General features: G+C 35.0%; 1 long non-coding RNA gene across 1 annotated transcript; it reads left to right on the top strand.

Annotated features, from left to right (window-relative positions):
- Positions 1 to 43,962: 43,962 nt before the first annotated feature.
- On the top strand, positions 43,963 to 131,492 carry LOC143666099 (uncharacterized). Its single transcript, XR_013167391.1, has 3 exons — positions 43,963 to 44,028; positions 54,264 to 54,365; positions 130,843 to 131,492. It is a non-coding gene; the product is annotated as an uncharacterized LOC143666099 (long non-coding RNA).
- The last annotated feature ends 12,687 nt before the right edge of the window (positions 131,493 to 144,179 follow it).

The raw sequence follows: 144,179 nt of genomic DNA, 5'->3' as shown, positions 1-144,179 counted from the left end.
CAAATCATCAGTGGTTCACAGAATCATCATATAGTTGCACATTCATTATCACAATAGATTTTTCTTTTCTTTTTTTTTTTTTTTGCATGGGCAGGCACTGGGAATCACACCCAGTCTCTGGCATGGCAGGAGAGAATTCTACCACTGAGCCACCATCACACTGCCCTATCACAATAAATTTTTGAACATTTTCAATATTCCATAAATAATAAAAATGAGAATATAAATGAAAATAAAAGTGAACAAGAACACCCAAAACATCACATACCCTTGTTCCCCCATTTATTTTCTTTCTCATCTGTCCCTACACTGGGTAAAGGGAGTGTCAGTCACAAGGATTTCATAATCACATGGTCACACCGTAAAAGTTGCACAATCACCTTCAAGAACCAAGGCCACTGAATTAAAGTTCAACAATTTCAGGCAGTTCCCTCTAACTACTCCAATACACTAAAAACTGAAAAGAGATATCTATTTAATGTATAAGAATAACCTCCAGAATGATCTCTAGACTCAATCTGAAATCTCTCAGCCACTGGAAGATTATTTTGCTTCATTTCTCTTCCCCTTTGGGTCAGGAAGTCCTTCTCAATCCCATGATGCCAGAGCCAAGCTCATCCCTGACAGTCAGATTCCACGTTGCCAGGGAGATTTACACTTTGGGGAGTCAAGTTCCATGTGGAAGGGTGGGCAGTGAGATTACATGCAAGTTTGGCCTAGAGAGAGAGATAGACCACATTTGAGTAACAAAAGAGGTTCTCTGGGGGTGACTTTTAGGCATAATTATAAGTAGTCTTAGCTTATCCTTTGCAGGAATAAGTTTCATAAGAGCAAGCTCCAAGCTCAAGGGTTTGACTTATTAAATTGCTACTATTCAATGCTTGTGAGAACATCAGGAATTCCTTAGGTAGGGAAGCTTAATATTTCCACAATTTCCCCCAGTCCCTCAAGGGCATTTTGCAAATGATTTTTTATCTTCTTCCCAGATTACTCTGGGATGTATTTGAGCATCACACTAACCTGTATAAAAAAATAAGATCTTACTCCCGGTTCAAAGTTCCATATAATTATGTTTTTTTTTTTCCAAATGCACTGACAATACAAATTAAATTAGTATGCTACAGAAAATATAATTTTTATACCAAATAAACATTTCTTCTATAGGTCTCACCCAGAAGTTCAAATTTTTAAACACAATATATCATTTATACTTCAGCCTGATTTACCTTAGTCCTAACCAGATCAGCTTCATTCATAACTTTAATTGAAGTTCAATCTCTTTTTCAGCTTTTTAAGCAGCTTTTTAAGCAGTTGTGACTTTCACAAATGGAGAGCTCTGTCTCTGAGTCTCAGATATCACTCAGATATCTAAAGTTCCAGGGAATGACCAGGTTATACACAAGGAGCTCAGCATCCCAGGATTGAGAAATAACAGTTACAACCCAGGAATAGATGTGCTGCTGTATTTATAATCTAGGAACTGTCACAATAAGCTTTCCCTTGATAACATATGTTCTTCTATTCAATTCTCAGAGTTTACATATTATAGTCAGTCCAAATTAATGAAGCATTATAATATCTGTCTTTTGGTTCCTGACTTATTCCACTCAATATACTGTCCTCAAGGTTCACCTATGTGCTTACAACCTAGGAACCTTTACCGTACATTCCCTAGATAACTTATACCGTTGTAATCAATTTTCAGAGTTCACGCATTATAGCTGGTCCATATGAGTGAAGTATTATGATATCTCTTGGTTTCTGGCTTATTTCACTCAATATACTGTCCTCAAGTTCCGTTCACCTTGTTTCATGCCTCCTCACAACTTCATTTCTTCCTGAAGCTACTCAATATTCCATTGTATGCACACAGCACAGCTTGCCTTTTTGTTCCTCAGCTGATGTACTCTTAGGCCTACTCCATCCATTGCAAATCTTGAAAACCGCCACCATAAACATCAATGTGAAAATGTCCATTCATGCCCCTGCTTTCAGTTCTTCCACATACATACTTAATAAAGGGCTGCAGAACCATATGGCAATCCTATACTTAGCTTTCTATGAACCCACCGCATTGCCCTCCAGGAAAGGTGCATTATTGTACTTCCCTACCAAAAATGAATACATACATTTCCCTCTTCACATTTTCTCCAGCAGTGTATCTTTCTGCTTATTTTTAAACAGTTATGCATGAATAATTCCATCCATCCTGAGTAAATAATCAATGGTTCCTGGTAGAATCACATAATTATTATCTACTACCGTAATCTGTGCCTGAGGACATTTTCATTTCTGCTGCAAAGAAAGAAGAGGAAAAAAAGTGAAGAAGAAAAAAATAAACATAAAATAATAATATAAAATAAAATAATATAAAATGAGAAACAACAACTATACTAAGAATCCCACACCTCCCTATTTTTTATCCCCCTCTTAGTTACATTTAGCTCCCAGATCTCCCCACTTTATATCCCCTTCTTGGTTACATTTAGCTTTGGTATATTGCATTTTTTACACATATTGTAAGCATATTACAAAGATACCATTAACTATATACCCTAGTTTGAACTGATTGTGTTTTTTTTCCATATACCATCACGTTTTCAACACCTTTCACTGTTGGCATTTATTTGTTCTCCTTCACACAGAAACAATCTTGTATTTGTACATTTAATCACAATCACTGTCCACTCTAGGTTTCGCTAAGTTATAGTCCCAGTTCTTATCCTCTCTCTTTCCTTCTAGTGACATACATGCTCCTAGCCTTCCTCTCTCAACCATATTCATACTTAGTTTTGTTCAGTGCACTTACAGTATTGTGCTCCTTTCGCATAGTATTGTGCTATCTATCTCTGGATCTTTACAATCAGCCTTGTTGAACGTTCTGTACTCCCTCAGCATCAAATACCCAATCTCTATCCCCTTTCTATCTCCTAATAACTTGTAACTCAACTCTAAATCTCAAAATTCATTCATTAATGCTAGTTTGCATTAGTGAGACCTTACAGTATTAGTCCTTTTGTTTATGGCTAACTTCACTCAACATAATATCCTCAAGGTTCTTCCATGTTTTTGCCTGTGTCATGACTTATTCTGATATAATATATCTTATTTTTATCTCTTTTTACCTGTACTAAGAGTCTTCATTTCTACACTCTATCCAAGACCTGTCTTTCTTGTCATTTCTTATCTGCCTATAGTGCTTCTTTAGTATTTCTGGTAGAGCAGGTCTCTTGTTCACAAACTCTCTGTGTTTGTCTGAAAATATTTTAAACTCTCCTTCATTCTTTAAAGCTTTTCATGTATTTAGAATTCTTGGTTGGCAGTTTTTATTTTTCAGTTTCTTAAATATATTATACCACTACCTTCTCACCTCCAAGTTTCTTCTGAGAAATCCACACTAGTCTTATCAAACTTTCCTTGCATGTGATTGATTGCTTTTCTCTTAATACTGTCAAAATTCTCCCTGTCTTTGACACTTTGCAACCTTATTAGTAAGTGTCTTGGAGGAGGTCTATTCTGATCTAATCTGTTTGGGGTATACTGTGTGCCTTGGCTCCGTAATTGCATGTCTTTCAAAAGTATGGGAAATATTTAGTAATTATTTCCCCCAATGTTCTTTCTGCTCCTTTCACTTCTCTTCTCCTGCTGGGACACATACAGCATGTATACTCACACAGTTCATGGTGTCATTCAGTTCCCTGAGAACTTGCTCATATTTTACCGTTCTTTTCCCTATCTGTTCTTTTGCATGTAGGATTTCAGATGTCATGTCCTCCCGTTCACTAATACTTTTTTCTGCCTCTTCAAATCTGCTGTTTTAACTCTCCATTGTGTTTTTCATCTTTTCTATTGTGATTTTCATCCCCATATGTTCTGCTGCTTGTTTGTTCTCAGGCTTTTGAGTTCTTCTTTATGTTCACCCAACATATTCTTTCTATTCTTCATCTCTTTTTGCCATATCTTCCCTCAATTTATTGATTTGATTTTTGCATTGACGTAGCATACTTGTTTGAACATTGGTCATTAGTTCTTTCAACTCCTGTTTCTTGTTCAAAGGTTTAGTTTGTTCCTTTGACTGGGTCATATCTTCACTTTTCCTAAATGTGACCCATAAATATTTTACTCCTGTCTAGGCATATGGTTTTGTTGATTAGTTTATTCTGGAGGTCATTTTCACTCTTTTACCTAAGGTTTTCTTGTTCAATGATTTTCTTTACTATCATTTTTCTTTTTATTTGTCTTTTTTTTTTTTTTTGCCATGCAGGTTCAACTTATTCTCAACCTCTAGCATAGCTTCTGTTTAACTAATCAGAATTTTTCAGCTTTTGTTTGTTTGTTTTTGCCCTAACTATAGTAATAAGGAGGTCCTCCCCAGATATGATCAACCCCAATGAGAAAATCTGATTTTCCCAGGCAGACACAGGTCTCATATGAAAAGTGTCATTAGTATCAAGTTTCCCTGAGAATGAGACCCGACAGTTTGTCTGACTCCCCTGTGGAGCCCATAGACTCTGTGGTTTTCCTTTCCTGGCCAACAGCCAGTGCTTGTCAGCCCACAGCTCCCCACCAACATAAAGTAGTGTGGAGTGTTTACTTCTCAGCCTGCCAAGGACATGGGCAAGATAGAGACTCAGGTGGAAAGCAAGTTTAAACTGTTTCTGATTCCCAGTCCTTGGGGTCTGAATTCTCTGAAAGAAGACTTCCACTTGACTTGGGCCCTTCCCCCTTTTACGTGGGGAAGTAATACCATTTATGGAATGATCTCCTTCACTGGACTTGTTACTTCTTCTCTCAGACCTATCTGAACTCACTCCTTGCTTGGGTCAGCACTGACAATTATAACTGCTTGAGGCTTTCTCTAATGAGCTACTTAAAATATTAAAAAAAACAAAAAGAGAAAAGAGAGAGAAAAATAAAATATAACATAATCCCTTTTCAGAGCCAATCTCTGCTGCCCACAATTTTGCCAGTCAAGAACCAGAGTAGGTACACAGCTCTATGTGCCCCTTTTCTTGGGGTACATCCCTTTTCCAGTATTCTGAGCTCAGCCATCTCCAAAAACCTTTTTTGTTCTTCATTATCCTCATCTCCTTTTGTTGGGAGAGCCCTCAGGGTTACTTTCCTTCTTTCTCTGGGTTTATCTGTGCTCAGAGCTTAATTTAGTAGTCTAAATTTGTTAATAAAAAAATTGCACTGGGAGGTTGGTTGAGTTTCCTTTCCTTGCTCATGGTGCAAAGTGCTTTGTTTTTCCCCATGGGGAAGAGTTGTCAGCAGCCTACTGTGTCGGTGGGGGAGGGATGCAAGCCTTCATAGTTTAGGGGCTTTACTTACAGTTCTGTGCTATGATCTCAGCCTTTCCACTCATTCCAGACTAGTGCACGGTATGGGTCCTGTCCCAGATTGCCCCCCACAGAAGCTATTCCAGACAGTTACTGGATATTTACCAGCTTCTCCAAAGGACAAAATTACTTTCAATTGTCCCTATGTTTCCATCTTGCCCTGACTTTTCCCGAATAGATTATTGATTTTATCCTTGAACAGTGACGATCCATTGAAATGCTTGATCCCAACAAGTGATACCTTTATGCCTAAAGTGATCGCAGGCAACACGGAGTTCTTGGTATTTTTCCACCAGCCTCTTGTATCTATTCATTTATGCACATTTTTTCCTCAACAAAACTTCTGTTTATAAGGTTTATATCTTAGTCCTGGATTATTTCTTCTCCTCTATCTGCATTATGTCCTGAGATGATCTTATCTAGTATCACGTGTTTGAATAGATATCCAGGCTCTTGAGTTCAAAACTGTACTTGATATCTCCATTACACTGCTCAGCAGGTATCTCAGTATTAATGTGTCCAAATTAAAATTGTGACAGCAGATCTCTTATCCTTTCTCTTGGTCATTCAGATAAAGACAACAGTTTAGGTATGAGATATGGCATTTGCTTGCAATGAGAAAGTAATCACAACAAATTACAAATTTTAGGAATTTTTCTTTGTTATTTCAAAATGCCTGATGTCACTAGGGAAAGATGCATCAGATACAGAGGATGTATTCTGATAGCTTTTGAGACTCGAAATATGACAATTTGAACTTATATTAAACACTCTATAGTATAGTGTTGCTGTAGGTTTGTTCCCTAAAACATAAGAATGCTAAAAAATTAAATTTCACTTGATTCAAATCAAAAGAAAAAACAAAACAATATATGTTCCTCCCATTTTCTTCATTCTGGAATGAGAATGCCCAGCTTATGTCTAGTCCACCATTGCATTTGGAAGCAGATAACGTTTTTGCTAAGTTTCACATGTTCAGAGTAAGAGGAATTTTGCCCTAGGATGGACTACACCCATTACTGATTTTGGTAAAACTTTGTATATAGAGATATTACATAAATAGTTTAATTTTTTGGAGGTATTGGGGTGAAGTATATTTCAGGTGGGAAGAAAACGCCTTGTTGTGGTCCTAAGGGCAGACATTTCAGGATTTAATCATGTATGCCTCACCAAGTCATGTTCAAGTCTTAATCTATGTTCCTGCGGGTGTGAATCCACTTGTAAATAGGATCTCTAAAGATCCCATTTAGAAGAGGCCAAATTTAATTAGGATGGACCTTAATCCATATGACTGGAGTCCTTTAAGAAAAGGAAATTTTCTTGCTTTGGAGGACTTACGAACCATTTAGAGATATGAGTAAAAAAAAAAGGAAATTTGGATGCAGTCTGTCAAGAGAAGCCAGAAGAATGCAAATTTCAGTGGAAATCAGAAAAGCAGACACAAGGAGAAAGAGATTGCCAGTGACGTCGGATCACAGAAACACCACAATCTCCAGCAGAAAGCAAGCCCTGCCTATATGCTGATGTTGAACTTTTAAGCTCCAAAGCCATGAGACAATAAATTCCTGTTTTTTATCCAACCCATTGTGTGGTATTTGTCCTAGTAACCCTGACAAACTAAGACAGCCGTTATTCAATATTTGCATTAAGCTTACTTTGGTATCCTATTTTTTTTATAATTCTATATCAATACCTCAAATGGTTGGCCTTAACAATTCATCTATTTGAAAGTATGTACAATTAATCATATTCTTCAGTATTCATCCATAATGGTAAATTAAGGTCAGTTTCTCATACATTCTTATATTCTGCCACAGCCACCAGCAGCATCGGCTTCACTTGGGAACTTATTAAAGTGCAAATTCTTAGGACCCACCTCTGACCTGTTGAATCAGAACTCTTTGGGCAGGGTCCAGTAATCAGGGTTTAAAGGAGGCTCCAGGGACTGTGTCACACTCTTAAGTTTTAGAACTGTGTAGTCAGAGTTTTTCAATTACTGTCTCTATAATTGCATCATTTCAATCCATGTTGTTATAACCAATGAACATGATCTTAACATGATAATATCATTTTACCACTAATTTGAAGTTTCTGTGCTGTTTTAGTTGCTAAAGCTGCCAGAATGCAATATACTAGAATTGGATTGGCTTTTAACAATGGGGATTCATTAATCTATGATTGACAATTTTTAGGCCTTTAAAATGTCCAAATTAAGGCATCAACAGGATGATACCTGGACTCTGAAGAAGGCCGCTGGCGTCTGGGACACCTCTGTTCATGGGAAGGCATGTGGCCAGTGCTAACTGGTCCTTCTCTCTTGGGTTTTGTTGATCTCAACTTCTGGCTTCAGTGGCTCCCTCTGTAAGCTCCTGTGGGAGTTTTCACTCCAAGCTTTCTCTGGGTGTTTCTCCCACTAAACTCTATCTGGGTGTTTCTCCCTGAGGTCTCTCCAAACTTCTCTTTCTTTAATCCTCTCATAAAGGACTCTAGTAAAAGATTAAGACCCACTTTGACTGGGTGGGTCACATCTGAATTTAAGCAACCTAATCAAAAGTGCTGCCCACAAGGCTGTATCAACAAGGATGAACTAAAAGAACATACCATTTTCTGGAGTACATAAGCGCTTCAAACTAGCATATGTATATAAACCATAAGTATCTTAATGGACGCACTTCATTGTAATTAATTCAAGAGTGCATAGAAACATAAATAGGTTTTGGAAATAAAAAGACAAAATATTCTTTTGTTCTAGTCTTTTGGAGGATTTTCTTTTTCTGGTCAACTAAAAAGCACTTTACATTTGATAAAAGACTTTCTGTACTATGACCAGATTTAAATTTAATAATAGAATACAAATACATTTTATAATAGCTGCATACACCCATTTAAAAGGATATTACAGAAAGTTTATCCTAATGTTGATCCCTAAATTAACTTGAACATCAATTTATGTGGCCTTGTGAGCATAGAGCACAAAGAGACCAAGTTTAGAGTGTACCCAAGAGTAATTGGGAGCCTCCAATCATTAAGCAAAATGTGCAAAGGTCTCCTTTATTAATGGAAATAAAAGGAAAGTCCCACAAGTTTGCAGCCTCAATGTATACTATCTTTATCTATATGAAGGGTTTAGTTTAAAGTGGTTACAGAATAGTAGTTGTTCTAGATGGACACAAAGGCAATTTCTTCTTGAAAAATACATCAGTATCCCTTATCTCAAATAATTTACAAAGATACATTATCTGAGGAAAATTAACAGGTAATGATCTAAACAAACATCACTAAATCATCACTGGAATGGGGTAAGATGAACAAGAAAACAAACAAAGAAAATCATACCACAAAAAATTTCAAAGACATTCAATAACTGAGTTATCAAACAGAAAAAAAGTATATTATTATATTTCAGGTAATAAAAGACAATGTTACTATATTTTTTAGAAGCAAATAGATTTATGCAAAGCACCACAGAGAATTCCTGGAAATTGAACATATAAATACTAAACAAAAGAATCAATATTTAATTGTAGATAAACACAACTGAAGAAAAATGAGATTAGAGGATCAAATGAAAATAAACACTATAATGCAATGAAGAGAGATAAAAAATATATATATAGCATGGAGGACAACAGTTCATAGAGAATAGAAATGAAAAGTCCACAATATTTTTAATTTGTTTCCTCAAAAGAGAAATGAGAGAGGATGTGGCAGTGAAAATATTTGAAGAGATGTTGATTGAACACATCCTACAATGGAATATACTGGTCAGGGTTTCCCAGGGAAATGGAACCAACAGGATGTATATATATATATAGTAATTTGATTTGATTGTTACCCCAATCATGTATGTATATATATATATATATATATATATATATATATATATATATATATATATATATATATACATATATATATATATGTATATGTGTGTGTATGTATAATCTCTCTCTTATCTCTCTTTCCCTATCTCTATCTGTATAAACAGATTTATTCTAAGGGATTGGCTCATGCATTTGTGACAGCTGATTAAGTCCTAGATCCATTAGGCAGGCCAGCAGCTTGAAAATTCCAATGAGAGTTGATGAGACTGAAATCCCTAAGGGAAACCAGCAGGCTGGAAACTCAGAGAGGAAAAGATGGTGTCATTTTGAGGAAGAATTTCTTCTTTTTCTGGAAACCTCAGTTATTTGCCTTTAAGGCTTTCAACTGATTGGATAAGATCCACCCACATTACTGAGTATAATCAGTTTTACTTAAAATCATCTGTAGATGTTAATAATATCTACAAAATACCTATGGAGCAACAGATAGGCCATTGTTTGACAAGCATATGCACAATATAACCTAGCCAACTCCACCCAGATAATTAACCATTGCACTCAGGAAAAGATCCTCATTCACAAGTTCAAGAATTCCCACAAAATTCAAAGCAAAATCAGAAAAAAAAGAAATTGGGGCCTAGATATTTCATAGTGAAAAACTGCAGATCATGAGAGAAAACAAAAACCTGAAAGAAAACAGATAAATGGTAAAGAAAAAAAAATGATTTACCACTAATGGGGTAACAATCAAACAAATTGCTATCTTTTGAAGAACAATTGAAGCCTGAAGACAGAAGAGTATTGAAAAGGTTGAGATAAACAGCTGTTAACATAGATAAGTAGCTGTTAACGTAGATAAATAGCTGTTGAAGTAGATAAATAGCTGTTGAGGTAGATAAATAGCTGGCAAAATACAGTTTCAGAAAAGGAACAAGCATTTGCCATTGAAAGAATGTCACAAAAGAAATATGATACGAACCAAAAGTTTAAGATGCATGAAGAAATAAAGACCAAAGAAAGTGATAAGCATATAGCTAAACCTCTGAAGTCCTAATTTTATAAAACAATGAAAATTATGTTTCTCAGAATATATACGAAGAAGTCAGAATTTATATACATGACAGTAAAGCACATAAGTTTAAAAAGCAGTTCTTGTTGGTGTTAAAATATGGGGGATCGGGTCATGGTGGTTCAGGGGCAGAATTTCGCCTGCCATGCAGGAGACGGGTTCAGTTCCCAGTGCCTGCCCATGTAAAAAAACAAAACAAAACAAACAAACAAAAAACCACACACACGCACACAAACAGACAAACAAAATCATGAGCTCTTCATGTTTAGAAATAAAGTAATGATATCAACCATAAATTAAAAGTTAAGTATGCATGTTAAAATGTCCAGGGCTACAGATAGATAAGGAAATAAAGTTAATAAAACATAGCAAGTAGAGCAAATAAGAAAGAACAAAATCCTATGATTAAGTACAAATTTATTAGTTACTTTAACAAATATAGACTGAAAGTTATAGTTTAAAAACAAAGATTGCCAAATGAATAAGATCAAAACAAATACAAATGGTTGTATAGTATTAACACATAAAAAAGTAGAGGCTACTCAAAGTGTGAAAACAAAATTACAAAAATAACTATACCAACCAAACACAAACCATAGAAAGCTGAGACAGCATGAAACAAAAAAAAAAAAATTAAGGCAAAATAAATACTGCAGAAAAGAGAATTATTATATAATGAAAACATCAACACACCGGAAAGGTAAGATGATTCTAAAGTTTTAAGCACTAATGATATAGCTTAAAATATGCAAAGAAAAAAATAACAAAATAAGAGAACTAGATGAAGCTATGATTCTTATTAGAGAATCAAAGATACTTTGAAGTTTTTGATCAATAGTTCAGTAAATACAAAATCAGTGAGAAAAAAGTCGATTTGAATAACAAAATAACAAGTTTGACAACACAAAATATAAAACACACACTGAAGAGATACAGTCTAAGTGGAACAAAAACACAATGTGTGAATTTATGTTGTTTATAATTTTCTGTGCTCTCAGCTCTCATTGTATTAATTTTGATAATTCTAATTTCTAGATGGTTATCATTTTTAGTGCAAATATGGACTTTACTGATTATGTTTGCTGTCTCTTTGTATCTTTAACTTAATTCATATTTATTAAATTATTGCTTTCATTGTTATATTAAATAACCAAAGCTTTGCAGATTAAACAAAGAAATGAGGTACTGCATTAAACTATTTTTAGCATCTATTAGCTACATGAATAATACATGATATAAGAAATATATAATATATGATGTATGGAAGGAACTAGGTAAGATGATTTAATAAAAGTATTTTCAGAACATATCATATATAGTTTACATATTATAAGCAGAAATTTTTCTATGAGCTGGAAATCCCCATCTCTATATACTTTATGTTTCCCTTCTAAAAAGAACCTACATTATTTTCCTTGAATGTGCATTTTTCAAAATAAAATTTGTCCCACCCCCTCATAATCTTAAGGCATATGCTGTTTTTTAGCCAGGATCATGTTAACATATTGATTTTAAATATTATCTTATTAGCGTATCAGATTACATGAGAGAGTAAAATCTCAGTGTAGGATCTTAAGAATCAAAATAGCCTATTTTCCTGAAATAGAAACTGTTACATGCAGGTGCACTTTATAGATGTTTAATTCCTAATGCTGTGAAAATATGAAAAACAGAGTGCAGTTCAGCTGTAATGAAAATAAAGTATTTAAAAATATTTGATGACATCCTTGCCAAAAGCTACATGATGAGGTTGAAGTGACATTGCTACTACTTATTATAGCATCAGGAGCTCAAAAACATGAGTTATTAAAGTACCATACAGGAGTAATGTCAATTAGAATAGCAGTTTAAAATGGCATTTAGCTCGCAGCCCCTTCTGTGACTTTATTTTTCTCCCTTAGCACACAGAAATAAAGATACAAATATTATCCACACTAGGATTGATAGGATGCCACAATTTGTGAAAGACTGTTCATTTCCTATAAGAAAGAAGAGGTTGGCCACACTCAAAAACAGGAGCTAACTCCTTGACAGAAGAACATTTCTCCTTTTTGTGTTTGCAATCCCAGATTAATATATCAAGCTCTAATACTAAATCAAAATCGGAGTTTCTTCTATTAAAACAATGCTTAGTCAAATATAAGAATGTTTTTGCATGAGGGAGAACAAATCAATGTCAACATTGCAAGGTAATGTAAATGGGATGGTGTAGGAGAAGATAATCAATGCAAGCTATAAGATCTATAGATAGTAGCATTGCCATATGCATCCATTGAATGCAACAAAGGAACTCTGCCAAAGCTAGATGGCAATTAGAGGGGATATGCGGTAGGGGTATGGGATTTCACCTGCTATTATTTTTCCTTTTCTTTTTCTTTTATATTTTATTTTGCTTTTTATTTTTCATTTTACTTTCCTCTGCTTTGTTTGCAGAAGAAATGAAAATGCCCTCAGATAGATTGTTGTGAATGCATGGCTATAAGATTATAATGGGAACCATTGATTATTTAGGTTGGATTGTATAGTGGGTGAAAAAATACGTTTAAAAATGAGCAGAAAGGTCGACTTCCTGGAAGATGGCGGCTTAGTAAGACGCGCGGATCTTAGTTTCTTCTCCAGGACACCTACTAGGGGAGTAGAAACGATACAGAAAGCGCCCAAAGCCACAACAGAGATAAAAAAGACAGCGTACCCCATCCTGGAACGGCTGGCTGGCTGAGAGAAGCAGCTCGGGTGAGATCGCCGAGGCGCGCGGGCCTTACCGGGCGGGGTGGCAAGCGGCCGGAGTTACTCCCTTCCCCCTTCCCGGGCCGGCTGGGAGAATTGGAGAGGCGGTCCCCTGAAACAAAGACGGCTGGCGCCCACACCACGCGCAGCCCCCGGACCAACTGAGAGAATTGGATCGGAAACCCCCAGGCCGCGGAGAACGGTGACGGGTGGGGGAGGCCCCTTCCAAACCCGTGACTCCCGGGGAACGTGCACTCTCTCGGGCGGGCCGCTGCCGCTGGCGCCCTCCCACCACGCTTGTTGCCCAGGGCCGACTAGGAAATTCGGACGGGCTCTTTCCCTGGCTGCGGCGACCAGCAACCCTCCCTGCGTTCGGACCCCGGGCCGGCTCAAGCCGTTTCGGCTAGCGAACCCCCCGGACGGCGAGAGTTTTCCAAAGTTTAAGGTCCCACAGCACCTTTTACTGGTGGGACCCGCAGACAAACGTGTGCCACGAGCGCCACCTACTGGGCAGGATAAGAAAAACAGAACCCAGAGATTTCACAGAAAAATATTACAACCTTGCTGGGTCCAACACCAAGAGAAATCTGAATAAATGCCCAGATGCCAGCAGCAGAAGATAACTGTCCACGCTCAAAAGATTGAGAATATGGCCCAGTCAAAGGAACAAACCAATAGCTCAAATGAGACACAAGAGCTGAGACAACTAATCCTGAATATACGAACAGAAATGGAAAACCTCTTCAAAAATGAAATCGATAAATTGAGGGAGGACATGAAGAGGACATGGGCTGAACATAAAGAAGAAATAGAAAAACTGAAAAAACAAATCGCAGAACTTATGGAAGTGAAGGATAAAGTAGCAAACATAGAAAAAATAATGGATAGCTACAATGATAGATTTAAAGAGACAGAAGATAGAATTAGTGATTTGGAGGATGGAACATCTGAATCCCAAAAAGAAACAGAAACTATCGGGAAAAGAATGGAAAAATTTGAACAGGGTATCAGGGAACTCAAGGACAATATGAACCGCACAAATATACGTGTTGTGGGTGTCCCAGAAGGAGAAGAGAAGGGAAAAGGAGGAGAAAAACTAATGGAAGAAATTTTCACTGAAAATTTCCCAACTCTTATGAAAGAACTAAAATTACAGATCCAAGAAGTGCAGCGCACCCCAAAGAGATTAGACCCAAATAGGCGTTCTCCAAGACACTTACTAGTTAGAATGTCAGAGGTCAAAGAGAAAGAGAAGATCTTGAAAGCAGCAAGAGAAAAACAATCCATTACATACAAGGGAAACCCAATAAGACTTTGTGTAGATTTCTCAGCAGAAACCATGGAAGCTAGAAGACAGTGGGATGATATATTTAAAATACTAAAAGAGAAAAACTGCCAACCAAGACTCCTATATCCAGCAAAATTATCCTTCAAAAATGAGGGAGAAATTAAAACATTCTCAGACAAAAAGTCACTGAGAGAATTTGTGACCAAGAGACCAGCTCTGCAAGAAATACTAAAGGGAGCACTAGAGTCAGATACAAAAAGACAGAAGAGAGAGATATGGAAAAGAGTGTAGAAAGAAGGAAAATCAGATATGATATATATAATACAAAAGGCAAAATGTTAGAGGAAAATATTATCCAAACAGTAATAACACTAAATGTCAATGGACTGAATTCCCCAATCAAAAGACATAGATTGGCAGAATGGATTAAAAAACAGGATCCTTCTATATGCTGTCTACAGGAAACACATCTTAGACCCAAAGATAAACATAGGTTGAAAGTGAAAGGTTGGGAAAAGATATTTCATGCAAATAACAACCAGAAAAGAGCAGGAGTGGCTATACTAATATCCAACAAATTAGACTTAAAATGTAAAACAGTTAAAAGAGACAAAGAAGGACACTATATACTAATAAAAGGAACAATTAAACAAGAAGACATAACAATCATAAATATTTACGCACCGAATCAGAATGCCCCAAAATACGTGAGGAATATACTGCAAACACTGAAAAGGGAAATAGACTCATATACCATAATAGTTGGAGACTTCAACTCACCACTCTCATCAAGGGACAGAACATCTAGACAGAGGATCAACAAAGAAATAGAGAATCTGAATATTACTATAAATGAACTAGACTTAATAGACATTTATAGGACATTACATCCCACAACAGCAGGATACACCTTTTTCTCAAGTGCTCATGGATCATTCTCAAAGATAGACCATATGCTGGGTCACAAAGCAAGTCTTAACAAATTTAAAAAGATTGAAATCTTACACAACACTTTCTCGGACCATAAAGGAATGATGTTGGAAATCAATAATAGGCAGAGTGCCAGAAAATTCACAAATACGTGGAGGCTCAACAACACACTCCTAAACAACGACTGGGTCAAAGAAGAAATTGCAAGAGAAATTAGCAAATACCTCGAGGCGAATGAAAATGAAAACACAACATATCAAAACTTATGGGACGCAGCAAAGGCAGTGCTAAGAGGGAAATTTATTGCTCTAAATGCCTATATCAGAAAAGAAGAAAAGGCAAAAATTCAGGAATTAACTATCCATTTGGAAGAACTGGAGAAAGAACAGCAAGCTAACCCCAAAGCAAGCAAAAGGAAAGAAATAACAAAGATTAGAGCACAAATAAATGAAATTGAAAACATGAAAACAATAGAGAAAATCAATAAGGCCAGAAGTTGGTTCTATGAGAAAATCAATAAGATTGATGGGCCCTTAGCAAGATCGACAAAAAGAAGAAGAGAGAGGATGCAAATAAATAAGATCAGAAATGGAAGAGGAGACATAACTACTGACCTCACAGAAATAAAGGAGGTAATAACAGGATACTATGAACAACTTTACGCTAATAAATACAACAATTTAGAGGAAATGGACGGGTTCCTGGAAAGACATGAACAACCAACTTTGACTCAAGAAGACATAGATGACCTCAACAAACCAATCACAAGTAAAGAAATTGAATTAGTCATTCAAAAGCTTCCTAAAAAGAAAAGTCCAGGACCAGATGGCTTCACATGTGAATTCTACCAAACGTTCCAGAAAGAATTAGTACCAATTCTCTTCAAACTCTTCAAAAAAATCGAAGTGGAGGGAAAACTACCTAATTCATTCTATGAAGCCAACATCACCCTCATACCAAAACCAGGCAAAGATATTACAAAAAAAGAAAACTACAGACCAATCTCTCTAATGAATACAGATGCAAAAATCCTCAATAAAATTCTAGCAAATCGTATCCAACAACACATTAAAAGAATTATACATCATGACCAAGTAGGATTCATCCCAGGTATGCAAGGATGGTTCAACATAAGAAAATCAATTAATGTAATACACCATATCAACAAATCAAAGCAGAAAAATCACATGATCATCTCAATTGATGCAGAGAAGGCATTCGACAAGATTCAACATCCTTTCCTGTTGAAAACACTTCAAAAGATAGGAATACAAGGGAACTTCCTTAAAATGATAGAGGGAATATATGAAAAACCCACAGCTAATATCATCCTCAATGGGGAAAAATTGAAAACTTTCCCCCTAAGATCAGGAACAAGACAAGGATGTCCACTATCACCACTATTATTCAACATTGTGTTGGAGGTTCTAGCCAGAGCAATTAGACAAGAAAAAGAAATACAAGGCATCAAAATTGGAAAGGAAGAAGTAAAACTATCACTGTTTGCAGACGATATGATACTATACGTCGAAAACCCAGAAAAATCCACAACAAAACTACTAGAGCTAATAAATGAGTACAGCAAAGTAGCAGGTTACAAGATCAACATTCAAAAATCTGTAGCATTTCTATACACTAGTAAGGAACAAGCTGAGGGGGAAATCAAGAAACGAATCCCATTCACAATTGCAACTAAAAGAATAAAATACCTAGGAATAAATTTAACTAAAGAGACAAAAAACCTATATAAAGAAAACTACAAAAAACTGCTAAAAGAAATCACAGAAGACCTAAATAGATGGAAGGGCATACCGTGTTCATGGATTGGAAGACTAAATATAGTTAAGATGTCAATCCTACCTAAATTGATTTACAGATTCAATGCAATACCAATCAAAATCCCAACAACTTATTTTTCAGAAATAGAAAAACCAATAAGCAAATTTATCTGGAAGGGCAGGGTGCCCCGAATTGCTAAAAACATCTTGAGGAAAAAAAACGAAGCTGGAGGTCTCGCGCTGCCTGACTTTAAGGCATATTATGAAGCCACAGTGGTCAAAACAGCATGGTATTGGCATAAAGATAGATATATCGACCAATGGAATCGAATAGAGTGCTCAGATATAGACCCTCTCATCTATGGACATTTGATCTTTGATAAGGCAGTCAAGCCAACTCACCTGGGACAGAACAGTCTCTTCAATAAATGGTGCCTAGAGAACTGGATATCCATATGCAAAAGAATGAAAGAAGACCCATCTCTCACACCCTATACAAAAGTTAACTCAAAATGGATCAAAGATCTAAACATTAGGTCTAAGACCATAAAACAGTTAGAGGAAAATGTAGGGAGATATCTTATGGATCTTACAACTGGAGGCGGTTTTATGGACCTTAAACCTAAAGCAAGAGCACTGAAGAAGGAAATAAATAAATGGGAACTCCTCAAAATTAAACACTTTTGTGCATCAAAGAACTTCATCAAGAAAGTAGAAAGACAGCCTTCACAATGGGAGACAATATTTGGAAATGATATATCAGATAAAGGTCTAGTATCCAGAATTTATAAAGAGATTGTTCATCTCAACAACAAAAAGACAGCCAACCCAATTACAAAATGGGAAAAAGACTTGAACAGACACCTCTCAGAAGAGGAAATACGGATGGCCAAGAGGCACATGAAGAGATGCTCAATGTCCCTGGCCATTAGAGAAATGCAAATCAAAACCACAATGAGATATCATCTCACACCCACCAGAATGGCCATTATCAACAAAACAGAAAATGACAAGTGCTGGAGAGGATGCGGAGAAAGAGGCACACTTATCCACTGTTGGTGGGAATGTCAAAGGGTGCAACCACTGTGGAAGGCAGTTTGGCGGTTCCTCAAAAAGCTGAATATAGAATTGCCATACGACCCAGCAATACCATTGCTAGGTATCTACTCAAAGGACTTAAGGGCAAAGACACAAACGGACATTTGCACACCAATGTTTATAGCAGCATTATTTACAATTGCAAAGAGATGGAAACAGCCAAAATCTCCATCAACAGAAGAGTGGCTAAACAAACTGTGGTATATACATACGATGGAATATTATGCAGCTTTAAGACAAGATAAACTTATGAACCATGTAATAACATGGATGGACCTAGAGAATATTATGCTGAGTGAATCCAGCCAAAAACTAAAGGACAAATACTGTATGGTCCCACTGATGTGAACGGACATTCGAGAATAAACTTGAAATATGTCATTGGTAACAGAGTTCAGCAGGAGTTAGAAACAGGGTAAGACAATGGGTAATTGAAGCTGAAGGGATACAGACTGTGCAACAGGACTAGATACAAAAACTCAAAAATGGACAGCACAATAATACCTAATTGTAAAGTAATCATGTTAAAACACTGAATGAAGCTGCATCTGAGCTATAGGGTTTTGTTTTGTTTTGTGTTGTTTTGTTTTGATTTTACTATTATTACTTTTATTTTTTTCTCTATATTAACATTCTATATCTTTTTCGGTTATGTTGCTAGTTCTTCTAAACCAATGCAAATGTACTAAGAAATGATGATCATGCATCTATGTGATGATGTTACGAATTAATGATTGCATGTGTAGAATGGTATGATCTCTAAATGTTGGGTTAATTTCTTTTTTTCTGTTAATTAAAAAAAAAAAAGAGAAGGGATAATTGGAGATGAAGGGATACAGACTGTACAACGGGACTGGATATAAAAACTCAGAAATGGACAGCACAATACTACCCAATTGTAATGCAATTATGTTAAAACACTGAATGAAGCTGCATGTGAGGTATAGGTTTTTTGTTTTTGTTTTTTTTGTTTTTTTTTTCTTTCTATTATTGTTTTAATTCTTATTCTGTTGTCTTTTTATTTCTTTTTCTAAATCGATGCAAATGTACTAAGAAATGATGAATATGCAACTATGTGATGTTATTAAGAGTTACTGATTGTACATGTACATTGAAATGATTTCTAATTGTTTTGTTAATTCTTTTTTTAATTAATTAAAAAAAAATAAAAAAAAAAATAAAAAAAAAAAAATGAGCAGAAAGATACAAGTGCAAGAGAAAATGTGGAGAGAGAGAGAGAGAGAGAAATGCACCTAGTCATTGTTTTTAGGGAGGTAGAGGGTGCAGCCCCTCTAGAAGACAGTGTGGTGGGTTCACAAGAATCTAGGTGTTGGGTCGCCATATGGTCCTGCACCCCCGTTGGTAAGTGTAAACTTGGAGAAACTGAGAGTGGTGATGTGAATAGACATTTGCACACTGGTGTTTATGGTGGCAGTGTTCGAGGCTTCTAATGGATGGAGATGATCTAAAGGTACATCGATTGATGGACAGGAAGGTGAACTCTGGTGGAATATTCAGTGAAATATGGAGCAGCTGTAAGGAATGAAGTTGTGAGGCATACAACTGGATGAATGAACTTTGATGACAGTATGTGAGTGGAATAAGCCAGAAACAAAAATACACACAGTATAACACTTCACTAATATAGACTAACTACATATATAATGTGCAGACTCGAAGAATTGAATTTAAGAGCATAGTTTATGAGAGAAAGACTTATTGTGAAGGATCATAGATTATAAGCTTTTACAGCAGTCACATCTATTCCAGAGTTGTAACTGTTATTTCTAAATTCTGAAGATGCTGCAGGCTTTAGGTATGTATTTCCTTGGAACTTTAGGTATCCAGATGACACTTGAGATTCAGAGCTAGAACTATGCAGCTGTGAAAGTCAGCATTCCCTTATGCAGCAACCATTTTTAAAAGCTGTAAAAGATACCAGGCTTCAAGTAAAGATATGAATGAAGTAATCTGATTAGGACTAAAGTAAATCAGAGTAAAGGGTAAAAGATGATACCGATTATATTTTAAAACATCAACTTCTGAGTGAGAGCATAGGAAGAGATGCTCTTTGGTGCAAAATTTGCATTTTCTGCAAGACACTATCTTATTCAAGTTGTATAGTCAGTTTGTTTGAACACCACAATTATATGGAACATTGAACAGAGAGTGAGATCTTGTTGGTTTGCACAGGTTGGTGTGATATCCTTATATATCTCGGAGTTATCTGGGCAGAAGATGAAAAAAATATATTTACAAGGTCTCCTTGAGGGACTGAGGAAAAATGTGGAAATGTTAAACTTCCCCACCTGGGGTAGACCTGATATTCTCACAAGCACTAGGAAATATCAACTTATTAGGCCAAGCCCTTGAGCTTGGGGCTTTTCCTTATGAAACTTATTCCTGCAAAGGAAAAGCTAAGATGACTTATAATTATGCCTAAGAGTCACCCAAGAGAACCTCTTTTGTTGCTCAGATGTGGCCTCTCTAAGCCAACTCTGTGAGTGAACTGACTGCCCTCCCCGCTATATGGAACATGATTCAGTATAAGTCTCCCCAACAATGTGATAATTGACTCCCTGGGATGGTTCTGGTATCATGGAATTGAGAAATCCTTCACAAACAAAAGGGGGAAGAGAGAAATGAAACAAAATAAGGTCACAGTAGATGAGCGATTTCAAATAGAGTCAAGAGGTTATTCTGGAAGTTATTCTTATGCATTATATAGATATTCTTTTACAGTTTTTGGTGTATTGGAGAATCTAGAGGGAAATGCCTGAAACCATTGAACTGTAATCCAGTAACCTTGTCTATTGAAGACGATTGTATGGCTATACAGCTTTTATGGTGTGACCATGTGATTGTGAATACCTTGTGACTGACACTCCCGATGTCTAGCATATGGACAGGTAAGTAAGAAAATCAAGATAATAAATATGTAAATAATAGAGGGGATTGGACTATAAGGTGTTTTAGGTATACTTTTTTACTTTTATTTTAATTTTTACTTTTTTTAGAGTAATGAAAATGCTCAAAAAAGAATGCACAGCTATGTGATGATACTTTGTACCATTGATTGTATCTTTTGGATGATCATATGTTATGCAAATATATAATACATCTCAATAAAATTGCATTTAAAGAAGTACATAGTTACTTGATTCTCTTATTCTCATATTTCAAGATCCTGGAGAGTAGAAAGCAGGAAGAAGAGGTCCTTCACAGTGAATACCTAAGGGAAATATTGGAAATACAGTGCCCTCCCCAAAATGATACATTAATAGGAACTATTTATTAATAGTTCAAATTATTAGAGAACAAGGAAATCAACTTCCATATAGCCAAGATATTCTTATAGCTTACATTTCTCAAGAAAGGACTTATCCAGGGTCAGATACTACCAAATCTTTGATTAAATTAACATTTAACTCTTACAACAAATTTGTGAGTAAGCTACTATATTTAGAACCATATTTCAGAAGGGGAAACTCAAATAGGGTTTATGCAGCTTGCCCAGGGTCTCACAACTCTTGTGAATTCTTGTCAGATGCTGAAAATTAAATGTGCCTTGGGACAGATCAAAGAGTCTCCAGATGTAGACCTGATGCAGAAACATAACCAGCATCCAAGTGGAAAGAACACAGAACTAGAATCCATGCAGACCATCTATTGGTGAGTTACAGTCTGAACAAAAAATAACTACACAGAAAGGTTAATTGATTTTTCATCCTGAATATTCCAAAGTAACGAATATCTCTGGAATTCTATGCAAAGGAAGACATTGCAGCCTCCACTAATGGTGCAGGAAGATATTGCCTTTTGGAAAACAGCACAAAATGTTCTGTTAAAAAATCAAAGGCTTAAATAAATATGTATACTTTTTGCTGTAAAATAGTCTAAATTAATAAGGATAGAGAAATTGCTAGTGTATTAAACTATGACTTTTTCACAACTTCCAAAATGTAATTGCAATAATAGCAATTTCTTTTTTTCTTACAGCTTTTAATACTACTCATAACACTGTTTATTTTGAGATGTTTCATGTTTCTGTCTGATTTCTAAAACACAAGACATTTAATAAAAACATTTAGCAAATTAAAACATAGAAAGAAATAAATTAAACAAAGCAGCTGCTAGGAAACAGACAGGAAACTATAAGTGTTGGAGAGGATGTGGAGAAGTAGGAACACTTATTCACTGCTGGTGGAAATGTGGAATGGTGCAGTCACCATGGAGCTCGGTTTGGCGGTTCGTCAGGAAGCTAAGCAGAGAGTTGCCTTATGATTTGGCAGTTGTGCTCCTCAGGATACACACAGGAAAGCCTGGTCATGAACAGACATTTACACACCAATGTTCATAGCAGCGTTATTCAAAATTGCCAAAAGGCAGAAGCAACCCATATGTCCTTCAACAGATGAATGGATAAACAAAATGTGGTATAGACGCATAACAATTTTTTGAGTTAAAGTTTATTTGATCTGATATTGGTAAAGGTACACCAGTACTCTTTTGGTTACTACTTGCATGGTATATATATTTTTTCATATGTTCACTTTCAACTTACTTACGTAGGTGAATATAAAGTGAATCTCTCATAAGTAACACAGAGTTAAATTATGCTTTTTTATCCATTTTGCCATTTTCTGCCTTTTGACTGAAGTGTTTAATCCATTACCATTTCAAGTAACTATTGATAATGCAGGACTTTTTCTGCCATTTTGCTATTTAGAATTTTGTGAGTCATACTTTTTTGTCCCTTAATTCTTTCATTAATCCCTACTTTAATATTTATTCCATTTTTTTAATATTGTGTATTCTGAGTCCCTTAAAATTTCTTTCTGGATATATTTTTCATTATTTTCTTTATGCATTAAAATTTACCATCATAAAAATATAACAACCATTTTTGTTTGACACCAAATTAACTTCAATAGATATGTGTACAGTGCTTCCATAACCTCTGCCCCCTATTTTTTATAATTATTACAAATTATATCTCTGTACATTGTATGTCTAGACCCATAGGATGTCCTATGCAATCTGAGAACATACTTCTCTTCAGGTCCAGAATGATTTCAATGATGTCCTTCTTTATATAAAAGGCAGAGAATGGCAAAATGGATAAAAAAGCATAATTTAACTCTGTGTTACTTATGAGAGATTCACTTTATATTCACCTACGTAAGTAAGTTGAAAGTGAACATATGAAAAAATATATATACCATGCAAGTAGTAACCAAAAGAGTACTGGTGTACCTTTACCAATATCAGATATATAACCTTTCAGACCTTCCTTAGCATTGTTCTTTTATAACTTAGGCTAAAAATTATGCCTACTTCTTAGTACCTCCAAAATACTGAATTATCTCCAGAATAGTTTGTGCTCTATCTTTCCTTTAAGTCTCTTATTCTCTTTTGTGCTAGTTAAAAGGCCTAAATTTATTTTGAAGCTCATGATTGCGAAAGATAAGGATTTGTATATTTTCAACTGGATTAAAATCTAATAAAAAGGGTGGGCCACGGTGGCTCAGCAGGTAAGAATGCTTGCCTGCCAAGCCTGAGGACCCGGGTTCGATTCCCGGTGCCTGCCCATGTAAAAGAAAAAGAAAAAAACTAATAAAAAAACAGGTTTGGAAGGACAATCTTCCAAGCATTTTGAACATCCCTTCGTATTTTTACTAATACACCAAGAATGAAAGCACCTGACCACTCTTGACCAAGGTCATTCCTCATGTTTGTGCTTTAAGTGAGCAAATTTGAGACATGAGATTAAATCATCTGTCAGAGGAAGAACAGGCTTGCTTCTGTTACTATAAATGCAATCGTTCCCCCAGTTCAGTATTCCCCTATAACAGCGCATCGCATGTGCAGGCAACCACAGTGGGCCCTTTGCACTGCCCCCATGGAACTTGTGGGGAATGGGGAAGTGGTACAAGTCAATGTGAAGCTATACATAAAACATTTCCTGTGACTAATAAGGTCCTTTGTCTCTGACCCAGATGTTTCCTCTCTCAATACAACATCCACGAAACAGTAACAGGCTAGCTTATTAGGGTAAAAGGCTAGCTTATTAGAGTAAGGGTGAAATTCCAGACTTGCACAGTTCCAGTCATGTAGATATTAGATTACTTTCTTTCTATTTGTTTCAGCAGTTGAACTACCAGATAGGTAAATACTTTATGACTTTCCCCTTCTTGAGGAACATTCTTATCTGAATGTGTATATGTAATTTCCATAGATTTTGAAGAGGTGTGTAGATACGAAAAAATGCTATCTTCTTGTAATGTTACATATAGGACCTTAATATTCAAAGTATATTCACCACTTACAATACTTACAACTGGGGTAAAATTGCATTATATTGTTTTGACAGAGAAGGAAATATTTTAAATTATCAGCCAAAAGAATTTGGCACTTCTGCAAGGGTCATCATAATGAAAAATATTGAGTTTAATAAAAATTTGGCCAAGTTACAAATATGGAAATTAGTTAAATGGAACACAATAAAACTTGAATGTATTGTAGGTATGATGGTTTATAAAATAATTTCAAAAGACAAAATGATGCTTTATCCACCTATAAATTAATATAGAGGTCCTTATAATTATTAGCCTTTGTACATTGAAACTGCAATATGCAATTAAAGAGCCTGATACAAATCTGAAAATTATTATAAATAATGCTTTGTATTCAGGTACTTTGACCTTCTAGTTAATATTAACCATTCCTTTAAAATCCTGGCCTTTATGCAAGGGCAGAGGGATTAAGTGAGGTAAGAGTCTGATTTCATGGGAGGTTTATAGTTTCAGAACTCACTTCACCTGAACCTACTACAAGTTGTGTATGAGGAAAGGGAAAGATGAATGAAATATATTTGTCTCAGAGTCTGTTGAGTTGTAAATCTCCAAGGGGATAAAGAACAAGCATTTAATGTCACTGGTAAGCATTTACTGTTTATGTACACGTGAATTGTACGTATGTATGCTTGCATGTATGTAAAAACAGATTATTTACACAATACAACAGATATATAGATGGTTACATTTTAAATGGAGTACACCTTAAACACCAGTACTGTTGAAGAGATAAGATTTTATTTTTTACATATTCTAACTTCTTATCACTGTATGATATTACTTAATACTATTAGCAAACTTCATATATACTATGTATTTTGTCTTCATTCTACTCACTCAAATGTCTTTGAACATCATATTGTACTGAAAATTTATATTGCAGTTACACCATGAGAAATTTATTCTCCAACAGTGATTCGAGTGCTATTTTAAGTGGAAAATAACGTCAAAACATTTTTTTTAAGTTGAAAATGATTATAGACAAGATGAAGAGACAAAATGAAGAATACTTATCAGTCTATGTCTTACATTTTTAAAGGCGTTCAAAACTCCCCTTTTAATATAATCTGATAAAAGGCAAGCATATTTCATGATAAAATTCATGATAACGAAGAAGAAAAGATTGAGCATCTCATTGGTAGGATTTCCAAATTGGGTTTAAAGCATAGGATATACAGAAAATCCTGGAAAATCTATCCTCATCACCTTGAGCCATCATTTACTATACGGTTTTCAACAACCATCAAAATTTATGGGATATTATGACAAAAAACTGTTATTGTTTGCATTGTGTTGTGATCTATGTCATTCAACACAGAAAAGAAGGCGACATGATACTATGGAAAAAACCTGCACTTATCAGAATATATAAATTCTAATTCCAAATCAACCTAATTAGCTGCAAGACTTTGGGAAGTTCTTTTCCCTTTCAGGATTTTGGTTTTCCTATCTGTAAAATGAATGTGAAATAATTTCCCAAACCCTTACTCTCTCTAATGCTTATTAACCATGAATTTAGGCATTGTGAATATATCGAAGAATATATGGGGTATATAACTATGAGCTGGACACAAATTTATGGAGTGGTATAACTAGACTAAGCATCCTTTATGAAAGAACAGATGTGAACAGAAGACAGGGCTGTGTTTAGACTGAACCTTGGAGAGTGGCCGCATGGAAGGCTTGGCAGGTGCAGGGAAAACCTAAACAAAAGGCTGATTGGTGATTATTGCTCTCGGACAACTCTGCAGAAGGCAGGCATGCATGTGCTATTGTCAGAGTTAGTGATGGTGATGATGGTAGTAGTAGAATTTAGGTTTTAAATTGCGGGTCACATAAAGTTGTTAATAGGTTAAGGGAGCAAATAAAAAGCAAATAAGATTAAAGACATAAGTTAGAAAAGTCAGACTTAAAAGACTCTGGATAAGGAAGGAACTCTGAAGCAAGGTAACTAAACTTGGAATGTTTAGATGGAGCAAAGTTGAGGGACTTATATTTCTAGTGCCATACAGTTCAAGGATTCCTATATCCCATGTTATAATGTGTAGGATTTATTAAACAGCATTCAAATGAAATGCTAGCTCTAAAATGAGATGTGCTGGTTTGCAATTGTTATGTATCTCAGAAAAGCCATGATTCTTTCTTTCTTGTTCCAATCTTCTACAGGCAGAACCACTCTTTAGTGTGGAAACTTTGATTGGATTATTCAATAGAGATGTGGCATGCCCATTTGTGGGTGTGACCTGGATTGGATAGAGATGTAATTCTGCACATTCAAGGTGGGTCTCAATTAGTTTACTGGACTCCTTTATAGGGGACACATTTCAGAGGAAGCTCAGATGTTTGCAGAGCAGTTGCTAGAGTGCTGATAGAGTCACAGACATTTGGAGATGCTTAGAGTGCTAACAGAGAGAGAACAGATTCTTAGACATGAACGTTGGAGATGCAGAGTACTGCAGATGTTACCATGTGCCTTCCCATGAGATGCTAAGCAAGCCAGAACTCAGAGTTGTGTCCCTGAGAAGCTAAGTGAAAACCCACAGACACATAGAGAGGAAACCACTGGCATTAGAAGCTGGAAGAAATGGAACCAGGAACAAGGACCAACAGATGCCAGCCATGTGCCTTCCCATAAGACAGCCATGGGGCTTTCTTAATTCAAGGTACCTTTATCTGGCTGCCTTAGTTTGGACATCTTTATGATTATAGAACTGTAAACTCATAAAAATAAATTTTCTTTTTAAAAGCCATTCCGTTTATGGTACATTGCATGTTAGGTAGATTTTAGTGCTTAAAATACATAATCTGATATAAAACTCAAAACAAAGAACTTCCAAAACACTAATATTGTGAACTTGCTTCAAGATACAGTTTGCTTAGCAGGGTTTGATGGTAGCATGGCAAGGTGTGGAATTTAGGTTGTCTTCTAGAACAACTAGTAAATAGCCAGAAAGTGTCTGGAACAATAGTCTGGGGGACAGCTGTGACTGGACACATATCATACACCAGTCTGAAAAGGGAGGAAGGGCCATGATCACAGCATAAAACTGTAAGTAAAGTTCACAAACTGAGGAGGTTGTTGCCCCTCCCCTATTGGCACAGCAGGCTCTATTGGAGAAATATCTCTGGGAAAAGAAGACAGTTTCTACTAGGAGCAAAGGAAGATAGTTCCACCAAGCTCCAATTGTGGTTTTAATTAATGAATTTTGACTGCTGAATACAAACTCTGAGCATAGATAACCCCAGAGAAAGCAGGAGAGTAACCCTGAGGTCTCTCCCAACAGAAATGAGTTGGATTTGACAAAGAAAATTTAAAAAGTAGACTTTTGTAGTTGGGTGAGCATAGAACACTGGAAAAAGGCTGTACCCCAAGAAAGGAGTACAGAGAGCTGAGTATCAACTCTGGCTCTTGAATGGAGAACCTCAGGGAAGACTGGCACTGTAAAGGTATTTTATTTTATTTTGGTTTATTTTTCAAACATTTTTTTCATTTTTAAAATATCCTAGGTAGCTTTAGAGAAAGCCTCAGGTAATTATAATTGCCAGTACTAACCCGGGCTAGAGCTGAGTTAAGATAGGTCTGAGAGACAAAGTAAAAAGTCAAATGAAGAAGAAAATTCCCTAAAGGGCATTTCTTCCCCAAGAAAAGGGGCACAGGGCCCAGCTCAAGTTGCAGTCCTCCACTCCATAATTCAGACACTAGAAGCTGGGAATCAGAAACAGTTTAAACGTGCCTTCCACCTCAGCCTTTGTCTCAACCATGCCTCCTGCAGACTGTAAATTAAAGGCACCACACCACTTTATACCAGTGGGGAGCTATGGCAGGATAGTAAAAGCACAGTGTCTAGAGCTCCACAGTAGAGGCAAAAATCTACTGGCCCTCACCTCAGGGAACAGAGATACTGATTACATCCTCCTCCTGAGACTGGGCCTGTCTGGTCTGGGAAAATCTGATTGAGGTCAGTCATAACTAGGGAGATCCTCCTCAAAAAAGGTTCCATATAGACAGGGCAAGAACCAGAAAAGCAAGAGCTGAAAAATTCTGATCTGCTAAACAGGAGCTGTGCTAAATATCCCAGGAGAAACTGAACTGAATGCAAAGAACAGATAAAGGACAAAGTCAACCTACAAAGAAAATCTTAGGTAAAGGAATGAAAATGACCTCCAGAATAGACTTATCAAGGAGATCAGATACTTAAATGTGAACAAAAAATTACGAGTCATACTAAGAAATATAGAGATAAAGGAACAAACTAACAGTTTAAATATGATACAGGAATTGAAATGACTAATTAAAGATGTTCAGGCAAGCATGCTAAATCAATTCAAAAATTAAATAAATGAGTTGAGGAAAGATATAGCAAAAGAGGTGAAAGTTATAATGAAGACTTTGGGCAACCATAAAGAACTTGTAAGCTTGAAAAAAACAAATGGCAGAATTTATGGGAATGAAAGGCAAAATAGAAGAGATGAAAACACAATGGAGAGTTACAACAATGGATTTAAAGATGCAAAGAAAAGGATTAAATGAACTAGAGGACAGGACATTTGAAATCCTATATACAAAAGAACAGATAGGGAAAAGAAAGAAAAATATGAGCAGGGTCTCAGGAAATTGAGTGACAGCATGAATATACACGTTACAGGTGTCACAGCAGGAGAAGAGAAGGAAAAATTGACAGAAAGAATAATGCAGAAAATAATCACTAAAAATTTCCCACATCTTATGAAAAGCATAAAATTACAGATTCAAGAAGTGCAGTGTATCCCAAACTAAATAGAATGAAATAGACCTACTCCAAAACACTTAGTAGCAATCAAATTGTCAAATGTCAAAGACTGAGAATTCTGAAAGCAGCAAGGGAAATTTATTCATCACGTACAAGGGAAGCTCAATAAGATTGAGCGGATTTCTCAGCAGAAACCATGGAGATCAGCAGGTAATAGTATGATATGTTTAAGAAATTGAAAAATAAAAACAGCCAAACAAGAATTCTATATCCAGCAAAACTATCCTTCAAAATTGACAGGAGTTTAAAATATTTTCAGACAAACAGACAATGAGTTTTTAAACAAGAGAACTGTGCTACAAGAAGTACTAAAGGGAGCACTGCAGGCATATAGGAAATAACAGGAAAGTGAGGTCTCAGTAAGAGTGTAGAAATGAAGACTGTCAGTAAGGGTAAAAGGAGAAAAAAAATATGATCTATCAGAATGAAGTCATGACACATGCAACAAAATGGAAGAATCTTGAGGGTATTATATTGAGTGAAATTAGCCATAAACAAAAGGACAAATACTACATGGTCTCACTAATATGAACTAAAAGCAAAATATGAGAGTTAAATTTGAGAACGCAGGTTATCAGGTGATAGAAAGAGGGTAGAGATTGGGCGTTCGTTTCTGAAAGAGCACTGAATGTGAAAAGGATTCATTGTAAAGATCCAGCCATGGATAGCACAAAACTATCTGAATGTAGCACAATATTGTAAATACACTGATCAAAGCTGAGTATGAATACAGTTGTAAGAGGAAGACTTGGGTTATGTATAACACCTGAAGGAAATATAGAAGATAAAGGCTAGAACTGGATAACTTAGTGGATTCTTGAGTGGATGATTACCTGTACAAATAAAAGAATGTTTTTACACGAGAAAGAACAAATAAATGTCAACAGTGCAAGGTGTTGAAAATATGATGGTGTACAGAAAAATCCAATGAATGCAAACTAGGGTTTAGAGTAAACAGTAAGATTGTAATATGCTTCCATTAAATGTAACAAAGGAACTATGTGAAAGCTAAATGCCAATAACAGGGGGATAGAAGGGAGGGGTATGGCATTCTTGGTGATGGTGGTGTTTCTACTTTTTATTTTATTTTTCTTATTCTTCAATATTTTTCCTCTCTTCTTAAACAAAAGGAAATATTTTCAAATAGATTGTGGTGGTGAAAGCTAGCCTATGTGATTATACTTGGAACCACTGTTGATTTACTTTGGATGGATGGTATAGTATGTGAATGAAACTCTTTAAAAATAAAGAGAAATAAATAAACGCTGGAGCAAATGTGGAGAGAGAGATGTGCCTATTCACTGTCGGTAAGGACATAGAATGGTGCAGCCTCTCAAGAGGGCAGTGTGCTGCCTCCATGGGATGCTAAGCACAGGGTTGCCCTCTGGTCCTGCTACCTCAGTGTTAGTTATATACTTGCAAGAACTGAAAGCAGGACACAAATGAACATTTTCACACTGATGTTTATGGTAGCAGTATTCAAGATTTGCAATGGCTGGAGGTGGATGAGTGTTCATCAACTGATGAATGTAAGGGTGATCAGTGGTGTATCCATATAATGGAACATTGAGTGACTGCAAAAATGAATGGAGTTGTAAGGTATGCAACTAGGTGAATGGATCTTGAGGATAGTATGTTTGTGAAATAAGCCAGGAACCAAAAGAGATATTATAATGCTTCACTAATATGGACTAACTATAATGTGTAAACTCTGAGAATTGAATACAAGAGTGTAAGTTACCAAGGAAAGGCTGATTATAAAGGTTCCTAGATTGTAAGCTCATACAGCTCATATATTCCTGAGTTGTAACTGTTATTTCTAACTTCTGAGATGGTGAGTTCTTTGTGTATAACCTGGTCATTCCCTGGAACTTAGGGTATCTGGGGAAACCCGAGACAGGAGCTAGAGCTCTGCATCTAGGAATATCAATATTATCCTGTACAGCAACTGTAAAAAAAGCTGAAAAAGTGATCAAACTTCAATTAGAGATATGAATGAAGCTGATCTATTTAGGACTAAGGTAAATAGAATAAACAATAAAGAACAATATTGACTGTATTTTGAAACTTCAACTTCTGTGTGAGACCAAGGAATGAGATGCTCATTAGGTACAAAAGTTATATTTTTTGTAGCACATTCTCTAAATTTACTTATATTGCCAGTTTATTCAAACACCATAATTACATGGAACCTTGAATAGGGAGTGAGATCTTGTTGGCTTTTACAGTTTACTGGGATGACCCAATACATCCCAGAGTAATCTGAATAGAAGATAGAAAATTATTTAAAAAGTCCCCTTGAGGGACTGGAGAAAAATGTGGAAATATTAAACTTTCTCACCTGGGGAAGACCTGATATTCTTGCAAGCTTTGGAGACTACCAATTTATTAAACCAAGACCTTGATCTTGGTGCCTGCCCTTACAAAACTTATGCTTGTAAAGAAGCTAAGACTACTTATAGTTATGCCTAAGAGTCACCCCCAGAGAATCTCTTTTGTTGCTCAAATATGGTTTCTCTCTCCAATTCACCTTTGCAGGTAAACTCACTGCCCTCTCCCCTATGTGGGATATGACTCCCAGGGATGCAAATATTACTAGCAATGTAGGACCTAACTTCCAGGGATGACCCTGGCTTTGGCATTGTGGGATTGAGAAAGACTCCATGACCAAAAGGAGGAAGAGAAATGAAGCAATATAACGTTTCAGTGGATGAGAGATTTGAAATTGAGTTGAGAGGTCATTCTGCAGGTTATCCTTATGCATTAAATAGCTATCATTTTTCAGTTTTTGGTATATTGGAGTAGCTAGAGGGAAATGCCTGAAACTATAGAACTGTAATCCAGTAGCTTTGATTGTTATTTTCTATTTTTTGCACGGACAGGCCCCAGGAATCGAACCTGGGTCTCCTGCATGGCAGGTGAGGACTCTGATTATTAAAGATGATTGTATAACTATATAGCTTTTATAGTGTAACCATGTGATTGTGAAAACCTTGAGACTGATACTTCCTTTATCTGGTCAATGGACAGATGAGTAAGAAAATAAAGACAAACAATGAATAAATAATAGTAGGGAATGAGAGCATGGAATGTTTTGGGTGTTCTTTTTCTTTTTATTCTTTGCTTATTTTTATTGTTTATGGAGCAATGCAAATGTTCAAAAATCGACTCTGATGACAAATACCCAACTATATGATTATGTGAACCACTGTTAGTATCCTCTGAATGATTACATGGTCCGAGAATATTTCTCAATAAAATCGCATTTTAAAGAAAGTATGGTTTCCTAGTATTCCTGTTGATAACATTAAAATTCAGTTGTTAAACACTTGTATCATCCTTCTTTTCATTGTTCTGTCATTTCTTTATTGTTGGTCTTATGCTGGATTTTTGGTTTATTTTTTCCTCTAAGCAGAAAAGAAAAATAAACAATTTTGTATAAAGCAATCTCTTTCAAAGTTTCAACACAATACTCTTTAATCTACGATTTCTGACATTAGGTTCAGGTTTTAGAGTTGATAGGTAAGAAAAATGTGTTACTCAGGGATTATGAGAAGATATGGAACACCACAAAATTGCATTACAACCTACTATTTGGGCCAAATCAAGTTCAGCAATATCCTTGCTTACGGCTGTATTACCTTTTCCTTTCAGAACTCTATTACTTGTCTAGAAGAATATTGACTTTGAAGGGCAGGGAGCTATATCAAGAGTCCTTTCTTTTAGCATTTTGCTTATTTCTCAACCTTGTGCTCATTTGTGACAGTGCTATATATATGTATATATATATGCATATGCATAATGCAAATTGTTTTTGATAATATTTTGCATAAAAGTGCACAGTAAGGGTTTTACAAAGAAAATATTCAGCTCCACTTTTTCTTTTTTGAGTTGCTAAGCAGGAATTCATGGCATTGATTGATGCATCAATTTGAAGTCTGCAATGGTCTTTATGGTTTTAGTTATGAATATGTATGAAAAATCAGTTTTAGTAACTGTGCTATTAGGGATGGTCTGAGACTATAATTCAATAGTAATTTCTTTAAAAGACAAAGGAACTAGAATTATAATAGAATGAGTGTTGATAGCTGAATGTCTTATTGAAAAAATAGTTTTTTTGGTTTCAGGTACATTTTCAAATGGTGACAATGAGCAATAACTAATGGAAGCATACTTACAGATATGTCTCCTCTTAGTTGAATTACTGAAAAGGATATACTTTAACATTCTGACCTTGCTTCACTTTACTTATATGCATTTTTAAAATAGTCATAAACACAACACTATGACATTTTTGTAAAGGGACATTACAGCATGTTTCTTCTAAAATGTATATTCATTATAAATAAAGAAAAGCCTGATTGGACAACAAAGTATATAATGTGAAATTGGAATGGTAAATAGCTTTATTAATCTTCTTGATCTGCTTGACCTCCCTTTTTCCCTAGGAAACTAAAAAGAAGAAACAAAGAGTGACTGAAGCAGGCTGACATGCCAAAGATTCCTTGCTGTGCTGTGACAAAGGAGTCAAAATGAAGCCAGTAAGTCTGTTAATCTTCACCAGATAACCACAAACCTTGAGGTTGCTAATTAATGGACTATGACCTAACAAGACACTTCTCCCTGGCCCCTCTCCATCCTCTCATGTCTCAAACAGGCATATAAACAGCCTCCTCGAACCCAAGCCCTTTAAACAGTAACTTTCTTTTAGTTCTGCTCCCAAGCATGTTACTTCTTATTTAATAAACTTCTTCCATACTTTAGTTTCCAGAGTCTGTGCATTCTGTTTGCAGCATAACTTCCTGAAATTATTAAAAGTTTGCTATAAAATGAGCATTCATCAAATTCTGAATCTTTTTTGTTTTTGCGTGTAAGACTAACAACACATTCTCTTCTCTCCATGTGCACACACACACACACATGCACACTCATGAAGACATACACATACACACAGAACACACACAGTGTTGTACAACCAGGCTTTTGTTTATCCCTTATGTTTTATTTTCAAGATTAATTCAAGGAAACAAAGTTTAAATTAATTAGAGAATATTTACATAGGAATACCCAATTCTGGTATTATTAAAGGGGATTATTACAATGGTTCAATTGAAAAAAAAATCTTGATTATTTGCTTCCACAGTGTATTTCCTATTTTGGTGTTTTTGCTGTTGTTTTTTGTGGTGGTTTGCTGGTTATTGTTTTGTTTTGGACTAATAAAAATTAATTTGAAAGTGACAGAAATATACGTAAATATGCAAACTTCCTGATATGACTCTCAGAGAAAACCTTTAGTTGAAACCCCTGTACTAAAAAGCTTTTCTCTACTGATGCACTACAGAAAGAAAAGAGGATCAGTTATGTTTATAGAATAATTTATCATTTTATTGGTTTCTATTTTATGTAGCAGCAATCTTATTTACTGGAATTATTCATATAAATTGCCATCTATGATAATATATCAAAGTAGAATAACTTCCTGCTCACGAGGTCATATCATGATGGAATGGGGGGAAAATGTGCCTCTTTAGGTGGGGAAGCTCTGGTCTTCTTCCAAGGCAAATGACTTTAAAAAATAATGAAAGAAAACATATCGTCATATATCAGGGTAGTCACAGTGAAAACACGGTTAAATGGCCACTGAGAGAGATAAGCAGCATTTCTGTCATGGCTAGGCCAGCTACACCACATCTATTATTTAGGAAACAACATAAAATGTTAGAGCTACATAATGGAAAACTGTAAATGAGTCAACCTTCTTGACACTCAGACTTTCAGGCACCAGGTTAATGTCACAGAGGCAAACTGGTCAGCACTCAGGGCAAGGCGCCAGATGTAGTATCTGAACTACATTCTCTGAAAGAATATAGCTGAGAGAGAAAGTGGAGCAGTTTAGTAGGCCATAAGAATGCAATCTATGGTAGAATTGCAATGTGGCAGTTGTGACTTATTCTTACTAAACGAGTGTATAGGAACTCATACCTCACAACAATTGACAGCAATTAAAATTATAGAATATATCATCTACCCACTTAGTTCTCTGTAAAACATGCATTCTTCTTTGTAGCACAATTCTGATTAATTATTCAATACTGCTATAATTCTTCTTATCTTGTCTTATGTACGTATACGACTCTTGCCTTCTAACTCTGTGAGATCTCTTTTAATTAAAGATGATAATTTGTATATGTTATAATTTACTGTACTACTGGAAAAGTTTAAATGGTTAATTTATGATCACATTTACAGTCAATCCAAAGAGAAAATTGCAACTGCATTTTTAAATATTTATAGCTGCTTAATTAGAAGGTAGGTACTATAATTTAATTTTTATTTAATTATTTTCAAAGTATAGAAATGATAGCTTTCTACCATGAAAATTTAAATTAAATATAAAAACAAATAAAAAATAATAGAAAACATAATAATGTAGATTATTATGTGATTCTATAGAGTTGTACGCTAATTGTTCATGAAGTAGTTGAATAAAATTTAACTTGTGTCCACACAAGCTTGCTTAACTTCCCCAAGTATGCATCCAAAACCTCCGCAGGTAATTTCATGGGATCCCAAAGCCTCAGAATAGGGGCAGCCAAAAGAAAGTAAAAATTGTTTTTATTAACTGAAATTGTATGACCTGTTTTTCATATGTGATCATGCATGATATACTGATACCTACAGAATCTTGTCTTGGAACTAACAATTCTTCTCACGTGGAGTTCCCTTGGCCCATCAGCTACTTTATCTTGCAGAAGAAGCTGGCCTTGTGTGGTGAGTAGATACCACAGGGAATCGTGTGCCACGGCCCAAACCCTGGCTTGTGAAGACTGAGGCAGAGGGGCTGTGGAGCTTTGCATTACTGTTTCTTAGGACTTACTCTCAAACTGTTGCCTTCCTCTCCCTCTATGCCTCAGCACTTCTGGTTTTCTAGTTTGATTACCTATAAGAAGGAATATTGTACATCAATAGACATAAATATTGCCATAAAGTGAATACTAAACTGCTTTTTTTTTTTTTGAAAAGCATCTGTTAGCATTTAATGACCCTCCCTCCATATGGCTTCAAGCCACCAGGACACAGCTGTCCCCATACCCTTAATCTTCTCCTTAGCTCACCTGCTGAAGAATTTGGCCTTCACAATGACAGGCTGCTTTGAGAGGTTTCCCTTCCCCAGAACTTTGTAGTAGTCAGAGCACACCACATTGATGACGGGAGCAGCTCCAGTTTTGTTTTTCGCAGCATTTATCTGTGTCTGTTCACTGACTAAGGTCTGACATTTGTCAAGGTTGACAGTTGGACAGAAACTGTTTCTGATCCCTAAATCTAAATGTGGGGACAGGTGAGATTGGACAGTGTATGGTTTACTACATTAGCTAGAGTGATTTAGTTGGATAAGAGAATATTCACATACTGTGGTCAAGCTTAGAGGACAGCTCCCACCACCCAACAAATACTATGATGCAGTAATACAGGTTTTGCTTCCCTCACCCAACAAGCAATCCTAACCAATTGTGGGGCTGACTGTAAGCAAAAGTAACAGATAAGATACAGAGGAGGGAAGTTGTATATGTTAGCTATGGACTTGTGAAGAGATGCAGATAAGTGAAGGACAAAAATCACAACACATTCCGAGCTAGCTAATGATGTAATGGATGAATAAGAAGTAAACCATTAAAGGCATGCATAATATTTTCTGTTGAGGTGTTTATTTTCTTCCAAATTATATTCCCACATTACTGTCTACAGCTATACTGTCCATTAGGGTACTCACTGGCCGCAGGTGGCGAATGAGGACTTGAAATGTGGTTAATGTGAGTGAAGAGATGAATATTTAATTTAATTAATTATTATTTAAATTTATGAATTGATTCATATAATTTTTCCATTAAATACAACTTCATGTTGGTGGGATTATTTAACTTCAACTGCTGAAAATGTTGCGTCTTACCTGAGATGTATTATAAGCACAAAATATATATCTGATTTCAAAGACTTTTGAAACAAAAAGAATGTAACATATTGCATCAATTATGTTTGTATCATTTATGAGTAGAAATGAATTTGAATTCACTGACTTAAGTAAAATATAATATTAAAATTAGTTTACCTGTTCTGTTTTATTGTTTTTAATTTGACTACTGTTCTAGTAGGCTAGCTGCCAGAATGCAATATACCAGAAATGGAATGGCTTTTAAAAAGGGGAATTTAATAAATTGCTAGTTTACAGTTCTAAGGCTGAGAAAATGTCCCAGTTACTACAAGTCTATAGAAATGTCTGATCAAAGGCATCCAGGGACAGACACCTTGGTTCAAGAAGGCTGATGAAGTTCAGGGTTTCTCTCTCAAATGAGAAGGCACATGGTGAATACAGAGTTTCTCATCTGGAAGGGCACATGGGGAACACAGCGTCATCTGCTAGCTTTCTCTCCTGGCTTCCTGTTTCATGAAGCTCCCCGGGAGGCGTTTTCCTTCATCATCTCCTAGGTCACAGGCTTGTGGGCTCTCTGCTTCATGGTACTGCAGCATTCTCTGCTCTCTTCAAATCTGCTTTGGAAATTTGCTTCCCCTTTTATAGGACTCCAGAAACTAAGCAAGACCCACGCAAATGGGTGGAGACACATCTCTACCTAATACGGTTTAACAAACACTCTTGATCAAATCACATCTCCAGGGAGATGATCTGATTACAGTTTCAAACATACAATGCTGAATAGGGATTAAAAGAAATGGCTACCTTTACAAAATGGGATTAGGATTCTCTAGGGAACATACATTCTTTCAAACCAGCACAACTACTGTAAAATTTAAAATACATATGTAGCTCTTTATTATATTTCTAGGTGACATGCCAATATAGAACAGTTTATTCATACATTACATATTGAAAATGAAACACTAAAAGCAACAGAATTATTGGAAGATTCTAGAACAAAGGGTTTCCAGCCTCTCTCTGCCTGGCTGGTTTCTTCAATTTAGGCAAATTACACATTTATTTGGGTGGCCAGTCACCCTCATATTGTTGGAAAGGAGTTTGACTATATTAACAACAACAACAAAAAGGGATGCCTGTAACTCCAAACATCTTATACAAGTAGTTATAGCATACTTTTACAAAAATCTCCAAATTTGTCCCAGTTAATTTTTTTTCTTCAATGAGAAGAATTAGAAATTGGTGTTCTCAATTATTTTATGGAAGGCTATAATTTTTGTTAGATCTCAGCAGACAGTTTTGCTTGCAAGTATTGGCACATGATTAAATCCATTGCTGGCATGAATGAGACCTAGGCTTCTTAAAATGCGATTATAGTCAAAGCTTGACCAGAATCAGTGGTGCTTCATTCATTATCCTTACTTTTTGCTGCTTATTTATCTACCCTAAAAGTTATTTAATTAATTTGATGAGCAGAAGTTACCAATATTTACAGCTTCATTTTTGTGGGATTATTATTAATTAATATTAATAATTAATATTAATTTTCCTGCTGTCTCATCATTCTCACAAATATATCCATTTTAAACTAACTGGAACTTAATTTCTGACTATTGACATATTGTGCTTGTTTCCTATTTGATTTTATTTCTGGTGGTTTTATGATCAACGTAGATGGTGAAATATATACTTCATGGTAATCATATGATACATTTGGATATATCGCACTTTTATGGGAATTGAAGATATTTTTTCTTAACACACAATAATCTCTACGTGTTTCCTTGTAAATTGAAGTCCCTGTTTATATTTGCATCATATTTAGATTATCATAATTTTGCTGAATATTACTTTATCCACAATTATTTGCATAAAAATCATTATAACATCAGATTACATGATGCCATCAGAGCAGGTAGCGCCATTTTGGTTTGTCGAAAATGTTTTTCATCTTATATAGATGGCAAAGTTAGAAAGTATTGCGCTGCTCTGGCATTTTCATATGCCACTGCATAAGCATGCAGAAAACCTACTGTATTTTTTCGGTCCTTTAGAGTATTCGAGTTTACAATTTTAATGAAGAAAAATTTACTTTAAATTCTTCTTAACATTTTCTTATTTTTATACTATTATATGGATAAAATTAAGTCATTAAGTGGCTATTTTTTTTGGTCTATAAACCCTGCATGTATTTTTTAAGGAAAAATGAAAATAAAAATAATGCATTTTAATTCCTTATTTTAAAATGAGTTAAAATTTAACACATCTTTAATTTAAAACCCACTAGATGAAAGTGAAGTCTCTGAGGGAGTTCCAATCAGAGAAAACTTAGCAGAATCAATGGAACCAGTTTGCCCTATCTTGCTACAATGATTCTCTATGAATACAAATTTGCAACATTTCAAAAAATGCTCATTTCACTTCTTTACTATACACACAGTAATTCCTTCATTCATATATGTTTTCATGCATAAAGGCTTGCTTTTTGTCAACTTACAGATAGGATGAGGTAAACTGAATATTTATTAAACCAACTGCTATTTGGAGAATTTCACTCTTTCTCTGAAGGTTCAATAAAGGGGGGACAGAAATCCTTAAATATGAGGGCACTATTAGCAAAACATTATGTTACATAAAAACAACTCCTATAGAAACAATGAAAATATCTAGAAAATACAAATTTTAGCAAAGTTAGAATAATTTTTCAAATGAAAGATTAAAGTTCTTTGAAAGATTTTATATATCACCATAAATAAAAACATGCTATATGTAAGGAAACAGTACACTATATAATATTACCTTAAGGTTTGGGTAATCACGATAAACAAATAATATGGATATATAAATATATACCTGTGCTGGTTTAAAAGGATGTATGTCCCCTAGAAACACCATGATTTAATCTAAATCCCATTTCATAAAACCAGGATGATCTTTATTCAATACTGTATGTTTGAAACTGTAATCAAATCATCTCCCTAGAGAAGTGATTTAATCAAGAGCGGTTCTTAAACTGGATTAGGTGATGACATGTCTCCACCCATTTGGGTGGGTCTTGACAAGTTTCTGGAGTCCTATATAAGAGGAAACATTTTGGAGAATGAGAGATTCAGAGAGAGCCGAGAACACTGCAGTACCATGAAGCAGAGAGTCTATCAGCCAGCGCTTTGGAGATGAAAAAGGAAAACGCGTCCCAGGGAGCTTCATGAAACAGGAAGCCGAGAGAGATAACTAGCAGATGATACTGTGCTCACCATGTGCCCTTCCAGATGAGAGAGAAACTGTGAGTGTGTTTGCCATGTGCCTTCTTACATGAGAGAGAGACCCTGAACTTCATTGGCCTTCTTGAATCAAGGTATCTTTTCCTGGATGCCTTAGATTGGACATTTCTATAGAATTGCTTTAACTGGGACATTTTCTCAGCCTTAGAACTGTAGACTAGCAACCTGTTAAATTCCCCTTTTTAAAAGCCATTCTGTTTCCGGTATATTGCTAGCAAACTGGAACAATACCCATGTGTGTAAACAAATAATATGGATATATAAATGTATAGTCATGTTTGTGTGCATATATATCCATACATACATAGATATGTGCACATATGCTATATATATATAGATATACATACATATATATTACTTCATTTAATGGAGTGTTTATCTTCATTTTTATTATGGAAGAATAGGTTATTTCTAATGTAATGAGATGGTTGACTTTTTAATGTAGTAGCATATCTACAAAAATAAAAATGCTTTTTTCCTTCTTAAAAATAGTCAATTTTAATGAATACAATATTTGATAATGCTGTAATTGTGCCATCATGCATCTGTAATCAACATAGCTTGGACTGTATACACTATGGTTGTTTCAAAAAGTCAATTACCCAGGCAATCATTAAAATCTTGTATTTAAATGAGATTTTTGAGTTTGACTCTTTCATTTAAGTATGTGACAAACAGCTATTAAGAACGCCAAGCTATAAGAACTTAATCTGCTTGGGGCAAGTCCACCCATAGTGTACACAGAGAAAGACTAGAATTTAAATTGTACTTAACTCCTAATCCTTTCTACTCTATGATGCCTCTTTCAATTTCAGGTACCAAAAGACAATATAACACTTAATTCTCTAATAATTACATGGTTAAAGACATTAGCCTGAAGAATTCATGATATCCTCAAGGGACTATGATCTTCTAAGCCTGATATCTGGAATATACCAACACTAGAGGTTATGGACTGACTATAATGTAAATGGCATTTGCTGCATGTGTGCATCACACAACCAGCTCAACATTTCTGATGGCCTTGGGAATAACTAGAAAAGGAGACTGAAAAAAGAAGTAGGTTATAGATATACAAAGAATATCAAAAACAGATGTGTTATATCTCATGACCCAACCAGGAAAAAAGATATTTTAAGGGGAGTAATTTAATGTTTTAAGCGGATTTTAGGTGATGAAAACTGTTGAGAAGCTCCCAAGGAGATAAGGTTAGAGTCAGGAAGCTGATCCCATGCTTACTGGAAGAAATCCCAGGGAGAGGGCAGTGTTGTGGGGCACTCGGAACTAGGAACACCTGATGGGGTTTGGAACCATGAAGGTATTGTCCCTTAGGAAATTGTCAGGTGTTAACATTCATTCAGCATTATTAATTTTTTCTTGGATGCACACATGAGGTGTTCTAGATCACTAGTAGATTATCATTATTCACTTAAAGAGAAAATAATGGCCAGGAGTTTCCCACTCCAAGTCTAGCCCGAGCACCATGATTATAAACCAGTTCAAAGGTCCCATGCATGGATTTTCTTCACTTATATACAGAGCAGAGGCAGATGACCTCCAACCCTCCAGGAAAAAGAGAGAAAACAACACAAGAAAAAAAAGAAAGAAAGAAAGAAAACTTGTTTCCTTAGAGACAGCAAAGAGAGTATCATGGTTCTCACTCTAAACTTTCAAAATACATCTTTCCAGGAGCCAGATAAAACCCAAATGTCTCTGGCTTTTATAAGTTAGACATCTCTCTAAGGTCTGGGTTTTACATCTTATGAAATATAAATATATAAGGAGACAGTGCTCCCATCTTTCTGGCAATTTAGGGCTTAAGCAAGGGTCTTTGTGACTTTGGCAATAAAAAATCAGAGCAGTAACTAGACAAATGGCTATAGACCTGATTCTTGCAGTATATGAAAAGCAAAATGCTTCCATAGGAAATGAACAAAAAGGTTCTCTATCTTTATATCATATATAATTACATGTCTCAGGCACTAGGGAAGCTATAGGAACACCAAGAAATCGGAGGAAGTTTTAATTACCCACATAAATGGTAGAGCCAATAAAATCAAAAGCAAAAGAAGATAAAAGGCAATATCCCTATTTCTTTTTTCTTTCTCTCTTCCAATCTCAAATTAATACCTACCAGAGACTGAGCCAAGCTGAAAGCCAGTTGCTCAGGCTCCCAGGAAGACACCCTCCAGGGATACAGAGGACAGGGGAACGACAAGGAAAATAGATGGGGGCAAACAAGCACAAACTTGTTACAGTTGTTCTTGGACTAGATAACTGAAGTGTTTGTTCTGGGACAAAAGTGTAGTTTCAAAAAAAAATACAAGGGATTGGCATTTGAGAGAATATAGACAATTTTCTGGGAACTTTGTCTTGAAGGGAAGTGTAAATAGTGGTAGCTGAAAATATAAATAAGAAGTTTTATTGTTGTTGTTTAACATTGAAGAGACAGCAGAATATTTGTATGCTAATGTTAATAACATTGTAAAAAATGAAAGTTGGTAATTCAGGAAGGAGAAAACAGAGTTTCCGAAGCATTTCCTTGAGTAGAAGAGAGTAATTGGCCTTATTTAAGAGCACAAACTGTTCATCGATGCGAACAGACGAGAAGGTCCATGTACGGGGACTGAGGGTGGTGGTGGTTCTAATCTGTGTCTTCACTTTCTTTGCTCATGCTATCTTTTCTGCCTGAAATACACTTTCCTCTTTTTTCCACATGTCCAAATCAATCTCACCTTAGCTAGCTCGATCTCACTGGCTGCTGACACACTGACATAGTAACATTACTTCACTTCTGAATTCCAACCGTAAGTATAACATCATTAACATACCATTAAATAATGTTAATTAAAAGGAGCATGGAAACATAAATATGATAAAATATAGTTGTAACACCCCATTAGTTTCCACTACTGTTTGCAGAAAATGCTCTACATTCATGCATCCAAATTGTGGGAAACCTGCCTGTGGAGTGAGTTGCTGTATGATGTCATGGGAACACAGGCTCAGGCACAACAGAAATTTTGAGTAAATGACCACTTTTTTACTTACATAGCACAAAGGGTCCAGAAGAGTGGGGAAAAGTCTCCGTCATGGCTTGTATCCCAGGAGGCCAACTGCTTCAGTTAGGGTGGGTGGATGGCAGCTCTGCATGCACTTCTTTTTTCAAAAAAAAAACAACACATGGGCAGGCACCGGAAATCGAACTTGGGTCCTCTGGCATGGCAGGTGAGCATTCTTGCCTGTTGAGCCACCATGGCCCACCATGCATGCACTTCTTTACCTCAGAGAGGAGGGCAATTGTACTGTCTCAGGGTGGGGTATTTATTCTCCAGGAAGACGGTCCTACCACTGGGCATAAAGCATGCATTAAGGAACTTTTCGCAGAGTGCCACTTGATAAGCCCCTGGGGCTGCTTATTACAGTTCTGGGATTCAAGGTAGAGTCAGGCCATTCCATGAGATCTAATGTCCCTCTCAAGCTCTGAAATGGAAACACATTGAAACATCTTCACACAAAGAAAAAAGGGGCGTAGACAAGAGCTGAGAGATGGCCACTGGGCATGTCCATGGCTTCCCCAGCACGGCAGGGATTCTCTTCATCGCCCAAGTGATCATGGTGAGCAAGTAAGAAGGATATGATTATAGCTGATTTAATAATGTTTGGATGTGTTTTTATATAATTATTATTGCTGGTAAGTTTTTTTTTTTTTTTTTTTGAACCTTGGCTTCTCCATACTTCTCAGCCTGGTAGAAGAAGGGGATGCTGGTAAGTTTTAAGTGGAGGAACAATAAGAAAGAAAGACATGGGGAAATAGAGAAATGACTTTTTATTGGTAGATGGAAATTAGGAAACATATATATACATGTGTTTTCTAATTATATATATATAAAGCAGAAGGGAAGTGCAGGATTTATTTGATCAGAAGGGAAAAGTCTTATTGGTTCAGGGAAATATATTAGGTTTTATAATACGTATCTACAAGATTCACGGTTAGGGGTTTGTAAAAGTATAATAGCCTGAGAATAAATCAATAATATAATAAAGATAAAACAGAAGGAGAAATAAGAATTTACATCATTTTATTGCACTCAGTGAAATCAGGCTTCAAAGTAAGCATGCTCCAGGGTGAAATTGAGATGAAAGATTTGAATCTATGGTTCTTTAGTCACCTTCATTTCCTACATCCTCCCAGAATGTGTGCATCTAAATGGAGTGAAGGCGATTCCAATGCTTAAATGAAAATTTTTTTCTTTTTTCTTTTCGTAAGAAGTTTCCTAAGCCCAATGTGGGGTGAAGTACTATGTTTGAGCACTGGGGACCAAAAAGACACTGGATTAATGGAGAGAAAATATATTTATCTCTGATGTGATACCTTTAGAAGGAATGTTTATGAATAAATGTGAACAATGCTTTATATTTGCATACCGACTCTAAAGTCAAACCTTCCAAGATGAAACACCAGTATACACACTGGTGGTAAATTATTTAGAAATTTTAATCCATAAGTACCAGAACTACCCCAATCCCTCTTCAGTAGTCTAGAATACAAGCCCTCTCATTTTGCACCATACCAATTTTGAAATAAAAAGCTCATCATCAGCTGAAAGAAAAACACTCCATTTACTAAATAACAGTTATGGTTGATAATGGGGAAAATGACTTAACATTTAAGATATACATCTTTTTTATTAACCTACCCTAGAGGATTGGTTTGAAAATTAATTTTAAGCATGCAAGTATCATTTGCCATATATCAGTTCAATGGCTTTAAAAAGTTAGGTTATAACAAATTACACTAAATTCAGATGAACACTGGTTATTTTCTCCCCACAGGTAATTATTATTATAACTAAGGTTAGGAAGTTCCAAGGCCTTTTTCTTTTATACTTTCTTTACCTGTATGTTTTCATAAATATAAAGTAAAGACTTCCAGTGATAAGTTTTAAAAACAAACTGAAATCCTGCATTTATAGAATGCGTGTATATCTGTATATTCATGTATTTGTCTTTCCTCAATATAATTCTGGTATTTCCAAGTTGATGAGTATAGATTCAGTTTACTTTAATGTTAGGTATAATAAATTATGTCTATTTCCTAGTTGGTGACTACTTATGTGACTTTCTGAATTTTTTCTGTCATGAACAATGCAACAATGCCTGTTCATGGATGTATCTCCTTATGTAACATCACTATGAGTGTTTACCTGGACTGAGTCACTGGCATCCATACTTCAGGTTTTTAGAGAGAAACACTGCCCTCTGGAATGCATGCTCCAATTCACATATCCATATGCTGTAAACAAAAACTCTCCACAAAATCTTCTCAATAGTTGATACTACCAATCCTTTTTTCTTGATGCGGCAATTTTTCCTGTTTGCAGGTAAATTCAATCAACTTGTCACACATGTATTTATGTTTCTTGGGAATTTGGATGTTCTATTCTGTAAAGTATCTCTACATCTGTACACTTGGACTATTTTTCCATTAAGTATAAACTGTTTTGTACCTCATTTATCTTGACGTTTATAGCTGAATATGCTAGTGGTTTTTACGGAGGAACCCTTAGTGTGCTATACATGCTGCAAACATTTTCTTCAAATCTTTTATTTGCCTTTTAACATTTTTTACCATGTGTTTTGACACTGTACATTTTCTTGTAAAAAATTTAAAACTTGATTTATATATATGTGTGTGGTGCTAATGAACCATCTGGAAAGTTACATATGCATGTTTTGAGATTGGAATATTTTACAGCACTATTTATTGGCAGGTGTATTCTTTGTATGTCCTTTCTTAAAATTGTTATAGCTGAAAAATGCCAAATATCCCTATATCCATGAACCTCTTTCCAGATTTTGTTCTATATGTTTTTTTCTGTGCCAAATCACTCGTTAAATCACTATATATTTCAATATGTCTCATTTCCTTTTCTCCTTAGAACATATATTAAAATCTCACAGAAAATTTTAAAATTTGTCAGGTTCCATGAATAATCTCTTTCAAAATTGATTGGGAGTGCACTGAGTGTATGTGTTAATTTAAGGAGCCTTGAATATTATATGACTATAAATAGTATATACATCTCCAAACTTGAAGCTCTTCAAAATCTCTTATCAATACAGTTATGCAGTTTTACTCATAACATTAACACATATATATTTTTCTCTTATGTTGTTGGGTCTTTACATTTTCATTTCACTTATGTATTCATTTACTTATTTATTAGACACATATTTATTGAGTTCCTGGTGTGTGTTAGGAATTCTTCAAGGAATCAGAGACATAGCAATATCTGGGGAAGAACCAGACAATAAAGAAATAAATGAGTGAAACCATAACAGGTCATATAGTTATAAAGGATATGGAGAAAAATAAGGCTGGAAGGGGGCAGAGGAAAGGTGCAGGTGAAATCTGAGTTACGATTTTATAGAGGGTGGTGGTTTAGTTTGGTAAGGGACTCATAGAAGGTATGACAGAATGCATTGGCTTTCCACTATGAGAATTTATTAGCTTGGAAGCTTAGAGTTTTGATGCTATGAAAATGTCTAAATCAAGACATCATCAAAACAATGCTTTCTTCCTGAAGACTGACGACCAGTGATCCTGGGCTCCTCTTTACGTAGAAAAGCACATGGCAACATCGACTAGACTGTCACTTCTCTTCCAGGTTTCATTGATTTCTGCTTCTTACTTCTATGGCTCTCTCTCTCTTTGTTTAAATCTCATTCTTTTATACAGGACTTCAGTAAGAGGATTAAGATCCACCTTGAAAAAAATGATCACACCTTGAATTTATAGTAAGATTTTTGATGACTGATTGAATCTCCTTACTTGTGATTTATTTGTTGAGATCTTCTAGATGTTCTTGAGTCAGTAGAGCTTGTTCATGTGTTTCCAGGAATTTGTCCATTTCATCTAAGTCATCTAGTTTGTTGGTGTGTAGTTGTTCTTAGTATCCTCTTATGATCTTTTTAAAATTTCTTCATAGCCCATGGTGATGACCCTTTCTCATTTCAGATTTTTTTTATGTTTATATCCTCTTTCTTTCTTTCTTTCTTTCTTTTTTTTCTGTCAGCCTTGCTAGAAGTGCACCAATTTTATTGATTTTCTCAACGAACCAACTTTTGGTTTTACTGATTCTTCCAATTGTTCTTTTGTTCTTCCATTTATTTAATGCTGCTTTATTCTTTGTTATTTCTCTTTTTCAATTTGCTTTGGGGTTAGTTTGCTGTTCTTTCTCTAGTTCCTCCAGATGAGCAGCTAAGTCTTCGAGTTTTGCTCTTTCTTCTTTATTTCTTCCTTAATTTCCCTCTCAGCACTGCATTTGCTGCATCCTATAAATTCTGATATGTTGCATTCTTCTTTTCATTCATTTTCAGATATTTCTCTAAGAATTTCTTCTTTGACCCAGTGGTTGTTTATGAGTGTGTTTCTTAATATCTATATATTTGTGGAAGTTCTCATTCTTTGGCATTTATTTACTTCCGACTTCATTCCACTGTCATCAAAAAAGTGCTTTGAATAATTTCAATATTTTTAAATGTATAAAAATCTGTTTTTTGTGCCCCAGTATGTGATCTATTCTGGAGAATGTTCCATGAGTACTTGAGAAGAACCTGGTATTTTGGGGTTTAATGACCTATACATATCTCATTATGTCTAATTCATTTATGAAATTAAGTTCTAAATTTCCTTGTTAATCCTCTGTGTGGTTGTTCTATCTGTAGAGGAGAGTGGTGTATTGAGTCTCCTACAATTATCGTTGAGGCATCTATCATTCCCTTCAGTTTTGCCAATGTTCATCTCATGGGTTTTGGAGCTACTTGATTGGGAGCATAAACATTTGTGATTGCTATTTCTTCTTGGTAAATTTACCTTTTTATTAATTAATAGTATCCTTCCTTGTCTCTTATGATTTCTCTACATTTACGTTTATTTTGTCTGATATTACTATAGCTACTCCTGCTTTCTTTTGGTTATACCTTGCATGGAATATCTTTTTCCATCCTTTTCACTTTCAATCTGTTTGTATCCTTGCATCTAAGATGTGTCTCATGTAAGCAGCATATAGCTGGATTATATTTCTTAATCTATTCTACTAAACTGTATCTTTTAATTGGTAAGTTTAGTCCATTAAGATTCAAAATTATTACTGTAAAGGCATTTCTTGAATCCACCTTCTTCTACTTTAGATTTCATTTCTCAGATCTGTATATTCTTTTCCTTCTTTCTCTTTTTATCCTTTAAGTTATACTTACTGGTACTCTTCAGTTCTGTGCCCTCCTCCAGACTTCCCTCTCTGGTCTTTTTCTTTTTTCAGCCATAAAAACTCCTTTTAACATTTCTTGTAGGGCCAATTTCTTGCTGACAAATTCTCTCAGCGTTTGTTTGTCTGTGATAATTTTAATATCTCCCCCACTTTTGAAGGACAATTCGACTGGGAACAGAATTCTTACCCAGAAATTTTTGTCTTTCAGGATCTTAAACATATCATGCTACTGCCTTCTTGCCTCCATAGTGCCTGTTGAGGAGTTTGAACTCAGTCTTATGTGGTTTCCCTTGTATGTAGTAGATCATTTTCCTCTTGCCTCTTTTAGTATTTTCTGCTTCTCTCAAACATTTGACAGACTGATTAGTGTATGTCTTGGGAGTAAGCATATTTGTATTTATCCTATTTGGAGTTCATTGGGCTCCTTTAATTTGCATATTTGTGTCTTCTGTATGGGTTGGGAAGTTTTTCCCCCATTGTATCTTGAGCTAATTGTCCTAGTTTTTTTCTCTTCTCTTCTCCTTCTGGCACACTATTGACCCATATATTTGTGCACTTCATTTTGTATATCATTTCCCTGACAACCAATTAAATGTTTACATCTATTTTGCCATTTGCTTTTTTGGTAGTTCAAAATCAGTTGTTCTGTCCTCTAGTTCACTTATTCTTTCTTCCGCCTTTTCAAATCTGTGTTGTGTGCCCCTCATATATATTTTATTTGGTCTACAATATCTTTAATCTCTCTGATATCAGCTTTTTCTTTATTTATTCTTTCAAATTCTTCTTTATGCTCTTTTGGTATCTTCTTGAACATTATGTCATTAGTCAACCCATTGATTTTATTTAGTAGACTTATATGAACATCTTTGATTAGTTGTTCCAAAGTCTATGTCACTTCTCGTGTTTTAATTTGGTCATTAGGCAGGGCTATGTCTGTCAGCATCTTCATATGCTTAGTGATTTTCTGTTGCCATTGAGCATGCAAATATCTTGATGAGGTGACTTTGGAATTTAATTTCCTTCAGTAGTCTAAAGCTTTGTATTTGTGGAATGGCTGTGAAGCAGGACATAGGACATGGAAAAGGACACAACAGTGCAGTGATGGATGGCAGTCCAGTTCTGGTGTATCGCCCAGGTATAGGCATGGGTAAGGGGCACTATGCTGGGGTGGGATGCAGCTCAGGCAGGCCTTGGAGCACAGGGGCAGAGAGCTGCATGAGAGACACAGTGGTAGGGCATGGCATGAGACAGATGGTGTGGGTTGTGTGGAGGCCTGGGGGCTGGTGTGATGGCAAGATGCAGATGAGCACATGGAGTGTGGGGGTCATGGGTATCAGGGTGGGGGGTTAGAGGCACCAAAGCTGGAGCACAGAACAGGGTGTGGTGCATCCTTGCACTGGGGGAGGGGATTCAGGACAACCAGGATACAGATGTGCAAGTGTGCAGGGGCCGGGTGCAGGTTGCATGGGATGTGGGTCAAGTGGGTGTTATGAGGGGGCCTGGCACAGATACACCAGTGTGGGGGATTGGAGCAGGAATGCATATATGCACAGGGCAAGGGCTGTGTGGCACAGATGCATACTGCCAGGTATGGGAGTGGGGCACTTGTGCTTGGGTGGGAGGCAAGTGTGTATGTGCACGTGTGTGAGTAGTGGGAGCAGGGTGCAGGGTTTGAGATAGAGCATGGATGCTTGGGTGCCCAGGCAGGCAGGACATGAGTGTGCATGTGTGTGGGTAGTGTGGGCAGTGTCTTTGTGTATGCCTATATGGGTGTCAGGGCTCTTGTGTGCATTTGTCTGGAGGGCAGAGCCCTGGTAGTATGCATGTGTCTGGGGGTGAGGCTCTGGTATGAATGTGCAAAGAGCTCAAGGGGGGTGAGGTAGGGCTGTACCTCCATGGTTTGGGGACAGATGTGGTCAGAATGCATAGGTGAGAGCCTGCCCAGATCTAGGGGGTGAGGAAGGGATGCACACGTTCTTAGGGCCAAGGGGACTTGGTGCAGGGCTCAAAGGGGCAGGGTGCAGATGCCGGGTGCCAGGGCAGGGAGGAAATGGGTGTGCATGGGCACATGTGTAAGCCTGGGTTGTCAGACACTGATGTATACATGTGCAGAGCTCAGGAGGTCCCTGGCAGGGTTGTGTGACTGTGCAGGCTGCGAGGCAGTGTGGTCCACATGTGCAGCCTGGATGCCCAGGTGAGCACCTGTAGGGGGCAGGGAGGGTGAAGTGGAGGGTGAGGTTCTGGGTGTGCAGGTCTCAAGATTGGCAGGGCGAGGTTGTGTGCTTGTGTAGGAGAGGTGGATCTGGCTGCAGTGGCCATGTGCATGTACGCTGAACGGGGATGTGAGGTGGTGTGTCATACTGCAAGCTGTCGAAGGGCGATACACCAGAAATGGAGTGGCTTTTATAAAGGGGAATTTAATAAGTTACAGATTTATACTTCTAAGGTACTGGAATTGTCCAAATTAAGGACCAACAAGAAGTTATCTTCACTCAAGAAAGGTCAGGAACCACTCTGTCAGCTGCAAGGGCACATGGTTGGCATCGGCTGGTCCCTTGCTCCTGGGTTCCATTACTTTCAGCCTCTGTTCCTGTGGGGATTCCTTGTTTTGCTTTCCAAGGCTGGATTTCATCTCGTGGCCTCCCTTGGCTCTCTCCAGGTTCTGGCTTGCTTAACATCTCATGGTAACTTCTGCTGGGCTCCAAGCATCTCTATACATCTATGTCTTTGTTCTCCAAGTATCAACATCAGCATCAATTCTGCTGTGAAGTTTCTGTCAGCAATGAGTTCTCTGTTGTTTCTGACAGCTCTGAAACTTGTTCTCAGAATGGTTCCCTCTTAAAGGGCCACCGACAACTCTACCTTGAGTGGGTGGAGACACATCTCTATCTAATCAAAAGATCACACCCACAATTGGGTGTGTCACATCTCTTTGGAGATAATATAAACAAAGGATTCCAACCTACAGTATGGAATCAAGATGAAAAATAATGACTGCTCCCACAAGACTAGACCAGGACTAAACAATGGCTTTTCTGGAGTACCTAATATTTTCAAACAAGCACAGATTGGGTTGAGCAGGTGGGGGGTTCAGGATCGTGTGCTTGGAGCATGGTGCGAGGGTGGGGTCAGGTTTCACTTGTGTGGGGCATGGAGGAGTCACAGATCACGGAGCAGGGGTGGCATGCGTGGGTGTAGAGCATTAAGGCACGCTGCTTGACTCACTTCTTAGTCCCTACTTCCCTGTCCATGAACTTTTGAGAGCTCTGGGCCTCCGTTTGGAAAGGGGCATGAAAAGGCTGTTGGCACTAGCAGGATGTTCTTCGGTTCTCTGCATCTCGATTCCTCAGCAATTGCAACCAGGACTCTCTATGTGGTGCAGAAGACACTTTAAAGGTCCCTTACACCCTGGAATAGGTGTCCTGGTCATTTTTCTCTCACTTCTCTAGCTGTTCCTTGGAGTAGGAGTGATCCCAACCTATCCTATTCTGCCACCTTCCTGGAATGTCTCAGGAATGGATTAATTTAAAGAGCATACTTTTCTGGGGTACATACAGCTTCAAACCACAACAGGTGCTAAGGATTATTTAATGGCATTTGAACAGTTATCTGAAATGAAACTGCAAAATATGCTGGTATATGGAGAATAACATTTCTAGAAAGAAGAGCCATGTCATAGCTTTTGTAAAGAACTTAAGACTGGAAGAATCAGAACCCATTCTTCTAGGTTGTTCTTTGCAAATTGTGAGAGTTTATTTTTATACTGTTCATTTTGTTGCCTAATGATATGCCAGAGGTTTGCGCTCTTGAAGAAAGAATAGAAAAGTCATCAACAGTCTGCATTTTGGGGCACTGATTATTGTGTTTTCTGTGCCATTTCAGATGTATTGTATTCTCAACTACAGAATAAGCTTCTTGAAGAAAGTGTGACTATGTCCTATTCCTTTGTGTTTTTCAACGTCTGCAGGAAACTGTTTAGCTTGTACAAGGCTCCAGTGTGCCAGAAACAGATTTTAAGAAGGGAAGAAACATAGGAGATGAGGTCAAAGTGCAAATTATTGTCCATTTTGTGTAAGGACTTGGACTATATAAGGATTTTCGGTTTTGGTCTGAATGATATAAGGAAAAGGGTGTTGTGAGCTACTTTCTGTTTTGTAAGATTAACTGGCTACTCTGCTGAAATAGGATAAGGGAACAAGGGGTAAAAAAGGAAAACTAGTGAGGAGGCTATGGAACAATATAGGTGAGCTATTATACTATCGTTGACCAGAATGGAAGCAACAAAGGAAGTGGTTTGATCCTGGATTTGCTAATGAAATATACACAGATTATGGAATAAAGAATTCAAGGATGGTTTCAACTTTATTTCCCCTACACTACTGGAGAACTGGACAATCTGACAGAAAATGCTGCAGAGGGAATAGGTTGGTAAGGGCAAATGGATTTTATGATATGGGAATAAGGTCATTTATCCTATCATACTTTCTAATTAGTAATATCGTTACCTGAAATTTATTGCTTTTGAAAACTCCATTTGGTTCTTTTTCAAGTCTATCATTTTTTCTATTTGCCAGTTGACTCTTAGCTTTCTTAGTACATGATCAAATTGTCCCCAAATGTTAAAAATAAGATCAAGCACCTAAATAGCACTTAACCAATGAAAGGTTGTTCTAGGCTCTTTCTATTAAAACTAGGCAGCCTGGCTTTAGAGGTAAGAGATTACTTTCAATTTTAATACTATATTTTTAAGTGTAAATACTTTGACTCTTCCCTTCAAATCTGTATATCTCTAATTTCCTTTTCTTACTTCATTGTATTAACCAGGATCACCATTAAAATGTAATAATAGGGATGAGAATAGGTATTCTTTATATTTGATGTTTACTATAAATTTCCTGATATCAAGTTAAGGAAGTTCACTTTTGTTTCCAGTTTGCTATGCCTATTTTAAAATGATAAATTGGTAATGGATTTTATCCATTTTATTGCATCAATGAAAATGATCACATATATTTTCTCACTTAATCAATTAATGCTGTAAATTTCACTACTATATGTTTTCATGCTGAACCACTTTCTACCTTGGATTTAGCATCCTTTTGAATGTCACTGTTATGTAGTCTGTTTTTAATTAGGATGTCTGACTCATTTTATGATCATATAATTGTCTTTTAGTTTTATTCTTTTCTGGTCTCTCTTCCTGAAATACCTGTCCTTAAATTTTTGCCAGAATTCAACCAAAAATCAGTCTGGGGCTAGTGCTAATAGGAAATTGATATTTGACACACATTTTAGGTTTGTTATGATTAGTCTAGTGACATTTTTCAATTTTGTCTTGGACATTTTTGCATGTTAATTTTTCAGAAGAGTTCTTAATTTATAGTTTCTAATTTTATTTTATGAACTATTTATATTTGTCTGTATTTGCTGGAAACTTGCCTGCATAAGTATACACACATTTTTTTCTGTGTGTATGTAATGTTTAAGTACCTTTTCCAAGCTATAAGTCTGATATTTACTTTCCTAAGGATTGTGAACTTCGTAAAGAGTAAAGGAAATCTCTCTTTCTCTTCATGAAAGGGATGCTTCATATTTTTTCTCAACATAAATTGAGAAGCAAAGGAAATCAGTTTGAAGTGAGCAGAATTAAACAGTTGTTCATAGAAACAGAAATGAGATAAGGTAAGAGACACTTTCAAGTTTCTCAAATCTTGAAATGTTCAAGTTTCTGATTAAGCTGAAACCCGGTTTTCCCAGTCTTAACATTGTAAGATATCTAATAGCTATGGTTGAATCATAATTTCTAGCACTTACAAAACAAATTAAGTAATTCACTATTATTTTTCACTACCTTTTCTAGTTATTTTAGAGTTTATCATTCTGTTTTATGATTTTGTTTCTGTTTACTTCTTGAATGAATTACATTTTGTTAAAAATGCAATGATTTCGCGGATTTATTTTCAGCTGTGATTGATGACTTTTGCAACATATGAGTCATATGTTGACTCATGAACACCAGTGTTTCCTAGCTTTGGAAATCCTGTGACATAATCCGAATGCCTTAGCAATGCCAACTGTCTTTATTTATGTCGTTTAGTAATGTGTCAAGGAATTTTCTGTCCAGTGTTGAATTTCAGTATCTTGAATTTGAAGAAACTTTAAGGTGAAAGAGGGATCCTTCCGTCAAACTGCATGTGATATCACCAATAGAAATAATTCCATGAATTAACAGTGAAGTGAGCTGGACCATTTAAGTACATCTATGTTTGGGCATCTACACATAATGACAAAGTCTGAATCAGAAGACACTCTCACTCCTAGTAACCACAGAGTTTCTTTTAACTTTTCTTGTCAGTTCCATCATAACTTCAGAATCTTTAAAATATGGGTAGGGTGGTGGTGTGCTTTAGTCTTGTAATAATGTGTTCATCTTATATTGGGGCCAAGTCAAATTCATGGATCTAAGATGTGATAAGATTAATTTGAGAAATCAGTAAATTCCATATTACAAAGCACTGATGAAATATAATAGTTTGTCTTTCAAATTTAAAATAAAAACAGAAAGGAAAAACACATTTTAATAGTTTTGCAAATATTAAAATTCAGTCATTCTTCAAATTATTCAAAATGTAAATCATCAGTCTCTTTTTAGTTGTCAGGTAGAGAAATTATGCACATGAAGCGTGTCAAACCAGTTGTCTTTGTTCATGAATCAGAATGAATCATTACATATGCTGTAGAGGTGGGCAAATGGCCAATTGTAATGTTATACAGGCCTTTACTTCCTTTTTTCTCTCCTTCATATTGTTCTTTCACTGAAAACTTGTATTTCCATCTATTTTAGGGTTTTTTAGCTTTTCAACCACTTTTCCATTCACATTACTTTGTAATCTTTTACATCTATTCTATATTTCTAGGAATGCATATTTATGAGTATAAAATTATGTACAGATTATAAGAGAGACACATAATACTGTGGTTTTAAAACACTTTCTAGAATTGATATTGAATTTATCTAGTTAATAAATGAAATAATTTTCTATGTCATAATTTTCACAGTATGTATTATGTAAAGTTTATAAATATGATTGCTTTCTAAATGAAAACAAATTTAAATAATAATATTTACATTGAACTTTCAAATTGTTCAGTATTTCTGTTAAACTATTATAATATAAGCATTTAGAGAAAAACCTGAAAACATAGTAATGAAATTCACAATATTTAAAAAATTACATTAATACATGAATAGAATTCATAATAAACTAAAAGTAAGAGATATCTTGTCATTCATATGAATTTTAATACTCAAAATGTTTGTCTGAAAGAAATTAAACTGATAATAGAAGTTGGCCTTTTCTATGAATGGTTATAGAATTGTCTGTTTTTAATAGAAACAGATTCTACAGAGCAGCTATAAATAAAATTAATTTTCTTCATTTGATATTTTAAAAATATAATTTCAATAAGTATGCAATTTCTAATTTTCTAGACAATTTTTCTTTCTTTTCTGATTGTAATTAAAGCCACATGTTAAAAATAAATCAACAGAGCATGCTAATATAAAAGTCACAATTTGGATATTATTAGTGGATTAAAAGATAGTTTCAGTGAATTCACTGGGATATGAGTCATATATTTAAAGGAAGATGGCAAATTCTTGAGAGAACTAACAGTGGAATGGAGGGGGAAAAGGACAATATTTGAATGAAAAATAGAATAGAAGAGAAAATGGGATAGGACAGTCATTACAATATTTTAGACAAGAGAAAATGAAGCCATTAGGACACATAACTTTGACCATAGTAAAGAGAGAGGAAACTAACAGAACATTGTCCAAGTGGAGGCAAAAGTGGGTGACCTTCTCAGAAGTGACTATTTCCTCTGCCTAATGTTTTGTTTTATTACTGTTGTGGGGGAGGCAAAGAAAAACTATTGAAGATTGTATTTTTGCATTGAATATATGGGAGAGATGTAAAAGTGACAAACTGCCAAACGGAGTGAAAGGAAAATATGAACATTTTGCTTATCATTATTTTAAGAGTGTTTATAAACACTAGAATTCTAAATACATGAGGAAATTACATTTTTTAATATTTTAAGCATTGCATTCCAATATTTATTAAAGCAGGTAGCACATTTTTAAATAGGCTTTCTTAAAGGAATTGTTAGGTTTACAGAAAAAATATGCAGTAATGTAAGAGTCCCCACGATTCCCTCTCACCCCATACCAGGTTTCCCCAATTAACGTCTTAGATGAAAGCGGTGCATTTGTTGATGAACCAGTATTGGTACAGTATTATTAACCATTATTATTACCCAGTGTATGGGCAGATGAGCAATAAAATAAAGACATGCATGAAAAAAATGGTATTTCAGGAACATGAGCAAAATACCCCTAAATAAACTATGAACAACAGTTATAGTAATACTTTAACAATCTTTCATCAATTGTAACAAAGGTAACTACTGTTAAAAAGTAGTATACAAAAATGTGTTATCAATTGTAACAAATTTTCCACACCATAGCAAGTGTTGGTAGTGGGGCAATATATGGGTATCCTGTATTTTATGTATGGTTGTTCTGTAAACCCACAACTTTTCTAATAAAAAAATTAGTTAACAAAATCATCGTGTCATTACAAAATCATACAGAGATTCCTATGTTTTCCTGTCATCCATTGCAGAGTATTTGAAATAATAGACACACACTACATTCCAGGTATTCCAAAGTCCTTCCAGTTTTCTAAACATTCTAGAATTGGATCACTTATCTCCCATTGGAGTTCTGCAAGGTCCATTAACATACCTGATTTTTTCAGTTTTTCCCTTTTGGTGAGCATGACGCCTGATGAATACTACTGCCCAGTAACTATATGCTGAAGGAGTAATGACTGGGTTTTATCAAATTACGTTTCAGATATTTTACTGGTCAGATCCTCTGCTGCAAGCATGAGGTACCTCCTGATTCAGCAGAAAAACGTATCAGGGAGACAAATGTATTAATGAGGGGGCAACAAACTTAAAATTTATGGCACCTTAGTACACCATAAAACATAGAAAAGGATTAAGGATTTTAATATTATTACCTAATTGAATAGACATAGAATATTTAAATAATAGAATTGCATTGGATGAAGTATTTGTCATTATATAGTCAAATAATCCTCCAATTCCTAATATTTTACCTCTGTAGGGCTGAAGTGTAGTTATAAAAAATTGCTTATTTAAAAAAATCATGAAGCTTGTTAGGCACAGAGTTAAAATTAGTGATGTATCTTGGCTTTCAGTGAGGAACTCCCTTCTAAACTGTTTTATGTAAATAAATATGCATAATAATATATCAATCAAAAATCTAGACAATATTATCATAAGAATAACTTATAAAACTTCCAGGATTACTGGAGAAGCTGAAGTCACTTAGAATATATTTAATTTTTAAATTTTGATTTTTTTTAACTCATGAAGCATTTTTAAATGTATAGAGTTATATAGACACTTCAGTTTCCCCTTACATCAACATCTTTAAAATAATAAAATACATAACAAACCTTAGAATCTAATCTTGATGATACTATTAGATAAAGGACAAACATTCAGATCACATGAGTCCTAATAATATTCTCTTTCTGTTCCAGGATTTCACATTTCATTTAATGGTCGATCTATGAGAGTTCCTCACATTTTGTTTTCATGATCTTGACACTTCACGAAGGGAACAGTTATCTTGCAGAATGTTTTGGCTATTCTACTTCCCTCTTGCTTTTCTTTATAAATTCAAAAATCATTTCACCACTCTCTACAAAAATATTGCTGGATTTTGAGGGGGATTGTATTGAATACAAAGATGAAATTAAAGAAGATTGATCCCTGGTGTCTTTTGGGTCTCCCAATCTATGAACATTGTATCTCTCTCTCTCTCTCTCTCTCTCTCTCTCTCTCTCTCTCTCTCTCTCTCTCTCTTTTTAAGGTTTTCTTTGATGTAATTTATCAGTGTTTTGTAAATTTTAGCATACAGATCCTGGATACATTTTGTTAGGCTTATAGCTTAGTATCAGACTTTGTTGGTGCTATTGTAAAGGTCACTGCCTGTTTAAAAAAATTAGTGTCTTTTTTTAGGTGTTCAGTAATATAGAAATACAATTGAATTTTGAGTGTTGTCTTCCATCCTTGCTAACTTTGTTTATTAATTCTAAGAGATTTTTATAGATACTTCATGAATTTTCTCTGTAGAGGTTATGTCTTCTGAAAGAGAATAATTGTGTCTTATTTTCTGATTGTATAACATATGTTTGTGTGTGTGTGTGTGCATATGTGTGTGCTGCACATGCGCACATGATGCTGAATGATAGTGGTGGGGTTTTATGTTCCTGTCTTGTTTCAGATCCCAGAGGGTAAGCACGCAGTTTTTCACCATAAAGTATGGCCTTAAGTATCGTTTTTTTAGGTGACCTTAATCGGATGTAATAAACTGCCTTTTATTGTTTGATTGTTGACAATTTACTTCTTGTAAGGATGTGTAAGTGTAAGGATGTTGGAATTTCTTTTTGCATGGGCAGGCTCCAAGAATTGAACCCCAGTCTCTGGCATGGCAGGGAAGAATTCTACCACTGAGCCACCGTTGCACCACCCAATGTTGGATTTTGTCAATGTTCTTTTCAGCATCTGTTGAAATCATAATATGACATTTTTCTGCCTTAGTCTGTTAGTATGATTAATTACATTGACTGATTTTTGGGTGATGAAACAATTCATTTGTGAAATAAACCTAACTAGATCATGATCTATTACCCTGAATTATTTCTGGATTCAATATGGCAGTTGCTGTGTATTGTGATATATTTCTGGATTCAGCTTGCTGAATCCAGAAATGCTTAAATGCTGTTAAGCATTTTCGTGTTTATTTCCATAAGGGAAATTGTTGTGTAATATTCTTTCTTGTGCCATCTGTCTGGTTTTTTCTGTGCTAGAAGTACAATGTCCTCAAAATGAGTAAGAGAATGTTTCCTCATCTTCAAATGTTTGGAAAATATTTCTTGAATTGCTACTATTTCTTCCTTAATAATTTTGAGGTATTCATCAGTTGGCATTTTTTATTCTCTATGTGGTTGTATTTGCCAGTGAAATTATATGAGACTATGGTTTTCTTTAGATTTTCTAACTACAGATTCATATCATTAAGAATATTCAGGTCTTCTAATTTTCCCTTGAGTGAACTTTGGTAGTTTGTGTGTTTCTAGAAATTGGCCCATTTTATCTAAGTTGTTGAATTTAATGTTTATGGGTCGGTATTGATATCACCTTTTAATTCCTGTTTTTAGTAATTTATCTTTCTATCTGTCTGTCTGTCTGGATATCTATCCATCTCTAGCTCTCTTGCTTTCTCTTTGGAAAGTCTGGCTAAAGCTGTATTAATTTTACTGCTTTTCAAAAATCTGCTTTCACTTTTTTCTTTTGTTTTTCTGTTTCAATTTAACAATTTCTGTTCTTTATTACTCCCTTTCTTCTGCTTCCTTTTAATTGGATTGCTTTTCTTTAAGTTGTCCCTTAAAGGAGAGTATTAGAGCATTGATTTTATAACTACTATTCTATTATAAGAATTTCTTCTACTTACTACTTTAATGAGTCATATAAATTCTGATATGTTGTATTTTCAGTTGCATTCAGTACACTTTTTATTCTCCATGAAAAAAATATCATGCAAACACTACCAAAAGAAATTTACAATAGTTATATAAATATTAGAAATATTTACCATGGGTTGGCCCGGGAGTTATTAAAAATTGTGCTGTTTAATTTCTAAGTATCTGGGATTTTTCCAGATAACTTTTTGCTTTTGATTTATAGATTAATTTCATTTTGACCTGAAACATGTGTTGTATCATTTCTATTCTTTAACCTCTTGAGAACTGTTTGTGATACATGATATGGTATTTGTTTGTGAATACTCCATGTGAGCTTGAGAAGAAGGACTACTGTACTTTTGTTGGGGGTAATATTTTATAAAAGTCCATTAGTCCTAAGTGTTTGATGGTATAATTAAGATCCTTCTTATCTGTACTATCTATTACTTTTATCAATTATTGTAACTCGTGTTGATGTCTCCAATTGTATTCATGGATTTTTCCATTTCTCTTTTCACCTCCATCAGATTCGGTCTCATGTATTTTAAAGTTCTGTTGATAAGTGCATACATATTTAACATTATTATAGTACCTTGGAAGTTGACAGTTATCATTATGTAAAATTTCTAATTACCCCTGTAATGATCCTTGCTTCAAGGTCTACTTTTCTTGATATACCAATTCTAGCTTTCTTTTAGTTACTATTTGCATGGTACATTTGTCCAGTATTTTATTTTAATCTATCTACATCTTTAGGTTTAAAGTAGAATTTTCATGGAAAACATACAGTTGGTGTTTTCTTTTACTACCCCAATCTGAAAATGACTGTCCTTTCTAGGGTGTTTAGACTATTTATACTTAAATATGATTATTGTATTAGTTTATTAATCTTCCAGAATGCAATATATCAGAAATGGAATGGCTTTTAAAAAGGGAATTTAATAAGTTACAAGTTTACATATGTAAGGCTGTAAGTATGTCCTAACTAAGCAACCAGAAAAAGATACCTTGGCTCAATAGAAAGTGATTTAAGAAGGCACATGGCTGGCATCTGCTGGTCCTTGTTTCATATTCCATTGTGAAAATTTTCCCACTTCTGATGCCAGTAGTATCTTCTCTAAGCACTTGTGGGTATCCACTGAGCTTCTCCAGGACAAAACTCTGGGTTTCATCTCTTAGCTTAGCACTGCCAAGGCCAGAGATTTCTTCTCTAGATTCCGGCTGTATCTGTGGGTCTTTGCTTAGCTCCTGGGCTATTTCTTCCTCAGTCTGCAAATGTATACATTGACTCTGATCTGAGCTTTCTGCAAAATGTTTCCTCTTTTAAATGACTCCAGTAAATCCAGACCCACCTGGTATGGGTGAAGTCATATCTCCATCTAATCAAAAGGCCACATCCACAATTGAGCGTGTCAATCTCTGTGGAGATAATCTAATCAAAAGCTTCTACCCCACAGTATTGAATCAGGGTTAAAGGAAACAGCTGTCCCTAAAAGACTGGATCAGAATTAAAACATGGCTTTCCTGGGTTGCATAATAGCATCAAATTGACACAATTATGCTAATGTTTGTATTATTTAGGTGCCATCTTGCTAGCTGTTTTTTGTTCATGTTCTCCTCTTTTTCTTCAATGTCCTGTTTAACTGAGTACTTTTATGTTTATATTTTTATCTTCTCTATTGCATTAATATTTGTGCCTCATTTTGATGGAAAGTAGATTTTAGGTATTTGAAATATTTAAGAATTATAACAGAAGATATTTTCCAAATGTACTACAATAGCTAAATTATTCATGCTTCTTTTACATAAATTCCATTTTGTGTTTACCTCCAAAAAACTACACTTATACTGATTCACCACTTTAAAAACAGCTTCAAATATAAGCAATATGATTCCTGCATTTTCCTCAGATGCATACTTCTCAGGTATGTTAGAGGTCTTGAACAGCATCTAAGTCCTGAAAAGTCGTAAAATAATCACCATAGAATTCTCTGCATTGTCATTCTAATCAGATTTCCCGGAGAACTATGGAAATCATTTGAGGTGAAATATTATTTCTATATTTCTCTTGGAACCAAATGTATTATTTATAATACACCCCAAGCTACATTAGTAAAGAATCTCTCTCTACATATATATACCTTAAGTAAGAAAAAAAATTATCTATTTTCTAGCAAGAGTTCAGTAAATGTGAGTGGTTCTGGCAAGCATGGGAGCTGTAGTTTCACCAGCTCATGAATACCCATAATCTTTCCATCTTGTTGCTGCATCTCCCTTAATCGTGCTGCGAACCTTCTCTACATGGTCAAGACTGTTGTCAGTGCTGCATTTTCTGCCTGACACAGGGAGGAGAAAAGAGATGAGAGTCATGTGTAAATGACCTGATGGTAGCTCAATTTGCTCCTCCTCAAATTTCACAAGCAAGAATATAGTCACATGGCCAGGTATGGTGAAAGGGAGGCTGGGAATATGGTCTTTAAATGGAAAGCCATCTTCTTAACTAACAGATACAGGCACAATATAGGGAGTATCTGTAAAAAAGAAAAATCTAAGAATGGTAGAATAAATACAGTTATCACACCGACCTTTCACGTTTACAAAAAGAATGTGTTTTTTGTTTGTTTGTTTGTTTACATGGGCAGACACCAATAAAGGAATGTATTTTTTTGTTTATGTTTGTGTCACTTCAGTCAATTTGAAAAAAAACAATAGGCTGGTGAGTTGTGTCAGCTATAGGCAATGAAGAGTAAAAAGATTTAAATAGATGAATTTCAGTTATTTACTCATGGGTAAAGATTGAATTCTGAAGAACTAAATTATATTATTTAATTCAGGATATTTATAAAAAACAAATATATATATATATATTTATTTATATGTATATATATTTACTGTACAGCTTCATAGCCAATATCTTAAATTAGTGGCAGGACTGTTGGTATTACTGATTCTATGAAAACATGTAGAAAATTTGTAATGATTTTAGTAAGTATCCAGCAGGATTGACTAAGGCATCATTTATTTATTAGCTATAATGCAGCTGAGAAATTCTGGCAAACTGAACATTGAATGCCAAATATCAAAAATGAACCACATTGTAGAGACCAATTGTCATTTTGTAATACCTTGGTTTATTTAAACTAACTTTAGTATGTGTGTGTGCATACATTCACCCACATGAAGGTAAAATACCTGAATTAGCTTATTCTAATGTAGGTAAATGTGGCAAAGAACATTTAGAAAACTTAATGAAGCTAAATCAAATTAATTGTTCCTGTTTCTGTGGCATGAAATCCCCCCCCAAACTGCCTCCTGGCATTGCAGAGACCTTGACATATGTGAGCTCAAGTCACACTACTGAAAATCAAGGAGCTGACAGACCAGATTTTCTTCCTGAGAATTTGCTCATTAGCCAAACCATGCTATTTAGTACATCAGGTCACACTGCTTGAATTCCCAAACAGCACATGACTTTGGAATATGATCCACAATAGCTCATTGAAAGTGTTTAAATACATGTACCTACTGAAATGGGCTACAGATGACAACTCAGGCAGAAGGATTTTTTCTTCTCTCTGTCACCTATTTTTGACAGTTTTACAAACTGCTGTCAAACAGCAACCTTCAGTTTGCAACTTAGCTTTTTGTTTATTGGACTACTATGTAGTGATTTCTTTTGTCTTTTTAAAGATCCTTCCTGATAGCAATTTAAAAATCTTTTGACATGTTTCAAATTGAATAAAAATGTTTGCAGATTGATTTGGGGAGCAAAAACTGTTGAGATTAAAAGATAAAGCAGCATTTTCTTAAGCAATTTATATTTGTTATACATATTCAATTATTTTTAATACTGACTTACATTTACATCTTTCAGCTATTGTAGAGGCTTGTAGTAATGTGCCGTTTTTCAGAATATGGCTAATGCTCCTTAACATCTAAGAAAAATGGGCAATTTAAATGTGTTCATTGTCTCTAAATTTTATTTTGCTATCATAAGAATATGGAAATAAAAATATTCTACACACATAAAGGATAATAGGGCAATATAAATCTTAAGTCAAAAATATGTAGGATATTATGAAGATAGTATATGTCTTTTAAACTTTATAGTTCATGTCCATGTGTTGGTTTGAAGTATGTGACATAAAGAAACACAAGTTTAACCCTTACTTTTTCACTTGTAACCTGCTTCATTTCACATCCAAGGATAGTAAACACTTTTTGAGATGAGACAGTTCCAGGCAGTTGAGTATATTTGCTTTAAATATTTTACTCAAGAGATATTTTTACCTCATAGGGAATGAGTATCATGCACCAGGCAATAATTTCCCATAAATGAATTCTAAAGGATTTACATTTTCCAAGATGATGCTATTCATTGTGCAGTACATTCAAATTGTTGGCTACCTCTCATGAATATATAGTTCAAAAAGGCATTTTCCAGAATTTTCAAAAGGCAGAAATGCATTTTCTAAGTATTCAAGATTTGTTTTAATAAATTAATTTAAATGGTTTATAGTTAGGTAAAAGACTAAATGTATTTGTAGACAATTTTCTTTAATATAATTATATTTTCCAAGAAAAAGAAAGTTATTTATCAAGACATCTCCATATGTAAATTGAATATATTGCTTATATAAATTAATTTTACATTTCTTAAGGAATCTGACCTAAACACAACCACTCAAATTTGTTTTAAAACATGTGCATTTGATTCCAAATTGTTGGAGAAGCCATAAAATATCGCTCACCTGGCTGCTGTGGTTGATGCAAGGCAACAATGATGACCAATCCCAGAAATCTGCCCTCCACCCTAGCAACAACGGTGACCAATCCCAGAAATCTGCCCTCCACTCTAGCAACAATGGTGACCAATCCCAGAAATCTGCCCTCCAGCCTAGCAACAACAGTGACCAATTCCGGTAATCTGCCCTCCAGCCTAGCAACAATGGCCACCAATCCCCATCCCACACGTGTCCCTGCATGCTCCCCGCCTATATAAGCCTGTGCACTTCCTCAATAAAGCAAACGTCTTCCACGCTCCCCTGAGGATTGTTTCCTGAGTTGTGTGCTGTGTGCTCTGTGTCTGTGTGACTGACTCAGTACGGACGCTTACCCACAGCCATCAGCTAACCAGCCAGCATCTACCCCACACAAATAATAAGGTACATAATTTCAAATTAAAAGTTAAGAAACTGGCTTTAAATTGTTTCCTTTAAATTGAATATTTCTTTTTAAAACACAAGAGAGTGTAAAGATTTCGTGCCCTAAACGGCAACAACAAAGAAAACAAAACATTACTTGATAAGTAAGTGTAAAACATGTGTTTGAATTGATATAACTTGTCACACATTTAATTACGTTAGTTTGATTTTTATAATACTATTAACAAGTTTCTTTGAGAAAAACAGATAAAATGATATATTACCTTGTTTGCCTCGTGATACAATTATCAAAACTTGAATTTGTATATTGTCATATCTTAGGAAATCTTACAACAAAGTGAGCGTCCTCGCTTTCCTATTTTATCATTAGATAACTGGGTGGACCATGAGGGTTTTCTTGTTTTGTAAACCTCATCAGAGTGCATTATCCAAATAATGTTGGTCCTTGTTTTAGTTTGCTAAAGCTGCCAGAATGCAATATATCAGAAATGGAATGGCTTTAAAAAGAGGATTTATTAAGTTGCAAGTTTACAGCTCTAAGGCCATAGAAATGCCCAAATGAAGGCATCCAGGGAGCGATATCTTAACTCCAAAGAAAAGGCAAATGACGTTCAGGGTTTCTCTCATGCCGGGAAAGGCACATGGTGATGTCTGCTAGTTTTCTTCACTGGCTTCTTCAAATGGCTACCCCGCAGTGTTTTCCTTTCGCATCTTCAAAGTTCTTTGGATTTGTGGCCTCCGTTGGCTCTGAAGCATTTTCCAAAATGGTTCCTTCTTAAAGAGTTCCAATAAGTGACCCCACTTTGAATGGGTGGAAATATATCTCCATGGAAACCACCTGTGTTAGTTTGCAAGCTGCCACAACTGGAATGGCTCTTAAAAAGGGGAATTTACTAAGTTACAAGTTTACACTTCTAAGCCTACGAAATTGTCCAAACAAAGGCACACAGGGAAAGATAACTTAATTCAAGGAAGGCCAATGGGTCAGAAACACCTTTGTCAGCTCTGTAGTCATGTGGCTGGCATCTACTGGTTTCTTGCTCCTGGGGCTCTGTTGCTTCCAGCCACTGTTCCTGTGGGGGTTTCTCACTTTTTCTCCAGGGCTGGTTTTCATCTCTTGGCTTCCCTTGGCTCTCTTGAGGTTCTGGCTTGCTTAACATCTCATGAAAACATCTGCTGGTTTCCAAGCATCTCCAAACATCTGTGTCTCTGTACCAACTCTGCTCTGAAGTTTCTGTCAGCTCTGTCGTTTCTGACTCTCTTCAATAATGTTTGCTTTTTTAAAGGATTTCAGTAAACATATTCACCTTGAATGGATGGAGTCACATCTCCATCTAATCAAAAGGTCACACCCACAATTGGGTGTGTCACATCTCCATGGATATAATCTAATCAGAAGTTTACAACCTATAGTATTGAATCAGGATTAAGAGAACCAGCTGCCTCCGCGAGATAGAATCAGGATTAAAACGTGGCTTTTCTCTGGTACATAATACTTTCAAGCTGACATACCACCTAATCAAAAAGTACTACCTGCAGCTGAATGAATCACATCTCCATGGAAATAACAAAAAAGGTCCCACCTAACAATATTGAATGAGGACTAAAGGACACGGCTTTTCTGCGGAACACAACGGTTTCAAATTGGCACAGATTGGGGAGTGATTTTTAACTCTTATTTTCCATTGAAAATCAAATATCTGTATATCTATTTATAATTTCCATTAATCCATAACTTGAATAGGGATAGGCTGGAGAAGGCTCATCTCTGCTCCAAACAGCATCAGGTAGAGTAGCTGAACTAGGGACTGAGATGATCCAATTCCAAATGCCTCATGCATATGACTGACAAATGAGTGCAGTCATTTGCTGAAATCTCAGCCAGATGAGAAAGGAGAGGCTTCATTTTCCCTCCACATAAATCTCACTAAGTGGAACCCTTGCACAGGATTGTGTTGGTTTATTCACCTCAAGCTAACTGTGTTCCAAGAGCAAGAGTCCTAAAATAACAAATGGAAGCTTGTATTATCTAGCTTAATAAATCACCTATAGTCGTTTCCACCAATCTACATACTCTGAGGCAATCATAAAGATTCACTAAGGCTTGAGAGGAAAGGACCTTGATATCACTCATCAGCAGGGGGAGGATCAAGTCGTGTTGTAAGAAAAAGCATGAAGGAAGGAAGATGAAGTTATGACCATATTTGGAAAATAGAGCCCCCCTTTAAAGATTGAGGGAAAGAGATTCAGAGAGATTAAGTAGCCTTCAAACGTTACGGAGTTTAGCAAATGGCAGATCTAAATAAGTGTGAATGTTTTAGTTTCCTGGCTGCTCAAACAAGCGCCATGCAAGTTTAAGTTGGCTTAAACTATGGGAATTTATTGGCTCATGGATTTGAGGCTAGGAGAAATCCAAAATTAGGGTGTGATCAATTCGATGCTGTCTTCCAGAAGACTGTGGCATCCTGGAGCTGGCTACTGATGGTCTCTGACTTTGGCTTTCTGTCTCATGGCAATGACAGGGTACACCTCCAGGCTTTCCTTTTCTCTTCCAGGGTCTGCTGACTCCCAGCCCCAAGCTGTTCTCTGTGAATCTCCCCGCCAAGCATCCAGACATAGATACAGACTTTTTGAAATTTTATTTTATTGTTCAGATTGATAGTAAGCATAATAATGACACGGTTTTACTTGAACTTTACTGTAACTAATCCACAGTGTACTGCTATATTGGGCATAAATATTTAAAATCCTCATTTGAAATGAAGAAGAAAATCCAGTTAGATTATGAGTTGGGTTTCTAGGCAGTGGTGCCTAGATACTTATGATCAAAGTAATAAGACCTATCTCCATGACAATGTAAACAATCCTCAGCATGCTTCTTCATAATTATGTGTGTGTGTAAAGCACATATTTATATCTTATTGCTTATTTATGTTAACAAATGCTATAAATTGATGCAAAATAGTAAATAATAATCAACAATGTGGTAAATGGCCATTATTTTTAAAGGATTTACATCAATTGAGGCACAAGTTACTTAACATATATGCATATGTTTACAATATTAATTCTGTGCTTCACAGTCAAGTTTTAGCTTCAGAATTGAAATATTATCTATTATTTGTAAAAGACAAATTTTTAGAGAATTTTCTAAGATCTAAAGAGATAATTTAAGAATTTGGGGCTATTCAGGCATGTCATAATCTGAGTTATAAATTCAACTGTATTTACTTTGACATTTATTTTAGAACACAATAGTCTCTAATTATTATTTAAATTTATAGTAGAGTCACAAATATGGGCTTATAAACTATTAACAAGTTGTTTTCAACTGTAAGTTAAAATGAGTGATTGTATCAGCATGGCTACATACAATTTCTTATAATAAGCTTTATTCAACACAGATTTTTTCGTCATATAAGGAAGTCATTGTATTCTGCTAATACCTGGAAACTTCCCAAACAATCTAAACTCTTACTCAAAGAAGATTTTTTTAAGTATCAAATTGTAGTGACCTTTCATGGAAATTCTAGAGATTTTATTATTTTCAGGGTATAATGAGTATATACATTGTGAATATGCTTATCTGATTGGGATTAGAAGTTGGGTGAATTTTATTTAAAGGAACATATCAACAAGGAATAATAATGATAATAAAGACATATACTCTACTGGTTCCCTGTGGCTCCCATAACAAGTTAACTCAAACTTCGTAGGTGGCATAAAAAACAGGAACTTCTTCTCTGACACTTCGAAATCAAGGGATCCGCAGAGCTATTCTCCCTCAGAAGGCTCTAGTTGAGAACACTTCCTTGTCTTTTCCAGAGTTTGATGACTTCCAGCATTCCTTGGCCTGTGGCTGCTTCTCTGCTTTATCTGTGCTTGTGACCACATAACTACAGTTTCTATCTTCATATTGTCTCTCTTATAAGGATACCCATTCATGGGATTTATGGCCCATCTGAATGATTCAGTATGATCTTCCCTCATGATCCTTAACCTAATTATATCTGCAAAGACTCTTTTTCTAAATAGATTCAGATACACAGGTCCTGGGAGGTACAATGTGTGCATATTTTGGGGAGCCTACCATCCAAACCACTACATATACCTGAATAATGTTGCATTAGCTGAAAATAACTGCAGATACATTTATTTGCCAATCATTAAATACAGTGTTAAACCTTCCTTTGACATCTATTATATCTTCTGTTTTGTGTGAGGGTGGGTGTGTGGGTTGGGAATTGAGCCTAGTTTTCCCTCATAGTAGGCAAAAATTCTAGTGCACCCTACTATATCTGCTTTCTTACAGGAATGAAATTCATCTTTGGATTTAGAGTACATGTTTTCTGAAAGAGGAAAATATTTTTTAAAGCAATTTGAGTGAAAAACACTTTTTGAATTTCTATTTTTTTAATTCATATTGTATATGTCTTGGTTTTCCAGGGATTCCGTATCAAAACACCACACACTGGTTAAAAAAAAATTGAAATTTATTGTCTCACGGTTTGGAGGCTAGAAGTCCAAAGTTAAGTTATAGGCAAGCCATGCTTTCTTAAAGTCTGTAGATTTCTTTTGGTGGCCTGCTAGTGACTAGTCTTTCTCCATCACCTGGCAATCTGTCTCTTTCTTTTTCCTCCCACTTCTACCTCTGTGTCTGTTCTAGTTTGCTAGCTGCTGAAATGCAACACACCAGAGATGGATTGGCTTTTAATAAAACAGGATTTATTTTGTTGGTTCTTCAGAGGAAAGGCAGCTAACTTTCCACTGAGGTTCTTTCTTATGTGGAAGGCACAAGATGGTCTCTGCTGGTCTTCTCTCCAGGGCCCTGGGTTCCAACAACTTTCCCTGGGGTTACTTCTTTCTGCATCTCCAAAGCCTGGGCTGAGCTGCAGGTGCTGAGATGAGGAATGCCGAGCTGCTAGGCTGTGCAACATTGGGCTCTCTCATTTAAGCACCAGCCAATTAAGTCAAACATCACTCATTACAGCAGACACGCCTCCTAGCTGACTGCAGAGGTAATTAGCAGCAGATGAGGTTCACGTACCATTGGCTTATGTCCACAGCAACAAGACTAGGTATGCTCACCTGGCCAAGTTGACAACTGAATCTAACACAGTGTCCAAATTTCCTTTGCTTATAAGGACTCCAGTCATACTGATTAAGACCAACCCTGTTTCAATTTGGTCTCATGTTAATAGAATCTTCAAAGATCCTATCCACGAACAAATGCATTCACACCTACACGGTCAGGGTTAGTACTTGAACATGTCTTTATGGAAGACATTATTCGATATCACATTCTTCAAATGCTGAGTAAACCTTATATTTCATTCATCTGTTTTTGTTTGTTTGTTTGTTTTGCATGGGCAGGGAATCGAACCCAGGTCTCCAGCATGGCAGGTAAGAATTCTGCCACTGAGCCACCATCTCCATCTGGTTTTAATTCACGTTTATAATAATAATACACTTATGAAATTCTTTATGATTCAAAAATTAATTACTGTTACAAGTAATAGATTGGGGGACAAATGCAACAAAAATTGGAAATTATAAGCGAGTTGTTTGGAGGAGAAATATGTTGATTTATTGAGAAAAGGTGAGCTGTATGCATCTGTCAGTTGCACTGAAAAAAAATGGAGACTGTCAGTTCATCAGATGAGTCAGCTAAATAGAATTCACTTAGGAGAGGATTTTTCTTCATCTCAAAATGTTTTAAGAAGCTGTGTCATTAATTCCAATGCTTAGGCAAACTACTTTATAATATTCTATGTGGTGGACTGTTTCATTAATCTTACTGGTGTTCGATTCTTATGGAATCCATGGTTATTACTTGGACTTTTTCTTTAGTTAAGGTTCAACCTTTCGATTGATGGATAGACGGTGTCCAAGGTCTTCTAAGGATTGACTGAAAAATAGTGTCATTCTTATTTGTGAATAAACTGGAGATTATGACCCAACTGTCATGTACCAGGAAGGATCATCTGTCTTTCTTTTTTTGAGTCAAGGGATTTTGGCAGGAACATAATATTCACTTCAAAATCAGTTTGTTTCCTTGACTTTTTTTTATAGACTCCATTTATTTGATTCTCCCTTTTCCATGCAGTCTTTGGGGTTGAAGACTGATTAGATCCTAATTCTTTTGGCATGCTGTCAACATGTCCAACTCAGAATAACTATTAAGCCTTTGCTTTGGCTACTCCTCTACAATTTTGTTTCCCTTTTGGTACTTAATGTCTCTTCTTTGCTGCATTCATCTATTTTGCCTCAAGCTATCTTCTGACAATATGTTACCACTTCTCTCTATGATCTTTTTCTTCTCTACTCCAGTTATTTATTTAATTTAGCTTCCTTAGTTCCCTGCCCCACCCCTAACTAATGATCCAAGTATTGAATTTTTAAGTAAATATTCCTTCACTTGTCTCAATTCTTTATTGAGAACAGTGAAAAATATATTAGAAATTTTACTGTCTTAATCTTTTAAATGATAGATTTTTCAAGGCTAAAAATCTTCACATGTAAATGTTTGTGTTGTAACTATAATAAAGCAATCTCTAAACATTTAGGGGAACAACTTTTTTCTTCCTAAGAGAAAAATTGAATACTTGAAATTGTTGCCAAAATAAATTATTCATTGACATTTTGTGTTATAATTAATTGTAATATTTTATACACTGATGAGAAAGATTAAATTTATGATTTAAACAGGTTCTTAAGCATCATACATTATCTATGACAGAAATTTTATTCAATGATTTGTGAGTATGCTAAGAAAATAAATTCAGGACTATAATCCACTCAAATTATTCTCTGCTATTTTCCTTTATGCTTTGTTGTGGTGGTTTTAATTCTCACCATAGAACAGTATAATGAAGTCATAAATACAACTGAGTATGAATAGATTAACTTTTTTCCTTTTTTCCAATAACTGAACTACACTTTTCAGAACTAATGGTGTTACAAACTTCTAGTGCTATTTTTTTTTAAAGAGACGGCTATTTAATTATGGTTTTCAGAAGTTCCCAAACTTCTGCTTGCCAATTGTTTTTGCAGTAATTCTATATTTTAATTATTAAATTCATTGCAAAGGAATTAGTTTTCTTTTTACCGACGTGGGAATTATCATAGTCTGGATTACCAGGAAAGTAAAATCTAAGATTGAAATTAGTGTGTAGGAATTTACTAGGGAATTTCCTTATATTCACCAAATTAGGGGAGGAGACTAGTTTCTCACAACCCACATTTTTCAGCTGTTGATTGAGCTGTCCCTTATATGCAGGAATGAGTTTGTGAAAGGCAATTTCAAAGGGGACTTAATGGGAGATCTGGGTGACACATCCCATCAGGGCTATAGAAATAATTATTTAAACACAGTAAAAATAAACATTTTATAAAAGTAAGCTGTTCAGCAAACTGCATCATCAAATTGTTGTTTACGATTTTGTAGATTTATATCCCTATCACCCTTAGAATAATATTCTAGTTATGACTCATTTCTAATTCCCTTGTTGTTGTTTATTTATGTTCTTCTATTTTATTATGTTGTAACAATAAATACATTTAATAGAAAATTTATTGTTCAAATTCTCAAAAAAGACACGCCAGAGTGAGCATATTTTTACAGTGAATGCCTGTACTATCACCACTAGATTTTACCATTAACTTGATCTGCTTTTATAGCATTGATTTTTTATTTTGGAAGTTGTAGGTTTACATAAAATCCTATGAAAAATACAGAATTCTTCTGATATCCTTTTCTTTTTTTTCTTTTGCATGGGCAGGCTTCGGGAATCAAACCCTAACCTCTGGCATGGCAAACAAGAACTCAGCCCACTGAGCCACCATGGCCCTCCCGTGATATCCTTGCATCCATCTTTAGAATTAGCATGGTTTTGATCTCTTGCTAGAGTTAGAAAGTGATCCTTACTCTTCTGTTTCTGGAAGAATTTGAGCAGAATTTTTTCTGTTCATTTTTGAAATGCTAGTTAAAATTCAATGGTGAAGCTATCTGTTTCTGGCCTTTACTTTATTGGGATTTTTTTTATGACTGATTAAATCTGTTAACCTGCTACTATTTTGCTGAGATCTTCTATTTCTTCTTGAGTCAGTACACGTGGTTTATGTGTTTCTAGGAATTTGTTCAGTTCCTCTAATTTGTCAGCATGTGGTTGTTCATGGTATAATTTTATAATCTTTTTTATTTTGGTGGGGTCAGTAGTAATGCCCCCCTTTCATTTCTCATTTTAGTTATTTGTGTCTTCTCTCTCTCTCTCTCTCTCTCTTCTTTTAATCACTTTAGCTAAAAGCTTCTTGATTTTATTGATCTTTTCAGAGAACTGACTTTGGTTTCATTGAGTCTCTCTATTGTTTTATCTTTAATTCTCAATTTTTTGCCTCCATTCTAATCTTTTTTTATTTCCCTCTTTTTGCTCACTTGAGTTCAATTTGCTGTTCTTTTCCAAGAGCTCCAGTTTTGAGGTGTGTTCTCTGATTTGTGATCTTGTCTTTTTTCTTGCAAGCTTTTAGGGCTATGACTTTCCCTCCCAGCAACTGCATAAAATGGAAATATGACAATTTTTTCCCCAGAAAAAATAAATGAGGTTGAAAATTATCATAAAATAAGTACTAGCATCATTTTAAGTCCATAAAATGACAGAGATAAGCTTGCACAACTGATTGGTTAATTGGTTTGGAGTTCCAGAGAGAGGTCCTGAAACCCAACCCACATCCATTTCAGCCATGCCTGCAGTTGGAAACCACTAGTTTACATTGTCAGTTTTTAACTTTAACATATGTGGGGAATAATGCTTTATTGACAATTTTGACTGGGACTTCTGTGGCAGTTGGCAGTAATTCTAAAACTCTCCCAGCTAATGTGTGTCCATTTGTGGAGCACTTTATGGATAGGTTATGCCAAGTAAAAACAAAAGACAATGTAATATACCTCGTGCTTCCATCATGCCTGGGAATGGTATTCCTGCAGTTTCTCTGCCTATTTTCACCTTTCCATACACAGAATATAAAGGGGGTGTGATGCTGAACAAAGTATAAATAAATTCACTATACATTTCAATTTTTGAGGAGTTAGTGAAATAATGCAAGATAATTCATAGACTAACTTCCATAAAATAGCAGATATCAAAGAAATGCTAGTTTCTTAATATAGACATTGTAGTCTATGAATACAATATCCAACACTTATTGAAACACTTACTATTTTTCTAAATACTATTTACATTTTCAATTACGTTCAGCCATCATAAAAATTTTGTGATGTAGGTACTATTATTATGATGATCCTTATTTTACAAATAATAATGAGAGAAAATAAGTAACTTGTCCAAGATCACCAACTAAATGAGATTTGATAGCTGTTATTTCTATATAGAGAATTCTTAAGTATAAAAACTTAGGGTAAGTACAGGTACACATTTAAAGGGCATTCACGTGAAAGGAGGATTAAGTACTTTTGTGTATTCAAAGTAGTACTGAGGTTAGTTGTGCTGGTGGTGAACAGTAGCCATAGCTATAAATAATAAGCTGTATTTACTGGGAGAAAGTTTGACTTAAAATACATAGTTTTCTGATATTCCTAAGAGCAATTCTAACAGAGAATTAAAAATGCCTCATAAGGTCATATGTGATTGAAGTTCTTAGAGCCTATGATTAGATGTCTGTTATTAATTGATGATATTAAAACCTCTTCAAATTCTGACACCAGAAAATAGTTTATGAAATTCAATATCAACCATTTTATCATTCTGAAAATCGCTGAGATTCAGAGATAAGTGCTAGCTCAATGATCATAAAATAAGTTAAATGACATACAGAACACACTCAAATCATGGATATATATATGTATAAATTTTTTAATCAAAGAGAGAAATTTGTTCTAAGATTAATGATGTATGAATCTGTATGGGCTAATTATAACATATTCTTCTATTTCTCATAATAAGCTATTACCGTCATAGCTTCTCCCAAATGCAAACCCTGTGATGACTTTGGGAATTTGTAGTATATCCTATCTGGAATGTCCATTTTCACTTATCCACTCGATCAACTCAAATCTATCATTTTGAGAGTCAAGTAAAATGCCTCATAATTCTTGAGGCTTTTTCCTGAGTCTTCTATTCCTCTCTCTAAGTAAAAAGAAATTCAGCATCTCTGATTTGCTCCAAAATTTCTTTCTTGCATTTCTTTTTATTAAATTGACATTTCACATCTTTTAAATTAAACTATGATATTCAGAGAGGCAGAGATATATCTCTTTTCCATTGGTTACCCTGGCATCTAAAATGGTGCACAGAATATAATGAACAATAAGAGTTTTCCAAATGAATATAATGATGGAATGGATAAAGTGATTTTCCAGTATGGATTACCTATCTTGTATAATAGTATTTATGCTTAAAATTCGATAAAGAGTTTGTATTGTTTACTTTCTTCCAACATCTAAATTGCTTTTTGGCCTAATTTTTTGAGGCAAAGATTCCTAGATTTTTTCCCTCATATTCTCTCTGTGTATGGTTTGATACTATGGTGCTGGATATTAAATTTCTGACCTAAGTTTTGGGGCTGCATATTGCATAGATTTCCATTTAAGGTGAGAAATGTTCTGTTGTTTTTCTAGTTGTACCATTTTCCTTTAATGAAATTATTAGTTATCATGATGATTATTTTCAACACAAAATGAGATTATGTCACTGAGGGTATTTAAGATCTTTTTCCGTTTGTTAGTTTTCAAGGATGAATGTTTGTTGTACCATTCTTCAATTCTGGCTATCTTGTTATTTGAAGGGCTGTATAACATAAACGTGGGAGGGCAAGTCAGAATTACTCAGCGCATTTCCCACAAATAGCATCACCACATGCAGACTGTGTTTGATAAGGCAAGTGAGCCATGTGCTGAATTATAACAATCAAGCTGATAGACACCATGACACCCAGAAAAAGTAAATAATAAGATAGAAAGTGGGGAAATGATAAGTTAACTGATATTTGGCACCAATTTTTAAAACAAAGAAGAAAAAAATATTCCCAGATGTGTTTTAAGTTATGTTACTTACCACAAATAGTTTAGTATTAAAGAAATGGAGACATTTGGTGTTAGAATTTAAGAAGTTGCAGAATGGAAAGGACAGAGTCTCTCAAGAGGGTTGTGAAACTGTATGGAATGTCCAGGAAATGGCGGTTGCTCAGTGTGAGTGGAACATTTGTTAAGGGCAGTGGTGGGGGATGGTGCTAGAGAGATAGAGAAGAGATTGTGACGAGCTCTCTTTGTCATAATGAGTGGTCTGAACATATGTAAGCCTCTGGGAGTTATACCAAACTAGGTATGATAAGATCTGTGTCTGTTTTGAAGGATAGTTTTGGTAGCTAAATATTGTCTTTGTTAGGATCAGAAGGGAATAGAGAAACTAAGGATGAGTCCACTGAAGAACATATTCCATCAGACCAAAAGAACTGTGAGAGGGGCGCTTCCCTTCGGACACTGCTGGTGGTGGGAATAGAAAGGAAGTCAGAGATTTGAATTGCCTTTTTTATTCATTAGAATGGTTTAATGAGTAGAACGTGTCACTATCAGAAAACAAGGCCCGAAGTAGTCAGGTCTACCTGGTCTTACATCAAACCGAGAAACAAGTTTCTTGATTTTGGTGAGAAAGTGAGTTTATTGAAGAATGCATCAAGGAAAAATGGAGAAAAAACTTTCGAAGATGAGTTCAGAGCAAGAGGATGCTTTGGGCTTCTATAACCCCAAACAAACAAAGTAATGGCAAAGGTCCAGAAGAAAGCAGAAACAAATGTTTGAAAACTGAGTAGAAGTCACAGAGTTCATTACAATTGAGTAATGGTTGCTTGCTTCGTTTTGTTTGGTCAGCATATCCTGTTACCCTTCTTTCCTTGTTGAGCATTCAGGCCTTCGGTCTTGTCCTTCAAGATGAGAGAGATGCTGATGTTAGTTCATATGATGTGTCATTCCTACAAGCAGAGCAAGGGAGGCTTTCTTGGAACAGAAAGTAAGATTTCTTTTTACCAAGCTTAGATCAACAGCAAACTGTTTCAGCAAGGGATTTTTATGCTTAAAATAATTCAAGCCTCCTTAAGTGAAGTGATTAGACCAAACAGGGTTTTTTTGCTACTAAAGATTATATTAAACATTTCCCAACTAAATGATTATATTGAGTAATTTTATTTAACCAGCTATAAAAGTAAAGTCACTAATTGGCTCTTCAAATCCCAGAGTATTGTTTTAAATTTAGTAGCATCATGTTGCTTTCAAGGCCAAAATTGTGCAAAAGTTTTTCTTTGTACTTAGACTAAAACTCCACGTCCCATGGCCTTTATTTCTTCAATCTAATCTTGTGCACCCAAGGTCTGTGGATATATGCTTATTTAATTAATATCCATCTCCCTCATCAGATTACAACACCCATTAGGCATTGTACTTTTTGTATGCAGAAACTATCTCCACCACAGCTGATCAATATTAAATTATATGAATATAATTATATGAATATATAATTATATGAATATCAAATGAATTAATAGATGATATACTGAAGTTCGCCTGAGGAATGGGAAGTGGATAGCGAGTGTTCTTCTGAATATTTGGATGAAAGGATTCTCCACTATCTTCATTATCACCCTCATGACCCTCACCATGGTGTCAGCAATTTTTCTTGGTCAAGCCAAGATCTCTACATACAATTTTTTATTTTACCTTTGTTTATACCAACCTTAGAAGGAAATAAGACTTAGAGATTAAGTAACTATCATAGGATGAAAAAATTAGTAAGTGAAGAAGTGGGATTTAAATTCAGGCTTTTCTAACTCAAAAGTCCATTCCTCCTTGCCACTATGTTATATTGCGCTGCATTAGAGTTTTAGGGCCGACTAAACCAAAAAGAAAATCTAACAATATTTGATCTTTGAACGAATACAAATTGGAAAAGACATCTAAAATTATTAGCAATGCAGTGTAAAAGATTAATTTATAAAAAAAGCTCACACCCATTATAAATTTGTTTTCCTTATAAAAGTAATCCGTTAATTAATGCAATACTTAAGAAATAAATCTCGAGGTTAGATGTATATATAAAGAAATTGAAGCCCTGCTTCATCCTCATGCCCCCAAATCTCACAAATCCTCTCTCCTATAGTGACTTTGTTTAAGATACAATGTACACAATACCAGACACACATGCAGACATGTGTGTGTGCCTTCACTGTGTTTGTATGTGTATGTATGTATGGGTGCACATATATATATGCACATATATAACTATCACAACTGGTTTTTTTTTACTTTTTATTTTGAAATAATTTCAAACTTCTTACAGGTATAAAAATGATAGAACACCCACACTCAGTCCAACATTCCACTACACCCCCAGATACCAAGATCCAACAATTTTAACATTTGCAGTATCATTCCATCTGTCTCTCTGTCTATCTATCTATCTACCAGCCTATTAATCCATTTTCTGAATATTTGAGTGTCAGATGTATACGCTACGCTTTTTGAACAATTAACACTTCAATGCACATTTCTTAAAAGCATTGACATTCAATTATGTGACTACCTTAAGTGAGGGTATCAAATTCAAGAAATTTAAAATTGATAGAGAGTTTACAGTCAATATTCCAATGTTTTTAGATGTCTCAATAATGTCCCCTTGAGCCTTTTCTCCTTTGTTAGATCCCATACAGTCTCTTGTACTGCATTTATTTGATATTGTCTTTTTGGGTATTCTTTCTTTCTTTCTTATTTCAATTTGGAGAACATAAACTTTCCCAACTACACCCGTTATGCATTAACACCCCATTCTCCCAGCTGCCAGCTCTTGGAAGCTTTACTCTCATTTCTGTTTTTATAGAAAGCGTATTCTCTGATATTTTCTTTGTAATCAGTATGGGGCTTACATTCAACATGTTATCGCTCTAACAGTCTGGTTTGTGTTGATACCCACTTAGCTTCAATTGTACACACAAACTATGTTTCTAAACTTCTCAATGCCCTGTCTTTATGTAGTCCTTGCATGTTATATAAATTGTGTCCCAAACCATTGATTTATCATTACATTTTAAAAATATGCCTTTTAGATCCAGTAGGAAGTAAAAAGTAGAGTTACAAACCAAAATACAGTAATACCTGCATTTATATTTCCCATGTTGTCACCCTCACCAGAGATCTTCATTTCTTCATGTGGTTTCAATCCATTTTCTACTGTCCTTTTGTTCCAACCTTCAGAACTCACTTAAGCAACTATTGAGGGGCTGCTCTATTGGTGACAAATTCCTCCAGATTTTGTTTATCTGGAAATATCTAAAATTCTTCCATTTTGAAAAGTAAAGACAGTTTTGCCAGACATTGAATTCATGGTTGGCAATTTTTTGCTTACAACATCTTAAATATATCACTCCATTGCCTTCTTATTTCCATGGTTGCCAATGAGAAATTGGCACTTATCTTTTTGAGGCTCCCTTGAATGTGAAATATTGCTTTTCTCTTCTGGCTTTCAGAATTTATTTTTGGCATTGTATAGCTTGATTATAATACGCCACAGCATAGGTCTATTGGGATTTATCATGTCTGAAGTTTGTTGAGTGTCTTGAACTATGAATATTCATTCATTTCATTAAATTTTGGAAGTTTTATTTCTTTGAATATTCTCTCTTCCTCTTTCTTTCTTCTTTTAGGAAACACATCATGTGAACGTTGGTTTGCTTGATGGTGTTACACAAGTTTCTTGCTCTCCACTCATTTATCATCATCCATCTTTCTCCTCCTCAAACTGAGTGATTTTAACTGCCTTTTGTTCAAGTTCTTGATTTTTCTGCCAGCACCAATCTTCTATTGAACTTCTCTGGGGAATTTTAAACTGCTGCTTCGGGGTCTATCACTTTGTTTGATTTCTTTTCATAATTTCCACCTCTCTATTGACATTCTTATGTTCATCTACTGATTTTCTGATTTCCTTTAGTTTTTTGAGAATGCTTAAGACCATTTTTTGGAACTCTTTGTTTGTTATGTCCCAGGTCTGATTCTCCTCATTGATTGTTTCTAATGCTTTAATTTCTCCTTTACTTGGGTTAGCATGTCCTGTTTCTTTTTATGTTTTGTGACCTTTTGTTAAATACTGAATATTTTTATGTTTTATTGTGTTATTGATGGAATTTTGATTCTGAAGAGTATGTTCCTTAAGTTTATGTGTTCTAATGTTATGTCAGAATTTTCTTTGATTTCCAGGAGCTAAAAAAATAAGAAGAAATAAAATACCTTTCCTACTCTTCTTTGCATATTAACCTGCACCACTGTTCTTTTAGGACTTATCCATTCAATCTGTTTAGAGAAATATTCTGTTCTTCTGGGGTCATCATGGACGCAATTGGTAGCCAACTCCCAGACCTTGTCTACACCTGCCTTATCTTTTGTGTGCAGGTGTCTCAGTATGTTCCCATTCCACAGCCTAAAGGAGACATTGGTTCTAATGGAAAGACCTGGCCATACCTTAAAACTGAAATTTTGAGAATGAGCAGTTTTGGTTGCTTTTCAGGGTAGGAACTCTCAGTGGCAAGGTCTCTTCTCCCTGGGGTGTATAAACAACCGCCATCAGGCAGCATAGGTATCTCTCTTCTTCCTTACACAGTGGAGCATAGGAAGCCACCATCCACCAACCCTGGCCTGAGCAGTTGGCCTCCCTGGAAGACTGGCCACCATTGGACCATACGCTTACTCTTTTTAACCTTTGTACTCTGTAAATAATAAAGTGGTCATTTGCTGAATGTCTTTGTGGTGCTTAAGCTTGTGTTTTGATATACCATGAAGCAACTCACTCCACACAGACTAAGCATACAAGCCTCCTTGCTCATTTCTGTGTATGCATCTTTTGGGAGCATGTGTATGCTGTCCTACAAATTACCTCATTTACATAGATAGGAATGTCCCCTCTTATTTAGGATACAGTTTCTTCAAGGTCCTTGAACTGCAATGCATATTCTATAGCCAACAATCCCTTGTCTCAGCATGATTTGACTGATCTCCTACAGCATTCTTTAGAACTTGGTGAACTGCCTCCTACTTATGGGAAAAGCAGTGGACTGGTGGCTCCTTCAGGCCACCACCGAACAGATTAGACTATATATGCACAGTACCAGTATGTGTATGAGGGTTATTCTCCCTCCAGCAACAGGGCCAGGGAGCCACGCTGAGAGTATGGACAAGCTCTAAACTGGGTCACTGAAGGGTGGGGGAACAACCAGTTAAGGTTCTTGTTACTGCAGTCATTTAAATGTTTACAGAAAGATCTTTCTGCCAATCCTTGCTGGTTGTTCAATTTCTGTGGAGGGTGGAACCCTGAAGCATCACACATCTTGAGTGGAGTGGGTCCCACCACCTCTACTTTTTTGATATTTGAGATATTATCTTCACCTTTCTTGAATTTTGTTTTCCACAGGTCCCTTGCTCTTATCCTTATTCTGTCTGCTTCATATCATATGCATATGAGCAAGAGAGAAAGCACACATAACGCATTTTTTCTATAATTTTTTGCTCATTTCAGCCTTTCCTATATTAATACTAATTCAGATGTATGCTTATATATATGAATACAAATAATTTTCTGCATCTATTTTATTAATCTAATGCTTAGCAAGACGTGCATCAAATTTTTCTTTATCTTGTGATTTCCTTTGAATTTGTGCCTGTAGCTATCATCTTTTTTACTCAAAGTATAAATTCTTTTACACATATCCACTTCAATATATCCCAGCAGTAACTCCTCTATTTTCTTGCGATTATTTTAAATATCAATTCTAATCAATTCCATTTTAATATAATTAAAAATTTTATTAAATATACATAATGATTTATCAGCTTTAGTTAATCACCTGTAAATTTTGTGTATTTCTTTATTGAACACTATTTATTGTATATCTTTCTCTTATTTGGAATTATTTTTCATTTTGATAAGACTGTGTGTAATCATCTCCAACAATTTTTTTCCTGCTAAAATTGAATGTCTATCCAACTTAAATAATAAAGTTGGTAACAAATTTCATATATTTTAAAAATTCCTGCAGAAATGAAGACATTACACTATTGTCTAACATACAGAAATGCCAGACCTCATCACTACACTCTGATTATTTGCCTGATTGGTTTCTAATGTCCTCTTCCATTCCCACTGCTTTTCTATCTTTGAGCTATGAGTTTTTGATCATTTCTTATACTGAATTTTGGGTTCGCCAGTTTCCTTGGACTTTATTTTTACTCTCTCTGTTTCTATCTTCTGGAAGTTTTGCTACTAGCATCCCCCCTTGCTTCTTTGGCTTCTTCATATATATTTATATTTTGCTGTATTTCTTCCGTGAGTTTCATTAGATTTTGTAATGGATGAGAATCTATTCAGTTAGAAATCTAGGGCTTCAGTTGTCCACTATAATTTAAAAGATACATATTCCTTTTTTGCATCAAGCATTATGGTCATTACACAAACTAGTCAATAGAGTTCTGCATAGTATACATCTCATCTCTTTTTAATTCATGTAATGACCACCCAGTTCCCAAAGCCCAATGGCTCTTTGAGATGTTTTTCCAAATAGAATAATTCAGTACTCTAAAATTAATAATAAAGGTGTGTGGTGGAATTTATATCATTACAAAACATTGCATCACTTAATTTGTTGCTCGATTGTGCAACTTACATAACACTAAATTCAGAGAAATATTATTTCTCCCCCACAACCCATGTCTTTAATCCTGCTGATTTTCCATCCATAGTGTATATTTTCTGAGTCTTATTAAGGTCTGTATTACTGTAATACTCTCTAGGCTCTTAATTAAATTAGTTGTCATGACATGAGAAATTAAATAATATATTAAAAATATGAAAAAAACAAAACAAAATTTTCTCCCCTAATTCAAATGATAGGCCTAGAAGGTTTAGGCCATATTTTATATTGATGCAAAATTATATTTTTTTGGGTAGCAATGGCAAAAAGCACAGACATGACAAAAGTACTATGAGTTTGTGTATTTTTCACACAGCAGATATGAAAGTTTTAAATGGCAAACTTGTGGGCTGCTATAGTCAGCGAGGATGTTAGATAATGTGTAATGTGACATAGGAAGTAACACAAGATCAATGACTTCTGTGTGCCTGGAGGTTTTTTCAGGCTACACTCAGCTTCAATTTATTATTTTCCTACCAAAGGGAAAAGATGACTATAAACTCATTGAACAGTGCCACTTAAGTGAGAAGGAATCCAGTGTAAGGCCTTAGAGTATAGAATTTAGAATATTGAGGCAAAAAGAAGTTGCAGTGGTATTTTCTAGAGTATACCTGAAGGAAAGCAGACTGTTATATGTCTTAGAATTGCCAAAATCTGATAATTATCTATTAGAAAAGCAGTAGCTGGAACCATAGTAATGCAAGGAGACTAATCCTTTTCTGCAAACGCAATGGATGGATAACTAGCTTTTTTCATTAAGTTATGGATTTAAAGGATAATCATGCATAAGATACAGAATTCCTGTATTCTACCCTATCATTAACACCTTGCATTGATGTAAAATATTTGTTACAACTGATCATAGTACATTTATACAATTGTACTATTAACTGTAGTCCATGGTTTAATTTATAGTTCATTCTGTGTAGCGTGGTTCCATGCATTTTTAAACAATTTTTATTTTGTTACCATACATACAATCTAACATGTACCTTTTTAATCATATTCATATTTCAGTGCTAATAATTATGTGAACAAAGACCTACCATCACTACCATCCATTACCAAAATATTTCCATCATTTCAAATAGGAACCATATAAACTCAACCCATATCTTCCCATTCTCTTTCCTCACCCCATCCCTTGGTAACTGACAATCAGTTTGCTTTTTCTAATTATTTCAAATTATTGAGATCATATAATATTTGAACTTTTGTGTCTGACTTATTTCACTCAACATGATGTCTTCAAGATTGATTCACATTGTCATATGTATCAAGACTTCATTTCTTTTACAGGTAAATAACATTACACTGTATGCATATACCATATTTTGATTACTCAGTTATTAGTGATTGATACTTGGGTTGCTTCTAAATTTTGGCAATTGGAAATAATGCTACTATTAACATCACTGTGAAAGTCACTGTTTTTAATTCCTTTGGTATATACCTAGTAGTGGGATTGCTGGGTTATATAACACAACTCAGAATTCAACCTTCACATCTATGGAAAATTTATTTGAAAAGTGGGCAAAGACCACTTAATTAGGAAAGAAAAGTGGTACTGGGAAAACTGAATCTCCATTTACAAAAAAAAAAAAAAGAGTCCCTACCTCACATCTTATGAAAAAGTCAATTCAAAATCAATCAAATGCTTGAATATAACAGTCAGAACTGTCAGTGTCCTAGAAAAAAAATGTAGAGGATCATCTTCAAGGTCTTGTGTTAGGAAATGGCTTTCAGTCATTACCCCCAAAGCACAAGGAATAAAATAAAATAAAATAAACAAATGGGACCTTATCAAAATTAAAAACTTTTAAGGACTTTATCATGAAAGTAAAATGACAAACTAGAAAATTGGAAAGTGTTTGGAAACCACATATTCAATAAAGGTTTAATATCTAGAATATATAAATTAGTCCTTCAACTTGACAACAAAAGACAAATACAATTTAAAAATGGCCAAAAGACTTGAACAGACATCTCTCCAGAAAAGAAATACAAATGACCAGAAAGTGCATGAAAAGATGCTCAACATAATTAGCCATCAGGAAAATGCAAGCAAAAGCCACAATGAGATACCATTTCACACCAATTAGAATGGTGGCTATTTAAAAAAGAGGATAACAGCTTTTAGAGAGGATGCATAGAAATAGAAACACTCATTCATTGTTGGTGGCTATGTGAAATAGTACAACTGCTATAGAAGACAGTTTGGCAGGTTCTCAGAAAGCTAAGAGTTACTATATGAGGGATAACCATTTAACTGAAATTCATGCACTAATGTGTGTTACAAAATGACTTAAAAAGACATATTTTCAATATGTCATATGATATTGCCCACTTGTTTCCAATTCTGATCTCTCCAAAGTGGATTATATTTTCTTATCTTTCTATTTCTTCTTTTTTTCAAATTTTTGAATTTTCCAATATTTCAAATTTTAATTGTAAGATGGGACATTTAAAAGAAAGTAAACTATTTTGTAAAAAAGTAACATAAATATTTTTTTAAGTTTAGATATTTGTTTCCTTTGAGTAAAAAAATAATAAGCAGAATATAATTGTGGATAGAGGAAGTGAAGATAAGGAGACATTATAAATTCCAGAAAAAGAGGTGTTGATGGAAATTATATCTGTCGAAGTTTTGTCTGTGTTCTTAAGGATGAGAAATTAGGTATTGACATCAGGATTACATTGAATATCATTGGTAATTTTCTAATTCTTCTATTTGTACAGTTGAATACATTGCACATAATATATTCTTTAATGTGATTTAATTCAACTTCAACAAAAATATTATGTAGGTTAAAAAATATGTAAAGCTCCCTTTAGATACAATTATAGCCAAATATCTGAACATAAATGGGTTCATCTTACAATTAAAATGTTGAGTCTCGTCTCTTCACGTTGGTAAATTTGTACCGATATTATTCATGAAGTCTTTTTTCTGCTGTGCACGAATGTTTCCGTCCTATATTCATAGGAATTTTTTATGGCCAAAGCTTCAGCCACTGTCAGATAGCCATCTACTCGATGCTAAATGCAAATATACCAAATAGAACTCTCTTTCTACTCAAGAACTCTCCCATTTCTTCTGTGAATGGGTGATAATGGGCAGCAACTATTGTTTGTGGTAGGATTGGAACCATCCTGATTTATTTAGTTTCTTTCATAAAGGGCTTCAGTTTCAGTGGGTACTGGCAATCAACTTAGTAAGTACTCAAATATTCTCTATTACAGCATGTTAATAATAATTATGTGGCCTATAAAACTGATTTACTTTTCACAACATTCTGGGCAAGCTATGCAAATTCTTTAGGCAATGCACAAAGTAGAATAAATCACTAGTGACCTAAAGCAGCTATAGCATTTTACCTATTTCTATTTTTATGAAGATGTATTGGTTCCTTAAATCTTTCGTAATTCTAATAGGATATATCATGCATTTTTATGTGCAAAATTTCTATATAATATCTGAACTTGAAAAATAATACCTCTATGAACACAGTTGACAAACTCTATCACAATGAAAGAAGATTTGCAATAAAGAGTCAATATGGTCCATTTTATAGCATATCATCTGGAATTCTGAAATTTAGAGAACTCGGGGGAGTAATAAAATTTCCATACCTTATGTGGAGTGACCATTAAAGAAGATAATGTTATTTGTGGACCAGTTTGAAAGACTTGGGTTTATAGCTCCTTTGTAATTCTATATGTTTAAAATGAGCCATAATTTGAAATTCTGAATTTAATGTTTATTCTTGCATCAAATGTATTTCATGGGTATTATACAACATATTAATAAAAGTAGAAAAGACAATGTGTAATAGTAAAACATTCTGAAACTTATATTATTAAACTTTGTTTTTTCCCAATTCAATTTTAGCTGTTTATATTAAAATTTTGAGGTTATATTATGTTAATTCTCAGAGGATATACCTTGAGAACCTTTAGAACAATTTCTAAACAACATTAACTCTTTCAAGCTACTTAGTCAGTTTTTATTGCAGTGTGTGTTTAAAGAAAGTCTTGTGACTGGAAAGAATTGAAACACATTTAATAACTTAAAAGAAACTTAGAACATTGAAAGAGTGGTTGAATATGAGGTAGAAATAGCTAAATAAATGAAGCCAGGCAACCCAACTGGGAAACAGGAATGCAAAAGAAAGAATGCATTGTGTTGACAGTATTATTAATAGAGTATCCTGTCCCAACAGTTCTTAACCAAAGTGTATATATTGAATCTGTAGTAGTTTGTAGTTTTGGTTCCTGAAACCACATTATTTTTTTATGTGATTTTACTTTTGAAATTCCAGTGTTTTCTAAGGTCCTTTTCCCATGAAAGATTTCTAACATCCTAATTCAGAAATGAAATGTACGCTCTCACTTAAAATACTTTTCATACTTCGTTGACATTTATCCCAGACCATATATATGGACAGCAACTTCAAATAGCATATAGAATCACAACATAGAATGAAGAAAATAGGCCTTATGTATTCTTAGGAGAACTCAATTCTGGATTAAACAACCTGAGAAGATAGCCAGAAGGAAATATTTGTAATGAATCTTGAGGAAAATGCAGAGGAACACTTTCTTAAAAAAAGTGCCTCGAAACTTTGGATCAACCAGTTGAGAATTAACATGAGTGGTGAGTAGAGGATAGTCCTACATAAATTTAAAATCTACGTGGGGCTGGTGGAAGTTAGGATTATGGAGCCTGATTGACCTCATTCTCACAGCTGTAAGGAAGATTTTTTTAGATGAAAGTTTGCATGTGAGATGACCAATATTTACATTCACAAAAATGTGAAACAATTTAAAAGAAGTCATTTGTTAGAGCAGTACTTGTGGGAATAGGGAGCAGTGGATATATTTGGCATCACGTTGAAAAGAGGAAGACGACTTTCAAATATTAACATGTGGTTTAGGGAAAGTATACTTACCATTGTAATCTATTGAATAAATTTTATGTACCTCAAACTTCATGTCTTTTGCATATTAAACTTCTACAAGAGTAATGGAAAGTGAATATAATTTTTTAAAAGAATAAATGTAAGTTCAAAGAGTTTGACTCACAAAATTAGGAAATGAAAGATGTGAACTTGAATTTTCAAAATTTTTTCCATGTGTTTTCTCTATGCAACCCCTCTAACTTTTGAAATTCTAGTGTTTTCTAAGGTCCTTATTCCTTGAAAGATTCCTAACCTTCTAATTCAGAAATGAAATATACACATGAAAACTCCAAAATTTATGTCCTTAAGGACATTTTACTACTTTGAATTGCTCTGATTACATGGATACAGAATAGATTGAAAGCATGCAGAGTAGACCATATTGGATGTCCACTGTGCGAAGTGACAGTTGCCTGTACTTCTGAAAGCTAATAATATTTCTCTAATTTCATCAGTTTCTATTACTATTTAGAACAATTTAGAATTTGACTGTAAGAAAACTCAAGAAAAGGCTTGAAATATTTTCCTGTACTAAGTAATCCCATGCTAAGGAAGTGAACGATGACCCTGGTATCTGACAACTGGGTTTACTATTCCCAACTGGACATAAACAGTCTTTAGGGAACATAAACATTGATGAGACAGGCTATTCTGTGATTGTGGTGGAATAAAAGAGAGAAAGGACACTCATAAACCAGAAAAATAGTTATATTCTTCCAAAATGATTTCATTACCCATGGATCTCCAGCTTTGATCCATTCCTAGCCAAAGCACCATGATTTTCAATCTAATTTTTTCCTGTTTCTTGGCAGCATATAATCAGTGTAGAGCTGGGCCTTGCTTCTTTAAGCCTTTCTTAGAATTACCCACCATCATCTCCCAACTACTTCTTGCCAAGATGGTCATTCTTCTTTCCAGCTATAGCAACTTCAATAAACCTAAACTTGTTTTTGACTACAGGTATGTTTCTGGAAATCTCTAAGCATAAACAATTTCATATTGTACTCAGAAGAAAGAAAAACTCTTATAAATCTAAACACTAAAATAAAAATGCTTGGCTTATGTACTGGTTTGAAAGGGTTTGTGTACCCTAGAAAAGCCATGTTTTAATGCTACTTCAATTTTATGGGAGCAGCCCTTTCTCTTAATCCCTATTAAATCATGTAGGTTGGAAACTTGATTAGGTTATCTCCATGGAGATGTGACTTGCCCAATTGTGGGTATGAACTTCTGGTTAGAGGGCAATGTGACTCCACCCATTCCAGGTGGGTCTTGATTACTTTACTATAATCCTTTCAGAGAGGAAGCATTTTGGAAAAGGCTTGAGATTTTGAGAGAGACAGAGTCCATTCAGCCAGAGACCTTTGTAGATGAAGAAGGAGAACGCCCTTGGTGGAGCTTCATGAAACAAGAAGCTGGGAGAGAAAGCTAGCAGATGAAGCCAAGTTCACCATGTACCTTTCCAGTTAAGTGAGAAACCCTGAATGTCATCAGCCTTCTTGAACCAAGGTACCTTTCCCTGGATGTCTTAGATTGGATATTTCTATAGACTTGCTTTAATTTGGTCATTTTCATGGCCATAGAACATGTAAACTTGCAACTTAATAAATTTCCCCTTTTAAAAGCCACTCTGTTTCTGGTATATCACATTCCAGCAGCTAGCAAACTAGAAAAACTTATTTTAGCACATTTGTTATATATTGTAATGTTTAATAGTAACATCATTATTTATTTTATTGGTGAATTTCTTACACTCTGTGTGAGGATTGAACATATGTAGATATTTGAGATAAATATAATAGATGAGAGGGAGTAAATTGTAGAAAATTGTTTTACTTAATAAATGGAAGTAACAAAGAAATAACACTTTAGGCAAATGGGTTTGTTCTCAGACCTTTTAGGTTTTGACTGTTGAGAAACAGAAAATAGAAATATTACATAATATGATATAAATATTATAATATGATATTTATAAATTACATAATATGATATAAATATTATAATATGAAATAATATTCATATAAAAGAGAAAATGCATTTATCATATAATGCATAAGATGACAGTGGTGGGTTATTTCTATTTCACTTTGTATTTCATGCAGTACATTCCTAAATCTTACTTCTATTGAGTTTCTCATATTTCTTACTCATAATCTAAGTCTAACTGCTTATATCAGTGAGAAAATACTATTTTTACAACAAATCCTTTCAGCATTAAAAATTCAGTTCTAGGGTTTGCAATTTTGGCATGAATACATATAATTAGTTCAGGTGTCCTTACTTAAATGTAGTACATATTTATTTTGTTAAAAATTTAAAAACAGTAATCTTTAGAATGAATCCATCAATCATTACATACTCTTTAAGAGGATTATTGTCTGAGGGAGAAAGTAAGATTATCATGGAACACAGCATTTTTGATTAATGAAAAAAACAATTCCATAGCACCCAAGTATTTTAACATTAAAGCAAGCAAATTTAAGATTAAAACAATATAATTATTTGAATTCAGAACTGAGAAAAGTTCCCTAGAATATGATTTTTGTACAAAAAGTTAAAAGCAAAAAATATTAAAGCATAATTTTAGCTTCCTCATGTTTCTCTTAGTATGCTACTATATGTCAATTGCTTACTGATATCCTCAGTTAAAGTGTTTGGGCAACTGTGATAATTCCTGTGTTATTTATCTATAATTATTCCTAAATATATAACTTCCTCAGTTGCCATTTGCATTCTCTTTATTTGTTTGCTCATTCGTATGTTTTGCATCTACTCAGGAAATAAAATGGTTGATGAAACTGTAAAACATTGTTCTCCAAATGTAACTAATAAATGAAACATCTCATTGTGAATGTGAACAGGGTGATTGTTTTCTATGAGATTCAGAAATGTAAATACTTGTAAAGGAAATTGAAAATGTAGCTGCTAGGTTAAGTATGTTCCTGTAGGTTTCCTTTTGTAATGCCATTCTGAAATGTGTCTATATCAATCAAGATACCAGCTCTACTGAAATCCATTAGCTATTATACCTGTAAAAAATATTTGGCAGAAGTAATAATTAATGTTCCTTAAAGAGAATTGTGAAATGAAGTTTTGTGGTAAAAGCATCAGCCTTCTTGAGAACACTAGCTGTTTCAAGGTGTTTCTTAAAGTAATTTTAACAATTTTGAAATGTACAGGAAAGTAAATTAGATGCCAGTGAGGTTAGAAGGTGAGGACACTAGAAAGAATTCATAGGAGAATGAATGATTACACTTGCAGAGATTTGGTGCATTCACATACATTAAGAACACTGATTGTTGTCTCTTTGAAGCTGCCTTGCCTTAAACAAATATCTTGACATAAGAGAAATAATATCCTTTTTTTGTGATGATTGAATCAGATGATGTGTGCAAAACAGTGTTGACTATACTTTCCAACATTTTGATATACCAGTACAGAATATCTTAGATCTTTTTTTCCAACAAAATGGGATGGGAGTAGAATTGATTTCAGGATTTTCAACCGCAAATTTATTTTCAGATCATTGGAAAAATAAGGTATGTGATATCTAATGCAACATTCAAGCTGGTCAAAATCAATTGATAATGAAAAGTTGTCTTTTTGCTACTTCACAGCCTAAGAGAGTTTAGGTGATAGAATGTAGCAGGAAGACTCACCGCAGGAAAACTGACCAGACATAGGGTGTCGGGTACTGCCTCATTCTGTCCTTCATCTGTGCACAGCACTGCTGTCTTTGCAGTTACATTGGGAGCACCATATTACCCTTGTGTTTATAAAAAAAGAAAAAAAAAACTTGCACGTTGGAAGCCTCCTCTCCCTCCACTGTGTTGAGAAAAACACTGGATCTGAAACTTTAGTTTTAGCTCTATCAGACCCCACTGCCATTTACTTCAAAGAGGTAAATTGTACATAAAAATCCTTCGTGTCTTTGGATTTCCATTTTAGACTTACTCTATAATTTTGCTCAAACTGTGTGACAATAAAAGCCAGCCTGTCCCATACTAGAGGCAGAATTGAAAAGCATCTTACCATCTCTGATGATTAAATTAAAGCCTTTGATTAGTAACAAATGTGCTAGGTGGTTTAAAAGCCCCAATAAAGTTGAGTTTATACATTTGAAATTTACATTTGTCTCTAATCCTGTCGATCTTTTGACCTTGTTTGTGCAAAATATAGGTTTATCTTCAAGCTAGTGCATAATTTTTTACTCCATGGACTTAAATTAAATGTCAAATAGCTTCAAAAGCTGTATTAATTGCAAAAACGAAAGGAAGACACTCATCAAAGCTTCATTTTTAAAGTTGATATCCACAGAACATTTTATACTCCTTTAAAACTGTTAACTTCTCTCTTATTTGTCCTCCTTTAACAATTAAAAGCTTGTTATACTTTTTGATGTACTTTTTGTGGGAGAAAATGGGATATACTATTTAAAATCCCCTTACCCTGAATACATTAAAGAAAACACGTTCTGAAAAATGACTGCATTTATCATTTAATCCTAAAATTTATGCACATTTTATTCTTATAAAGTACCAAAGATAAATATAAAAACTATTTGTCTTTGTGGTCTTTTAATCAGTGTTGAGAAAAAGAAAATAATAGGCTAAGGAAAAGATGCATACAGATGTTAGCCAAGTTCTATATGAAGTTTTGTAATTTTAATTATTCTTAGATATTTAAATATTTCTTTTCAACAATTTAATGAAAATCTTATGAATACATTATGAGAACAGAGATTTCTATATGGAATTAATCCTCTTATTAAATCCTGGACAATAATAATTTATATATAGAGAGAGGAAGGCCCATATTTCCTACCACCTTCTTCACAAGGTATAGGTTTATTTTCTTCTTAAATAAGAAATTATACCTTAATAAAAATATATTAGAAGCTAATAAAGAATTTGTATATTTTGGTTAAATCATGCTATGTATTTTTATGCTCAGATAAGTGCTGACTATAGATTTCATTTTTTATCAAGATGCTAAGTATTTTGAAGAATCAATTTTAGATTCATAATATTTGCATCAAGGGTTATTCTTTCTTTTAATTTTGACCCAGTTACATAAAAACACAGTCCAAAATAAAAAAAAAATACTCCATAGGAAAATTCTATATATCTAATTTTTTTTTTAGAAAATGTCTATAGTCTTTTTAAAAGACAGGAAATTAAAATTTTAATTTTTCACTTTAACATTGTTGCAACATTTAGTACAGGTAGAACAGATACAGGTTAGATGTTAAAGTCCCTTTTAGGCCAGTGTCACTAAAATATATTTATTTTTAATGGCTGTAATAATAACAATTTCATTGTTTTCTGAAATCTCTTAGTTGTAAAGCTTTGTTCATATCTACTATTTTATTTGCTTCTTTTACTAGCTTAATAGTGTAGATAGGGTTGGTACCAGCAAATAGTACTGTTCATTGAATAGTAATTTATTAAGTTATTATATATATATGTATAAAACAAGAGAGAGAATATGAAGTTTCATTTTCTAAAATAGTTCAATTTATTACTCTAGTGGCTTGTGGTGGGGACATTTTTTATTATTCTTCATATTTATAATGCTTTTAGTACCAGAACACTTGAAATGAGTCAAGAATATTTAGGTGCACTTTTAAAAATGTATTTCCCACTCTCTTTTCTGAAGAGTATGAATTCCACCAGATTAGAATCTGCCTATGTGCCTCATAATCTAAAATATTTCCTCAGCAAATACTGAATACTTGCATCACATTCCAAGTATTGCACTAACAAAAGCTATTAACTAATGATTTCTGGGCAGCATTTCATAAAAAGAAGTGGCGGTCGGAATAATTCTTTCATCTCAGAGAGGCTAAAGACACAATGAGGCAAGACTATCAGCAATTGCTTTTCAACTCTACAGACATTCCTTCCACATGGAAAAAAAAAGGAATAATAGGTCAAGATAGAAAGATCAATATCAAGTTAGTTCAACTGATACTTTCAGTCATGGATATTAAATACTCTATGTGAGGGACTACTGAGAATGGATTTCTAAAATGTCTATGTGCAAAGTGCATGCAAATAAGAGCTCTTGAGACAAGAAGAGACCTGAATGTTTATTGAAACATATAACCCACAAGTTCACATGTTTCGTTTCTATTCGTGCGAATGAAGAAAAAAAATATCATGCAAAATTTAGGCTAAACACTGAATTATATAGAATAACTTAATTAGGCTTTTTTATTTTTTTGCATAAAAAGTATTGCTACAGGACTGGACCTAATTTTTTTTTTTTTTTTACTCCAGTTAACATAATTTCCATTTGCATTTGTCATTTGTTTTCTGTTCTCTCTTTACTATAGTGAATGGTCACAAATAACTTTATTAAGAAAGCACATAAAATTACATAATGGAACATAAAATAATGAAACAGCAAGAAAGAAGAGCAAAATAAAATGCTATTAGCAAATAAAATAAAACTAAATTCCCCTTCTGTTTGGAATGGGAATGTTCTTGAAAGATTTGTTACTCTCGTTAAATATAGGAAATCATGGGATAAATAAAAAAAAATTAAAAATTTTTAAAAGCTCTGTATACAATCATATTTAAAGAGCTACATTTTAGAGTCACAAAGGCCATTTCTTATGAGAAAGGACACTTTCGTATTTAAGGCCAGTTGTTGAGCTTGCTCAAGTGAAGGGAGGGTAGGAAGCCTTCAAGAGAAGATACTCTTTTCTTAGATGAGGAAAATAAAGTAAAACCTTTGACACACCTGTGGGCTAGTGTGTCTGATTTAAGTCTGATGGAAGCAAATGCAAAAGTAAATCTTATAAAGTAGTTTTATTCAGGAAAATACTACTACTATTATTAGTAGCCAGAGACTAGAAAGTGGAAAAAGGAAAAAACAAACAAAGATACCTCACAACCTCACAGATTTCCTCTTTCAAGTCTGGCAGTAAAGAGCTCAGAAGTCACAACTCTTGTCCTCACAGAGAAAAAGGACGACTGAGAAAAAATTCAGTTTTCTTACATCCATCAGAGAACGGAGGCCACAGGGCAAGCTGGACCCTGAAATCTGGACAGACAGGCAAATGCAGATAATCAAACCGAAACCAGCTTAACTGAAGTAGAAGCCACTCTCGACTTAAACTAGTATGAACACTTAACTGATAATTTTGATGAATTATTGGAGGCTGAGTGTGGACTATCTTGAAAATAGAAAAACTACTGGGGCTCAAGCTTGAAGACCTGCATCCTTTCAGAGCATGTACCTCCGGTAGGAGAAACTGCACTCACTTTCCCACTGACTAGCTCCACCTTTCCAGGCCATGCAGAAATTTTTATTTCCTTTGTTTGAGCTCCTACCTCCTCCTGCTTATTCAGGAGACACTTACTACACTGCAGGGAAAGTTACTGTCCAGTCTTCCTTTGCAGCACCTGCTGAAGCCTATTGTAGAGGCTCTATTGTAGAGTCAGTAGGGCAGGCACAGTTAGGAGAAACCCTGACCTAAAGTTATCTTTGCCTAATTATAATCATAAAAATCACACCACTGAGTAGGCTAAGCCACTATTTTTGAACATGAAGTAGCATGATTTGGAGCTGTGAGTGCTACTCCCCCAAACGCACTACCCAGAGCTGCATAGATGCCTCAGGCCTCATCAGCTCTGGAGAGAGATCCGAGGTTTTTTGCCTCCTGCCTCCTTGATGAGCAGCTCACAATAAACTCATTCTTTTCCCAAAATCCTCGTGTCACAGCATTAAACTCTGTGCATATCAGGCAATGATTCCACTTTGGGCAATAACATAACTGCATGCCACTTTTGTGGTGAAAATCCAAGAAAAATCACTCAGTGTTTTTAGCATGGGGAGGGGAAAATTAACCATTTTGAAATAGGTCCAGATGATTCTCCATAGCAATGCCAAGGGAAAATATTTGCCCAGAAACTTATCTACCTGGGAGGACATAGCCTATATCACCCTCTTTGTCTCCCCTAAATGTAGGAAAAAATAATAAGAATCCCTTCTGAAGGTCACAGCCCTCTTAAGACCACTGAAAGTTTGAGATTTAATCCTACAATCATAGAATATCCCTCCTTCACTACATCTCACCACTACATCAACAGAGCTCCAGCATTGTAACAGTGGCTCACAACTGAAAGAGTGGTAACTAATGGCATCTAATTAAGAAGGAATTTTTAAGAGAAATACAAAGAAAACAAACAAACAAATCAAAACAAGTAATGTGAAAGAAACCAAAGCCTCTAGCACCTACAGCTATAGCAAACATGAAACACTACATTTAATGTTCTTAACCAGAGTAACATAAAATCTCACACTGAAGAGCTATGTATTTTAGTTTCTTTTTTTTTTTTGTATTTTAGTTTCTATGACACAGTACATCATATTCAGCCGTCAACAAAAAAATGAAAAGTCATGAGAAAAGGTGAGAAAGAAAACAATCTGAAGGAAAAAACGCATAAAAACCAAATTCAGATATCATACATAATCCAAAATTAACAGATAAGGAATATAACATAAATACGTTTCAAATGGTATGCCTCTAGCAAAAGGTATAAAATACAGAAGAAGAGACAGGTAATGTAAGCAGAAAAATAGAAACTCTAAGAGAGAGAAGAAGTACTAGGATTAAAAGCACTGTACCAAAAATGAAGAATGCCCTTTGATGGGGTTGACAGGAGGCCAGACATGGCTAAGGAAAGAATCTGTGAACTTGAAGATAAACAATAGACACTTCACAAATTGAAGCCCAAGGTGAAAAATATTGAACCAAAGGAAAAGAATACCCAAGAATTTTGGGACAACTGTAAAAGGTGTAACATACACATAAATGGGATTATCAGAAGGAAGAGAAAGATCAATGAAAGAAGAAGCAATTTTTGAGGTAATAATGGGCAAGAATTTTCCAAAACTAATGTCACACTCCGAACCACAGATTCAAGAATCTCAGAGAACACTAAGTGGGATAAATAACAAAAAGTCCACTTCTAGGCGTATCATATCCACATTGTAGGAATTAATGACAAAGAGAAAATCTTGAAAGATGCCAGAAAATAAACCCTAGCTATTGAGGAAAACAGACGAGAATTGTATCAGAATTCTTGTCAAAAGTCACACAAGCAAGAAGAGAATGGAGTGAAATATTTACAGTATTGAAAAAATTTTTTAAAATAAAATTCTATATCCAGAAAAATTATTCTCTAAAATCAAAGGAGAAATAAAGACTTTCTCAGAGAAACTAAAATTGAAGAAATATGAGGACAGTATACCTGCTTTGCGAGAAATGTTAAGGTAAATTCTTCAGAGAAAGGGAAAATGAGATGTCAGAAATCAGGTCTGCTTAAACAAAGGAAGAGATTCCAAGAAGGAAAGAATGAAGATAAAATCAAAATCTTTATTTTACTTATTTTTAATTGAGGTATAGAGAATTGTTGTTCAATATGAGAATGATAACAGTGCACGGGGTAATTATAGTATATGTAAAAGCGAAATAAATGGCAATCATGCCATAAGGTTTGGAGGTAAGAATGAGTAATACTCTGTTAAAAAGCATCTAGAAATCAATGAAGTGATATACAGTTTGATCTGGAAGTGGATTTAGATGAACTATAAATAGATATTGCAAACACAAATAGAACCACTAATATGATTTTTTAAAGAATTATAAATAATATGCTTAGAAAGGAGAAAAAAATGGAAACAAAAACCATGACCAGTTAAAATGAGATAGAGAGAAAAAAAGGGAAAGATAAAAAAGAAATAACAGTTGCAACAAATGCTAAACAGTTAAAAACATAGGAAATATTAATCTGACATATCAATAAAATTTTTAATGTGAATGATCTAAATGTACCAATTAAAAGACCGACTTCCAGAATGAATGTTCAAAAACAAGCCCTAATATATGTTCTCTACAAGAATCCTACTTTCAATATAGAGACACAGATTATAACTAAAAGAATGGCAAACATGTTTTATGGTAAAACTATTCAAAGGAAATCTGGAATAACCATACTAATTTCACATAAGGCACGTCTGAAAACAAAGAAAATTAACAGGGATAAAGAGAAGTATTCCATATTGAAAAAGGGATCAATTCTCCAAGAGGACATACAAATCCTGAATATGTATGCACCTAAAAATAAAACAGCAAAATATTTGAGGCAAAAACTCATAGAACTGCAAGGGTAAATACACAAATTTTTTCACTGTTATAACTGAAAACTTCAACACCCCTCTGTCAGTAATTGGAGTATCTGGTAGTTATAAAATCAATAAGCTTATAGTCAAACTGGAAAACACCATCAACCGGGTTTCATTGTAATTATACTCTACTTTACCCAATAAGAGCAGAATAAAACTTTTCTCAAGCTGACGTGGAAAATTTCATGCTCAGGCATCTTAGACCACAGCCCACATCTCAACAAGCTAAAAGAATAGAAGTCATATAAAGTGTGCTCTCAGACCAGAATGGAATCAAACTTGATGGAAAGTCGCCTGGAAAATTCCAAATACTTAGGGTTGGACAGCACACTTCTAAATAACTCATGGATGAAGAACTCTCAAAAGACATTTAGAAAGTTTTGAACAAAATGAAAATGGAAATTTATCAAAATTTGTGAGATGCAGCAGATACAGCGTTAAGAGGGAAACTTGTTGCTTTGAATGCATATATTGGAAAAGAATAATGATCTAAAGTAAATATTTTAAGTGATAGGTTTTTCGACTGGGAAGAAGGAGAAGAGAACAAAAGTTGATCAAAAATGCTTTATTGCGAGGCAAGTGCAGACAGGCTGAAGCCTAAGATGATGACAGTCCCAAACAGGGAAAGGTGCACAGCTTACAAAGGATGGTTGCTGGGGGTAGGGAAAGGGAGGTGGTGAATTTTCATTGTTTAGCTTGAGAGTGAGAAATCTGCAGGCTAAGTGGGGAGTTATCACAAGCTTGTATGTAGCTGCTGGGGCTGTAACTGCTGGAGGGCAGATGTTGGATGAGGAGAGCCATGAATTGCAGCTGGCAGGGCTGCAACTGTCAGAGGGCAGAGGTTGGGTAAAGGGAGCTATGGCAGGAGTACAGCTGCTGGAGGATGGATGCAAGTACACTCATGGGATTGCTACATGAGCTGGGGCAGGTTTGGATTCGCAAGGGGTCTCCTGGGAGTTATGGGTGGGATGAATTTCTTGGAATATTTGCTAAGGGTCTGTTACTTCATGGGGAGTGGGAGGAAAACCTAACACTAAGTATCTACTTTAAGACACTAGAAAGTGAGAGCAACTTATTCCTAAAGCAATCAGAAGAAAAGACAGTAAAATTAGAATCAAAATCAATGAAATTGAAAGCAGAAAATCAATACAGAAAAATAAGAAAAACCAAAAGCTGGTTCTTTAAAAAGATCAATATTATTGATAAACTGCTAACTTGGCTAACCAAGAGAAAAAGGAGAAGACATAAATTACTAATGTCAGAAAAGAAAGGAAGCGCATCACTTCTGATCTCATAACCATTAAAAGAATAAAGGAATATAATGAATAATTTAATACCCTCAAATCTTATAACTTAGATTTAAGGTAACAATTCTTTGAAGACATCACCATCATAATTGATACAAGAAGGAATTGATAATCTGACGAGGTCTATATGTATTAATGGAATTGAATCAGCAATTAATAATCTCACACACACACACACACAAAAGATAGCACCAGGCCCAGATGGGTTCAATGGTAAATTCTTCAACAGCGCAAATGTTAAAATCATCAGGATAGGAATTAAAATAACTGGTACAAATATGCAAAAAAATGTACCAGAAAACATTGTACAATGAATGATGAGATAAGGAAATTTAGGTAAAATTTGGAATCTATTAAAAAGGACTAAATGTAAATGCCTATAGTAAAAAAATAATAATAATAACTGAATGATATTAACAGAAATTTGACTCAAGAAGAAAGAGTCAGTAGAAGTCTAAGAGGGCAATCAAAGCTGTTCAAAATCAAATACAGAAACAAAAATATTTACAATAAATGGATAATACCTCAAGATCTGTAGGATACATCATATGCTATAACATATATGTAATTGAAGTTCAAGATTTAGAGGGGATAGAGATTCAGCAGAAAATAAATAGTTAAAGACATATTGGTTAAATGCTTTCAAATATTGTTGTCAAAAACTGCAATTTACTAATTGAGACCCCATTGAACGCTAGAATTACACAAATGTATGTAGAGTGCTGATAATAGGTAAATAGCAAACCTTCCTTTTATTCCTCCTCATACTTTCTCTGAAAGACAACTTGTGTTAGATTCAGTTGTCAACTTGGCCAGGTGAGCATACCTAGTTTTGTTGCTGTGGACATAAGCCAATGGTACGTGAACCTCATCTGTTGCTAATTACATCTGCAGTCGGCTAGGAGGCGTGTCTGCTGCAATGAGCGAAGTTTGACTTAATTGGCTGGTGCTTAGATGAGAGAGCCCAATGTAGCACAGCCTAAGCAGCTCGGCATTCCTCATCTCAGCACTTGCAGCTCAGCCCAGCTCATTTTGTGTAACTAATGTTGTTCTTAGGACACAACAATCTCTAGGCATGAGAGATAAAAAATAATTAATTGTATTTAATCAAAATTAAATACATGTCCTCATCAAAAGACATTGTTAAGGAAATGAAGAGGCAAAGGACACAGTGGAAATAAGTAGCCATGATTTCTGTACTGACAAAAGACTTATAGCCCACATAAATACACATGTGCATGTAGATAGATAAGTAGATAGATAGAAAATTAGATAGGTAGATTAGATAGATAGATAGATAGATAGATAAATAGATAGATAGAAAATTGAATTAAAAATAATTAAAATATCAAAAATTTGATGACACTTCAGAAAAGCAAAATTATAAATGGCTATAATAATTTATATAAGCTAATAAGCTTATAACATTTTTCAAAATTAGAGGTTTAAGAGCAAATTGCTGTAAAATATTTCCAGAACAGCTAAAATGAAAGACACACACAGAAACAACATAATAACTGTCAAAAGAGAAAGATGAAAAATCTTGAAAGCAAGACTTCAAAAAATACATACAATAATAATTATAAATCTATGCTAACGGACACATAATATATAAAGATATAATTTATGATGATAACATCGGGGAGGGCAGATGGAGCTGGATAGAATCAGTTAAACTAAATCTAAACTAAATAGATATAGATTTACTCTTTTAACTTTAGTTCCCATGATACCATGAAGATAATAACTAAAGAAATACAGAAAATGAAATGAAGAGGAAATCAAAATGGTGCAATAGAAAAAAGAAAGCAGTAGCAGAGGGATTGGGGAACAAAAAAGATATAAGCATATTGTTCTAGTTTGCTAGCTGCTGGAATGCAATATACCAGAAACGGAATGGCTTTTAACAGGGGAATTTAATGAATTGCTGGTTTACAGTTCTAAGGCCGAGAAAATGTCCCAATTAAAACAAGTCTATAGAAATGTCCAATCAAAGGCACCCAGGGAAAGATACCTTGGTTCAAGAAGGCTGATGAAGTTCAGGGTTTCTCTCTCAGCTGGAAGGGCACATGGTGAACACAGCATCATCAGCTAGCTTTCTCTCCTGGCTTCCGGTTTCATGAAGCTCCCTGGGAGGCGTTTTCCTTCTTCATCTCCAAAGATCACTGGCTCATGGACTCTCTGCTTCGTAGTGCTGCAGCATTCTCTGCTCTCTCTGAATCTCTCCTTCTCCAAAATATTTCCTTTTTTATAGAACTTCAGAAACTAATCAAGACCCACTGAAATGGGTGGAGACATGTCATCCCCTAATCCAGTTTAACAACCATTCTTGACTAAATCACATCAACCAGGGAGATGATCCAATCACAGTTTCAAACATACAGTGTTGAATAGAGATTATTCTACCTTATGAAATGGGACTTATATTAAAACATGGCTTTTCTTAGGGGGCACACTTCCTTTCAAACCAGCACACATATATAAAACAAATATCTAAATGGCAGAAGTAAGTCCTACATTATCAGTAATAGCTTCAGGTATATAATTTATTAACTCATCAATTAAAAGGCAGAATTGGCAGAATGGATAAAATAACATGATTAAAATAAACACTGCTTACAGCATACTAACTTGGACCCAAAACACAAAAAGATTGAAAGTAAAAGATGACAAATCAGTCCATGTAAACAGTAACCAAAAGAGAACTGGAGCGGCTATATTAAAATCAGAAAACCTAGACTTTTTATTTAAAAAAAAAATTGCTTCAAGAGACAATGAGGGACATTTTATATTGATAAAAGAGTCAGTTCATCAAGAAGCTAGAACTCTAAGCATCTATACACTAATAAATAGAACCCCAAAATACATAAAGCAAAAATTGACTGAATTGAAAAGAGAAACAGAATGTTCTGCAATAATCATTGGAGACTTCAATATCTCAGTTTTAATAATGGCAGAACGAGTAGACAGAGGAATAATAAAGAAAGAGGGGTTGAACAGTGATACTTTTTTTTCATGGGTAGGCACTGGAAATTGAACCCAGGTGTCCAGCATGGAGGTGAGTGCTCTACCTGCTGAGCCACCATGGTCCACCCTGAACAGAGCTGTAAACCAGCTAGAATGAACAGACCATACAGAACAGTCCATCCAACAGGAGCAGAATACCAGTCCTTTCAAGTACTCATGAATCATTCTCCAGGTTAGACCACCTGTTGGAAATTTTTAAAAAAATTCTCAATAGATTTGAAAAGACTAAAACCATGAACGCATTTTCTTTGAGCCCAATGGAAAGAAGGTCCAAATCAATAACATGATGAAAACTAGGAAATTCACAAATAAATGGAAATTAAACAATTCATTCCTAAACAACCAGTGGGTCGTATAGGAAATCACTAGGAAAATTAGAAAAAACTTAGAGATGAATGAAAATGAGAATGTAAAATACAAAAAAGCATGAGATACCGTGAAAGCAGTGCTCAGACAGAAATTTATAGTGCAAGACTTACTTTACAAAAGAACTTCTGAAATCATAAACCTAACTATGCACCTTAATGGACTAGAATAAAAGAGAAAACTAAGTTTGAAGATAAAAGAAGAAGGTAAACAAAAAGGATTAGTGCAAAGATAAACATAATAGAAAATGCAAAATCAATAGAAAGATTTAGCAACACCAAAAGGGAACAAAAGAGGGAAATAGTTAGCCAACTGAGAACAAAGAGAGGTTTTAAATAACTAAAATAAAAAAATAAAGTTGGGGACATTGTTCTTGAATTTATACAGATTATAAGAGAATACTGTGAACAAATGTGTCAACAAAGTATAATCTAGATGAAATGGACAAGTTCCTAGAAACACACGATTTTCAAAACTCATTCAAGAAGGAAGGAAAAGTCTCAAGAGGCCTTTAATAAGCAAACAAACCACTCTACCAAGGAAAGCCCATGAACATATGGCTCCACTGGTGGATTTTATCATTCATTTAAAGAAAAGTTATCAATCCTATTCAAACTCTGTCAGAACATAGAAGAGGAGAGACTACTACCCAATATACTCTATGAAGTCAGTATTATCCTGATAACAAGCCAGACAAAGACACTTCAAGACTTATATACTGAAAACTAAAAAAAAAGAACAAAAAAAATGCTGAAAGAAATTAAAGAAGTTCTTATTAAATGGAAAGACATCTGGTGTTCGTAGATTGAAGGACTTAATATTAAGATGTAAATGATCTCCAAAGCGATCTACTTACATATGCTGCAGCATTCTCTGCTCTCTCTGAATCTCCTTCTTTCTCCAAAATGTTTCCTCTTTTATAGGACTCCAGAAACTTATCAAGACCCACCCAAATGGATGGAGACATGTCATCACCTAATCCAGTTTAACAATCACTCTTGATTAAATCACTACTCCAGGGAGATGATCTGATACTGTTTCAAACATGCAGTATTGAATAGGGATTATTCTGCCTTTATGAAGTGGGATTTAGATTAAAACATGGCTTTTCTAGGGGACTCACATCCTTTCAAACTAACACAGTAGTTATAACAGTACATGTTGCACTGTCATAAGGATAGGTATATTGAGCAATGAAATTGAAGTGACAGTCCAAAAATAAAATTGTACTTCTATAGCCAACTGAATCTTCACAGGGATACCAAGATCATTCAATGGGGAAAATAATAAGTCTCTTAAACAGTTGGCACCAGGACAACTAGATAAACACATCTAACAAAATTCACAACATATATAAAAATCAACTCAAAATAGATCAATGACTTAAATGTAGGAGTTAAAATCATCAAATTACTAGGAGACAACATAACAGCAAAACTTCATGACCTTGATTGTGGCAAAAGATTCTTAAATTTGAAAACAAAAGCACAAGCAATGAAAGACAAAATAAAACAGATTTCATAAAAATTAAAAATTTTTGTATACTAAAAGATATTATCAAGTAAGTGAAAGACAATCTAGGGAGAAAATATTTGCAAATCGTTTATCTGATGAAGGGTTTAGTATCCAGAATAATAATAAAAAAAAATCCTCTTATAACTCAACAAAAACAAGGCAAACAACCCAATCATACAATGGGCAATAGATTTGAATGGAAATTTCTCCAAAGAAGATATGCGACTGACCAATAAGCAAGTAGAAAGAAGTTCAACTTCATTGGTTATTAAGGAAATGCAAACAAAAGCCATTATGAGATACCATTTCTCATACAGTAGTATGACTACAATAAAAATATTTTAAAAATAATAATGAAAATAATAAGTACTGGTAAGAATCTAGAGAAATCGAAACCTGGTACTTTGCAGATGGAAATGTAAAATGGTGCAGTCACTGCAGAAAACAATTTGGTGGTTCCTCACAAAGTTAAACATAGAAATAATATATAACAAAGCATTTTCGTTCCTGTGTATCTAACCCCAGAAATTGAAAACAGGGACTCAAACAGATACTTGTAAACCAATGTTCATAGAATCATTACTCATAATTGTTAAAAGGTAGACATAACCTATGCCCATTAACAGATGAATTTAAAGACAAACGTGGAAAACAGACAATGAAATATTCTTGAGCCATTCCAAGGAATGGAGAACTTACACAGCTGCAACTTGGATAACCTTAAAAACATTATGCTATGTGAAAGAAGCCAGACATAAAAGGTCACAACTTGTATGATTACTCAGAATTGGCAAAACCAAATAGACAAAAAACAGATTAGTGGTTACCAGATGTGAAGAGGTGAGAATAGGGAGTGATTACTTAATGTGTTTGTGAGTTCTACCACATGATGAAAAGATTTAAAACTAAAGAGAGGTGGTGTTTGCATAACATTGTGAACAGAGCTAATGTAACTGGACTATACATTTAAAAAAGAAAGGAAGAAAGAAATCTAAAAATTGGAGACACAAAATAGTTTTCAAAATACTTAATTAAAAAGAAATCCAGAAAAAGGAGGAAAATAAATGTATGTATACATTTTATCATGCAGTAAATATCTTATATGTAAATGCACATAAAATAAATGATATACTTTTAGATATAGCCATAGATTTAGGTATATAGATATATTACATTTGAAAGACAATGAACATATTGGATGAAACAACTACATATGTTCTCAAGGAACACATCTGAAATATGTAGATACAGAAATTTTGATGTGAATCAATTATCACAGAAGCACTAATCAAAAGAAAACTGTCTTAAATGTTGGATAAAAAAGTTACTTGAATATGGATGGAGGTGCTAGTAGCGCAATATTGTGAACATAATTAACAGCTCTGAAATAGATATCTGAATGTTGTTAAAAGGAGAAAGTTAACATTGTATGCACAAAGAGAGAACCCTACATTAAACCATGGTCTGTTAATAGTACAATTATAAAAAGGTGCTATCATCAGTTGTAACAAATGTTTCATACCAATGAAAGCTGTTAATAATAGGGTGGTGTATGGGAATCCTGTATTTTAGGTGAACCCATATATCTATCATCTGGTAGTTTGAAGTCAAATGGAGCCCAGCAAATCACATTCTTAAGGCTAATCCATTCCTCTGGGTGAACCTTATTGAGTGTGGGTGGGAACTTTTAGTTAGATTATTTCAGTTGAGTCATGCCCCGGTGGGTCTTCCACTACCATCCTGTAGTTGGTGGGATGAACACAGAGAGAAAGACACAGAAGCTGAAAGAGAAAGCCACAGAAGCAGAGAGGGCCCCACAGATGGGAGCAAGAATCCAAAATCCATCAATCCCAGAAGAGAAGGGTGAGCTCAGCAGACACCTCCACGTGTCTTGCCATGAGACAGCGGAGTCCTGGTTAGACACAGCCTGTCTTCAGGAATAAGGTATCATCTTGATGATGCCTTGATTTGGACATTTTCACAGCCTCAGAACTATAAGCTTGGAAACTAATAAATTCCCATGGGTAAAAGCCAGCCCGTTTCTGATATATTGCATTTCAGCAGCCTAGCAAACTAAAACATTTCTCTAAATAAAGAAAAATAAAAACAGAATTTAGGATAATGATAAAAGTATAACTAAATGGAAAGATAAAACAGTTCTAAATCTGTATGCACCTAATAATATAGCTTCAAATTATGTAAAGCAAAAGTTAATTTAAGGGAGAAATAGACAAAATCAAAAATATAGTAAGAAATGTTAACCCTGTTCAAAAACTAAGAGAACAAACATACAATAAAATTCAATGATTTTATATAATATATGAAAAAATAAGTAATAAAATTGGCCAAATGTTCATATTTTTAATCAAGTTCACAGAGAATATTTTCTGAAAATAACAAATTTTTTTAATAAAAGAATTTTGTTTTTTATATATCATAGAACAAGAGCCTTCAACCCTGATACTGCTTATCAAAAGGGATATCTATACTACCATGGACCCATCTTTCATCCAGGTTATGTTTGTTGAATAATCTTTTCAGATGTGTGCCCAAAATCAGGGTGATATTATAGCTTTTATTCCTCAATATCTGACAATCTCTATTTTGCATAGATTTACTGATCTGGGTTAAAATTTAATCCAAACTACTCTGTTTATCTCAGTAAAAAAGCATATTATACAAAAATGCAAAAAAAAAAAAAAAAGAAAAGAAAAATAGCATAATATATATGCTATTTAAAAAGTATATAAAAAGGTGCTGCTTTAGGAATTCATCCTGATTTTCTTAACTTTTAGTTTTTGAAGATGACTGTATGTCCCAGTTTGTAAATAAAGTAACCCTTGATGTTCTCCCATCTTACCAAGTTGGTTTCCTCTGGGAGTTGAATTATGAAACCTTTAAAAGTCCTGTTTGAAACACTTTTCAAAGTTTATAGTTAATCATTTATTGTCTTTCTGAATCAGGTGGAGGGTGTAATCCAGGGCTAGTATCTGAGGGAATAAAGGAAGAGAGTATTTCACCAAATTTCTATTGGGTAGCTCTCCTTAATTTATATCGGCATATACTTTGAGCACTCAACAGATCATTTTTCTATTAATTCTTTGTAATATTACAGTTAGCAATATTACAATTGCCTAGGCACTAGTATTGGTTTCTTACTAGTTCTTATCAAATAAATCATATAGAAATATTATATTTTCTTTGACATATTTCCTTTATTGAGATGTTGAAAAAGGTTGTATCAGTGCTGGCAACCATATGGCTACATTTAATCTCTTGGGGACTGATTTTATTTAGAGCCAAGTCTTAAGCATAGGAGAGTTTCTCTGAATGAATACTTAGAATCTCACTCTCCCCTTGAATTCTTTCACTTGTATTTGATTTTCCTATCAGGAAGTGGTAATCAACAATTGTAGTGAATACCAGTCTGAGACTACATTATACTTTGAGTGATAGAAATAGATAAAGACTGACAGAAAGAAAAGAAGAAAGTGACAGAGATGAATATACTTGGATGCAAACCATCCATTCCAAAATAATTAGAGTAAATGGAAGAAATAAGCTGTATTGCTCTACCTAGATTTATATATTTAATCATTCCAAGCACATTCCAGAGTAAAACTCTTTTCTATTTAAAATAGACAGTTGTTACAATAGTTAAAATCTGTACTTATAAGAAAAAAAGCAAAAACAAAATTCTTTCTTACTAGTATATTTCCCTTTGAAGTGTCGTCCTTTTGTGTAAGAAAGCCTAAGAAGCCATGTATCACGTGTTATAAAAATAGATGTGAGTTACATTCCAGCCAACTATTTGTTTTCTGTGGCCTGGCTCTTAAGAAAAACTGCTCATTAGAGAAAAAGTGATATTTTCTGTATTTGCTGGTTTAAACAATTACACAGGAGGTTTACTAAATGCATTTCAAATATAAAGATATAAATAATTGAAACAAGTACACTGGACTATATTTGGATAGTATACATTATCAAAGTTTATATAATAACCAATAGCATGTGAATTAAACAATATTACTTAATACCAATGCAGTTTTTCTTTTGAGTCCATTAGTTTAGAAGAATGAAAAATGGTCACTTAACATTGGACTCGGATTGGTGATAAGACTTACATTTCATGTTTGGATTTTGGGTTTGGAAAATACTGCCACACAATCCAAAATTTTCATATAAACTCATTTTTCAAAATACAACTCTCATTACGATCATGCTTAATAGAAGATATGGAGCAATTTTGTTATATATTTTATCTATGAAATTGTTTGCAGTTTCAAGTGATAAGTGGCTTAAATTCCCAGGTCTTGTGCTTCTACAATCTTGGAGTTTTCCTGAAATGCATTATGGTACTTATAAAGGGCCAAATGAAACAATACTACTGAAGTTATATATTGATGAATCACAACAGAGGGAGAAAGTCCAGGCTTCCTGACTTTATGTTAAATTTCTGAAGATCCTGATGAATATATTAATGAATATTAATTTCTGAAAAAAAATTCACATTTTTTATTGAAAATAGATATATACAATTTAAAAATACATTTCTACAATGAAGGAATTCTTGATTCATATTTAGATATACTTATTTATAAATAATTAGAGTAAATGGAAGAAATAAGCTGTATTGCTCTACCTAGATTTATATATTTAATCATTCCAAGCACATTCCAGAGTAAAACTCTTTTCTATTTAAAATAGACAAAAAATTGTATTTTATGTATAAAATACAATACATAAAATTGTATGTGTATGCAATATACAAAAACAAAATATTTATATATATATACATATGTATAAGTTAGGGTTCTCTAGAGAAACAGAATCGATACTCATAAATATAAAATTTATAAAAGTGTCTCACATGACTACGGGAATGCAGAGTCTAAAAACCACAGGGCAGGCTGTGAAGCTGACAATTCTGATGGAGGGTCTGGACAAACAACACAGGAGAGGCTTACCAGCTGAAACAGGAAGACCTGTCTCTTCTGAATCCTCCTTAAAAGGCTTCCAGTGATTAGATTGAGCATCACTCATTGCAGAAGACACTCCCCTTGGCTGATTACAAATGGAATCAGCTGTGGATGCAGCTGACGTGATCATGATCTAATTCCATGAAATGTCCCCATTTCAACAGACAGGCCAGCACCCGCCCAACCAGACAAACAGGCACTTGGGCAAGTTGACACATGAAGCTGGCCATGACAGTCCACCCCTTGTCAACTTGGCAGTTGTATATATATCACTTTAAACCATACCTAATTTCTAAATAAAAAACATTAAAACATTTTTTTCTTTCACCTAACAATACTAAACTTTCCTGCATATGACTGGAAACACAGTAACTCTCTCCAGAATAGGGTGCAAGCCCTTGGGTAAATATTCATTCTTAAACTTGATATCTTACAATTTAAATAGTATAACAGGAACAAAACAGCATCACAATCCTCTTTTCTGTAACTGATCATGTGGCCGTAGTTCATATTTATCACTACCTTCTTCCACTACCCATTCCATGTTCCCTTTACCTTCAGCAAACACTTCAACTGGCCATGGTTCTTTGCCTGGTGGGGTGACCCAAACCTTCATTCCTGAAGTTTCAGACCCATTGTTAGTCCTGCCTGGATTGAGTTGTTACAGTTTTCCATTGATTTTAATCACAGGGCATGGTAGTACTAAAAGACACCTTAAGGGATCTCCTATATTTCAAGAAAACTCTTCTTTACCTCCATTGTATAGTTGCGGTCCTATTTCCCCCAATAGGATCAATCACCCCAGACAATAATGAAATCTTCTTCTTGGCTAGTTGATCCCTACAGGGGCATGAGTAGCCCAAAGCAACTGGGTGGCAGTCTTAGATTCCAGTTCAACGGAATCATTGTTGTTTCTCCTGGTGGAAGCATTCCCCCTTTTGGAACTAAAACATGTAGACCAGCAGAGCTCAGGGTCATAGGGACAGGAAGCAAAAATTTTTCTAGTGGATCACTAGGGGTAATAGTGAGTGGTGCCACTCCCATTTCCACTCCTTGGTCCCTGGACCCATGGATCCTGGCTATTGGAGAAACAGTACCAATTCAGAGCATATACAGCTTCCTGGAGAACATTACCCCAGACTTTCAAAGTATTGCCACCTAGTTGGCACTGTAATTGAGTTTTCAAAAAGTCATTCCATTATTTTATCAATCCAGCTGCTTCTGGATGATGGGGAACATGGTAAGACCAGAGAATTCTATGAGCATGTGCCCATTTCCACCCTTCATTTGCTGTGAAGTGTGTTCCTTGATACCATGGCTAATGGAAAAGGCATTCTGTAAGCTCACAGATGGTAGTTTTGGCAGAAGCATTATGTGCAAGGAAGGCAAACCCATATCCAGAGTGTGTGTCTATTCCAGTTAGAACAAATCACTGGCCCTTCAATGAAGGGAGTGATCCAATGTAATCAACCTGCCACCATGTAGCTGGCTGGTTACTTTGGGGAATGGTACCATATCGGGGGCTGAGTATAGTTCTCTGCTGTTGGCAGACTGGGCACTGAACAGTGGCTGTAGCCAAGTCAGCCTTGGTGAGTGGAAGTCCATTTTGCTGAGCCCATGTGTATCTTCCATCCTTACCACCATGACCATTTTATTCATGAGCCTGTTGGGCAATGGCAGGAGTTGCTGGGGAAAGAGGCTGACTGGTATCCACAGAACAGGTCATCTTACCCACTTGATTATTAAAACCTTCCTCTACTGAAGTCACCTTCTGATGCACATTCACATGGGACACAAATATGTTCATGTTTTTAGCCCACTCAGAAGATTTATCCACAAATTTCTTCCCCAGACCTCTTTGTCCCCAATTTTCCAATTATGGTCTTTCCAAGTCCCTGACCATCCAGCCAAACCATTAGCAACAGCCCATGAGTCAGTATACAAATGCACCTCTGGCCAGTTTTCCTTCCAAGCAAAATGAACAACCAGGTGCACTGCCCGAAGTTCTGCCCACTGGGAGGATTTCCCCTCACCACCGTCCTTCAAGGACACCCCAGAAAGGGGTTGTAGTGCTGCAGCTGTCTACTTTCAGGTGGTACCTGCATATCATGCTGAACCAGCTGTAAACCAGACCCGAGATTTCTCTTCCTCAATTAATTCACTGTAAGGAACTCCCCAAGAGGTCATAGCTCTGGTCTTGGAAAAAGAAGTTAATGTGGTAGGAGTAGAGACCATGGGCATTTGGGCCACTTCTTCATGTAACTTACTTGTGCCTTCAGGACCTGCTCCAACCTTATCTTGTATATACCATTTCCATTTAACAATAGAGTACTGCTGTGCATGCACAACTTTATGTCTTGGTGGGTCAGGCAATACCCAGCTCATGATAAGCAACTCAGTTCTCATGGTAATTTGGTGGCCCATGGTTAAGCGTTCAGTCTCTACTAAGGCCCATTAGCAGGGAAAAAGTTGTTTCTCAAAAGGAGGGTAGTAATCTGCAGCAGATGGTAAGGCTTTGCTCCAAAATCCTAAGGGTCTGCATTGTGATTATCACATAGGGGCCTGCCAAAGGCTCCAGACTGCATCTCTATTTGCCACTGACACTTCCAGCACCATTGGATCTCCTGGATCATATGACCCAAGTGGCAGAGCAGCTCATACAGCAGCCTGGATCTGTCACAGAGCCTCCTCTTATTCAGGTCCCCACTCAAAATTAGCAGCTTTGCTGCTCACTCAATAAATGGGCCAGAGCAGCACACCCAAATGAAGAATATGTTGTTGCCAAAATCCAAAGAGACCAACTAGGCGTTGTGCCTATTTTTTGGTTGTAGGGGTGGTCAGATGCAGCAACTTATCCTTCATCTTAGAAGGGATGTCTCGACGTGCCCCACACCACTGAACACTTAGAAATTTCACTGAGCTGGAAGGCCCCTATATTTTTGTTGGATTTATCTCCCATCCTCTGACATGCAAATGCCTTACCAGTAAGTCTAGAGTAGTTGCTACTTCTTGCTCACTAGGTCCAATCAGCATAATATCATCAATATAATGGACCAGTATGATGTCTTATTGGAGGGAGAAATGATCAAGGTCCCTGTGGACAACATTATGACATAGGGCTGGAGTATTGATATACCCCTGAGGTAGGACAGTGAAAGTGTATTGCTCACCTTGCCAGTTGAAAGCAAACTGTTTCTGGTGGCCCTTACTAATAGCTATTGAGAAAAAAAAGCATTTGCCAGAACAGTTGCTGCATACCAGCTACCAGGGGATGTACTGATTTGCTCAAGCAATGACACCACCTCTGGAATAGCAGCTGCAATTGTAGTTACCACCTGGTTGAACTTACAGTAATCCACTGTCATCTGCCAAGAACCATCTGTTTTCTGTGCAGGCCAAATAGCAGAATTGAATGGGGATGTGGTGGGAATCACCACCCCTGCATCCTTCAAGTCCTTAAGAGTGGCAGCAATCTCTGCAATCCCTACAGGAATCTGGTATTGCTACTGATTTATTATTTTGCCAGATAGGGGCACTTCTAGTGGCTTCCACTTGACCTTTCCCACCATAATAGCCCTCACTGCATGAGTTAGGGAGCCAATGTGGGGGTTCTGCCAGTTGCTCAGTATGTCTATACCAATTATACATTCTGGAACTTGGGAAATAACTACAGAATACATCCAGGGGCCCACTGTGAGATGGACCTGAGCTAAAACTCCATTGATCACCTGGGCTTCATAAGCCCCCACTCTGACTGGTGGGCCAGAGTGACGTTTGGGTCCCCTGAAATTAATGTTACTTCTGAACCAGTGTCTAATAATCCCTGAAATAGCTGATCATTTCTATTTCCTCAATGCCCAGTTACCTTGGTAAAAGGCCATCAGTCTCCTTGTGGAATGCTTGGAGAAAGATTAGCAGTATAAGTTTGTGGCAGTGTAGCAGGGTTCTCCCCCAAAGGGACCTGGCCTTCCCTTCATTCAATGGGCTCTGGGTTTGTAAACTGTCTCAAGTCTGGAAATTGATTAATGGACCATGACTCTGTGTTTTTGTAATTCAAGTTAGACTTCTGTTCACTTGACCTAGAACTCTTTGGATTATACAGCTCAAACAGGTATTTTGTAGACTGCCATTCTATTGTATTTCTATGTACCCCATGATTTACTAGCCAATGCCACAAATCTCTGTGAGTCATATAATTTTGATGCCTGCTTTGAGTTTGCTGTCTATTATAATAGCCACATCTACTCTGTCTTTGGCAATTAAGTACTGCCACCTGGCTTATGCTAACTCGGGATCCCATCATCCCCATAGTGTTTAAGGATTCCAGTTCAGTGATGGCAGTTCCTACTGTAATATCTGACCTACAGAGGAGCACAACTACAGAGCTCTTCAGGGATGATGGTGTTAGTCTCACAAATTTATTTCTCACTGTTCTGATAAAAGGTGCATCCTCTGGACATTCCTGGGGTATAAGAGCAGGCTTTGCATGATAAATCCACTCTAACATTCCAATCTCTCTAAGCCCCTGGATCCCCTCATCTACATTATACCAGGGCAGTTCTGGCATTTCAACCTCAGGTAATGTTGGCCGCCTTTTGATCCATGTTTCAACCAACCACCCAAACAAGCTGTTAACACCTTTTCTAACTGCTTGAGCTATAACATTGAATGCAGAATCTCTGCTTAGTGGGCCCATATCAATAAATTCAGCCTGACCCAGCCTTATATTCCTCCCACCATTATCCCACACTCTTTAAATCCATTGCCACACATATTCCCCTGATTTCTGTCTATATAAATTGGAAAACTCATGCAGTTCTTTTGGAGTATAACATACCTCCTCATGTGTGATACTTTGTACCTCACTTTAAGGGGCTTGTTGGGACTTTAGTCTAGTTATAGGTCTGGAAGAAATGAGGGTTGGTGATGGTAGGTCATGAAAAAATTAGAAATATCTTCCAAGCCATTTGCTTCAGGGCCTTCATTTGCAGTTTCATCTGGTGAAACAGGATTAATAACTCTAGGGCTAATCCCTTCAGGAGGAGGTTGAGTGGGCTAACTCCTCAAGGCAGGCTGGAGGTGGGGCGGTTATGTCCTCAGGGAAAACTATTACAGGGCTATCTAGAGAAGACTCAGCATGACCTAGGGTTTCATCCTCACCCCCGACATTATAATCCATATGTCACCATCCCATTTTACAAGGTCCCAAGGGTCCCCTTCCTTTCCAGTCATTGCCCTCACTTTAACGAGAGACACCATGCAACATTGAGATTTCAGTTTACGTTGTGAAGTTGCTACTCTAACAATAAGATTCTGAGTCTGATTTTCAGAGATCTCAAGTCTACCACTGCAGGAAATAAGATTTTCCTTCAGGATACTCATAGAGACATCTGCATCTGTCAGATGGCACTTAAGCTTCTCGTTTGAAGCCTTAAGTCCATCCCTTTCATTCCTTAATGTAGCCAGTGTATCTAACAACAACCAGCCAACATCTCTATACCTCTTATTTCCACAAAACTCTGTAAAGGTGTCAAAAACATTGTCCCCCAGAGCCTGGCTTCATACAAGCGAAACATCAGGAGAATTGAATGGTGATATTTTGACTATCTTTTTTGCCAACTCACTCCATGCATTGGGAGTGTCATTCTGATTATGGAAATCAGAGTCCTCAGTGCCTTTGAGTCCAGTCAGAGTAGAAAACCATTCATAAAAACCCATTTTTAAGATTCGTTTCTTAAGAACCACTCCCAGTACCAAGATAATTTAGTAAGGTTTCTCTAGAGAAACAGAATCAACAGGGACACTCACAAATATAAAATTTATAAAAGTGCCTCACGTGACCACAGGAACACAGAGTCCAAAATCCACAGGACAGGCTGTGAAGCCAATGATGGAGGGTCTGGATGAACTCCACGGAGAGGCTCACCAGCTGAAGCAGGAAGAGTGCCTGTCTCTTCTGAATCCTCCTTAAGAGGCTTCCAGTGATTAGATTGAGCATCACTCATTGCAGAAGACACTCACCTTGGCTGATTACAAACAGAATCAGCTGTGGATGTAGCTGACATGATCATTATTTAATTCTATGAAATGTCCTCATAGAAACAGACAGGCCAGCACTTGTCCCACCAGACAAACAGGTACCATCCCTTGGCCAAGTTGACACATGAAGCTGACCATGACAACATACATAATGTGGTTCTTAGAAATTGTATGCACCATAAGCTACGTCTTTTTTTTTTTTTTTTTAGGAATAAGTAGTAAAGTTTGTTAAAAAGAGAAGTTTATTAAAACCATACTGTGCATGTTAGGTTACACAGGTGTACCCAAGGGAGAGACATGCACTGAGTGGAGTGGGTGCCAACTTGTTTTATTGGAAAGTTTTGTTGATAGCAAATTTCCATAGTAACCTTTGAATACCAGGTGTCTTGTCTGTTCTAGGAGGAGATAGCAGAATTCCTGGTTTGTTGTCACATGTCTAAAATTTGTCTTTGCATAAATCATTAACAATCTTTATGGCCCTATACTTTCTATTATTAACTAATGGTTTGTGCCCAGAATTTTACACGCCTTTATGATTTGGGGGGTTTGGGAGCTTTAGGGAAATTTTTGTCCTAGGAAGTTTCCAGCTCTTTATTAGTTCTTTTGGAGCTAGAAAAGAAACAAGGGATTGCAGTTGTCTGTTAACTCTTTCAGAGCTGGATAGGAATCCAGGGACTTAGAGTTGTGCTATTTTATCTTGCTTCAATTCTCCCTTGGAAGAGTGCAATCCCTTTAATCTTAAAGGGAGGTTGAGGGGTAAATTTTTTATATTTTTAGAGTTGAAGAGTGCATGTAGGACTGTTCATAATTGCTGCCAGTGTTGGAAGAGCTGGGGGATATTGGAAAATGCAAAACCATTATTATGTTACAATCCACAGCATTCCACCACCGGTACAGTCTTTTTTGGCTATCTCTTCCGTGTAAGTCCCTGAGCATTGGAATGGGAGGTTACAGGTTTACAGCTTACAATGTTGAGAAAAAAGGAGAAAATAGCATTTGGGGGAAGGCAAGTATACTCTGGCTTACTTGGAGCTGCTTTGCACCATGTTCATTTATTTTGTCATATAATGATGTTCTGGTCACACTTGACCATGAACAGCTGTTCTATGTGCTGGGGTGGAGTTGAATTAGAGAAGTTCTGGTATCTAGGATGCCACCTTTAGTAATTATCCAGATTGATCTGTTTAAAACACGTCAGTGATGGGCAGGACCTGTTGAGATGTATTCTGACCACAGAGATAGAGATAACACATAAAACAGGAAGGGGATAGTTATAAAGAGTATTAGATTTAGGTAGTTACCACTTTAGGAGACATTGGTGATGGACAGGTATTATTTTATTGTTCCAGTTAACTAAAGACAGTGGAAGAATATTCCACTGGAGGCTAGAGTTACTTGAAGATGGAACACGTGTGCAAAACACTTTAATTAAAAGAGGGGTTTAGTTTATTTTTAACATAACTAAGGTTATGTTAGTAAACAGGTAGAACATAATTTATATACCTGTTTGGCTTTCTTTCTTTTCCTTTTTTTTTTTTAAGAATCAATTTATTGGTTTAAATGACATCAAATAACAGACTGCTGTTCTTTTGCTCCTGGCTTATTGTATACACAGATTCAGGTCAAATCATTATCATTATAGCATTTATTGAGGTCAAGCACTGTTAGGTACTGATATCCCTAAGAGATCCAGTGCTAGGCTATTATGCTTGTAAAGTGATGCTTCCAAATCAACAGGGCTTTACTACTTGTACTTCAGTAATCCAGACTACAAGCAAATTCTACTCATCAGTTAAATAGATGGCAGTCCAAACTGTGTATAATATATACCTATATATATATATATATTGATAGTCATGGGTTTTAGCAATTTTTTGATAGTGGGGCCTTAAATGCAGCCAGGTTTGGCCTAAAGGAAGAAGAGTTATGAGTCCGGAGGTACTTAGAAAATTCAGACACTCTAAACACTGAAGCAGAGGCTGAGTGATTTGGACAACTCCTAAAACCATGTCATAGTTCTGATTTATTAAATCATAAGATTATTTTCCAATTATATTGTGATTGTGGTAATAAATTATAATGTTTCAAAAATGATTCTCGTTCCTTATTAATTATGAGCTTATACTTCTAATCAGATATCCTTTTAAGCCCCCTATTTTTTTTCATTCTAATATATAAAGCCATTCATTTGTTCATCAGGGATTTATTTGAAATCTTCCTAGTATAAAGTATAGCATTATATTCTCAGAGAGATGGTGACATTTAAACTTTGCTTTCCAAGAGATTGCTTGACTTTCTTTTAAAAGTCTCTTTGGCTGAAGATGAATTTGTGACTTGCAGTTTACTGCAAACACTTTTAGAGAAGTAATAGAATGAAACAGTGCAATGGACAGGGAAATTTAATTACAACACTGAACATTTTTTATGCAACTTATAATACATGAAATGAATTTAGCTATTTTTAGTACTTAATTTTTATAAGGTGAAAGAATAAATTTTTGCAACTGCTTGGAATAAAAGATATATCTTTTTCTTAGGGTTGACCTTAAGAAAGAGAAGTGTCAAAGGTAGTCAGATTTATTCATTTTTTTTTAATTTAATTGAAGTTGAGGAAAAACATAGAAGTTTTGTTTTGAACAATTAAGAGGATGCTAATGCTAACATAGGCATAAGTTATCTTGCCAAACTTAGACCTTTTGCTTTTTACACCACTACTTAAGGAAAACTCTGTACTAATGATGGAATAACAGTTAAAGAAAACTTTGTCACTTTAACAAAAAACTAAGTTTTAGTTTTGCATTAGTATATTATAGACCTGTTAAACTTTTTGTAACATTGACCATAATTTCTCTCTCCGCAAATTTTCTACACCTTCCATATCCATTCAGGTTTTGTCTTACATTTTCCTCTTTCTGTAACAACTATTCATTTGATCTTAGAACAAAACTACACTCTTTTCCCTCTTAGTAAAAAAACACATTCTTTATATACTGCATACTTAAGTTATCAAACTAATTTTGGAAACTGTCTCCAAGCAAACATCTTGCAACATACAATTACCATCAAAATAAAACTTGTCAGAATATGCTTAATGCATTTTGAAACAGTAGCAATTTTGCTATTTGACACTTCCTTGCTGCCCTTTAATGCTTACTTTTTTATGTTTTGTTTTGGGTTTACATCTCAGTGGGTGGCACAGAGAGTATAGCTTGGACTAGCTCAATGACAAAGAGTGCTCCCCTGGGGTGAAGACAAACCCAAGATAAAGAACCTTTTGTAAGGCAATTTGAGCCTCAGAAAGTGAAATACAGTAACTTTGGCTAGGAAATTAAGGGTAGCAATGGTGTCCCTGATGGAGTCTTCTCTTGTAGGACTGCATATTAATAAATCGTACTGAAGGAGGAGCCAGACTCCAAATGCAGGAGTGGTCAGTCCTGCAGTAGGGCATTCTAAAAAAAAAGGGGAGAGCTGCCTGGACCCTTGGGGTAGGACTATCCAGGGGGTTGGGACTGTGTCCCAACTTCCTTGCCATTCAAAGGTAAATAAGAACTGAGAACCTAGGTAGAAGTGTATATAGAATTAAGATGCAGGGAAGGAGAAGTTCAGTTTTCAGGAATTTTTGGATAAGAGATTGAATACTTTTAATGTCCTCCTGCTTTCAAGGGATACTGCTTTTTTTTTCTGGGGAAAGGTAGGTCTTTTTTGCATTGAATTACAATAGGTGTGACAAGAATTGCTCTCCCAGGCAAATCTGTCTTCCAGGCTTTAGGGTCCACCCAACTTTCTAACTCTGAGAGGGGGGACCCTATGTGCTTTCAGTCCCAGTTAATACCATACTAAATGCTGCAATATTTTCAATGGGGCTTTCAAGTTTCTGCTTTGGAAGACAATGTATTATTTGGATTTGGGCACCTAGTACCTTCAATATATCCTTTCCCAGCAATGGGGTGGGACACGCTGGTGTTATTAAAAATTGATGACTCCGAAGAATACTATCAATTTGGCAGGGGAGAGCAGAGTGAAGTGAAGGCTGAAGGTTGCAACTTCCCACCTATTCTCACTATATAATAGGTTTTAGAGGAGAGAGAGCCGGAGTGAGAGGTTAAGTCAGATCATTTGGCTCCTGTATCAACTAAAAAATTAACGGTCTTACCCACCATGTCAAGAGACACTTTGAACTCCATGATTTCAATATTCTTCAGCAAGATCCAGGAAGCCATTGGCACCAGGCCTGGTCAGGTGCTGCCAATAGGCCTTTTGGAGAGGCTTTGTCTCTGCTTGGGGGCTTGATGGACTCTCAGGCCCAGTGTCCTGCCTTCTCACCTTCAGGACGGGGCCCTGGAAATTCTCTCCATCTTCATAGCCCCTTTGGCCTTTGGGGGCACTCCCACTTCCAGTGCACCAGCTCTCCACATCAATGTCAGGTTCTCAGTGGCTTCTGCCCCATGTGGCTGTGAGGTGGCTGGTTATAGTTCATAGCCAAAGCTACAATCTATGCCTTATTCTGGTCTCTCCTTGCTGTCTCCTCCTCTGTAACTCTGGCATGGTTATTAAAGACAGAAAAGGCACTACTCATTATGTTATACATAGGTGTCTGGGGCCCTGAGGATATCTTTTTCAGATGGTGAGTCTGAGACAAATCTCTGCTCCTTTACAAACTCTGGGGGCAGAAAGTAAGCTACCTGCATGACCCAACGTAAAAACCACTACCGACAGAGAAAAGGGATGGAAGTCCAGTTGAGTTAAAGCCTGCATTTCCTTTGGGAGGAGAAGGTTGTCGTGGCGAAGAGTGCAGGACTCTGATACACAGGACATGTGCAAAGGTGGAGGTGTGTAAGAACACCTGAGGGATTTCCTTTGACTTTCAGGAAGGGAGAGGGGCAGAGGCCACAGGTGAATAGCCCTACAGGGGCTATAGCATCCACAACCTCTGCATTCCAAGAAGTCTCCCTGAAAAAGACATTACTGCAAACCCAGCATCAAGTTTGCATGAAAGATGAAAACCAGCAAAGGAGGTGAAGGAATAAATACCTGAACTGAGCAGTCAGCAGCAAAGGGATAAGAGGATGCGTCTGAAACCAGGAAGAAAGGGATGGCACACAGATGAGAAATTCATGTTGAGCAGCCTACCAAGATGGGAGAGGCTAATGAGAATGTCAAGAGTAAGAAGCACACTGACTAGGAAAAGGAAGTTAAGGAAAAAGGACCAGGCGTGACAGGAAAAATTAATATTGAGAGGCATGATTTATGAAATCCGGGTCTCAAGGACCCGTTTCTTATGTCAAAGATGTTGCTCTCCTGAGATCTTCTGAAATCACTCTTGGGGGTTTGCCAGAGCATAGAACTGTGCCCCACTGGTAGAGATGCCAGCTAAGCCCCTATCTAGGTTCAACAGTCTTAAGACTAAAAGAATTTATAGACAAGAAAGTAAGTAAGAATAAGTAGCAAAGTTTATTAAAAAGAGAGTTTATTAAAAGGGGAGAATATATGTTAGAAAGGTTAACACAGGCATGTCCAAGGGAGGGACATGCCCATAAGCCATCTTTTAATTTAGATTTTTTAAAATGTATTGATTAATTTTAGAATTTTTCCATATAATGTCATGACTTCAAACCATATTTACATAAGATAAAACATAAAAAACAAGTAAACAAAAATATGCATTTGAATGAGCACTCTTATTTAGCAAGTAAATAATGCTTAATTTCAAATATAATGGCCAGAGTGGTAGTTAGATTTAGGTGTCAACTTGATCAGTTGATGATACCCTGTTTTTCTGTTGCTGTGGACTTAAATCATCACTATGTGAAATTCATCTATAACTGATTACATCTGTGGTTGGCTAAGGGGAGTGCCTTCCTCAATGAGTGAGTGTAATTTGATTAGCTGGAGGTTTAAAAGAGAGAGGTCAGAACAGAGTACAGCAGCTCAGCATACCTCATGTCAGCACTCACAACTCAGACCAGACCTTTGGAGATGCAGAAAGGAATTGCCCTGGGAAAGGCTGTTGGAACCCAGAAGCCAGGAAAGAAGGCCAGCAGTCAGTGCCCTGTGCTTTCCCATTCACAGAGAAACTCAGATGACAGCTAGTTACCTTTCCTCTGAAGAACTATAAATTTATAACTAAATAAATCCCCTTATTAAAAACTGATCCATCTCTGGTGTGTTGTATTTTGGCAGCTTTAGCAAACTAAAATAGATTTTGGTACCAGAGAGGTGAGGTGCTGCTGCAGTTTGCAAATACCAAACGTGTTGGTATAGTTTTTTACATGGATAAGGGGAAAATTTTGGAAGAGTTGTGAGGATTTTGATAGAGAATGCCTGAATTGCTTTGAAGAGATTGTTGGTAGAAATGTAGACTCTAGGGATACTTTTGTTGGGGCTTTCGGCAGAAATGATGAATGCATCTTTGAGAACTGGAGGGAAGGCATTCTCTCTGGATGGAGGGCAGAATTTGAGAGTGGTGAGCTTGGATATTTAGCAGAAAAATTTCCAAACTAAGTGTGGAGTATACAGTCTGACTGCTCCTTGGTGTTTATAGTGAAATGCAACAGGAAAGAGATAAATTGAAGACTGATCTCATGAGTACAAAAAAAAATCAGAAATTGATGGTCTGGGGGCTTCCAGAAATAGAGTCCCCAAAGAAAAGTGCCCCAGATGAGAATTCAACCAAACATGGAAGCAGTTGGCCATTGCAGGACAAGTGAAGATGCGAGATAGAGTTATCCTGAAAGGATTTGTGCAATGTCCTTTTGTCTGATGGACATAATACTAGCATACTGCATAGAAAACCATTAAGAGATTTCACTATCTGTTTAAATGGAACCATTGCTAGTCTGGAATAAAAGGGACAGAAAATGGACAAGTTGAAGGAAAGATAACTTTGAAGGCAGAACCATGGAAGCTAAGAACTGAAACCAAGAAACTTCAGGCCAGGAGAGTGGACTGACCCATTTTTGTGGAGAGGGTGAGTTTATCCCAGAAGCAGAGGGTGGGCCTTCCACCTAACTGCTCAGGAAAAGTTGTGCTACCTCAGGCCCTGGAGAAGGTGGAACACATTCCTTGGGGACTGGGAATAGTCTGGCTGTGACCCTATCTTGTTGAAGGGGTTGAACATGTGCCCCAGAGATGGCAGAGAGTGCAGGTATAGCCCCAATGTTTGGAGAAGGAGAGCCAAAAAAAGGTGGTCTCAGTGTCTCCCAAGGTTGAGTTTGGAGAGAGCTGGCTGCTGCATGGGCCCTTGAAAAAGGTGGGACTGCCATTTTATAAAGCCCCAAGGATAAATGACTCTCAGACTTTGAAATTTAGTGGAGTTTGCCCTGAAAGTTTTCAAAACTGTTTGGGATGTTCCTTTCAACTTTTCCCTATGATGAGATTGTTTATCCTATGACTGTTCCATCTTTGTACATTGGAAGCAGATAATTTGCTCTAAGTTCACAGGTCCACAGCCAGAGGAGAATTTTGCTTTAGTCAGACCATGGCTGCAAATGATTTTGATGAGATTTTGTACTATTTTTGAGTTGGCATTGCATTTGTATTGTTAGTGAAATGTTTCAGTCTTTTGTGATGTTATGATGAAATGAATGTATTTTGTATTATGGAAAGATTTAGTACATTATATGCTGGACAAATGAGCATTGTTAGACAAAAAATATATCTGTTTTTGTTTTCTGTTTAGAGAAGAGTATGGTTTAAGTGATGTGCATACTTGCCAAGTGGACAAGGGGTGGACACGTGATAGTTAGTGATGATGCTCTGTAGTTCTCTTGCTTCAGATTGAAATCAGTGCTATGTGAAATTCATCTATAGCTGATAATATTTGCAGTCAACTAAGAGGAGTATCTTACACAATGATTCAGTTTAATTTAATTATCTGGAGGCTTAAAAGAGAGAGGTCAGAAGAAACCTCAGCAGCTCAGCATACCTCATCTCAGCACTCACAGATCAGACCAGATATTTGGAGATGCAGAAAGGAATCACCCTGGGGAAAGCCATTGGAAACCAGAAGCCATACGAGAAGGCCATGAGTCATCACCATGTGACTTCCCATTGGCAGATAAACTCAGATGAAAAATAGCTGCCTTTCCTCTGAAGAACTATACATTTCTAATGGAATAAATCCCATAATCCCCTTTTTGAAAACCAGTCAATCTTTGGTGTGTTGCATTCTGGCAGCATTAGCAAACTAAAACAGCCATTGATTGCTGTTCTTCAATTAGCAATTATAATAACAATTATAATATATATATACTATATATAATTATAATAATTATATATAATATATAATATATTATACATGATGACAATTATATATGATATAATAAGAGTTTGGATAATAATGTCAAACTCTGACATATCTGACTGTATTTTTGCAAAAATTATTTCAAGGTATTGGTCAAAGTCAGCTTAATTTGCTAATTTTTCAAGAATATATTTCAGTGCTTTATTTTATATACATAATCACATAAATAACAATATGCATTAGAATCTCACAATTTATCAAGCATATAGCTTAATGAAATCACCAGTATATCTGTGATTCTAATGTAGAAAATATTTGCTTATTCTTAATCCTTAATTTATTTAACATACCAAGAACATTTTATTTTTTAAATATGTAAAGTCAGGATGGCTACTGTACAACCAATTTACATAGGTTTTCTAAATGAGATAAACTAAAATACTCAAGATTATAATGCTTGATAAATATGCATTAATTTTGTAAATAAACAGAAATGAATACTTTAAAATATCAAACTGTAGGAATGAATAAAAGAAAAGTTAACATTTAGTAATTACTAAAAGCTATTTTAAGTTTATTATTTCTTACATAACAACTGGTTTGAATATTTTAATGGAGTTATCATTAGACTACTCTAGTTAATGTTAATTAATGGTTGACTTTTTTTTTTTGTATGGGCAGTCACTGGGAATCAAACCCATGTCTCCGACATGGCAGGTGAGAACTCTACCTGGTGAGCCACTGTGGCCTGCCCAATAGTTGACTTTTGACATGAAATTTCTTTTATTCCAATCAACTTCATCAAACAGGTCTCATTTGGAAACATGGGCTTAGTTTTTCTAATTCCTTTTAACATTCTCTTCTTCTCATCTTGGCCTATTTTTAAAAATCCATAATCCTAGATTATAGACTAATTAACAATTTAGGAACATAATATACAAATAGAAACTAAGTAACTTTAAAATTTTTCTTTTCTTATTGGCACTTTTGTCATTGTCTTTTATGTTTTAGCAGTACAATAAATCTAATTAAGATCATTTTGAAAATTTAATAGGGTGAGGTTCAATATGTATACCAAATTCTTTGGTGTAAACATACTAATGAAATAATAGATAATATTTCTTTATGAGATTGTTAAAATTGTAAAAACAACATCTCTTTTTCCTATCCTATGAATTAATTAAATTGTAACTCTGTGCAAAAGTACTGAATTTTTTCCAGGGGAGTATTTTTACCTTTGATGATGAACGCTTTATTAGCATCAACTAAAGCTTTGTTTATTTAAAATTTTCATGTGGCAAAGTTTAATCTTTATTTTTTGAATCATAAATTTCAAATAATTGACTTCAATAAACTGTTATGACAAACTAGTTCCTAAAAGTATGTCTCTACAGACTAATAGTTGTTTCTAATGCATAATTGCTTCTCTCTTCTGGTTCAAACAAATTCTTTATTTTCATTTTGATGTTACATAAATGAACATAATATTTATAACAATATTTATTGTTGGAATTTTAAAAATTTTAAAAATTTTTAAAAATTATGACATACGTTTGCAATGCATTTTTTATAAAGAGAATGATGTCATTTTTGGCAATGTATTGACTCTTTCAAGTAATAGCAGAGATTTAATGTCATTTTACTTTTTAGCCATCACCCGTCAAAACTTGAGTAGTATCTCTTTGAGATGTGAACAAAGATTACTTTTTCTTTTTTATTTCTTTATTTATTATTGACATTTTTGCCACTGTATAAAGGGGACATTGTTTAGACATTGTCAGTTTGGGAGCCAAGGCAATATTTGACTTTAATATGAAAGCATTTGGTATTCCACTTTGAATTAATATATCTTTAAAGATAATTTCAAAAACTCAGATCCTTGTCTTTGCACTCTCTCTAGCTAATTGTAGCATAAAGCTTTCTTGTATGTTTATAAAGTATTACCCCATATAATGTCTTTAAAAAGTTATTTTACGCAGAAATTGTAGATTATCTCAATTCCCTTAGGTCAGTTTTTAATTTGGTTATATAGATATGGTTGCTATGACCAAAAGAGAACAGAAAATCAAGAGTGTGTTTGGTATATATATATGTATTTGAAGTCACAGATTCAGTCTCAGAGAGAAAAAGGAGAGAGTGAAAATGAAAAAAAAGAGATAAAAAAAGAGAAATAGTTTAAGGTATACAAAATTAGCAGAGGTTGAATTTACATTGAATATCTTGAATTGTGAAAATGAATTTTGGTACAAGATAATCTACCAAATCATCAGCATAATTATACTGTAAAGTTATATTGGATGGCTTTCCGTACTTGCACTCCTGGCCCATGAGGATATACATATGCATATACTACACATATATATAAATATAGTGCTTGATTTGCTATCATCATGAAACACTTTTCATTTTATCACCCTTAGAATCTGAGTTTCACAGGGAACTTAAATATTAGGAACTAGCTGTATTTTTGTAATGTTTATACCAGTTAATTTCTTTTTTTAAAGCGTGCTTAATTTCTAAATATTTTATTAATAATTATTTCATTTCTTTGATGATTGTATGACTATGGCTATATATCACTGTAATAAATTTTGATTTAACCTGATAAAACACTACAATTCAAATAGTTATATCAATGTATTTTATTTCATAATATCTGTAGATATAACCAAAAATATGAATGCTGTCTTCAAGAGTTCCTAACATTTTCAATAATGGATATTATGATATCATAGATTCTCAATTAAATTTTAACTGGGAAACATCATTTCTACATCAGGAATCATCAGCTGAAAATAATTATCAAAATGTGTGTTCTGGATAAAAATTTTTTAAAAGAATATATATTATTATCAAAATAAATCAAATAACTTATGTTCCTCTAAAATGGGACTTGAAGGTTACATTTGATGATACTTAAAGTGTAAAATAATATCTTGTATGTTTGAAAGAATTTATAGGAAAAAATAAAATAATGAAGATTATAGAAATAATACTACTCAAATATTTGATCACTCAATTACAGGTAACATGCAGAAGTAAGCAGCCACATTTGCTTCCTTATGACTCAAGGTTGTTTGAACCTATTAACCCTTTGTGGGTAGGCATAAACAGCTAACCATGTTTGCTAGAACAGACATTTGGGGATCCTTAGAGATCTGAAATTCAAATCATTAGAAGGATGAGTAGAGTTTAGGAGAATGTGAAAATTCTTGAGACAACAGGGATATTTGAAATTTGTATAAACGAAGATATTTTGGTTATTTGACAAAATTTTGCATAATTTCCTCACTGTAAGATTGATTCTGTTTTAAACTGAGTAATCCTGGACAATCCCTTACTAGCTATTAATTTTTTTAATCAAAAATAGTTTGTAGAGTTTATTGGGAAATAAGGTTTAGAATGCCCTGCCGAAGTTGGAAGAACATTATCCCAAAAAGCATGCCCATTCAGATGGACTCCTACTATGAAAGTTACTGATGGTCTTGAAAAAGAACTAGGCTACAGAACCAATAGTACAGGGGGAGAAAGAGAAAAATCATCAGTCATAAGGGAGTGATTTTCTTCTTTCCCATCTTAAAGACTAGGTAAGAAAATCAGTCTTTAAAACTACTATATAAAAAATATTTAGAAATGTATATACACAATTTAGTTTCTCTCTTCTTTGATGATTTATACTACTACAGTATTTCCCATGTTATTTCGTACAATTTCATTTTTTGTATAATTTGCATTTATCCACTTATTTAGAAAAGCTTGCCTTCACATATTTTACCATTTTTGCATTCATATTTATACATTTCATAATGATAATATTTTTCCATCTTCTATATAATCACTTGCTTTCTTATTTTTCAGCAGGTTTTCTTGTTTCTTTGTGATAATATCTGTTTTATGTACTCAAATTTGTTTCCAATTATTTTATTGATTCTAAGTATATGTGGACGTTGTTCACTAGTTAATTGATTCTCATTAATATAAAAGAAAGGGGTTCCATTTGGAGAAAGGGGAGCTAGAGAGAAGTGAATTGGAGGAGAGAGTTTGAAGCACATTCTTTTCTTAGTCACACCAGTTTTTTGCAGACGAAACCATTAGATAAGTGTCTTCAGGAAGTGAGATTGGAGGGACACAACCATGAGAATTGTCCTTGAATTTTAGGGGCTGGCTAATTCTGAAAACAGGTGAGAGGAGACTTTCTTTTCTAAGATTTCTAAATATTGCATACTGAGTGTGTGAGTTGTGATACAACACCAGTTCTGTCTAACTCCATGGTGAAAAGTCTCAATATTATACAAGGAAGCTTCCCTGAGTTATGTCATGGTTGTATTCTAATTGTGAATTAAGCTCCTGAAATTGTTTGAAAGTCCTATCATTGAAGATGTGACAGTAAAAATCACTAGTTACACCTTTGCTGAGTTAAATGTGTTTGTTTTAGGTCTACTTCTTTTAATTGATTTTCTAAGTATTTCTAGTATATTATATTTTCAATGAAAGGGGTGCCTGGAAGTTAGAACCACTGCAAACAAACAAACATACAAATGCAAACTAGTATTTGAAAATGTTCTCTAAATAGTTTCATTCAGAAATTCCATCAGAGGTGTGTACCATCTCAGACTATGCAGTCAGGGCTGAAGCAGAAGAGTAAAAATGAAACTGAAAACAAAACAGCAAGGTTTACCTGGCAGGAAAACTAAGAATTCACATCTGTTCTTGGGAATGAATATTCCCTCATCACAAAAGAGAACCACCTTAGGTTATTTGTTATAGCTACCATAAAATAAAATATCAATGTGAAACAGGAATCTAATGTTATATTTTCAACCCTCTGAGAATGCATTCCAAGTGGCTGCAGCCTCAAACACATTGAAAAATGTATTTGCCTAAAATGAATATAAAGTAAGAATAGATAACTTTGATCAAAAGCATAGTGACAATCCTATTGTTGGAGCTTGGTATAAAACCAGCTTCTGCAAAACAAAGCATATTATAATGGTACTCATTAAATTTGTTTATTTATTTCCTGGTAATGCACCAGGACAAATTTTCATTTAATTTTATACTATATTAAACATATATATTATATTGAAAATTATATACTTAATTTTCCTCTTGTGGGAAAAAAAAGATGCACGTTCTTCACTGATTGGTAGACACTGAAATTATGAAGTGAAATGCACAAATGAGCTTTATATCTCAAACAATGATATTCCACACTGAGCTAAGGGTATACTTTCTTTTATCTTAGAAAAAATTCAGTAAGAGTATTCTGAATAAAAATGATGCCAAGTTACTATGGACAATCGGATAAAATGTGCTAGGTATGTGTATTGGACAGGGTCTTCAGGGAATGAAACCAAAAGGAGATTTACTATAGGAATAGGCTCACATGACTGTGGTGACTGGCAAGTCCCAATTCTGTAGGCGAGGCCACAACTGGGGACCTTTGAAAGTCCACCTGAAAAGTGGACGATGTAGTGATAGAAATTCTTTTGTTCTGACAGTGGAAATAATGAGTTCTTCCTCTGAGGCCTTTAACTGATTGGATGTAATTTCTCTAATTGCTGAAGGCGCTCTCTTGTATTGGTTGTACAAGTAATCAACCATACACGACTGTGGATTTAAATCCACAAAACACCCTCACAGTAAAAATCAAGTCAGGGCTTGCTGGACCAAGCAACTGGGTGCCAAAATTCCATCAAGTTGACACATGAACTTAACCGTCACAATATGGATTCTGTGAACATTGCCTCCACGATTAGGAAATGACCCTATTGTTCCCTTATACATCATATAACAATTTAATAACATCAAAGTGTTACTAACACTTCTCTAGGTATATCACCAGGTCATTTTCAAAGCAGTTTATTTTAAAAATAAATAGAACAATAACCAGAACTACAGTCACTTGAATAAAATGGATATATGCTATTTCAGATAACTTTCAAAATAGTATTTTGGTTTGTTGTGCTGCAGGAATTCACATGGGATCGGAACTGAGAGGAAAACTCTCATTGTTTGTGATCTGAAAATTCCAGAAGGATCAATGGCTAGTTCTACTACATGTTTCCTTTTCTTTAAAAGGAAATGCTCATTTTCAAGTAATAATAGTAGGAATATATTGATCACAGTATTAAAATATTTCATTAAAATCATTTCTATGAACTTTATTTTATTGCAATGTAACACTAGATAAATTTTAGAGTATGTGTAAAATAAGAAATATGCACTAGGGGACAATCATAATTTAGTGAATTATGCTTTGTTACTTTCATAGATCTTTGTAACATTTGTGTTAAATATTAGATATATTTAAATAATATAGAGTATAAAATTGAAATTTTAAATTTAATTTTGTACAAAATGAAAAGTTTCCTTTATTTTAAAAATTAAAAAATGTAGTGTTTTCCTTTTAAAATCATGTTTATTTATTTACTTTTACTTGTCTTAAATGTAGCATGTGACTGTTTAAAATTTAAAAATAGGGGAGAACATAGAGTAAAAAAACTGAAAACTACCCTCAAATCCACTGATTAAAATTATCATTTTTCTTTTTAGCTTCCAAAGATTTGCAGCTCAGGTTTAGTCTCCTTGCTTATCTGTCTGTCTGTGTATCTATCTATCTATTTCTCTATCTATCATCTATCTATCTATCTATCTATCTATCTATCTATCTATCTGTCTGTCTGTCTATTTATCTATCTACCTACCTATCTGTCTATCCTCTCACTCATTTACATCTCTGACATCATGGCTCTTTATTACTAGACACACTCTGAGGCCTGGTTTTAAACCTATAATTAAAAATTTAATATTATGATTGTATTTATAACATTGTATACAAACTGTAAAACACTATTCAAAATGCTTTATTAACAGATATGGAAGTATGTTTCTTGCATTATCATGAAATGGCTATTAATGCTTGACCAAATTTTTGGATCAAATATAATTCAATGATGGTTTTGCCCTTCTCTGTTGCTTATCATTTCTGTTGGATTCAGGAGGAAGATACCACTGAATATCTGTGCAAGAGGAGTTTCACTAGAATTACAGGAGGCAGATAGCAGAGAATCAAGAGGACTGGGTGATCAGTGAATGCTCCTCTGTGTGTGATTGTTTGGCATGATTAAGAAAATGTAGTATTTTAGTTGAATCTCCTTTAAAATTACTGTTATCTCCCCTGTGGTGGCTTGGAGTTATGGACCCCAGAAAAGTATGTTTTTAATCTTAATTCATTCCTGTGGGTATGAACACATTGTAAATAGGACCTTGTAATGTGTTTACTTCAGTTAAGGTGTGGCCCAACGTATGAGGATTCTCTTAATCTTCTTACTAGAAGCCTTATAGAGAAGACCACAGAGATAGAGGCCAAGAGAAGAAGGTGGAAATCAATGGAACCCAGGAAAGAAAGGAGAAGTTGCCACATATGTATCACCATGTGACAGAAAACTCAAAGACGGAAAGGTCACTGGAGCCCGCCACAGAGTGCCACAGTCTTTGGAGAGAAAGTATAACCTTGTTGACATCTCAATTTTGGACTTTCCCTAGACTCATAACCTTGAGCTAATAAACTGCTGTTGTTTAAGCCACCCACCATCGGCTATTTGTTTTAGTAGCTGGGAAACTAATCCCTTTCTCCCCTTTTATTACAACTGGCCTAAAATTTATTCTCAAAAAATGTAACTCAGTTAATGTGAGAGCCATTTTTGAACATTTTGTAGATATAATATAGACAATTTAAAGTTTTTAATTATTTATGTCTATAATATATTGAATAATACAAAGTGTATGTGTCAAATGTTTAAAAAGCATGTAGTTTGCATGTCAGATACTTAGTCACACATAGTTATAGATCACATATATATTATTATATGCAAAATTCCTAATTGCTTTCATTTAAAAATTATGTAATTGAACATACCCCATGGGGAAATGTTTGTTTTCATAACACTTCAGCCAAGGTTGATGTAGATAGACCGAAGAGTTTATAGGAAATCTAACAATATACATTATCATTTATATTTTGTTTTCAAGTTTCTAATTGACCATAATAAGAATAATGAAAGGGTGACTCAGTGGCAGAGTTCTCACCTGCCATGCCGGAGACCTGGGTTCGATTCTCAGTGCCTGCTCATGCAAAAAAATAAATAAACAATAATAATAATGAAAGATGTGAAAAACAATGATGTAGACACGTTCATAATGAGAACACAATATGCTGCTAGATTTCTGAAGAGTCCTAGAATAATTTTTTCCAGGATTTTAATGATTATTTCTAATGCACAATGCAAAAACATACATTTGGGGGATTTATTTTAATTACACAAGAAGTTTATGTATTTTTTATTACAATTTCAGAAAAGGAAATTGTACTTTCATCATTTCAGATAAACTTGATCACATTTGTTCCAGGTACTATTCTAGAATTATCTTATGAAATAGTTTGAATCAGATAAATGTCAGCATTGCCCACAGGAATGCAAATCAACTAGGAAAGTTAACTCACTAATTGTTGAGCAGACATCAATGAATCAGTATCCAAAAGTATGACTTCCTGAATTCCTATCCTGGGGTAGAAACAGGTGTTTCATCAGAATTCAATATTGCTATTTCAAGGAAGAATTCAAAAAGACAACCCTGGGAAAGAAAATCCCAGCTATATGACATGAAAAGCATGATTTCTAAACTAAATTGTATACTTTTTCTCTTTCAGTCATTTCCTAGACCTGTCTGCATCTCAGATAGATCCCTCATGAATTGCAAAGCAGGTGGCATAATTCTTATGCTGAAGATAGCAGTGGCACCCTCATAGCAATGCTCAGGCACACAGGTGTTTGAAGGAATCCAAGATACAGCTAGGCAGGAGCCAAATTTCAGGTAGAATCACCCATAAAGGTTATAACTATCAGTCCAAAAATTGCCTACTAATCTTTCTTCCACAGGTTTATTGCTCAAGGCTGCACTTAAGAACGTTCTCCTTCAAAATGAGTCACCATTATGTTTTCCTGCAACTGTTTGGGAGACTGTTTTGGCTGGGGTTGGAGTCATATAGTGACTGTAAAGCACATTGACTCTGTGTGTAACACCTGCAAGTTCTTTAGTTTTTATTACCCCTCAAACAGTTTCGATTACTTGAATGCTTTTCTTAATAAGCAGGAGTTAGGAAGGCAACCTATTGTTCATGATGTTAATTATTACAAACTGTCAATCAATCCTGATAATCCATGCTTATTCTTGGTATTTTTTGTGGGCAAGAGGCTTGGATGGGTCACTACAGAAATCTCTTAGTAGTAAGCAGATAGCAGCCTGTCTGTCTGAGAACAGAGGCACATTCACATCAGTCCTCATCACATCCAGGTATCAAATTGATGATATATATGTATGTACACATAGGTTTTTCATAAAAAATCAATGCTGTCTTCCCAAATTTTAGAAATCCTTAAGGGATGAAAATATCCTTTTGTTATTTTGTTGGAGTAAGCTAACTCATTGCTAGAGACCACAGACCATGAATGGGAGAGTTAAGCCCTTCGAATTTTGTGCTCTTCAGGTATAAACTGGGACTGAATTGAAGGTAGACCTTTCTACTCCATTGAAGAGAGCCCAGGATGCTGCCGGTAGTAGTATGTTCCCAGGGCATTTTGATATACCCAGGTTAATTTAAATGAGGCCAACCAATCACAGACTTAACCAATATACTTGTTTGGAGGTCAGGCCAACCTGGTCATCATGCCTAAAGAGGTCCAATTACATTTCTCAAAAGGATTCTAAGAGATTTAGTGCCCAGACTGTAATCAGTAGAAGCCCTTTATATTGCAAGAATAATGCTGTGGCCAAAAAATCCCAAATTAAACTGCCCAATAAGAAGATGGGAGCAGGACACAAGAAGAGTCCCGACACACCAACACTCCAGCAGCCGGTTTAAAAAGTTTCCTGCAAATCTTATCAAATATATTATAGTAGCATACTGTAGTTACATACTTCCATGGAATCTTCTCAGACTTCTAGCTAGTTTGTAATGACCTTTAGAAGAGCTGAGTTAGGCTTAGTGTTAAAATAATTAATCTCAGTACTTCTTGTCGCCATGTAGCTGTCATGAGCACTTGGGGAAGCTTTGGCATTCACATTAGGCAGAGCCCTATCCCAAATGAAAGCATATTTTGATATACAAATTAAAGACTTCTGTGACTCCTAAACTATAGTGTGGCATTTTATATATTCCACCTGGGAGGAATATTTTAAGGCAGATTTTGGTCCCATATTTCTAGCTTTTATAGATTATTCTAGTGACTTTAGGGCTAACCCTAGCTGAAAATTCCCCTTAAACATCTATGTCCCAGTCTCATCTTCATATGTGCCATTGCTGTTTTTAAAATAAGACTAAATTAGTTTAGAATGTGGAGGTAGGATACTAGAGATTGAAAGGGAACAAAAAGCTGTAGTACAAGGTCCAGGCCAAGAGTCTAATTTATCATCTCGGATATGGTGTGATACACTGCATTATCTTAGGAGACAGTATATATTAAAACTCCATTCCAGACAGAGCTATGGTTCCAAATCAACCATCCTTATTGCCCTCAGAAGCTTCAACTTAAAGGACAAAAAGTGTCTTCTCTCTGCTTCTCCCTCTCTTTTGTTTTCCCACATATATTTCAAAATTATTCTACAAATATTTATACAGATTATGAAACATGCTCCATATGCACTATAAATATAAATTAAATGTAATTTCTTATGGTCAACTTGAAGAAAATTTCTATCATGTGGACTGTGAGCTAGTGCTGATGACTAGGAGATATTTGTCTAGGCAAATGCTGCTACATGAATATGGTTACTTTTTTTTTAAATAACATCTTTAATTAAAGTTTTTGCAAATGCAAAATATTAAAACTTAAACTAGGTCTTAGTACATCAAAATACTAAGTTCTCTAATTGTATCCCAAGGATGATCTTTAAAACATATATCCTGTATATCACAGAAGAGCAAACCTGATCTGCAATTGTACAGAATGAATTTTACAAGCATAATAAATATATTTACGCCCTTACACATAACAGCATGTACAACAGCAGTTGACAATAGTAGCTCCAAACAGCAAAAGGATTAGCCCCTCCCCCATATTTGTAGCCCTGATGCACACTGGACTAATTTAAGGAACACTGACTGCAAGAATAGTTACTAATTCAATCGATTTCTTCCCTTAAAAGAGAAGAAATAGTTTATTTGAAATGAAAATATTAACCTTGGTGTGTTATTCCTTAAACCATATAGAAAATGATAGAAGACGTAGAATAAGGTAGGCTTACAAAAAGAAAAATACAGAATAATTTCCATAGCGTAATAGTGGATAACAATGCAAAGCTATTCAACATAAACCCATGAGGACATACATGAAACAATTTTTAAGCACCGAATTTAAAGTTGAACATGCTGATTCAGACAGGTAGGTGGGAGACACATGAAATAAAATGAAAACATACAAAGAATATGGTTACTTTAAGTGAACTGTCTAATCACTTTTGTATTTAATTAAAAACACATAATGTTTTCATTAAGTACATATAGCAAATAATTTACAGTGTTTGGGGGAGGGCTATATATCAGGTTTCTACATGTTTTTCTTAATAAGAAAGAACTGACATGCACTGTGGCCCAAAATTGCCTTCATAATGACAATATAAATAAAATGTTTTGAATCATAATCAAGTACAGTCAGGCTTTATTCAATAACCCAAACATATAATTATATGCCACTCTAAATAAATCAATATAAATATGGCAGAAGCTAGAAACAGTCGGGTGGATGTTGAAGGATTTTGAAACTTTAATTTTACTTAGTCGGCAAACATGAGCACTTTAACTTTATTCAAAGGATTCGAGAAACTTGGGAGAGTCTCTTTAAGAAGTAACATAAATACAAAAATTACTTTATAGAAATAATGTATTTAATGATTATATTATAATATAAATCCATGATTTAGAAATTAAGAACATAAAGAGTTATCTTAAAAGTTAATAAATTCATGACCATCCAAAGAAACTTATCCATCATGGCACAGTCTCTGTATTTCACTATGTGTGCACTATTCTCAAAAAAATATATATGTATATTTCATTTTATATATGGATTCATGGATTATATAAATGTCTCTTTAGTTGACTGCCTGTCAAGTACTTTCTTGATTATCTCCCATGCTTGAAATCTGGTTTAGGATTTATTTAGCCCTGTACTTCAATGTCTTTATCGTTCACATGTTCACAACATCCTACTCTTTTTTTCTTCAAATGTTTTTACTTTAGATTAAATTACCTTTTTTCTGATTATGGTTATAGCTTTTTTTTTTTTTTTTTCTGATTCTGTACTATAGACCTGGAATGGCAAAAGTCAAATGTTTACTGATACAAATACTCTTCTTTAAGAGACTCTCCCAAGTTTCTCGAATCCTTTGAATAAAATTAATGTGCTCGCCATGTACCCTTCCAGCCAAGAGAGAAACTGTGACTGTGTTCTCCATTTGCCTTCTCATTTGAGAGAGAAACCCTGAACTTCATCGGCCTTCTTGATCCGAGGTATCTTTCCTTGGATGCCTTTGATTGGACATTTCTACGGACTTGTTTTAACTGGGAGATTTTCTTGGCCTTAGAACTGTAAACTAGCAACTTATTAAATTCCCCTTTTTAAAAACCATTTCGTTTCTGGTATATTGCATTCCGGCAGCTAGCAAAACTAGGACAAGGAGATTTTAAGATGAATTCTCTCAATAAGAAAATAAAATTGTCAGCTATTTTAATTTAAAGAAAACATGTTTTAGGGGACAACAGTTCAAAATGAAACTTCGCATGAAGAACAGATATAACCCATGGACCAAGAATGTCCAATTTTTAACTTATGCCATGTCATTTTCACACGTTTTTTTGATGAGGAGGCATTTATGCATTATCTACAAATTTCTGTTTTCCATTTGTATTTGAAAGCTCAGAACAAATTAAGTCACTGTATTGGTGTACCACTTGTTAGTCACTGGGCACCCTCACCTCTACACATCCCAAATCACTTGTTTTATTTTTGTTGAAAGTATATCTGACATTGGACCACCTGCTAGTTTTCAGTGAAATCCTGGCAAACCATTAGCTAGATCAATGTTTTTCAGCATATTAGGCAACCTATCTGAGCTCTGTTCTTCTATTTTTTTTTCTTTTTAATATACAAATGATTAGCAGAGGGTTGATAGTTCTATGTGCTATACTTTTAGTTTTTAAAATGCATTTGCTTCTCTCCATTCTCAAACCAAAGCGTTTGTAAATTAAAGCAAATTGTGATTTTTTCTCTTATTTAACTAGAAAGTGGATACTAACAAACATGCTGAAATACAAGTGTTTTTGGATGTGTATATGTTGTGTGACTACATACAACTTTTGGGGAAAGTAACTGGACAACGTCTATTCTGAGAATCTATCTTAAAGGAAAAATCAGGACAAAACACAGCCACACATTTAGTGTATCATTTTTCTGTAGTGATACAAAATCAGAAAGAACCAGAATAAACAATAAATTTGATAACTCATGGTATATTATTGTGTAATGTCATGGAAATATTAAAAATTGGTGAAATCTAGATTTACTTGGATAAGCATTCAAAAGCTAACAAATATATGCAGCTTACATGTGTTAGTAGGAGTCCTTTTTATTTAAAGAAAACACTGCATATACTATATACGCCCTTCTTTAGAGCAATATTTTAGCAAGGAGAAAGTAATGGTAGGATAAGTATCAGGTTATTATGAATGATTTTTGCAGAAAGGAAGAAGGAGGATTAGACTCTTCTTCATATGTGTTGCACTGGTTAACCCACAGTTTGAAAGCAGAGCCTGAGACAAAAACTTGGATGCTGGTGGTTTATTTGGGAGGTGTTCCCAGGAATCAGAAGTAAAGACGTGGGAAGGGTGAGCCCAGAAGGATAATTAAAAAAATAATAAAAGATGTATTTTTAAGCTCCTTCAGGTCCTTCCAGTAGGCAAGAAGGACTGACTCCTCAGGGGTCTCTAGGAAACACAAATAGTATTTTCTAGAACTGTCCATCTTAAAGAGAGGTAGCTAGGATAGGAATCCACGGGCTCCCATTGCACAGACTGGATGGGCTTCTGTGGCTTCTCTGATAAAGCAGAGGTGGGCAAAGTGCAGGTGATCAAAACCATCTGCTATATGTTACAGTGAGCATAGAGAGATTTAATAAATTTTAACATTTTAGTTGGAAACAAATTCAAACTTGCAAAAAAGTTGCAAAGATAGCCCAAAGAGTAGCCATATACCTTCTATGCAAATTCACCAATTGTTAACACTTTTCCTCATTCGCTTCCCCCTCAAGAGAAATGCACATCATGCCTTGACCACATATATTCTGAGAACGTGAATATTTACTTACTTAAGTAGTTAAAAATTTCACTAAAATTAACATAGATGGAAAATTTTTGTCTAATTTATTATCCATATTTTGATTTTGTCAATTAACCTAATTAGAGTTCTCTGTAGCATTTTTCTTCATTTCATCCCTATTAGCTGGTGATTTGCCTATTTTGTTGATGTTTTTCAACAAATTGGAAATTTTATTTATTAATTTTGTCTAATATTTTCTGTTCTCTACTTCATCACCTCTTATTGAGAGAAAAGGAAAAATTAAAGTTAAAATGTTTACAATAAAATAATTATGATTATAGTTTTCTTTATAGTTAAATATGCACACATTACCTGGTATTTCATAGAAGAATGGCACTGGATAAACTTTTCAGGCAAATTTAATGCACACAAATATACCATCTATTAGCATATAATGTCAGTTAAACATTCTTAAATAGCCGTGCCAGACAATAGCTCTGCTTTGTACAGAACATGTTAAGCAATATTTAGAAAAATTCTGAACAATTCTTTAGTTCCCCAAAGTAATAAATAAAAAAGGAAATAATAAAAAAATACAGGTTGTACATTCAAGCTTGATTGTATACAGAGGCTAGAATGATCAGTGCTAGCGAAAATCCTGTTTAATAAATAAGTTCTTGGGAAGTTTCACTTTGGAATTAAAAGTTGAAATCCTAACAACTGTGCTTTTATGTAGCCACATGGCCAATAAGGCAGATGTTATCATAAAAGTGCTTGTTTTCTAAACTCAGAGTTAGAGCTCCCAAGCTATGAAAGGCTTCCATACCCCATACAGGAACTGCTTAAAAAGTTGAAAAAGGGAGAAGACATTGAGTACAGATATTAAGGAAGCTGATGCGGCTAGGACTAAGGCAGAAAAGAATACAGGGTATATATATATATATATATATCATCTATATTTAAGCATTTTTAAAATTCAACTTCTATGTGAAACCAAAGGGAGAGATGTTTATTTGGTGCAAATTTTTTTAATTTTGGGTACTATATTTCTTAATTTAACTGGTATGGTCAGTTTGGTTGAACACCATAAGTTTGTGGAACCTTGAATAGGACATGAGATTTTGTTGGTCTGTCCAGGTTAGTGTGATGCCCTGATATATGTCAGAGTAATTTGGGCAGTGAATAAAGAAGTACTTGTGAAGTCCCTTTAGGGACCTGGGGAGAAATGAGGAAATAGTCAACGTTCCCTTTTGAAGAATTTCTGATATTCTCACAAGCAGTGGGGACAACCAAATCAACAGGCCCAGCCTGTTGAATCTTGGGATTCACCCCTATGAAACTTGTTCCTACAAAGAATAGGCAAAGCCTGCTTAAAATTAGGTCTCAGAGAACCACCCTCAGAGAACCTCTTTTGTTGCTCAAATGTGGCCTCTCTCTCTAAGCCAACTCAGCAGGAGAACTCACTGCCCTCTCCCCTACATGGCACATGACTCTGAGGGGTGTAAATCTCCCTAGCAATGTGAGACAGAACTCCTGTGATGAGCCAGGATACCACATCAAGGTTTGAAAAAGCTGTCTTGATCAAAATGGAAAATAAAGAAATGAGACAAAATACAGTTTCAGTGACTGACAGATTTCAAGCAGAGTTGAGAGGTTACTCATGTGCATTATGAAGATGTACTGGAGGAAAGTACCTGAAACTGCTGAGCTGTGTTGCAGTAGCCTTGATTCTTGAAGATGATTGTACAAAGATATAACTTTTATAAAGTGACTGTGTGTTCATGAAAACCTTGTGTCTTGATGCTCTTTTTATCCAGGGTATGGACAGATGAATAGAAAAATTAAAAATGGAGGAATTAGGCTAAAATAAATTTGGTAGATTGAAGTATTAGTGGTCAATTAGTGGGAGATGTAAAGTGTATGGTATGTGTGAATTTTTTTTTTATTTCTTTTTTTTTGAGTGATACAATTGTTCTAAAATTTGATCATATTGATGAATATGAAACTATGTGATGATATTGTGAGCCACTGATTGCACACCATGTATAGAATATATGTGTGTGAAGATCTGGCAATAAAAACATTTTTAAAACGTGCCAGTGTTGGTTTGAAGCTGTTTGGTATCCCAGAAAAGGCCATGTTTTTTAGTCCATTCCTGTGGGCATAGATCTATCATTGGTAGAAGCTTTTGATTAGGAGCAACTGAGGAGTTGCTGCTGGTGGGTCTTAATCCTTTGCTGGAGTCCTTTATAACAGATGAAATTAAGAGAAATTAATAGAAAACAGCTCTGGAGAAGCTAGGAGAGGATTCACAGACACTCAAAGTGGAAGATTCTGAAACCAGAAGCTGAAAAAAATGAGACCCAGGAGCAAAAGAACAGAAGATGCTGGTCACGTTCCTTTCCATGTGGCAAAAGTGTCCAGGATGCAGCCTCTCTTCAGAGTTCAAGTATCACTGTTAGTGCCTTGAGCTGAACATTTTCATGGTCTCAGAACTGTAAATTGTAAGTTAAAAATCCTAACTGTTAAAAGCCAATCTGTTTCTGGTGCATTGCATTCCTGCAACCTCAGCAAATTTAAACAATGACCTACAAAATCTTCACTAATGTTTTGAGTAGCATGATGGCTATTTTGAATAGATTGTCTTTCTGACATTTTATTCTTTGCAAGAGGGCTAATGAGGTCAATGGAAAGTAGAACCGAAGAGCAGCACATTACATGTACTGCATCAAGACTAAAGTTTAAGTCCTCGTATAAATCAGGTTTGCAGCCACAGAACCCATGTGAGAACATTGTTATAAGATTTCAAGATAATCTGCATGCTCTTCAGGGGCTTGGATATCAAGATAAAATTATCTCCACACATTATCTACTTCATTAGCTAGGAAATAATAATCTAATTATTATTATTATATTTTCATTTCATTATCTTTTGCTTTCATCTTTATTTCCTGCCCCATATTTTCTTCAGGTATATTTCATTGTTATTTTTCTAAACTTTGATGATGTAAATTAATCTTACATTTTTACTAATATTTGTCTTTAGAACTAATTATTTTCTGTTGACCATTGCTCTAAATATATCCCATGGATTTTGATGGATATTTTCATTATCATTAATTTTCAGAAATTCTGTAATTTACATTGTATTTTTGTCCTAATCATAAATAATTTATTAAATGGTCTTTAAATAATGTCCTTGTGGGAGGGCCTTTTGTTTGTAATTTATGTGACTTTCCAGGTCAGTTTTATCATATTTCTACATTATGAAACCTACTGATTTTCTTCGTATCCTAGTATATAGTGTTTTTTTTTTTAATTTCCATATGAACATGAAAATAAGTTGCATTTTCTATCACTGGTGTATATTGTTAAATGATTTTCTATGTTTATATAATTTTATTTAATATTTATTTATTCACCTGTCACATACTGAGAATTATATACAAAGTCTATAAATAGTACGTTTTTATCATTTTTCTTTGCAACTCCTAATTTTTGTTTTAAAGTGGGCTCTGTGTTATTTGGTGTGTGTATATTCCTTTGTTTTCAAATATGTATACTTATAGAAGGATATAAAAATATGATTTTTAAACATTAACTTGTTTATCTCATTTAGAGCTTAACAGCTTGAATGCTACAGGATTGCAACCCCTGCTATCTTTTAGTTTGCAGCTTCCTTGTAAATTTTTATCCATTGTTTTATTTTTTGCCTTTTAAAAATTGTTTTAAGTTTGTTTTTTGGTTACTGCAGTAATTTGGATTTGCTTTATAATTAAATTTGAGAATCTGTCTTTTTTTATACCTGAGTTAAGACTACTTATATTTATTATCATACCTTAGTATGGTCTCAATTCTGTCATGCTATCTGATGTTGTAATTATGATCTTACATTACAGTTACTAGATTTCTTTAACCCTTTGGTAAGTCTTCTTTTTATTTTTGATCTTTATTCATTTCTTTTAGTATTTGAAATGTTTGTGTCTTTATTTTATTGGTTACATTTTTGTTAATTCATCCTTATAATACCTTTAAACCTCCTTTTCTAACTTGACATTTATTATCTGATATCTTACTGTTACTTTATACTTTACACATAATTTTCCTGCTCCTTCTTCATTAGTTCTTAAAATTACATTTTTTGTAGTTTTGCAATCATATATCATTTGCATATAACCCTTCAACCCAAGACACCAAACTTGTTTAGTCTTAACTTGTCCGTTAAATATATAAAACTCAATTTTGATCATTTTGCCAAAGTTTTCACAGGCATCTTTTGGTCTGATGACATTTATCTTCTATTAGATTCCTCAGAGAGAAGGTAGTATTATTCTGCAAATTTCAACTTTTTTTTAACGGTTTGGAGACTTGATGAAAATCTTAGCTTGATGTAATATTCTTGGTTTATACATTCTCTCTTAAGATTTCTTGAAAGTGCTACTTGCTGCTCCACTACTGTATTTCTTTGCCTGCTTTTGTTATTGCTGTTGTCTTTGTTTTTTTGGTGCTTTTTTTTTCTTTCAATAGAGCAAGAATTAGAGGTCTTCAGCTCCAAGTCTCACTAGAGGAACATTTTTTTGTTATTGGTTCTCTCATTCTAAATTCTACAGTTATTGTTGTCAATTTCTTGCTTCTACATCCATAATCTCTCCATCATGAACTTTAATTCTCTGTAAAATTGGATTACGTTTACTTTTACTGAAACATAAAACCTCAGATTGCTCGTATACCAGATAAGCCCAGAAACCCAGAGAAATCAGTCTTTCCAGAAATATCAACTAGCTCAGTTCTTCTTCTACCCTATAATGTGAGACCTCTTGTTAGCACAAAGAAGTTAGAATGGTCATTGCTCAGATATTTCTGAAGATTGAAAGAATGATCAATTGACAGGGGGGAGTTGTAACTGAGAAGTTAGGATATAAAAATTATTATGACTACTGACTCATTATGTAGATATTTCTTTTTAGCTTCTAGTGTATTAGAATAGCCAGAAGGAACTACCTGAAATTGTTCAACTGTAATCCAGTAGCCTTGGAGCTTTGATAATGACTGTATAACTATATAGACTTTATTTTGTGGCCATGTGATGGTAAAAGTCTTGTGACTGACATTGTCTTTATTGGCATCTTTATCAGTATGGTAGATGAGTAATAAAATAAACACATGAATGAGAAATAACAATAATAATAATAATAGTCTGGGAATATGGGGAAAAACCCTATGTAAACTATGGACAATAGTTAATAGTATTGCATAATAATCTTTCATCAATTGTAACAAATGTAATTATTATTAAAAATAGTAGATTTACAAAAACTGCACCATCATCAAGTGTAACAAATCAATGCAAGAGCTAGTGGTGGGGAGATGTGCGATCCAATGTAGCATATCAAGCAAAATAAAATTGAGATGAATACGCATACACACACGCACACACACAAAGAATTGTACCAATTGTAAATAACTTCACTTAGTCAATATAAGTAAGATCACACATATAAATGTATCTGTAAAATGCTTGGCATGCACCAATAAACCAATAAATATCTGCTACTAGATTAAAGATGATATAAATGTATATGAATATATTTTATTATTAATAATGAATTATAAACAACAAAAAAGAATATGTCTAGGCATTTTAATTTGCTTCCTTCCAAAATATGAAAAATATTCCACATTTTGCTATATAAAATTAAACTTCAATGTAACATAAAAATGTAACAGATGGTGTTTAAATGTGTAGATTTTGTTTCATAATATCTTCATTTTCAAGATTATATGGAAACATATGAAAGATTATAGCAAAGCAAATGGATTCATTATCATTTATGAGGTCACAAGTTAGGTTCAAACACCTACAGCATATCATGGGTGATACAAGATAAAAAAGGAAATAAATGTACTACTTTGTGATATATCTGTGGATACGCATCAATAAACTTCTATTTTATACTTGGCTG

Source organism: Tamandua tetradactyla, chromosome 22, assembly GCF_023851605.1.
Source record: "Tamandua tetradactyla isolate mTamTet1 chromosome 22, mTamTet1.pri, whole genome shotgun sequence".
Lineage (NCBI taxonomy): Eukaryota > Metazoa > Chordata > Mammalia > Pilosa > Myrmecophagidae > Tamandua > Tamandua tetradactyla.
This window is presented reverse-complemented; position numbering and strand designations above follow the sequence as displayed.